The sequence below is a fragment of the Vombatus ursinus genome, unplaced genomic scaffold, assembly GCF_900497805.2.
Source record: "Vombatus ursinus unplaced genomic scaffold, bare-nosed wombat genome assembly UNPS02014932.1, whole genome shotgun sequence".
NCBI lineage: Eukaryota > Metazoa > Chordata > Mammalia > Diprotodontia > Vombatidae > Vombatus > Vombatus ursinus.
This window is the reverse complement of record NW_020954710.1, coordinates 1,309,491-1,411,933: the sequence shown is the minus strand read 5'-3', so window position 1 is coordinate 1,411,933 and position 102,443 is coordinate 1,309,491. Positions and strand designations below refer to the sequence as shown.

At 42.5% G+C, this 102,443-nt stretch overlaps 3 protein-coding genes across 3 annotated transcripts in view; 2 read left to right on the top strand and 1 right to left on the bottom strand.

Annotated features, from left to right (window-relative positions):
• The first annotated feature begins 11,764 nt into the window (after positions 1-11,764).
• LOC114029467 (coiled-coil domain-containing protein 27-like) lies at positions 11,765-55,963 on the top strand. Its single transcript, XM_027843913.1, has 13 exons — positions 11,765-11,944; positions 31,956-32,163; positions 34,553-34,675; positions 39,052-39,191; positions 40,756-40,929; positions 41,105-41,173; positions 43,715-43,954; positions 46,349-46,592; positions 48,193-48,323; positions 48,520-48,597; positions 49,231-49,443; positions 54,199-54,303; positions 55,841-55,963. Exons 1-13 carry the CDS (start codon positions 11,765-11,767, stop codon positions 55,961-55,963), a joined length of 2,028 nt encoding a protein of 675 aa, XP_027699714.1.
• A 10,767-nt stretch (positions 55,964-66,730) lies between these two features.
• On the top strand, positions 66,731-84,582 carry LOC114029487 (small integral membrane protein 1-like). The gene is made up of 3 exons (XM_027843943.1): positions 66,731-67,117; positions 80,868-80,993; positions 82,713-84,582. Exons 2-3 carry the CDS (start codon positions 80,890-80,892, stop codon positions 82,837-82,839), a joined length of 231 nt encoding a protein of 76 aa, XP_027699744.1. The 5' UTR covers positions 66,731-67,117; positions 80,868-80,889; the 3' UTR covers positions 82,840-84,582.
• A 13,024-nt stretch (positions 84,583-97,606) lies between these two features.
• LOC114029541 (leucine-rich repeat-containing protein 47-like) overlaps positions 97,607-102,443 on the bottom strand; it is a 12,497-nt gene continuing 7,660 nt past the window's right edge. Inside the window, exons 4-7 of the mRNA XM_027844029.1 lie at positions 100,803-100,918; positions 99,046-99,148; positions 98,603-98,692; positions 97,607-98,371 (exon numbers count right to left, since the gene is read on the bottom strand). Of these exons, the coding sequence (XP_027699830.1) occupies positions 98,126-98,371; positions 98,603-98,692; positions 99,046-99,148; positions 100,803-100,918 (555 nt within the window). The 3' untranslated portion in view covers positions 97,607-98,125. The remainder of the gene's footprint in view (positions 98,372-98,602; positions 98,693-99,045; positions 99,149-100,802; positions 100,919-102,443) is intronic.

Genomic DNA, 102,443 nt, shown 5'->3' with positions numbered 1-102,443 from the left:
CTGCATTCTGGTCCCCTCCCTTTCCCACTCTTTTGCGCTGGCTCTCCTTCACTCATTCCTGCTCCCCTCCAGTCAGATCAGTTCCCAGTAGCAACTGCAAAGCACACCTTCCTCTATTCAGCTAACACAGCTGTTCTTATCAGCTTCTTTCTTCTGTTACCTTGTTATCTTTTGCTCCCCCTGCTCAGACCAATAGCTCCTTGTGTGAAATGACATCTGTCTTTGAGTGTCTTGGCACACAAGTGCTTAATAAATATCGGTTGAGTGAGAAGACAGTTCAAATGTCTATCAGACAACACAAGTGAACCATAGACAGTTCTCTCCTAGTCATCAGAAAGCCATAGTTATCAGGGTTCCCAGCTCTCCACTTCAATATGTTTCTAATGGTCATATAGAAAACAGTGCCGATAGGTCATATAAAAAACATCATAGGTGCCTAATCAATGTTTATTGATATTGATTTATTGATGTGGAAATTAGCCAGATACCTCCACCATCTTAGCTTTCAGGAAGCATTTTCCCATCTGGGGAGCTGTTTTTACTCAGGTCCCTCAGGACTTTTATCTGAGAGGCTATTTTCTCTCACATCTCCCAGTCTCTTTGTGTTTCTACCCCTCTTCTACAAACAGAAGTTTCCAAATCCAAAAGGGGCAACATCTTAACCTTTATATGCATCATTTACTTGATGACCTTCTGTTAAGTCAATAGCTCCTTGGCTAATCTGAAACGGTCATGTAATATATAATGTGACTGGGTGACCTGTCTTATTGATGGGGTGATGAGACCTGGACTCCTAAAAGGAAAAGACCATGTCTTTGAAAGCAACACAGTCCCTGAATTTTCCCATGCATTTCAGCAGCCCAGATCACTGACCTCTGCCCAAGGCAACTGGCCCACCCCAGTTTACCTAGACCACCTAATTAGTCTACTTGATATTTCTTTCACTGTAGGAGCTTGTCCAACTCAAACTACTTACTACTCCTTAATCCCATCCAGATCCTTTCACTGTCCTTTTTGTACATAAACATCAGTCTCACTTCCCCCCACCCATGTTGAGTTGCTGGTTCACTAGAAACCCCACTCACTACTATACAATAAACCTCATCATTTGACTGGAAGAAGGTTTGAGTACTGTGAATTCATTCCAGGCAGACACTGCCCTGTCCTGACATTTACCCAAACCACATCATTATTAAAATTAAAAAATTATTATTCAAAATTAACAAGCCAATACATTTGCAAAAGAAATTTAAAACAAATTCTCCCCTGTACCAAGAATCTGAGAACACAGCCTCTGAGGTATAGAATTAAGAGACAGATTTGCTTATTCCCTCCAACAAAGGAGATCACAGCCCACCCATGCTTTCCTATCCTGTGCATCTAGGGTCCAGGTCCTCCCATAAGCACACTGTAAAGCAAACCTTCCAACCCCTATGTGTGGGGTCTGAACCTTACATTTTACCGGTGATGTATAAAAAGTTTGAGAGACATAGTTTTGGGGGTAATTAATCATTTTATTAATCATGCTAACAATAGTTAATAAAAAGGACCAATAATATTCTGGAATGCCAAAGACACCTCATGAAATGCACTCAATGCTTATATGCCCTTGGAAGAGTGGGTGTTCCTGAGGGTGGCAATGAGAAGAATGAATATTATAATGAGAGGTGGACCTATTCTAATGAAGGGCTGGGGATGTGACTTTGATCACTCAGTGCTGGACAAAGAGATTTATCTCTTATCCAAACTAACCCCTCCTAGGGCAATCAAGACAAAAGGGGTCCACCTCTGCTCAGACCTGGCTGAGTGGAACACAGTGGGCCAGAATTCACCTTAGATTAAAATCTTAGGTTCCGTAGTTGGGTGGGACAACTCCCGCTCACAATGAAAAGGGATTTGAGCAATCTCAACCATCAAAAATATCTTCAGATACTGGCTTGGCCTGGTAGAGAATGAGGATCTAGGAAGGGAAAAATTCTAGGTCTCCCCAATATTAACAATTAATTTTAAAAAAAGAGGGGGGGAGGGCAGCTAGGTGGCAGAGTAGAAAGAGCACCGGCCCTAGAGTCAGGAAGACCTGAGTTCAAATCTGGTCTCAGACCAGACACTTGACACTTACTAGCTGTGTGACTTAACCTTGCCAAAAACAAAACAAAACAAAACAAAACAATTCATTATCATTTCTCTCTTATAATTGTAGAGAATTCCCAGTGAGGACACTACTTTTGCCAGAGCAGATACAAAATCATTATGCAAATTCTAGTCTTATGGAGTTGCCTAGGTTTCCTCCTTTCTAGAATGAAGGATTCTTATCTTCTGAGAATCCTTCTAGAACTATGATCCTATGAAATGAGGTCTGTGCAGCACAGAGGTATTTGTGTCATTTTAATTAGTTAATCAACCAGAGTTTGTTTTTTTCTTTTTTTTTAAGATTCATTAATTTATTTATTTTTAGTTTTCAACATTCACTTCCACAAGATTTTGAGTTCCAAATTTTCTCCCCATCTTGTCCCTCCCCCAACCCCAAACCTCAAGACAGCATGCATTCTGAATACCCTTTTCCTTAATCTTCCCTCCCTTCTATCTCCCCCCCTTCTCTTATCTCCTTCCTCTTCTATTTTCCTGAAGGGCAGGATAGATTTCTATACCCCATTGCCTGTATATCTTATTTGAAAACAATTTTTTAACATTTGTTTTTAAAACTTTGGGTTCCAAATTTTCTCCCTTCCTCCCTCCCCACCCACCCTCATCGAGAAGGCAAGGAACTCGACACAGGTTATACTTGTATAGTCATGCAAAACACTTCCAAGGGCATCTAGGTGACACAGTGGATAGAGCACTGGCCCTGGAATCAGGAGGACCTGAGTTCACATCTGGTCTCAGACCAAATACTTGACACTTACTAGCTGTGTGACCCTGGGCAAGTCACTTAACCCCAATTGCCTCACAAAAAACAAAACACTTCCATAGTAGTCATACTGTGGAAAACTAACTATATTTCCCTTCATCCTATCCTGCCCCCCAATATTCTATTCTCTCTTTTGACCCTGTCCCTCCTCAGAAGTGTTTGCTTCTGACTACCCCCTCCCCCAATCTGCCCTCCCCTCTATCATCCCCCTGCTGTCTTATCCCCTTCCTCTGTATTTTCCTGTAGGGTAAGATATCTTTCCATACCCAACTGAATGTGTATGTTACTCTCTTCTTAAGCCAAATCCAATGAGAATAAGATTCACTCATTCCCTCTCACCTTCCCCCGTTTCCCCTCCACTGTAAAAGCCTTTTCTTGTCTATTTTATGTGAGATAATTTACCCCATTCTACCTCTCCCTTTCTCCTTCTCCCACTATAATCCTCTCTCACCCCTTAATTTTATTCTCCAGATATCACCCATTCATCTTCAACTCACCCTGTGCCCTCTATCTATCAATCTATCTATACATATATATACATATATATATATGTATATATATATACTTTTTTCCCTCCAACTACCCTAATACTGACAAAAGTCTCATGAGTTGCAAATATAATCTTTACATGTAGGAATGTAATCAGTTCAACCTTAGTAAGTCCCTAATGATTTCTCTTTCCTGTTTACCTCTTCATGCTTCTCTTGAGTCTTGTATTTGAAAGTCAAATTTTCTATTCAGCTCTGCTCTTTTCATCAAGAATGCTTGAAAGTCCTCTGTTTCACTGAATGTTTATTTTTTCCCCTGAAGGATTATACTCAATATTGCTGGGTAGGTGATTCTTGGCTGTAATCCTATCTCCTTTGCCCTCTTGAATATTATATTCTAAGCCCTCCAGTTCCTTAATGTAGAAGCTGATAAATCTTGTGTCATCTTGATTGTGTTTCCACAATACTTGAATTGTTTCTTTCGGGCTGCTTGCAATATTTTCTCCTTGACCTGGGAACTCTGGAATTTGGCTACAATATTCCTAGGAGTTTTCCTTTGGGGATCTCTTTCAGGAGGTGATTGGTGGATTCTTTCCATTTCTATTTTGCCCTCTGGTTCTAAAATATCAGGACAATTTTCCTTGATAATTTTTTGAAAGATGATTTCTCGGCTCTTTTTTTGATCATGGCTTTCAGAGAGTCCAATAATTTTTAAGTTCTCTCTCCTGGGATATATTTTCCAGGTCAGTTGCTTTTCCAATGAGATATTTCACATTGTTTTCTATTTTTCATTCTTTTGATTTTGTTTTACAATGTCTTGAGTTCTCATAAAGTCACTAGCTTCCAATTGCTCAATTCTAATTTTTAAGGAATTATTTTCTTCAGTGAGTTTTTGGACTTCCTTTTCCATTTGGCCAATTTTGCTTTTTAGGGCATTCTTCTCCTCATTGGCTTGTTGCACCTCTTTTGCCATTTAGGATAGGCTATTTTTTAAGGTGTTATTTTCTTCAGTATTTTTTTGGGTCTCCTTTAGCAAGCTGTTGACTAGTTTTTCATGATTTTCTTGCATCACTCTCATTTCTCTTCCCAGTTTTTCCTCTACTTCTCTTACTTGCTTCTCAAAATCTTTTTTGAGTTCTTTCAAGGCCTGGGACTGATTCTTATTCTTCTTGGAGGCTTTGGATGTAGGAGCTTTGACTTTGTTGTCTTCTTCTGGTTGTATGTTTTGATCTTCTTTGTCACCAAAGAAAGATTCCATGGCCTGACATTTTTTGCCCAGTTTGCTCATGATCCCAGCCAATTACTTGAGTTATAAACTCTTTGTTAAAGTAGGGGTCTGCTTCCAGTGTGGAGAAAGTACTGTCCCAAGCTTTGGGGGTTTTGTGTAGCTTTTTTCAGAGATACTTCTAGGGACCTGTAAGTTTTCAGTTCTTCCAAGGTAGTATGATCAAAGGTGAGGTGTTCACTCCCTTCCTGGCCTGTGCTCTGGTCTATGAGTGACCACAAGCACTCTTTTCTGCCTTGGAACTGTGAGGAGGATTCCCTCTCCACTGCCACTACAAGTTCCACCACACCAGCACTCCTCCTGGCCCCAGGACTGCCACCCAGAACTGTGACCCAGACCCAAGCATGAGTAAAGCAAGAGATTCCTGCCTCAGCACTGGAAAAGAGATCCCTACAATTCCCCTCTGATCAGCCACTCAATTCCCCCTCAGTCTGTGGGCCAGAAGCTCTGGAAGCAGCTGCCATCCTGGGACTGCAGCCAGGACTGGGGCTGGGACCTAGCTTCTCTCTCACTGTGGTCACAGACTTTTCCTACTGACCTTCTAAGTTGTCTTTGGTGTTTGTGGGTTGAAAAGTCTGGGAACTGCCACAACTGCCCATGATTCAGTCCTGTGATGCCTGCTCCAGGTTCACTGAGGCCTGGTCTTTGCCTGAGCGCCCACGCTGAACTGCGTTTCTCTCCCAGTACAGTGCGATAGACCTTTCTAATCAACCATCCAGGTTGTCTTGGGCTGGAAATTTTGTTTCATTCTCTCTTTTTGTGGGTTCTGCTGCTCTAGAATTTGTTTAGAGCCATTTTTATAGGGATTTGGAGGGATTTGGGGGAGAGCTCAAGCAAGTCACTGCTTTTTCTCCACCATCTTGGCTCCACCCTGGTCAACCAGAGTTTATTAAGCCTTTACTATGTACCAGGCACTATGCTCAACACTGGGGAGGATACAAAGAAAGACAAAAAAAAAAAAAAATCATGCCTGCCCTCAGGGAGCTTATATTCCTATTGAGGAGACAACATGTAAATAAATAGGTACTGTTTAACAGGGGACTGGCCAATGAGGGCCTGGTCCTTCAAGTGAACACAATAGGCTCTGCCTGGTGCCAACCCATATGGATGTTTGGGGAGTTGCCTTTGTATGTGCATGAGGACTTGAGATAGAGGGACTTTGCCTTCCACACTAGAGTATATCCATGTTCTGTGACTGTTTTCTGGCTGTGTAGTGTATGATGATAAAAAACCTTGTAATTGACTACCGAGCTAGAACTGAGTGTGCATATAAAAGGCACAAACTGGCCAAATTCAGCTTTTTTCCCCTTGCATAGTGGGAATAGAAAGGCAGACAAGCTGTGGAGAGAGTATTTTTAGACCCTTGTAGAGATTAAAATTGTCCAACCTGCAGTAAAAGAGACTGAGGCAGAACTCTGAGCCTATGGTACTTTATTAAAGGGTCTATGGTCCTCTCTATTGAAGCGGACCCCAGATCTTCCTCATGATCTGAGATGCCCCCTTCTTCTGGGACCTTGTATTTATAGAGTTTGATACCCAAATATGCAAAAGGGGCATGGTAAAATACAGAATCCCATTGGCTGACGTATCCCACAAGATAAATAAGCAAAAATTTTATGTCAGCAGGGCCACGAGTTGGGTGAAGCAAGGAATATCTTTACTGACTAGGTGGTCATGATGGATGGTCATGATCTCCTTAGGGTAGATGGGAGGAGATGGTACAAGCTATACATATGCTTCAAGAACATTTTGGGGGGGACTTTCCATACATTGACACCACCCATGCTTGGTTTGGTCATGGAATTTGAGCAAAACAAGATGGAGATACCTTTGTCAGCATTCTTATAGTTGCCCAAGTGAGCTCCATAGCTGGTAAATAACTAATGAACATTATATTAACATTTGAGGCCCATTATAGGGCCCTTCTATTAGAATCTATGTTCCTATGTAACTTATACAAAGTATGGATTAATACATTGCTTATTCATATACCTATTACTAGGTGATTGACTAGATATGTATTACTAGATGAATATATTAAAATAATTACTAACAATAATTATCCCTTATAAAATCATAATGAACTGATTAATACTGGTTAGAGTTTGAGCAGTGGTCCTCAATGAATCATTTCTCTCACCCTTATCTTCCCACATTGGCTTCCGTGTGATCTTGAACACATGGCACTGTTGGTTTTTTATATCTATAGTGTTTCCTGCTCCTAGGAGATAGACTGTCCTAGGCTATGGCCCTGTGAGCTCCAAAGGGTTGGAAGAACCGCCAGAGGCCCAGGAACTGGGATCCATACCAGAGTTAGGCACCAGCCAAGTCAAATTAACTAGTACAGCCCTGTTTGACCCACCTGGCAGTAGATTGACTTGAAAGATGCTATCCTATGTAAGAAAAGAAGTTATTCCATCCATCAGCTAGACTACATTCTGAAGTAACCTTGCTGGGGCAAATACTTTGTAGCATCTGCTTTGAATTTGAGCCTACTCCTTCCAGGAACCAAAGTGGTACTGAGGATAGTGCATCCTTGTACAGAAAGATGGGTTTAGAATTCTTTTCTTGCTATATCTTCTTAGTCACTATCCCTACATAAAAGCTAAATGATGTTAATTGCTTATTTATGATATCCAGGAGCTATCAACTGGTTAAATGGTACTGGAGAGATACTTATGGGCACTAGCAAATGATGTTGGGGATAGTCATTAATAGCAATTGATATTATGGAGAATACACAAGAATGGGGGCCCAACTAGTAGCATCTGAAGAACCCCACTGCCCATCAGAAGTATTCCTAAAAACTTGAGAAGGAGATGTAGCCAGACCAGTTCTGGGACTCAACCCAGTTGTGCGCATGTGGATTGGGAGACTAAATCCAGAATCTTGCCACCCATGCAAGTTAGGGAGGACCCTAACACCAACTGAAGCTTTGGTTCTGAGTCAGACTTATCCTAATATTTTCTCCAAAGTCATTGTCACTGTCTACATCATGTCCTCCCTGGTACAGAGCACATTCAACATCCTAGACTTGTACTATTGCTTTGCCAAATAACACTATACTAATGTGTATTTTTTCCCCACAAAAGTTTTCCTCTATTGCCTTGTCCTGACACTATCATCACAGTGTTTGTTTTTATCACTGTTTGTCAATGCTTGCACATTTAACTGCTATTTATCAGTTGTCAAAAGAAACAAAAGCCACGTATATTAACCTTAACAAGGTAACAACAAAGTTGTTCTGTGTATTCAATAAACATTTTATTCTGTTTAATGTTATCTCTGCCAATTTTGCTGTTGTCAGTGCATCTACAGAATTTTTTAAAATTGGTTTTGCCTTATTGACTTTTCATTCATTCCATACTTTTTGAATTCTTCATATTCATCCTTTCTTATAGCACAATAATATTCCATTATACTCATACATTCAACCATCCTTCAATTGCTGGGCACACAGGTTGTTTCCAGGGTTAACTGGAACAAACAGTGCTTCTAAGACTATTTTTGTCCAGCAAAGTCTTTTTTCCCCTTGTCAATAATTTCCCTCAGGCACAAACAAAGGTGTAGGATCTTTGGCTTAAAGGGCATAAGGATTTTTTTTTTCTAGGAGAGTTTTTTTATTTTTATTTTAAAATAATTAATTTATTTTTAGTTTTCAACATTCACTTCTGTAAGATTTTGAGTCTTAAATTTTCTCCCTCTTCCTTTCCTCCTCCCTCCCCAAGATGGCATGCAATCTGATATAGGCTCTACTTATACATTCATATTAAGCATATTTTCCCATTAGTCAAGATATAAAAAAGAATTAGAACTGATGGGAGGAACCACAAGAATGAAGAAATAAAACAAGGATTTTTTTTTTAATAAATCATATTTTATACTTCCATATTGCTTTCCAAAAAGAGTGAATCAACTTACAGCTCTGACAACACTATGTATTAGTGTACCTCTTTTGCCATAGTCATTTCAGCATTGAATTTCATCTCTTATTATCTTTTAAGTTGTTGTTGAGTTGTTTTAGTCATGTCTGATTTTTCATGATCCCATTTGGAGTTTTCTAATGGCAAAGACATTGGAGAAGTTTGCTATTTTCTTCTTCAGCTCATTTCGCAAATGAGGAACTGAGGCAAACAGGGTGAAGTGACTTGCCCAGGGTCACACAGTTAGTAAGTGTCTGAGGCCGGATTTGAACTCAGGAATATGAGTCTTCCTGAGTCCAGGTCTGGCACTCTATTCACTGCAACACCTAGCTGCCCCTTATCATCTTTGCTTGTCCTCAAAGAAATCATGACTGAAAAAGATGAGCTGGCCATGTAGAGAGAGTGCGGGATAATTGATGGTCAGTCAGTCTATGTGTTCCATTCATATTACTTATAATGTCCAGAGAACCTTAGCACACTGGGTGAACCATCTATGGTAAAGTTGTAGCAAGGTATTGTTGAGAGTCAATGGGATAGGCTAGGATAGATGGGCTATGGCCCACCTCATTGAGGGGAATACCTACACTGATATGTATCATCACAGATCCATTGGAATATTAGAGATATACCCAGCTTTGCCAATTTTATGGATATAAGATATCTTAGAGCTGATTTAATTTACATTGCTCTAATTAGTAGTGATTTTGAACACTTTCAACTGATTGCTGATAGTTTATGTTTCTTCCTAAAAGATCACAGGACTAGGAATCAGGAGAACCTGGATTCTATCTTGCCTTTAATAGCTATCTATTTATTCCCTCATCTATAAAATGGGCATCAAATTGGGGATCAAACAAGATGGTGTACATAAAATGGTTTGCAAACCTAAAAGTACAATAAAAATTTCAGCTATTACTATCATTAAAAACTGTCTTTTTATATCTCCATATTAGAGAATGGCATGTTTAATAATTGGAAATAAATTGTATGCCCAACAAGTGGAGAATAGCTAAACAAATAAATGTGATGACATGTAACTCAATCATGAAGAAAAATCAATATGAAGAATTCAAAGAAATATAGGGAAAAATTTGAAGTGATTCAGGAAGAACAATGTAGGACCAGAGGAATAGACACAACCCACTACATGTATACAGACAATTTGAAATGGTTACACAGCTCACATCAAAAACACCAAGAACAGGCAGCTATTCTGTGAATGTTTCTGGGCTACATTCGAACAGTGGATCCACAGAAAGTGGCTGACTACTGTCTCCCTCAGTGTTTTAGAGGTTTGTATGGGGTTGGTGGTATTCTGTTACTGTTGTACACAAGCACTGCCCCCTTTTTTGTGTTCCCCTTTGATTACTAGCTAGCCAGAGATAATTAGATTTGAGAAAGGATTATTTAAAAACATCACCCCAAATATTTAGGGCATGCAATCCCGTAAGTACATACAGACTCCAAGGAAAGTGGGTTCAAGCTTAGAAAATAAAGACCTTTTTGCCTTTTGGTGAAATCCCTTTTTGGCATGTGTCCTAAAGGTTGGTATCCTTGCAGAGTCCTGAAACTACATCTCTCACCCTCCCAAAGCTTTTGTCCTAGGTCAGCTCAAAGCTGGGTTCATAGTTTATCATTGTTATCTCTGATATTGTCAATGATAGGGAGGAGAAATGGGATACTCTTTTTCCCTCCCTCTATTCCTTGCTGATCTCTAGTTATAGGTGTAGGGGTCTGCTTTCTCAAAGTACTCCCAAAGCTTAAGTAAATGCTAGAATGTTCCTGCTGGGACCTTCTCTGGTATATGAAAGCCCAGAGGTGTGTCCGGTTCTTTCAACCACTCACTCCAATCTTACCTCTGATTTCATCCACTTCACTCTTTCCCAATTTGACTAATTAAGTTGTTTGAATCTAATTTATGCATTTGATTGACTCCATAACTTAATCAAAGAGGTTGTCTTACTTGATAAAGGTATTCAACATGAAATGTGTCCTTGGTTATGTTAATTTGGGTTGTGAGTTGTCTAAACACCTCTCCTAATCTTATCATATTTGCAGATGACAGGCCTACTAATACATTGAAAGACAGGATCAGGATCAAAAAAGGTCCCAAAGGGCCCTAATCATGGTATCAAACTCAAATAGAAACAGGCAGCTGAATTTCTACATAAGGATCCCTGTGGGTTGCTGCATAATATCTTAGAAAATCACATGTTAACATTATCTGTGTTTTATTGTATTTTTATTTATTTTGTTAAATATTTCCCAATTATATTTTAATCTGGTTAGGGCCAATCTCAGAGTGTTGTGGGTATAAACCCATAAACCTCATGTTTGACACCTCTGGGCCAGAACATTAAAGACAAATCTAATTAGGGTGATATAGCAAGGTTTATCAACCTCCTTACCCAGGCATGGGTTAGAGACACAAACCTGTCCTAGTGAAACTTAACAGGAATGAATGTAAAGTTTTCTATTTGGACTCAAAAAATCATTTATGCGAGTACAAAACAGGGGAAACAGGGATAGATAGCTGTTCATGTGAAAAATATATAGTGGCTGGCAAGTTTTTTTTTCCCCTACCACCAAAATTAATCTGCTTTCTCAAATACTTGAAGGGCAGCTATCACTCATTACAGAATTACAAAACCACAGAATGTGGAAGGGGGCCTTAGAAATAATCTCATCCAAATTGATTTTACAGAGGAAAATGAGGCTTAAGGTAACTTGCCCAAGGTCATGCAGCTAGTAAATAGCCATGGAGACGAAACAGGCTCTTTTAGGCCCTGTGCCTTTCAATGAATTGTAATTTTTATCCTACAATGCATAAACTCTTCATAATGGTGAGGTTGGCCATGCCCGGGGTTGCTATGGAAACAACTGTGATGACATCTGTCTAGGTCTTCACAAGGTCCAGCAAAAGAGGCTGTCTCCTTGCTTCTAGAGGCTGGCTTCGTAACTTAGGAAGATTTAAAAACAAGCAAACCACAGAACCCAGAACTATGCCAGGCCCCACATGAACATTTAAATCTTGAAACACTAAGTACTTTTTCTTTCCTGAGAAAGTCCTGTTGAGAAATAGAAGAGGCCAAATATTTTCTATCCCCTACGAAAGAGGGTCTCTCAGTGACAATCTTCAGGCTTTTCCTCTGGGTTTCTGATGATCCCTGGAAAGGTGAAAGACGGGCCAAGGAGACTGTGCAGGAACTCCAATGCTGTTACGAAAGGCTTCCACAACCTCTGGGACGTTGCCATCCGGAATGCAAAGACCTCATCCAGCATACCAAATCCATGCCTGCTCCCCAAACCCAGTCCTAGCTCCAGCTATTGCAAGAACAAGGTATTGGGATAAAACAGAATTTTCATAGGTGGAATCTCTAGCCACATATCCACTGCACAACTCATTTACTCATTCATTCATTCACTCAGCCACTCATTCATTCATTCATTCATTCAACAAGTGTTACAGTCTGAGAGATTTAGACCCCTCAAGAACTGTAATATAAGATGGGGTCGTCTGGAATGAATTCCAGACTCAAACATTCGTTGAGTCAAGGTGGCAAAGATTTATTGTTACGCTATACAACGGGCAGAGGTCCTTAAAGAATTCTGCCATGGTGGGCAGAGCTCCTTAGAGAACTTGCAACCTAACAGGAATGATGCTAAAGCTTCTGTAGGAAAAGTAGTGAATTATGTACCAAGTATGCTAATTAGGTGATAACATACAACTACATCATTCATTACTGGAAACAGGGTTGGGGGGAGATGGGATGGGAAAGGAGACAGTTCCTAAAGGGTATATTTTGGCCTATTGTGTCTGTAACAAGATAGTTTCAGGAGATGACATCTATAGCTTGACCTCTGGATTGTATACAGTAACTGTGGGCATAGTACATGATAGTTCTGCTGGTACAAGATAGTCCTGTTCATACAAGGGAAATGCTACAGAGGTCAGCTTGTTCTTATAACAGGGAGAGACAGTAAGCTAGTTTACCTCACTGGGCCCACTCATGAGTTATTGCCAGAGATAGGGTCTTTGGGCTGTAGGGAAACTGCCAGGGATAGTGTGTCTGAGGCCAGGGAGAAATTGGGGTCCAAACACAAGTACCCACGCACCCCATCACAAGCATGTGTCACATGCCTACTGTATGCCAGACTTATTACAAGTTGGGAATGCAAAGGGAAAAAAATGAAAAGAAACAACCCCTTCCCCCAAACCTCAAACTGTTCCTGCTCTCAAAAAGACTACATTGTGGGTGGCGGGGCAGAGAAAAACATGTGCCCAGATAAATAAATACAAAGTGTAAGCAAAGCAAGTACAAAATAATTTCCAAGGGGGAAAGCCTTTAACAACTTGCAGGATCGGGAAAGATGGGGGTGGGGGAGGGTGGGACACATTAGGCAGTAATTCTAGAAGCTGAAGATAAGGAGGAAGTGTGAAATAATCTTAAAAGGTAGCATCTCACCAGGGCCTTGTCCAAATATCACAAGGCCTTGAGGGAGCACTTGAATAAATATATGAATGTCAGAGGTTTTTCTTTTTTTCATCCCATCAGTGGTGGAAAATGTCCCATTACCCATCCCTCCTCCCCTTCTCCAGTTGTATTATTATGGAGACATGTATCTAAATTCAATGAAACCAGATCGTTGATTTAGAGTTAATTTAGTTCAATCTCTCTATTTTATAGCTGAGCCAACCTAGACCCAGAGATGTTATGTGATTTGTCCAAGACGACAAAGCTAATAAGTGGCAAAACCAGGGTTTCGATACCAATGTCCTGACTCCAAGTCTATCTATTGAACCAATAGAGACTCTCTACAGTATAAAGAAGTTTTTCCACTCATTTAAATGAGCTCTCTGCCCTTCTAACATCTTTCTGAACCAGCTCCGTTGCAAGTCCCTAGCACTCTCCATGATCCTATTTGGGGTTTGTTTGGCAGAGATACTGGAGTGGTTTGCCATTTCCTTCTCCAGCTCATTTTACAGATGAGGAAACTGAGGCAGACAGTGATGGGACTTACCCAGAGTCACACAGTTAGTGTCTAAGGCCAGATTTGACTAACGAAGATGAGTCTTCCTGATTCCAAGCCCAGTGCTCTATCTACTGTGCCACCTAGCTGCCCCAAAAGATCTCAAGATTGTGCCAAATGAAGATCTGTTGAAAGAAGTAGGAACACATAGCCTTGAGAAGATTTGGTATTGGGGGATGGTGGTGAGATGGCTGTGTTCAAGTATTTGAAGGGCTGACATGTGGAAGAAGGGATTAGTTTTATTCTGCTTGGCCCCAGATGGCAGAACTGGGAACAGCGGAGGGAAATTGCCATGAAGTTAACTTTGAATTGATGCCAGGAAAAACTTTATAATAATTTGAGAGAGTTGTCCACAAGTCAAATGGACTGCCTTGGGAAAGTAATGGGTTCCCCTTCCCTAGAGGTCTTAGAATAGAGTCTAGACACCCACTTTAGGGGTATGTTGTAGAGGGGATTTCCATTCCATCATGGATCCATCTAAAAAGTTCTCTCTGGCTCTGAGATTCAGTGATTCTAAAAAGTCACTCTAATTTTAAAGATGCACTATCATGATGGTATTACTGCAGAGACTCAAGAAAATTGTTGTATTGATGTCATTTTTGGTGTTTTGTTCCCCCTCAATTTTCCTCACACACACACACACACACACACACACACACACTCACTCACTCACTCACACACACACACTTGGACTCCTTCCTTGAAACATAGAAAAAGAACTAAGCCGAACTAACTGACACACTCACCTAGTTTGAAAGCATTCGCACCATTCTGCACCCATAGTTCTCGTCCTTTATAGAAAGAGAAAGGAATTTTGTGTTTCATTGTCCAGGACCAAGTTAGGTCTGTTCAGACCTTGGTTGCCTTTTACCATAGTTCTTGTTTACATGACTGTCTTGTATTTGTTGTCTTCCTGACTCTGTTTCCATCACTGTGCATCCATTCCTACAAGTCTTCCTCTATTTCCTTGAATTCCTCATATTTGTCATGAAAGAAATGATTCTTTTTCTATTATTCATAATCAACTATTAAACTAGGACTGAGGTTTTTTTTTTCCCTTTATTGCCTCATCCAGGAACCTGCCTTTTTAGGTCAGCCAGTCTCTTAAGGGCTGGTGATGAGATTGGCCAAAACCTTCAGGAATATTCTCCTCAATCTTGGAAGAGCTTATTTCTGATTAAAGTATAAAAAAAGCAAATCTAGGTGAATTCTGGCCCTAAAAAGCATTAGGCTTGTGCCCTTGAAACCCACTCTCCCCATTGTTCAATGTAAGTAGTCTGGGTGGCAATGGATTCTTTTGTTCAGATTGCTGGAGGCAGCTGAGTCTCATGATCAAGCCATGTTCTCAGCCTGAGAAGCTGAAGGCTTTCAGCCCACCTTCTCGTCTACCCCTCATTGATTGCTCACTGATCAGTGGTGATCTCTGCCTGTCAGGGGCATCCAGTTTTCCAAAGGTTTTTAAGCATTCAGTGATCTCCATGGTTTGTCTTTGGTTACCTAGAGAGACCACTGACCATCAATTTATTGATTATTTGCTAGCCTAATTAAAAAATTGATTATTAATTACCCAGAAACTCTGTCTCTCATTCATCACAGTCATTTTATTTTCTATAGGGGATAGAGACCTAGACTTGCTAGCTAGGCAGGAAGAGACTTAGGTCAAGTCCTACCAGTGTGTGCAATGGGCTTTAAATCAGGAAGACTCATCTTCCTGAGTTCAAATCTGGCCTCAGACACTTACTAGCTGGATGACCCTGGGCAAGTCCTTTTACTCTATTTGCCTCAGTTTCTTCATCTGTAAAATAAACTGGAGAAGGAAATGGCAAACCACTTCAGTATCTTTGCCAAGAAAACCCCAAATGGGGTCATGAAGAGTCAGACACAACTAAAATGACTGAACAACACTACAGGCAAGTCATTTGACCTCTCATTATTCTAGGGAATTCTCTAAGACTTTAAGTTTATCTGTATTAGTAGAGGGAGTTTCCTCACCCAGGAATGGGATATCAATGGGATCCCAGGTCCAGTCTCAGTCCCCGTTCCTAGCTTTGTGTTCACGTAGCACAGTTTATTCAGTCATTCCCCCACCAATGTCCCACCATCCCACTTTTGTTTCCAGCTCTTTGCAGTCACAAAATGGGCTACTTTGAAGTTTGCCATCTATGGAATTTTTCCCCCTGCTCTTGACTTCTTGGAGATATAGGCCTGGCAGTGGGGATTGTTTGGTCAGAAGGCCTGAACCATTTTGTAACTGTTCTCACACAATTCCAAATTGTTTACCAGGTTGCTTGAACAAATTCGCAACTTCAGGAGAGATTTTTATTTATTTATCTTTTTGATTTGATTTCCAAGCAACTGAATTTCTTGCTGCAGATGAATAGCAAGTGTTCTTCTACTGCTTTGTGCTTGGGAAGTGGACATTTGAATACAGGACAAGATATAATTCAACTCAGTCATTTAAAGACCAAATTCATAGGTTCAGTAATATCCCTCAAAGCACCTCCCCTCTCTACACAGCTATTTCCCTGCAAAGAACTAATCAACCAGCAAGCATTTATCAAGAGCTTACTATATGCCAGCCCACTGATCCCTCTTCTCCATCTGGTGCTTCTGGTTTTTCAGGGGGCATTCAGAGCTCTGCCGGTTATGGGAAAAAAACCTTTATCCAGATCATATGGTGGTATCATGAGATGAAGTCTCCCTGGGAACCAGAACGATCAACCTTTTTTTTTTTTAATGGAAATGATAAAGGGCTTATTTATCTAAGCCTGCTTGGAAAATCAGGTTAATAATGTTCAGAGGAATCTATATTCCAGTTATTGATGAAAAACCTCATCTGGCCAAAGGATAAGTACCATTGACAGTTGTCTTTGATCATTTGGAAGTCTGCCAAATGGAAGAGAGAGTGGGCTTGAATGAATTACTGAATGAAAAAAATTATTAAACACTTGATATGTGTCAAGCACTGTGCTAAGTACTGGGGATACAAAGAAAATAAGGGACACAGCGTCAAGGGGCTGACACTCTAATTGGGGGAGACAACACATTAAAGAAAGTTTAGCTGTAGGACAGGAAAAAACACCTAAGGGCCTCAAGAGTAAAGGGCATAGCAGACGGGTGGATGGCAAGGCCCAGAGATTCTTAGGATTATATCGGGTCATTTAACGGTACCAGGAGTCTGGAGGTTGCAGACGCAGGTCAGATGGTAAGGACTGGAGGCTCATAGGAGATAGAGACAAGGTAGGTGGTCAGGCCTGGTTCTCAAGAACCCAACCTCAAGCCTACTTAGTAGCTCAGTAAATGGATTCATTGTTTTGGACTGAGAAAATCTTAATCTTTGAGTTCTCAGATTGGGAAATTGTAGGGTCAGGATTGTTTTTCTTAATTAGTCTCTTCTATCTTACTGGAAGGGATAGAGTTGGTGCCTACCATCTCATCAAAGCCATGGGAGCAATCATACGGATGGGTTTAGGGGGCTTAGGCTGAAAGAGAGGGCAAGAAGGTAAAGTAGGAGAGGAAGGTCATCCCTATTGTGGTGGATTTTCCCATCTCCTGGTTTTGGTCATTTTTTTTTTAACTCCCAAAGACAGAATGAGGAACTATGGATGAAAGCTTCAAAGAAGGAAATTTAGTCTTGACATCAGGACAAACTTTTTGTTTTTTCATTTTCTTTTTGTAAATTAAAAAAAAATTTTTAAACATTTGTTTTTTTAAAATTTTGAGTTCTAAATTTTTTCCTTCCCTCTCTCTCTCCCTCCCCCCTCCTTGAAAAGGCAAACAAACTCATCTAGATTACACATGTGAAGTCATGTAAAACATATTTCCATATTAGCCATGTTGCAAAAGAAAACACAGACCAAAAAAAAAAATCCAAGAAAAATAAAGTTTAAAAAGTATACTTTACTCTGCATTTAGACTCCATCAGTTCCTTCTCTGGAGGTGGATGGCATTTTTCATCATAAGTTTTTAGGAATTATCTTGCATCGTTGTATTGCTCAGAATAGTTAAGTCATTCATAGTTAATCATTATGTAATATTGCAGTAACTGTATACAATGTTTGCCTGGTTCTGCTCACTTCACTTTGTATCAACTCATGTAAGTCAAGAAAAACTTTTTTTCCATTTTTTAAAAATAATATTTAGGGGCAGTTAGGTGGCACAGTAGATAGAGCTCCGGCCTTGGAGTCAGAAGGACCTGAGTTCAAATTCGGCCTCAGACACTTGACACTTACTATCTGTGTGACTCTGGGCAAGTCACTTAACCCCAATTGCCTCACCAAAAAAAAATAAATAAATAAATAATATTTTATTTTTTCCCAATTACATGTGAAAAAAAGAAACATTCATTTTTAAAAACTTGAGTTCCAAATTCTCTCCCTTCCTTTCCTCTTCCCTCCCTGAAACAATAAGTAAATTGATATAGGTTATACATGTGCAATCATGCAAAACATATAGGAAAAACTTCTCAGCAATGAGAGCAGTCCACAAATGAAATGACTGCCTCAGGAAGTCGAGAAGGTTTTCCCTCAAATAAAGGCTAGACAACTTGTTGGGGATGGATTTTTATTCAGGGTCTGAGCTGGACTCCATGGCGTCTGAGATTGCTTCCAACCCAGAGATTCTCTGATTCCAAGATTGGGTTGTGAGAAGCTTAACCTAAGGGTTTTGCCTTCAAAGGTTAAGATCAGCCACAATTTTTTGTTGTTTAATTGTTTCAGTCCTGTCCAGCTCTTCGGGACTCCATTTGGCCTTTTCTTGGTAAGATACTGGAGTGGTCTGCCACTTCCTCCTCTCGCTCATTTTACAGATGAGGAAACTGAGGCAAACCAGATTGAGTGACTTGCCCAGGGTCATACAGCTAGTAAGTGTCTGAGGCCAGATTTGAACTCAGGAAGATGAGTCTTTCTGACCCCAGGCCTCGGAGTTCTGTCCGCTGTGCCACCCCGCTGCCTTAATTTAGCCACAGTTTACCTTGGAAGATTAAGAAACCCAACCTTAAGTCTGCTTAGGAGCTCAGTAAATGGATTCATTGTTCTGGACTTAGAAAATGTTAATCTTCCAATTCCCGAATTGGGAAATTTTAGGGCCAGGATTGGTTTTCTTATTTAGCCCAGAATCACAGAATCTGAGAGTTGAGGGGTGATTTCAGAAGTCATCTATCTGGTCCTTCCCAAACCTGAGTAGGAACCCCCTTGCCAATTTCCTTGACAAGCGGCCATGCAGTCTCTGCCCGAAGACATCTAGAAACAGCATCAGATGATCAAATAGCTGGAAAGGGATCTCAGACATCAAGGGAACTTCCTCAAGCCGGAGGAAGCTTATTCAACTTTGGAGCAATTCTAATTAAGCTTTGCCTTATACTCAATCAAAATCAAAGTCAGTCTCTCTGCAATTTCCATCCACTGAGGATGAAAGATGGGATAAGCAACCCAGATGGCAGAAATAGCATGGTGCTGAATTTGGAATCAAGGAAGACCTGGGTTCAATTCTCGCAACACTTGCCTAGTTGTGCAAAGCTGGGCAAGTTACTTAACCTTGCTAAGGTCAGCTTCTTCATCTATAATAATAATACCCGCCTCACATGAGAAATGAGAAAATGTATGGGTGGTATCCAGTCTGGGTTCACTCCCCCCAACCTACATATGCTTTTATGCTTTGGGATCCCTGAGGTGCGCAGCTACTGACTACTACTGTCATGAGGGTTCCAACACTATAGATGCTGAGCCCCCGTTTGTGTGCTCCTTGTTATTAATCAGCTCATTGAACCTCATTAGCTTTTAGAAAAGGGATTCACTGAGATGTCATGTAAACAGTTGGTATAGAAGCAGATTCTCCCCTTATATACCTGTACAAGGTTCTTGACGTGGGCTTAAGCTCAAAGTACAGCATGTGCAGATAACACATGGACCTCATGGTCCCTAATCTGGGGAGTCCTTTTCTCCTTTCTTGAAGGCCTCCCCTTAGGTGGAGTTCTCTGATGGCAGGCCACCTAGGACTGGGCCAGTTTGCTCCACTGCTGGGATGGAAGGCTGCTCTGTTTGTCCAGGATACTCCACTGTTTCAGGGGCAGAGTGGAGGAGTCAGAAAAATCCCAAAGTAGTACAGCCAGGTGAGAAATGAAGAAATGTCTGAGCTGAGTTCCCTCCTTAAATGGAAGTTCTAGAGCTCATGGCTCCACATCATTGGATTTCCTGAAAACTATGATTTTAAAAAAAATCCTGAACACTGTATTTCAAAAAATCATAAATGAAAACTTCTCACATTTATTAGAATCAGATAACAAAGATAAAAAGAATTCACTGATCACTTTCTGAAAAGAACCCCAAAAGGAAAAGTCCTGGGAATATTATAGCCAAAATCCAAAGGTTTCATGTCAAAGGAAAAGTACTGCAAGCATTCAGAAAGGAGCAATTCAAGTGACAAGAATAATAGCCAAGGGGCAGCTAGGTGGTGCAGTGGATAGAACGCTGGCCCTGGAGTCAGGAGGACCTGAGTTCAAATTCAGCCTCACATACATAAAACTCACTAGCTGTGTGACCATGGGCAAGTCACTTAACCCCATTGCTTAGCAACAAAACAAAACAAACAAACATAAAGAATTATAGCCAGGATCATACACAACCTGGCAGCTTCTACAAAAGTGATAGGAGACTTGGGAATACAATGTTGCAAAAGACAGAGATATGGGCTTAGCCTGCAAAATTGAGTATAAGTCTATAGGGGGAAAAGGCCCTTTAGTAGAAGAGAGAACTTTCAAATATTTCTGATGAGAAGAGCAGAGCTGAGGAGGAACTTTGAAACACACACACACAAAGATAAATGTATTTGAGCAATTGGAAGAAGCTGAATGATGATGTAATGTATGCAAATATAGGGGCTGTCAGGTGGTGCAGAAGATGGATTGCAGGGCTTGGAGTCAGGAAGACTTCATCTTCCTGAGTTCAGATCTGGTCTCAGACCCTTATTAGTTGTGTGACCTTGGACATGTCACTTAACCCTGTGTGCCTCAGTATCCCCATTTGTAAAATGAGCTGGAGAAGGAAATGGCAAGCCACTCCAGGATCTTTGCCAAGAAAATCCCAAAAGGGGTCAGGAAGAGTTGGACACAATAAAAAGGAATAAACAACAATAATGTTAATAATGTATGCTAGTATTCTAAAAGAGGTAGAACACACAAGCGTCCCTTCAGAACCTTACTGTCTTTAAAGGGTATTAAGGGAGTTAAATGAGAAAAAAAAAATGGATGTGGAAGGGAGAAGGGTAGTGGGAAAGACTGGTTTACAAATGAGGGTTTGAATAGGGGGAGAAAATAGGGGTTGATGGGAGGAATACCTGTGTTTTTACAGGTGTATGTACATTAGTGTAGAAAGGAGGAAGGGGTTATAAGGTGCTGCTTCTCATAATGAGGATGTGGGGAAAATATACATGTCCAGTTAGAACTTAACAAGCGTAGAGAGGCCCACCAGCAATGACAGTTGTCATTGTGGGGCTCGAAGGGAGGCAGAATAAGTATCACTAGTCTCTTCTCCCCTACCCTTCTCCAAGGGAAACTTCGATTCTTGCCAGGAAGTGAAGCAGGAAACTGGAACTGGAGGTCACTCTGCTCTTCTCAGAGAGGGAGTCCTCAGCCAGGATTATATCTTCTGTTTTCTTAAGTATTGCAGGGCAGCTATGCAGGTCAGCGGGCAAAGCTCTGGACTGGACTTAGAGTCAGAAAGACTCATCTTCCTGAGTTCAAATCTGGCCTCAGACACTTACTAGCTATGTGACCCTGGGCAAGTCACTTAACCCAGTCTGTCTCAGTTTCCTCATCTGGAGAAGAAAATGGCAATCCATTCCAGTATTTCTGCCAGGAAAACCCTAAATAGGGTCACGAAGAATCGTGATTGAACAACAACAAAATTCCTTAAATATTACTGACCTAGGAGATGTGATCAGCTTCAGTCTAACTTCTGATCACTTTGTCATCATTATTGAGGGGAATGGTGACGCCAAGCTCTGCCTCCAAGACTTGACCCCTTCCCTAATACCAGTTCCATAATTAACACATAACAACAACAAAAAATTATCCAAATTGTAGCAAAACAGAAATTAGAGATTTACCAGACCATACAAAATGAAGAAAATCTCCCACAGGGAGTGAGATAACTCAGCTCAACCAAGAGACAGTACTTGGTCTTACGCAAGGGGAAATTCCCAGCAGTCTCTAGTACAACAAGCTAGCGACAAGGACATGATGGAGGCTGCTGGCTCCTCTCGTGTCTTCCCAGAATCTTTTCCTTAAAAATCTGAAGTGGTGTTGGCCTTGGCCTCAGATGTTTAGTATGTGACCCTGGGCAAGTCATTTCCCCCTGTTTGCCTCAGTTTCATCATTTGTAAAACCTCACAACCAAATGCAGAAAAGCAGAAATATTAAATGTTCCTTTTTCAGACCCTAATGAAATATAAATTACATTCAATAAAGAGCCTTGGTAGCACAGATTAAAAATTAATTGGAAACTAAATAATATACTCCTTAAGAAGAAGTGGGTCAAAGAACAAATCATAGAAACAATAATTTCATTAAAGATGATGACAACAATAAGACAACACACTAAAACTTGTGGAATGTGGCCAAAGCAATTCTTAGGGGAAAATGTATGTCTCTAAGTGCTTATATCAATAAAAAAGAGGGTGAGCAGTTCACTGAATTAAAAAAAGCTAGAAAAAGAACAAGTTTAAAATCCCCAATGAAACACAAAAGTAGGAATCCTAAAAATCAAAGGAGAGATTAATAAAATTGAAAGTTAAAAAAAATTGAACTAATAAACAAAACTTGGAGCTTGTTTTGTGAAAAAAAAATAGAATCAACCCTTGGTTAATTTGATTTTAAAAAATAAAGAAGAAAATCAAATTACCAGTATCAAAAATGAAAAGAATATACCACCAATGAAGATGAAAGTAAAGCAATTATTAGGAATTATTTTGTCTAATTATATGCTAATAAAACTGACAACCTAAGTGAAATGGATGAATGTTTACAAAAATATAAATTGCCCAGATTAATAGAAGAGGAAAGAAAATACTTAAATCTTTGAAAAAAAATTGAACAGGTTGTAAATAAACACCCTAAGAAAAAAATCCCCAGGACCAGATGGATTTATATTGAGGGGAATGGTGATCCCAAGCTCTGTCTCCAAGACTTGACCCCTTCCCTAATACCAGTTCCATAATTAACACATAACAACAAAAAAAATTATCCAAATTGTAGCAAAACAGAAATTAGAGATTTACCAGATCATACAAAATGAAGAAACTCTCCCACAGGGAGTGAGATAACTCAGCTCAACCAAGAGAGAGTCTTTGGTCTTACACAAGGGGAAATTCCCAGCAGTCTCTAGTACAGCAAGCTAGGGACCAAGCCTTGAAAAAAATAATGAATTTGAATTCTATATAAACTATTTGAAAAAACAGATAAAGAGTTCTGCCAAATTCCTTCTATGACACAAATATGGTTTTGATGCTTAAACCAGGGAGAGCAAAAACAGAGAAAGAAAACTACAGGCCAATTTCCATAATGAATATTGACACAAAATTTTTTAAATAAAATACTAGCAAGGTGATTATAATGACATATTGCAGAGATCATACATTATGATCAGGTGCGATTTATACCAGGAATGTGGGGCTGGTTCCATATTAGAAAAAAACTATAAGCATAATTGACCATATCAGTAATAAAAACAACAAAATCATATGATTATCTCAATAGATGTAGAAAAATCTTTTGACAAACTACAATTCCCATTCCTATTTAAAAAAAAAAACCAGTAGAAACCATAGGAATAAATGGAACTTCTCTTAAAACGACAAGCAGTATCTATATAAAACCAAGAGCAAGCATTATCTGTAATGGGGATGAACTTGAAGCCTTCTCAATAAAATCAAGGATAAAGACAAGGATGCCCATTATTACCACTATTGTTCAATATTGTATAGAAATGCTAGCTATAGCAATAAGGTGAGAAAAAGAAAGTGAAGGAATAAAAAGAGGCAATGAAGAAACAGAATTATCAATTACTTTTTGCAGATGACATGATGGTATATTTAGAGATCCCTAGAAAATCAACTAAATAAAAATTGAAAAATTAACAACTTTAGCAGTTGCAGGATATAAAATAAGCCTGCATAAATCATCAGCATTTCTATATATTACCACAAAACCCAGCAGGAACAGATAGAAAGAGAAATTTCATTTAATATAACTACAGACAATATAAAATATTTAAGAGTCTACCAGCCAAGACAAACCCAAGAATTATATGAACTCAATTACAAAGCACTTTGTGCACAAATAAAGACAAATCTAAACAACTGGAGAAATATTAATTGCTCATGAGTGGGTCATGCCAATATAATAAAAATTATTATTCTGTCTAAGTTAATTTGCTTACTTAGTGCCATACCAATCAAACTATCAAATAATTATTTTTTAGGTCTAAAAAAAGAAACAAAATTTATCTGGAAGAACAAAAGGTCAAGAATATCAGGGGAATCAATGAAAAAAATGTGAAAGAAGGTGGCATCACAGCATCAGATTTTAAACTATAATTCAAAGAAATAATCATCAAAGCAATCTGGTACTGGCAAAGAAATAAAGCACAGTGGATCAGGGGAAGAGATTAAGTACACAATACACAGTAGTAAATGACCAAAGTAATCTAGTGTTTGACAAACCCCCCAATACAAGCTTTTGGGGCAAGAACTTATTAATTAGCAAAAATTTCTGAGCAAATTAGAAAGCAGTTTAGCAGAAACTGAGCATAGATCAACATTTCACACTGTATACCAAGATACAGTCAAATGAGGTGCATGATTTTGATATAAATAGGTAATATCATAAGCAAATTAGGAGAGCATGGAAAATTTTACTTGTGAGATCTATGGATAAAAGAAGATTTGATAACAAAACAAGAGATAAAGAGGATTAAAGGATGTATATGATGGATGATTTTGGTTACATGAAATTTTTTTTTAAATTGCACAAATAAAATAATCGTAGCTAAAATTAAAAGGGAGGTAGGAAACTGGGAGAGAAAAAGGTCTCATTTCTCAAATATAGGAAATGGAGTCAAATTTATAAAAATAAGAGCCAATCCTCAAGGGATAAAAGGTCAAAGGACACAAACAGGCAGTTTTCAAAAGAAGAAATTAAAGCTATCTTTAATCATATGAAAAAATGCTCTAAGTCACTATTGATTAGAGAAACAGCTCTGAGGTATCACCTCACCCCTATCAAATTGGCTAACATGACAGAAAGAAATATGACAAATGTTGGCAAAGATGTGGAAAAAGCAAGGACACTAATGCACTGTTGGTGGAATTATGAACTGGTCCAATTATTTTGTTTGTTTGTTTGTTTGCTTTTGGTAAGGCAATCGGGGTTAAGTGACTTGCCCAGGGTCACACAGCTAGTAAGTGTTACGTGTCTGAGGATGGATTTGAACTCAGGTCCTCCTGACTCCAAGGCTGGTGCTCTATTCACTGCACCACCTAGCTGCCCTCTGGTCCAATTATTTTGGAGAACAATCTGGAACTATGCCCAAGCGGCTATAAAATTGTGCATAGCCTTTGACCCAGCAACACCTCTACCAGGTCTGTATCCCAAAGAGATTAAAGATCAAAAAAGGAAAAGTACCCATATATACGAAAATATTTATAGCAGCTCTTTTTTAAAGCTAGTTAAATATATTTTTCTTTTTTAAAAATTTATTTAGTATTTTATTTTCCCTAGTTACATATAAATACAATTTTTAACATTTTTGTTTATAACTTTGAGTTCCAAATTCTTTTCCTTTCTCCCTCCCCACTCCCTCATTGAGAAGGCAAGCAATTCATTATAGATTATGCATGTGTAGTCATGCGAAACATTTCCATAATAATCATGTTGTGAAAGAAAATATAGAAAAAAAAGCAACCTCAACAAAAACAAAGTTAAAAACGTGTGCTTCAATGACTGAACAAGTTGTGAAATATGAATGTAATGGAATAGTACTGTTTTATAAGAAATAATGAGTAGGCAGATTTCAGGAAAAAAAGCCTGGAAAGACATGAACTGATACTGAGTGAAGTGAGCAGAACTAGGAGAACATTGTACACAGTAACAGCAACATTGTGCAATGATTGACTTTGTTAGACTTAGCTCTTCTCAGTAATACAATGATCTAAGACCATTCCAAATGACTCATGATGGAAAGTGCTATCTGCATCCAGAGAAAGAACTATGAAGTCTGAATGCAGATTGAAGCATACTATTTCTTCTCTCTTTTTTTTTTGTTTTTTTTTTCTTTCTTGTGGTTCTCCCCTTTTGTTCTGGTTCTTCTTTCACAACATGACTAATGTGGAAATATGTTTAATCTGATTGCACATGTATAGCCTATATCAGATTGCTTGACATCCTGGGGATGAGGGAAGTGAGAGAGGGAGAAAAAAAATTGGAACTCAAAATCTTATAAAAGTGAATGTGGAAAACTATCTTTACACATAATTGGAAAAAATGAAATACTATTAAATGGGGGAAATTATGCTTCAATCTGTAGTCAGACACCATCAATTCTTTTCTGGGGATGGTTAGCATTTTTCATCATAAGTCCTTCAGAAATGTCTTGGATCATTGTATTGCTGAGAATAGCTAAGTCATTCACAGCTGACCATCTTACAAATATTGCTGTTATGTTGTACACAGTACATTTCACTTTATATTAGCTCCTGCAAATCTTTCCGGGTTTTTCTGAGAGCATCCTGCTCATCATTTCTTATAGCACCATAGTATTGCATCATAATCACATACTACAATTTATTAAACCATTCCTCAATTGGTAGACATTCTCTCAGTTTCTAATTCTTTGTCACCAGAAAAGAACTGCTATAAATTTTTTTGTACATTTTTGGGATACAGACCTAGTAGTGGCATGGCTAGGTCAAAGGGTATGCATGTTGGTTTTTTTTTTTTAAACTGGAAAAAGGAAAGTGCCATCTTTATTTTTCCTAATTAAAACTTTAAGCGTCATTTGAACACAAAAGGTATATACAGATAATAATGAAGCAGCCTCCTTCCCACAGGACAGGACAGGCATTGCTAGCCTGCCACAGGTGGAGAGGCCCCAAAGGCACTGGTCAGAGAAAGGTCACTGTTCCTGTCACTGGTCAGCTAGGTAGGCATGTTTTTATAGCCCTTTGGACATAGCTCTAAATTGCTCTACAGAACGGTTGAATCAGTTCACAACTCCACCAACAGTTCATTAAAATATCTCATTTTTCCCACATCCCCTCCAACATTTCTCACTTTCCTTTTCTGTCCTATTAGCCAATCTAATAGGTATGAGGTAGTACCTCAGAATTGTTTTAATTTGCATTTCTCCAGTCAATAGTGAGTTGGAGCATTTCTCATATACCTATGGATATCTTTGATTACTTCATCTGAACACTGTTCATATCTTTTGATCATTTATCAATTGAGAATGGTTTTTATTTTTGTAAATTTGACTCAGTTCTCTATATGTTTGAGAAATAAGGCCTTTATCAGAGAAACTTGTTTCAAAATTTTTTCACAGTTACAATTGCTAGCTGTATTTCCTTCCATCTCCCCTGCCCCTCCTTGTTTATTCTCTTTCTCCTTTCACTCTGTCCCTCTTCAAAAGTGTTTTGCTTCTGACTACCCCCTCCCCCAATCTGCCCTCCCTTCTATCACACACCCCCCTTATCCCCTTCCTCCCCTACTTTCCTGTAGGGTAAGATAGATTTCTATACTCAACTGAGTGTGTATGTTATTTCCTCTTTAGGCCAATTCTGATGACAGTAAGGTTCACTCACTCCACCTCATCCTCCCCCTCTTCCCCTCCACTATAAAATCTTTTTCTTGCCTCTTTTATGTGAGATCATTTATCCCATTCCACCTCTCCTTTTTCCTTTCTTCCAGTACATTCCTCTCTCACCCCTTAATTTTATTTTTTTAGATATGATCCCTTCATATTTAACTCACACCTGTGTCTCTGTCTATATATACTCCTTCTAACTGCCCTAATAATGACAAAGTTTTTATGAGTTACAATTATCATCTTTCCATGTAGGAATGTAAACAGTTTGACCTTATTAAGTCCCTTGTGATCTCCCTTTCCTGTTTATCTTTTTATGCTTCTCTTTGAGTCTTGTATTTTAAAGTCAAATCTATTCAGCTCTGATCTTTTCATCAAGAATGAATAGCAGTTCTTTTTGTGGTATCAAAGAATTGGAAATTTAGGAGATGCCCATCAATTGAGGGATGGCTGAAAAAGTTGTGGCATATGATTGTGATGGAATACTATTGTGCTACAAGAAATGATGAGAGCAACTAGGTGGTGCAACAGATGGAGTGATTGATCTGAAGTCAGAAAGACTCATCTTAGGGACAGCTAGGTGGCATAGTGGATAGAGCACTGGCCCTGAAGTCAGGAGAACCTGAGTTCAAATTCAGCCTCAGACACATAACACTTACTAGCTGTGCGACCCTGGGCAAGTCACTTAACCCCATTGCCTAGCTAAAAAAAACCCAAAAAACAAAAAAATGCCACAACTTTCTTAGGGGCAGCTAGGTGGCTCAGTGAATAGAGCACCGGCCCTGAAATCAGGAGCATCTGAGTTCAAATCCGGCCTCAGACCAAACATTTGACACTTACTAGCTGTGTGAACCTGGGCAAGTCACTTAACCCCAATTGCCTAAAAACAAACAGACAAACAAATACTCATCTTCCTGAATAAATTCGGCCTCAGACATTTACTAGCTGTATGATCCTGGGCAAGTCACTTAACCCTGTTTGCCTCAGTTTCCTCATCTGTAAAATGAGCTAGAGAAGGAAATAGTAAACCGCTCCATTATCTTTGCCAAAAAAAAAACCAAAAAACAAACAAAAAAAACCTCAAATAGTGTCATGAAGAATTGGACACAACTGAAAACAATTGAACAACAATGACATAAGAAATGATGAGCAGCATGGTTTCAGAAAAACCTGGGAAGACCTATATGAATTGATTCAGAATAAAGTAAGAAGAACCAGGAGGTCATTGTACATAGTAACAGCAATGTTGTAAAGATGTCAACTGTGAAAGACTTAGCTACTCAGATCAATACAGTGATGCATGACAATTCCAAAGGACTCATGATGAAAAATGTTATCTACATCCAGAGAGAAAACTGATGAACTCTTGAATGCCAATCGAAGTACACTTTTTAATCTTTGTTTTTCTTGTTTTTTTTTTTTTTGGCAACATGGCTAATGCATGATTTCATATGTATAATTTATATCATATTGTTTGCCTTCTCAATGGGTATGGGAAGTGTGGAAAGGAGGGAGATAATTTGAAATTCAAAAATTTTTAAAACAATGTTAAAAACACAAAATAATTTTTAAGAATTAATTTATTTATTTTTAGTTTTCAACATTCACTGCCATAAGCTTTTGAGTTTTAAATTTTCTCCCCCTCCCGCCCCTCCATCCTCCCCAAGATGGCATGCAATCTGATATAGGCTCTACATATAAATTCATATTAAACATATTTTCACATTAGTCATGTTGTAGAGAAGAATTAGAACCAATAGGAGGAACCACAAGAAAGAAGACACAAAACAAAACAGAAGAAAAAAAAAAGAACAAATAGTAAACTTCGATCTGCATTCAGACTCCATAGTTCTTCCTCTGGATGTGGATAGCATTTTCCATCATGAGACTTTTGGAAATATCTTAGCTCCTTGCATTGCTGAGAAGAGCTAAGTCTATCAAAGTTAGTCATCACACAACATGGTTGTTACTGTGTACAGTGTTTTCCTGGTTCTGCTCACTTCACTCAGCATCCATACAAGTCTTTCTAGGTTTTTTTTGAAGTCAGCCTGCTCATCATTTCTTATAGCACAATAGTATTCCATTGCATTCATATGCTACAACTTGTTCAGCCATTCCCCAGTTGATGGATATCCCCTCAATTTCCAATTCTTTGCCACCACAGAAAGAGCTGCTATAAATATTTTTGTACATGTGGGTCTTTTTCCCATTTTTATGACCTCTTTGGGATACAGCCCTAGAAGTGCCATTGCTGGGTCAAAGGGAAAAATAAATAATTTTTTTAAGGCAATTGGGGTTAAGTGACTTGCCCAGGGTCACACTGCCAGTAAGCGTCAAGTGTTTGGTCTGAGGCCGGATTTAAACTCAGGTCCTCCTGACTTCAGGGCCGGTCCTCTTTCTACTGCACCACCTAGCTGCCCCTAAAATAAATAATATTTTTTAAAAAAACAGTGATGCCCCCAAAATGAGGCCATTATAACTTTTTTTTTTAAATGCAAAGAAGAGAATGCTCAGAAGAAAGTACAAATGGGACAGATTTGAAAGTAATGTGTAGAATTTATTATATATATTATATAGTTTAAAGAAGTTTGAATTGGAGATTTATATTTCATATAAAATATTCTTTTTGTGTTTTTACTGTATGAAAATATTATTTTTTAGGTTTTTAAATTTGTGATTTTAAAATCAAATTCTTTAAAAAAAGAAAATGCCAAAGCTGTGACAGATTGAAAAAAATGTTTTTTTAAAGAATCGATAATGTGATATGGTCACCAAGAAAGCAAATGGCATTTTAGCCTGCCATTTAATTAAGATATGGATAGAATCCAGAATTAGGGAAATAACCCCCATTGTACTTTGCCCTGGTCTTACAAACATATGGGGTATTGCATTAAATTCTGAGCACTATATTTTTTTTATTTTTTATTAATTTATTTTAATTTATCAATAATCACATCCATATGCTTTTGAGTTTAAAATTTTTCTCCTCTTTCCTCCCCACCACCCTCCCCAAGATGGCGCACAATCTGATATAGGCTATACATTTACATTTGTATTAAACATATTTTCACATTAGTGATGTTGTTAAGTAGAAATTAAAACCAATAGGAGGAACCATCAGAAAGAGGAAACAAAACTCAACAGAAGAGAAAAAAAATAACAATTCGGCTTCCATAGTTCTTTCTTTGGGTGTGGATAGCATTTTCCATCACAAGGCCTCTGGAGATGTCTTAGATCCTTGTATTGCCAGGAAGGGTTGAGTTTATCAATATTAGTCATCACGCAACATGGCTGTTACTGTGTACAACATTCTCTTGGTTCTGCTCACTTAACTCAGCATCAGACCATACAAGTGTTTCCAGGTTTTTCTGAAGTCAGCTTGTTCATCATTTCTTTTTTTTTCTTTTTTTTTTTAGGCAATTGGGATTAAGTGACTTGCCCAGGGTCACACAGCTAGTAAGTGTTAAGTGATTGGTCTGAGGCTGGATTTGAACTCAGGTCCTCCTGACTTCAGGGCCGGTGCTCTATCCACTGCGCCACCTAGCTGCCCCCTTGTTCATCATTTCTTATAGCACAATAGTATTCCATCACATTCATATACCACAACTTGCTCAGCCATTCCCCAATTGATGGGCATCCTCTCAATTTCCAATTCTTTGCCACCACAAAAAGAGCTGCTATGAATATTTTTGTACATGTAGGTCCTTTTCCCATTTGTGTGATCTCTTTGGGATATAGCCCTAGAATCTGAGCACTATATTTAGAAAAGATATCTACAAGCTGTGCATTCAGAGAAGGGCAAACAAGATAGTGACAGGCTTAAGATCATTCATCTCAATTTCCCAAATATGTACTAAGCGTCTCCTATGTTCAAGGCAGTATGCTAGGTGTCAGGGATACAAAGATAGGAAACAGTCCTTTGTCCTTAAGGAATTTACATCCTACTTTACAACAACAATAAAGAGGTAAGTCTATAGAAAGTGTATAAACAAAACAGAATAATTTCATAAAGAATGGGAGAGATTGTTAATAACAGATGAGATCAGGGAAAGTTCTCTTAAAGGGACCTCATGCCATAGGAATATTAGCTGAAAGAAGTGAGCATATTTAGCATGGAGAAGGGAAAACTGGAGCGAAGACATAACAGTTGTCTTCAAGTATTTGAAAGGCTGTATTGGGAAAGATGGAAACTAGAAGCAGTGAGTAGATGATGGGGAGAAGCATATTTAAGCTTCATGAAAGAAAAACCTTCACAAACAACTCCAGCAAAATAGGATGGGCTGCCTTGGGAAGTAGTAGGTTAACCATCATGGGACATCTTAAAGTGAAGGCTGGAAAACCACTTATTGAGGAGGATGTAGAGAAAACAGGTTGGACAAGATGACCTCTGAGGTCTCTGCCAGCTCGCAGATTCTGTGATTTTATGCTCTGCTTCTAGTGACTGTCCTGACTTGCTTCATCTTTCAGGAGGAAGGCAGCAAGGGGAGTACAAATACCCTTGCTGGTGGAAGCCAAAGCTGGAGCAGTTCTGACAGGAGCAATGTGGCAGGCGGCAGTGCTGTCATCACCTGTGGAACTGGCTATCTTCCACTAATGCAGGATCTGCAGAAGGCCTTTCTCATGCGTGCTGAGTGCCCCAGGTTTAGCAATGTGTCAACTTCAACATCCCAGTGTGGTAAGTGCTGTGATTAAAGGGGGCTGCGGACGTGTATTTCTATCTGTGCCAAACTCACCACATTCCTTCTAGCATAGACCTTGTTCTCTCTTGAGAGTAGATTTGAGGTCAGAGTTAAGTATACTGAATAATTATAGGATCCCTTGAGGAGATGCTATCTGTATTCAACAGAAACAGAGTTGGATAAGTAGGATGGGAGGAAAGAAGGAAGGAGGGAGGAAGGGTAGGAAGGAAGGAAGGAAGGAAGGAAGGAAGGAAGGAAGGAAGGAAGGAAGGAAGAAGGAAGGGAGGGAGAGAGGAAGGAAGGAAAAAAGGTAGGGAGAAAGAAAGGAAGGAAGGAAGAAAGGAGAGAGGGAGAGAAGGAGGAAAAGAAAAGAGAGAAAGAAAGAAGGGAAGGGAGGAAGGAAGGAAGAAGGGAAGGGAGGAAGGAAAGGAGGAAGAAAGAAAGAAGGGAAGGGAGGAAGGAAGGGAGGAAGGAAGAAAGGGAGGGAGGGAGGGAGGAAGGAAGGAAGGACCAGTGCACCAGTACTTCTTCATGGAAGAAACCATTTTGGGCACTAGGGATATAAAGAGAAAAAAATTTTAAATAAATAAAAACAAGAGTTCCAACCCTCAGGTAGCTTACTTTCTACTTTCTATCTGTAGATACATAAATACAAAGTATATACAGAATAACACAAAGTCATTTCAAAGAGAGAGCTCTGGAAACTGGGAGAAATCAGGAAAAGCGTCATGTAGGAGGTAGCACAATAGGTGCTCTTTGAAGGAAGCTAGGTATCATTATCTCAACTCCCATACCCACTGATCAGGAGTATCTGAGTTCCCAGAGGTAGGCTGGTGATATCTCTCCTTCAAGGTTCTAGGGGTATCTTTGAGAGATTAGAGTTTATTCTCTCTAATGCTATTGGCTTGGACCTCTGCTGTGTATATTCCCTCTTCCCAAGATTATTAGTTGTGAATCATTTAGTTGGCAAGGCTTAAATAGTTTTTTAGAAAGGGGCATTTACCAAGGTGGCACAATATAAACAGTCAGTACAAAGCACCCCAAAAAAGTTTGTGACACACTTTCTCACAAGTACACACAGATACAGAGGAAAGTGGGCTCAAGCTCGGCAAGCCCACTTAGCAAATGATTTCAGCTCACAGTTTCTGTTTGCTGGAAGACTTTCTGATTTGTGAGGAGAGCAAATAGTTCCCCTTAAATATGGTAAAGCTATGTCCAACTCTCTTAGGCTTCTGATTCAGAAACTGCTGTCAATTGATTTGGGGACAGCACTAGACACTGACAGAAAAATGGCAGCTAACAGTAGGGCCAGGATCCTTCGAATCCTCTACAATGTAAAGGTCTTCCAGTTAAAGGCTGGTAGGAAGAGGAAAGGAGACCTGGCTAAGGCCATAGTTGAGACTTCTTCCTTCACCTCCAGGTGGTTCCTTCTCAGATTCAGCTGAACCTCCATACTCACTACAATTTGGGGGGGGGTTCCCCTTTCTCAACTCAATAGTTTATAGATGATCTCTGGAGGTATGACCAAGTTTGCCTGCTTTTTAGAACAGATTTCCAGTTTGGATTCATTTTACTTTACCTGATAGCTTTCAAAAAAATTTTGAAGTTAGTCTAAGATCTTTTGATTGACTGATTCAAATATGTTCTCAACAGAATCTCATAGGATCTTAGGGTCATAGTTTTAGAGCTTGAAAGGACCCCAGAAGTCATCTTGTCCAACCCCCTTTGAGACCCATAGTGGTCAAGTCAGTTGACCAAAGTCATTGTAGGAGACAAGGGAAAAAACCAGTACTTGGACTCACATCACCTAATTCCAAATCCAGCCCTCTTTCCACTTACTCAAGCAAGTTATATATCTGGATTGATATTCAGGTACTAATAGGATCAGATGACAGAAATTCTGAGTTCCTTTCCAACTGTGAGACCATATTTCTCCTCCTTTTATTATTTTATTTATTACTCCAGGCCTTTACATTGGCTAACCTCAGTGTCTGAAATGTTCCCTTTCTTCCCCTTTTGCTTTGTAAAATCCTTTACTTCCTTCAAGGCTAAGCTCAAGCACTACCTTCTACGTGTAGCCTTTCCTGATCTTCCTAACTGTCTGTCCCTCCAAACACCTTGTCCTGATTTTGCATTTATTTTGTAAATACTTATCTGTGTGTGTGTGTTGTCTCCCTATCAAATATAAATGCCATTTGGGCAAGGACCATCCCATGTTAGTCCTTGCATCTCCTGCACCTAACACAGTGCCTAGCACATCATAGGTGCTTAGTAAATGCTTGATTATTTAATTGATTGACTAGAAATCCAGCAAAAGGCCATATACAGTAGGTATTTAGAGTGTATTGAATCGAAATTAATTAGAAAACTTCTAAACCTTCCCAGGACCAGGTTTGATTACTGTGTCTGAACTGCCCAGTGGAACATACTTCAAGAACATCAACGACGAGAACTGGAAAATGACAGATGAAACATCATTCTTGAACATTTTAAAGACAACTGAAACCGGTAAGAAGTTGAATCAGCTCCAAGCGTGATGATAGGGTCTGTCCCTGGTATTTTCCTATATCTCTCTTCAGTTCCTGTTTGCGTGTAAATATGTATCCTGGGCTCCCTTTCACAATTCAATGAGCCTTGGCTAAGTTGTTAGCTGATTATGCTTAAGTCTCCCCATCTGCAAAGGTATTTGAATTTTAACTGGATTTTTTTCTGTGATCATTGCTTTTCTCCTTCCTCACAGACATGCCTCCATTGACTTATAGTTTTGCATGTTTGGGTCATTGATAAAACCATAGTTGAAGATGTTGTCAGCTGGTAAAAGAAGGTCAGGATTATCTGTGCATCTTAGGGATTGTATAGCCTTGCTTGTCCAAGAATGATCTGTGAATGTGACATATATTGTATCTAGCTACTCATTTTGGGATGATGTAGGGTGACATTGTAACCAAAAAAAATTGCTGAGAATTGGGCTTATAGAGATTCCTGTTTTATGCATCTCTCACTATAGAGCGAACTTGCTCTAGGGATTAAAAGATGAAAAGCGTGCTAGTTGTGTTAAGGAGCACAGTTCTCTGTACCTACTTGTAGTTTCTGCTCTGTCTGCAACATGGCAAGATTGCCTGTACCCAACAAGCTTATCATTTAAGCCAGGAGGTCTCCAAACACTGTAGCTGTGTCTTCCCTTTTGCAGCTGGCTACTCAGTCACTTACAAGAAGAGTAAAATTGTTTGTGTTAGACTACATATTGTGCATCCCTCTTGTCTTTGCTTGGGAGAACACAAAGCCCTGCTCTATTGCCCAATGTCCCCAAGTCTTATGGAAAAATCCCCGTTTGACAAAGACTTCATCTTTTCAGATGGATTTATATGAGCTTTTCTTTTTGATGGAAAATGAGGACAACATAATCCCATTATGTTCCCCATTTTTCTCTGGCTTCTAAGTCAAACTCAGTTGTTAACTGTGTATATCAGATCCCCTCAGATACCTGATGACATCTACTGCTTCTGTTTCCTTTGGGTGGAATACTGGTTGGAACAGAGTGCACTCACGACACCGAGTTACTTACCAGCTCAGAAATTACCTTTACGTGATATTGATCAAATCATCATAGAAATGTAGAGATTCAGGGGCAGCTAGGTGGCACAGTGGATAAAGCACCGGCCCTGGTGTCAGGAGAACCTGAGTTCCAATGCGGCCTCAGACACATGATACTCACTAGCTGTGTGACCCTGGGCGAGTCACTTAACCCCGATAGCCTTGGGTGGAAAAAAAAGAAATGTAGAGATTCCCAATAAGGGGATCAGAACTATTGAGTTTGGGATTAGTCCTATATGATGGACTAGGTATAACAGTTGAGATGGTTACTCATATAATCGAATACATTTCTGTAATATCATACATATACATATATAATATTATAAACATATGCACACATATTGTATATAATATATACATATACATAAACATCCATATATACATATACTTACATATATACATACATGCATATATAATATGTGATTGTATGAAACTACATTTTTCTTTGTTTAATGCCATTCACCGTTGTTTCTGAAAAGTTTTTTTAATTGTTCATAAAATGTTGACATACATGCTGTTATGTACTGTTCTTCATATATTAATTACATATGTAAGATGTATTATTGATGTATTGGCACATGCATGATTTCACAAATATGGCTTCAGACACTTACCAGCTGTGTGACACTGGGTAAGTCACCTAACTTCTATTTGGTTCAGTTTCCTCTTCTGGAAAATGGGGATAATAATAGCACCTGCCTCCCAGGGTTGTTGTGAGAATCAAATGACATGATAATTGTAAACCACTTAGCACAGCACCTATACATGGTAAAGCACTATATAAACATCAGATATTTTTTGTTACTATTGGGTCTCTTTAGAGAATAGTTTGCAATACGTGTCACTGCCTGGGCCAGACCACTTCTCTGCCTAGCTGGCCCTTCCAGCTCTCCTGCTGGGCAAAGTCATTTCTTTGCTGCTCTCGGGCCACCGAAACAGTGAGAAACTCATTTATTACACAGGCACCCTGGCAGGGTGCTGAAAAAAGTGATATACTCTTTAAATGATCAGCAGTTGCCTTAAGCAAGAGAAATGTCAATCTCTGCTCTGTTCCGGGGTTTGCAGCACTTTCTCTTTTTTTCAATCTATATGTAGTGACTCAGTATCTAGAATGCTGAGCCTGAATTAAGGAGGGCCTGAGTTCAAAGCCAGCCTCAGACACTTGACACTTACTAGCTGTGTGACCCTAGGCAAGTCACTTAACCTTGATTTGCTTCAGTTTCCTCAACCATAAATGGGGGATAATAATAGTACATACCTCCTAAGGTTGTTGAGGATCAAATGAGATAATAATTATAAAGCACTTTGCCCAGTGCCTGGCACATAATAGGTGCTGTATAAATGTGAGTTATCATTATCATCATCATCATCATCATCATTAGTGATGGGGTCTTTCCCCATCCAGATCTTCAAATAGAAAGGAATTCTGTTTTGTTCAATCTACCCTCGGCAAAGCCAATTGTCTTCTTTTTTAAAAAAAAATTAATTTATTTTTAGTTCTTAACATTCACTTCCATAAGCTTTTGAGTTTTAAATTTTCCCCCCTTCCCTCCTCACCTCCCTCCCCAAGATGGCGTGCAATCTGATATAGGCTCTACATATATATATATTTTTATTAAACATGTTTTCACATTAGTCAAGAAGAATTAGAACAAATGGGAGGAACCATGAGAAAGAGGAAATAAAACAAACAAAAAAAAGAGAGAAGGCAAATAGTCTGCTTTGATCTGCATTCAGACTCCATAGTTCTTTCTCTGGATGTGGATGGCATTTTCCATCATGAGTCTTTTGCAGTTGTCTTGGGTCCTTGTATTGCTGAGAAGTCAGTCTATCAAAGTCAGTCATCACACAATGTGGCTGCTATTGTGTACAATGTTCCCCTGGTTCTGCTCCCTCCACTTTGTATCAGTTCATGTGAGTCTTTCTAGGGTTTTCTGAAGTCCTCCTGCTCATCATTTCTTATAGCACAATAGTATTCCATCACATTCATATACCGCGACTTGTTCAGCCATTCCCCAATTGATGGGCATCCCCTCAATTTCCAATTCTTTGCCACCACAGAAAGAACAACTAGAAATATTTTTGTACATATGGAGTCAATTGTCTTCTCACAGCAACGGAAGTGCAAAATTTTTCTTCCCCCCTCTATTTCTCCTCCTTCATACCTGAGGGGATAGTAGAGAGCAATACACTTTTGATGGGTTTCCAATTTCTCAGACTGTAGATGGCTCTGTTGTTGTTGTTCAGTCATTTTCCAGTTGTGTCTGATTCTTCCTGACCCCATTTGGGGTTTTCTTGGCAAAGATACTGGAGCGGTTTGTCATTTCCTTCTCCAGTTCATTTTACAGTTGCGGAACTGAGGCAAACAGGGTAAAGTAACTTGCCCAGGGTCACACAGCTAACTGAGGCTGGATTTGAATTTGGGAAGATGAGTCTTCCTGACTCCAGATCGGGCATTCTACCCACTGTACCATCTAGCTGCCCTGAAACATGGTGCTAGAGAACGGTAAACTCAGCCTATTCTCCATACATAAAGCAGCAGGATTCGCCACTCTTATCTTGAACCAATCAGCTCTTGGCAAAACAATGCCTCTTTTCCAATCTATATGGGTCCCAACAGAATAGCTGCCAAGTCACCCTGCCAACTGAGTTCCTATCAGTTTCTGTCTTGTCTTCTAAAGGAAATTCTCCTTTACTATTAATGCCTTTTGTTAACGACCCCTCCTTGTATTCAGCTTCCTTGTATTTCTTTCCTTTCCCTTTTTTTTTGTATTTCTTCTGTCTATATTTTCTAAGGCAGGATTTCTTAACATGGGATCTGTGAACTTTTTTTTTCCCCCCAAAATTTTTTTTACTCTTTTTCAATACTGGTTTCTTTTGTGATCTTCTGTGATTTTGAGATCCCTTGTGATTTTATGTGATGCATTTAAAATTACTATTCTTTGAAGGTATCCATAAGCTTCACCAGACTGCCAAAGGGGACACACAAAAGAGATTACAAACTCCATCCTAATGCCTAAAACACAGCCCTATCATCAGTAGTGACCCTCAGTAACATGATAAGTGTCCATCCATATCCGTCCTTATATAATTTTCCCACTGCCCTCGAAGAAATTTGTTTGTTTTCTTTTTTAATTTTTAGTTTCTCAGTTCTAACCTTTAAAACTCTGAAAACAGTCCCATGCAAATAAACTGATGGAACACAATTCCCTACACCAATCTAAGGTAGATTAGAAATCCTTAATGTGCTAGAAGAAATGGGAGCAATGACGCTCTTCTTTTCTTTTTAGGCAGAAAGCTCACATTTAGCAAGAGTGCCTGTGAATTCCAAAGCGTAAGCGAAAGCTACGAGGATCTCAGTTCCCAGAAAGTAATGAAGAGCCCCCAAAGCTGGAAGCTTCCTTGGTATGCTACTGTGATTCAGGAGAAGGTAAGCTGGTCCAAGGCTCTGATTTCCATGGAGCATTCTTCACGGAGGAGGCCTGTACCCCAGGGCCCTTGGGAGGAAGGGCCTGTGTAAACTGTAAAGCGCTATAAATATAGGTGCCATTATCATTACAAACTGTAAAGTGCTATAGATACAGGCCATTTTTACTGTTAAGCAAAAAGCATTTATTTAGCTGCTACAATGGGTCAAAAATTGTGCTAGGCTCTGGGGAGACAAAGACAGAAATGAAACTATTCTTGCTCTCAAGGAAGGCATTCCATTCCATTGGAAGAAACAACATTGAAGACATCTATGTACTCATTATCTTTCCCCCTAAACCCATCCATCTTTTGAACTTGTCTATTACTGTTGAGAACGCCACCATTATCCCTGCAGCAACCTAGGTCTGCAACCTCAACCCCTTACACTCCCCTTCCCCCACATATCTAATCAATTACCAAATGTTATCATTTTTTTCTCTGCCTTTTTGCTTGGACATATCCCTTTCTCTCCACTCACACAGTGACCACTGTAGTCCAGGCACTCATCACCTTTCGCCTGGACTGTTTCATGGCCTTCTAATTGGTCTCCTAGGCTCAAGCCTCTTCTAGCTCTATCCCACCCTCCATAGAGCTGCCAAAGTGATTCTCCTAAAGCATAGATCTGATGGCGTGAGCCCCTCCCCATTTCCCATGTTACCTTTAGAATCCAATATAAACTTGGGTATCTAAAACTCTTCACAACCTGGCCCTTTACTATTTTTCCGATCTTCTTAGTAATTACTCCCCCCCTCCACTTCATTTCTCTATTCTCAGTTTCCTCAGCTATAAAATGGGGAGAAAGTACTTACTTAGCACAGTGGCTGGTGCATAGGAGGGACTTAATGAATATTTTTTTCCCTTTCTTTTATGGAGATGAAATCTTAAAAACTATTTGGGGGATGCTTTTGGAAGTCAAAGATCAGCTCTATGGTGGGTCTCCAATATCTCTAAGGCCAAGTTTAAAAAAAAATCACAAGACTTGGTAAATGATTGGTTATGTGTACAGGATGAGAGGGTCAAGGAGTATTCTGAGTTTGGAAATCTGGGTGACTGGAAGGAGAATGGTGCCCTCGACAGAAATTGGGAAGCTTTAAGAGGGGGAATCGGTTTCAGGAGAAGATCATGAGTTTTGTTTTGGACTTGTTGGGTTTGAGCTGTCTACTGGGCATCCAATTTGAAATGCCATGGTGGCAGTTGGCAAAGTGGGACTCCAGCTCAGAAGACAGTGGGTCTTGCTCCTTGGGCCTCAGAGGGAAATTTGAGAAGCAAGGAGTAGAAGTGTAATGATATCAGGAATGAATTCCACACGTTGGGAGCCACCCCCAAGTGGAAGGGACTGCTAGAAAGGTGGGAGATGTCCCCTCCTTGAAGGTCTCCAAGAAGAGTCTGGATGACCCTATGGGGGCAGGTTTGTTGTAGAGACGGTGCCTTCTCTGGTAGGGCAGTGCTCCGTGGCCACTGAGGTTCCTTTTGGAGATTCTGTGACGAGTTCCCATTTACCAAGGATGGTGTGGTTCTCTTGCCAGGATAGGCACTTGGTCATGATGAAGGATGAGGTCAGGCGGCTTACGGCCTTAGAGGAGGCTTGCCTGAAGAAAGATAATGAGCTCGCCCAACTCAAAGAAGAAGTGAAAGACCTACAGAAACGGCTGCAATTCCTGAGTGAAGTCCGGGGAGTAGAAGTGAGCCTCAGGGGAAAGGTGAGTGGGCCCCAGGAGGAGACGGCCCACACTGGAAGGGGAGATGAGAGAAAATCACAGGGCTGCACGGTCTTTGCAAATGACCCCTTTGGTGTACTGCTGACTCCACAGGCCAGCTGGCAGAGCTGTGTTGGTCTTCTGGAAGCTGACCCTCTCCCACCTTTGCTTTTCTTAGGTCTCAGGCAAGAGCAGAGAAGTCAGTGGTGTGGTGGGCAAAATGCAGGACCTGGAGCAGGACCAGAAGGTACATCCTCCCTTTGATCATATTTGTCCCATCTTGGGGCTTTTCTGGGACTCTAAGCACATCATTTAACCCCTGAGGACCCCCAGGCAACTATTGGGGTTGCTGATCTAACTTAATTGAAGGGGTTTTTTTTTTTTGTTTTGTTTTTTTTGTTTGTTTTGTTTTACTTTTTGGCGGGGCAATCGGGGTTAAGTGACTTGCCCAGGGGCACACAGCTAGTTAAGTGTCTGAAGGGGTTTTCTTGCTGAGACCTCCCTACATAGCTCCTGTTTCTTCCCCACCTCTTATCAATCAGTAAACATTTATTAAGCACCTACTACACGCTGGGCACTGTGCTGAGTGCTGGGAATACAAAAAGAGGCAAAAGATAGCCCCTGTCCTCACAGAGCAATCATACCCCAACGCAGAATTGCTGTGAGGAAAGCGCTTTGTAAGCCTTGAAACACTACAGATATATGACCTGTTGTAAGCGCTAATGAGGGACAGCATGGCATGGTGTGGGTAGAATGTGGTAACGAGAGTCAGAATGTCTAGGTTCAAATCCTAGCCTGTCTTCTATGACCATGGGGAAATTCCTCAAACCTCTCTGAACTTCAAGCATTTGCCCTGGTATCTGTCTTCTAAATTCTGAATGGGGTGTAATATGCCTTTTGTGATTTCCCACAGTTGTTCAATTGGAGAAATCACAAATCCTTCCAGTGGTTGCATTTTATTACATGGGCATTAATAGTGATGATCATATTAACATTAATTTAACATAACAGTCATAATTAACATTATTGTCATAATGTATAATCATCATAATATAGTGTTATAATCTACTATTTTCTTTAGGATTTTTGCATCCATAGTCAATAATGAAATTGGTCTATCATTTTCTTTCTTCGTTTTCACTCTTCCTGGTTTAGGTATCAGTATCATATTTGTTTCAAAAAAGAGTTTGGTAGGACTCTTTCTTTGCCTATTATTTCAGAAAATTTACTTAATATTGCAATTAGTTGGTCTTTAAATGTTTGATAGAATTCACTTGTAAATCCTTCCAGTCCTGGTGCTTTTTTTCTTAAGAAGTTCATTTATGGCTTGTTCGATTTCTTTTTTCTAAAACAGGTCTATTTAGATATTCTATTTTTTCTTCTGCTAATCTAGGCAGCTTACATTTTTGTAATTATTCTTCTATTTCACTTAAATTGTTCAATTTATTGGCATATAACTGGGCAAAATAACTCCTTGTAATTGCTTTGACTTCATCTTCGTTAGTGATATAATCACCCTTTACACTTTTAGGGCTAGTGATTTGGTTTTCTTCTCTCTCTTTTTTAATCATATTAACCCATGGGCATATTAACAAGCAAGGGCAAAATCAATAGAAAAGGTAGGTAGAAGGCTGGACTCAGGGTAGGTAGCTTGCAGGGGTAAAGCCCTTCTCTTTGAGTGCAAGATTCTGCCTTTGTGAAGTGAAGGGATTGAATCAGGTGATCTCTGAAGTCCCTTCAGTTGTATAAAGCCATCATCCTCTGAGACAGTTTTCATTACCCAATCTACTGGCAAAGCGTCCCGCAGACTTTCGTCCATCTCCTTGGAGAAATAGAATCAGAATCACAGAAGGTCAGAGCCGGGAGAGACCTTAGATACCAAAGGAAGGCATTGTTCTGAAAACCTCTGAGGTCCCTTTTAGCCATGCTCTGATGATCTAGTCCAATCCCTTCGTGCTAGAGTTGGGGAAACTGAGGCCAGAAAAGGCTAGAACTTACTTAGGCCCTCCTAGACCAGCCCTTTTTACCTGATACCTTGCTGCCTCTGAAGCAGATGAGTTGACAGATAGACTTTTTCTTACAGACTGCTGTTTCTTCAACCTGACCACCTTTCTGCCCATGGACTTAGCTTTACACTCAGGGCAGAGCCCAGGCAATTGGAGAATAACTCAAAACCATGTTTTCCACCCATCTATGGGGCAGGCCAGGAAGCAACACCCAGAACATGTTTAATTTCCTTGCTCACCACTGGGACTGTTAGATAGGTGTGAAATGTCAAGGCATTCTGGGTAATAACATGCAAAAATAAGCAAATCCAATGTGGGTCCCCCTTAGTTCTCCAAATGAGTATGCTCATTACCAAAGGGCTGCTTGCTGTGACAGAGAGGAGGAGAGGACATCAGGGGCCACACCCCATGCTGGGCCTGCCTCATTTATTTAGAAGCCAGTCATCCTGGGCTGTGAGCTGGGACTAAAAGCTGAAAAGTTTGTGGTGTGGATGAAGGCTGACCTCTGTGTGTGTCCCCCTACTCCAGAAGTTCTAAACCTGGGGTCCAGGAACTTTTAAAATATATATTTTTTGATAATTGGATTTCAATATAATCATAATCCCACATATTTTATTTTATGCATTAAAAAAAATTCCCTAAGGAGGTGTCCCTAGTCTTCACTATATTGCCAAGGGGATCCAGGACACAGAAAAAGACAAAGAACTCCTGCCCTAAAGAAAAGTCATCCTCCAGATCCTTACCCACTTTTCACTTTGGACCCAACTGAATTCATCCCCTAGCCAGAAGATACCCTGATGGTTCCAGAGACCAAGCCAAGTATGGAAACCAGCGCTCTTTCCACCACAACTTACGAGGACACTGAAATCCAAGAAGACAGCATCATGTCGGAGGCAAGGGACGAAGGTTCCAAAGCAAGCATGGGCATTTACGTGCCCCTCCCACCCTGTGAGATAAGGCGGATCAGTGTCTCAGGGAGTACTGCCAAAGATGAAGAGGAGTTACTGAGATCTGCACAAGAGGTAAGATGTGGCCAGAGGGCGGAGAAGGGCTTCTGATGGGGTTGGCTGCCTCACCACATGAGTCTAGCCAATGGGGCATTTCTCAGCCCCTTCTCACCCAGCAATACTCCTCTCCAAAGTGTCATCCTTTGATAAGCCAGAGCAAGGCCAAGGGCTGGGTGAATGGAGTTTTTTGCTAGGATGCCAAATTCCAAGACAGGTACTATTGTATTGTTGCCATTTTACAGATGAGGAAACTGAGGGCAAAAGAGGTTCAGTGACTTACCCAGGGTCACACAGCTAGTGACTGTCTAAGGCTGGACTTGAACTCAGGTCTTTCTGACTCCAGGCCCAGTACTCTATCTACTGAACAGCCCCTTATAACATCTCTTTGGTTTCCATTGCCAGAGATGGCTTTTTTAACCCTGGCCAATGGTCATACAGATCTGTGCTCTTGGAAGTATGGATGGGCTCAGGGTAAACCCATCCTGCTAAAGAGAGAGGGGAGAAAAACAAGAAATAACAAGGCATGTCTTTCAGGGGCTAGGTCTGTAGCATCATCTTCTGAAAAGAATATGCATATTACTATGCCCATTATGTGCTGATTCAGTGTTTTGCTGAGTTGTCCTATGCTTGGCAAAGTTTAAGGTGAAATGCACAGAGTGCAGCATTCACAGTCAAAAAGGCCTGGATTCAAATCTTGCTTCTGATAATTACTAGCTATGTGACCCTCAGTATTGCCCTTGACTTCTCTGAGATAGTTTCTTCTTCTATAAAATGGGGACAAGCACAGAATTTCAGAGTTGACTGGCATCTCAGCAGCTGTCTAATCCAACCCCTACCCTACCACTAGAATGTCCACAACCAATGGTCAGCTAACCTTTGCTCGAAGTCAATGCCCACTCCACTTTTGGATAGTTCTGATTGTTCGGAAGTTGCTTTTTTTTTTAAAAAAAACCCATTACCAATTGTTGTCAAGAGGTTCCAGTGAGACAATGCCTGGAAAATACTTTGCAATAACATATAAATGTCAGTTATTACTGTCATAATGTCACGAGTCTTTTGGTGGGGTTGGGAGGGGCGTTTCCTTGACTCTATTTGTAACATTTTTAGTCTTGCAGCAATAGAAAGAATTAAGCCTCATAAGGAGCTCTCTAAAGCATTTCATGCTTGGGTCAGGTCCATCCACAAGAGATCTTATTAAAGCCACTCCATTCTGAATGTTTAGAGTGCTTCTGAGTGTGAAACCTGGACAAAAACCAACTTACCCCTTCCTAAGGCCTCACAACAGGTTACAGATTTCTGCCTCACTGATCAGACTCCTTATTCATTTCATCCCTCCATCCATCGATCCATCCATCCACAAACATTTATGCAGCATTTCCTTCATGCCTAGCACTGTGCTTGGTAATGTTTGAGATACAGAGTTTGTATAAAACACGTTACCTTCTCCTTCATGGATCTCATTGACACCGATGGATATATGAGATAAAATGATAATTGTGGAGGCACATCACATATAGTAGGTGCTTTAAAAATGTATGCTAGATTAGAGTGCAAAACAAAATGTCGTGTGACGTCAAAGGAGCACCTTTTGTTCTTAATGTCTCTTAATGAGATCTGAAGTAGTACATTTGGTTCTGGGCACCTTTTTTTTGTTTTTTAGGCAATTGGGGTTAATTGACTTGCCCAGGGTCACACAGCTAGTAAGTGTCAAGTGTTTGGTCTGAGGTTGGATTTGAACTTAGGTCCTCCTGATTTCAGGGCCAGTGCTTTATCTACTGCACCACCTAACTGCCCCCGTATTTTTCAAAGACATGGACAAGATGGAAAGCACCTAGAGACAGGCAACTAACTCAGTGAAAAGTCTCAAGTTTATACCACAGGAGGCTTGGCTGAAGAAACTGGGGATGTTTAGCTGAGAGACGTGAAGACTGAGTGTGAGACCTGGAGACTTGATAGCTGTGTTCAAATTTTTGAATGACCGTCTTGTAAAAAAAGGATTAGCTGTGTTCAACTTGGCCCCAGAGAGGAGAACTAGGAACAAGGTGTGGGAGTTGAAAAAAAAGGCTAATTTAATTTTGGGGTCTGGAAAAACTTCTTCACAATGAAAGACTCTCAAATAGGAATGGGTTGATTTGGAAGGTAACAGACTCCCTTTTCATTTGAGGTCTAGAAAGAATTTGGGGATGACTGCCTGGCAGAGATGCCATCAGAAGGGAATTCTTGTACAGATAGACATTCAATTGACTGAGATCCATTCCCACTCCTGAAATTCTGAGTGGTGCTCTATGGCAAAATCATTCCCCACTCTTTGGCTTCCAAGAGGATGAAAAACATGGAGAAATAATGACAGCTAATGAGAGATTGAAAATAGCGACCCTCCTCCCTGGCCTCACCCCCTTCTCTTCTCAGGTTCCTCAATTTATTGGAAAAATCCGAAAGCTGCCTCACCTCCCTGAGGAGTGTGACAGTGAAATGGAAGCCCAAATCATTGAGGAAGATGAGAAGGTGTCAGAAGAGGATATAGAAGTAATCGAGTATTTAGACAGGGAAGTAAAGGAAGAACTCTTGACCAGGATTAATGAGTATGAGCAGGTGAACATAGAGCTCCAAGCTGAGCTGGAAATCACAAGGAATGAGTATTCGATCATCGCAGGTATGATGCCATGTTGGGTTGCCAAGCCTAAATGGGCAGAAGACTCACTTTGAGTGCTCTGGGAAGTGGGGTACAGAGGATGGAGGGTGGGTGGCCCCTTTGACTGTCACTTTCTGGACACCTTGCTCACAGGGGCTGAGACAATCGAAACAGGTAGCAAGCAGGTTTGTTCAGAGGGAAGGGAGGAAGGGCACGCATGCTAGGCCAGTAGAGGCACTTCTAGAATTTGATCAGGACTTCCTAAAGGAAGGTAGAGGTGGACAGATGGTATGAAGAGATAGAGAGGAAAACGATGCCCCAGGATGGAAGTCTATGGTGTCTTATTGGGTAAGGGTGGGCCAGCTGGCATTGGTATCTCAGAGAGCACACAATGAACCTTTCTGCTCCTTGCCTTTCCTCTTCCTCCTTCTGTTCTTCATCTTCTCTCCCTCCCTCTTTGTCTTCTGTTTTTCCTTCTCTTTTTTCTCTTCTTCTTTCTCTTTGATTTCCCTTCTTTTTTTCTCTCTTTATTCCACTCTTCTCCTCCTCTCCATTTTCTCCTTCTTGCTAGTCTTCTTTCCTTCTTCTCTTTTTCTTCATTTCCTCTTTCTTCTCTCCTTCTTCCTGCTCTTCATTCTACTACTACTTTCTTCTCTCTCTCCTCTCCCTTCTAACCCTCATTTTCTCTTCTCATTTTCTTTCTTGTCCCACTTTTCTTCTTCCTATTTTTCTTTCTCTTCTTTCTCCCTTCCCTTTTTCTTTTTCCTTTCCTCTCTTATTCTTCTCTTTCTCTTTATTCTTTCCCTTTTCCCCTTTCTCCCTCTTTATACTCTTTTTTCTTTCCTTCTTACTATTCTTCCTTTCACTTTCTTTTTTCCCTCTCTATTTCTTCCTCCTCTCCATTTTCTCCCTCCTGCTACTCTTCCTTTTCTCTTTCCATGCTCTCCTAATGCTTTTTTTCTTCTTTTCTCTTTCTTTTTACTGTCCTCCTTCCCTCTTCACCGTTTCCCTGTTCTTCTTTCTTTTGTCTCCCTCTTGCTCCTTTGTTTTCTTTCCTTTTCCTCCTAACCTTTTTCTTTTCTCAATTTCTTTCTTCTTCCCCTTCATCTTTTTTCTTTCCCTCTCCATTCTCTTTTTCTCTCTCTCCTCTTTCTTCATTTCTCCTCTTCCTCCTTCCTCTTCTCTTTTCATCCTCTTCCTCTTTTTCTTATCTTCTCTCTTTTCATCTTCTCCCTTCCATTTCCTTCCTTTTCCTCATTCCCTCCCTCTTGTTAGTTACTCTTTCTTCTCTCTCTCTTTCCTTTCCCTCTCAACTGTCTTCTGCCTCTTTTTTTGTCCTTTTCTTTCTTCTTGTCCTCTTTTTTCTTCCTCTTCTTTCTGTCCCCTTCTCTCTCTTCATTTTCTCCCTCTCCCTTCTCCTTTTCTTCCTTCTCCCACTCTCTCTTCCTCCTCTTCCTCTTCCTGTTTTCCTCTTCATCTTTCCTTCCTCTCTTCTCCCTTTTTCCTTTTCATCCTCAACCTCTCCTTTATTTTCTTTGCCTTGTTCTCTTCTTATTCCTCTTTATTTTTTTTTCTTCTGGCTACTCTTTCTTCTCCTTCTCTTTTACTTTTACTCTTTCAGGAACTATTTTGTCATTACAAAGACAAGTGGATTTCCAGGAATCCCAACTGCAAAAAACTACACTGGAAAAAGAAACCCTGCAAAAGGAACTCCAAGAAAGGAAAGCTCAGCTTCAAGCCATGTCGGACAAGGTTGTAGCCCCCTTCGGACCAGCATGACCCTCAGTCTTAGGGCCCAGGAAGCTGCTTCCTACTCATTCTATTACCCAATAAGCACATGTCTACTGAGTTCCCATTGGGTTCAGCACCGTACCAGACCTGCTCCTGGGTCTTAGGACCCCAGGGAAGCAGCTGCCACACTGAACATCCTCCTTCCTTTGTCTTTTAGTTTGCCAGCCTCCGAGAAGAAAGAAAACATGAAGAAATGATGGGCATCATTGAGAAAGACAATCTTAACCTCAGACAGGTCTGAGTATTGTTAGATTGAAAATATCATTGTCATTCTTGCCATAGGCTAAATCCTGTTACAACCAACACAATTGAAGGCTAAAAATCTCTCTATGACAAAAGAATTCCCAAGCACCAATCGCTGGTGCACTTGTTTTAAGTAATTATGGCTAACATTTCTATAGCACTTTATAGTTTATAAAGTGCTTTATATACATTCTCTCATTCAGCCCTCACAAAAGTCCTGGGATGTAGCCAGGTTTCGTTATCCTCATTTTAGAGATGAGGAAATTGAGGCACAGAGAGATTTGCCCAAGATCATACGGCTTATAAGTATCAGAGGTGAAATTTGAATCCAAGTTTCCTAGATCCCAAAACCAGCACTCTATCCACCAGGTGATTCGTTATCACAAAAACCTAGCACAATTTAAAAGAAAAAAAAAGGAGAATATAGACAGTCTCGGAATTCACTGTAGCAGGATTTGACTGGTAGCCAAAACATACGAATGCTAGTAGGGACTGGCCAGCAATGTGGGAGACATTGAATTTGATCTGTTTTAAGCTACTTAGACTTGACCTCACCCCCCCCCAAGCTTGTCTTTAGACTAGGGGTTTGGTCTGTCCTCCATTTATCTCTTAGTTCTTCCCCTAGCATGTAGCTGAGCTGGAGTTTGAACTAAGGAAGAAGGAAGAGGTCATCTCGGAGTATGACAGCAAGATCAATCACCTGGAGGCCCAGGTGAATGTAGATCAAAACCACATGCGACGGCAGGAGCAGATCCAGGAGGACCTCCAGAACCGCTATGAGGAAATGAAGCTCTCTGAGCAGGAGTACCGAGTGCTCCTGGAGATTTGCCAAGCCAGGGTAAAAGCTATTTGCTCCTGCCCAGGACCTCCCTTACACATAGGGAGATGGGGCGGGGCGGGGTCTGGGATCCCTGGAGCTCCTTGAGCACTAGCTTGCAAGCAAAGTCAGATGACTATGAGAATCAGTGAGCCAGTCAATCAAGAAGCATTTATTAAGCACCTACTATGTGCCAGGCCGTGAGCTACATGCTGGGAGATGCAAAGAAAGACAAAAGACGGTCCCCACTCTCAAGGAGCTCATAGCCGAATGGGAGAGACAACAGATAAACATCTATATATACAGACCAAATATATACAGGAGAAACTGGAGATAATCAACATTGACACGAAGAGGGGTTGGGAAAGACTTCTTGGAGAAGGTGGGATTTTAGCTGTGTCTTGAGGAAGCCAGGGAGGCTGTGGGATGGAGATGAGCTGGGAGAGAATTCCAGGCAGGGACACAACCCCTGAAAATGCCCAGTCAGAAGATAGAGTGCCTTAGGAGAAGGAGTGGTGTGACTGGAAGGAGTAAGGTGTAAAAGTACTCTCATAGTCTGTTTCCTCTCTTCCTATTGGCAAGCTTCTGAACAAAGCTAGAGGAGGTCATGTAATGGGTCGCCCAGTTCCATTACAAATTTATGTCATTTGATTTCAGCTGGTCCTCATTGCAGCGAAGCAATGCTCTTACATTTCCCTAATTGATTCTCTATGCCCTTCCCACAGTAGATGTTCTGTTTCTCTATTTGAAGCTCCCACATGGTCCTTTCTCCCTCTTCTCAGTACTGCTGAAGACGCTACCTCATATTTTCTGGAGAAAATAGAAGTCATTCCATGTATTCCTCCTTTTCTCCTTCTTTACATCTCAAAACTCTTTGACACCATTCTCTTATTTCTCCCTCTACCCTAGTCTCTAATGATCCTTCTCCTCTAAGACCGTCTCCTTGTCCCATGTACCCTTCATCCCACACCCTCCCATCTTCTCCAGAAGATCAGCCCCATAATCCTCCACTTCTCTAATGTTCAACTCTCTCCTATCAGTTCCTTCCCTATTTGCTGCAAGCATGCTGACATCCTCTCGAGCCTTAAAAAACCCTCACCAAGGGCAGCTAGGTGGTGCAGTGGATAAAGCACTGGCCCTGAAGTCAGGAGGACCTGAGTTCAAATCCGGCCTCAGACCAAACACTTGACGCTTACTAGCTATGTGACCCTGGGCAAGTCACTTAACCCCAATTGCCTAAAAATTAAAAAAAACACCCCCACCTGACTCTCTCATTTCTTCAAACTGTCATCCTATAGCTCATTTCCCTTTCACAGCTAAACTCCTAGAAAGAGTTACCTACTCTCCTGGCCTCTGATTCCTCTCTTCTCACTCATTTCCCAAACCTTTACAAAATCTTTTGGACCTCATCACTCACCTGAAGCATCTCTCTGCAAAGTTCCCGGTGGTCTATCTCTTAATTGCCAAATCTAACAGCCCTTTCTCAATTCTCATCATTTGGTACAGTTGGCTACCCTCTTCTCCAAGAGAGTTTTCGGGACACTCCTCTTTCCTGGTTCTCCTCCTATATGTCTGATGGTTCCCTCTCAGCCTCTTTTGCTTATTTGTCATCCATCTCATGCCCACTAACTGTGAGGGTGCCACAAATCTCTTTCCTGAAGCCATTTCTCTTCTCTTTCTCTTGTCAACCTCATAAACTCTTATGAGTTTGTCATCTCGATGAAGATGATTCTCATATATCCAGCCCTACTCTTTCTCTCCTGAGCTCTGGTCCCAGATCATCATCTGTCTATGGGGCATTTCAAAGTAATTGTTCTGTAAGTATTTCAAACTTGACATGTCAAAAGCAGAACTCATTATCTTTCTTCTCCAAACCTACCCCTCTTCAAAATATCTCTATTTCTGTCTGGAGTCCTAATACTATCCTTTTAGTCACTCACATTTGCAATCTCAGAATTGTCCTCAACTCTGTATTCTTATTCTCCTAATATGCGCAATCAGGATGACTGAAATCAGCTTCCAACTGGTCTGCCTGCTTTAAGTCATTCTCCAACACATCTAAAGTGTTTTTCCTGAAACATGGGTCTGAACACGTCACTCCCTTAATCAATAAACTCTCATGGCTCCCTACGACCTCCAGAGTCAAGTGCAAACTCCTTTGTTTGGCATTTAAAACCCTTTGGAGCCTGACCCTTGCCTTTCTATCACACAGTTCTCCTTTCATGGTACATAACAGTCCACCCAAACCCCCATCCTCCTGGTTGCTCCTCATAGACTTCACTTTTTACCCCTGTGTCTTTGCCCTCTCTCTCCCCTCTGCCCAGAATTCACTCTATTTTCATCTTTACCACTTAAAATCGCTAGTTTCCTTCAAAGCTTAGGTCAGGCATCACTTCCTAAATGAAGACTTTCCTGATCCCCACCCCACCCCCAGCTACTGATGCCCCTCCAATTATCTTGAATTTATGTATGTATCAATATACACATATTGTCTCTTACGCAAATTACATTATAGTCATTTTGTGTGTGTGCGTATATGTGTGTGTGTGTGTGTGTGTGTTGTTTTTCCCTGAAGGAATGTAAGCTCCCTGAGGTCAGGGACCAGTTTATTTTTGTCTTTTTATCCCCAAGGTTCTTGTGTGTAGTAGGTGCATAAAAATGCTTGTGAATTGAATTGGATGGGCAATGGCTGTAGGAAGAAGGGCATGGAATGGGGGAGGGGATCCCTGACTTGGACATGATGGGAGACCCTCTTACAGATGTATCATCTGAAGAAGTTAGCAGCATGACCAATTCAATGTGACCCCCATGCCCAAATTGCTTCCTCTGGCTGGTTCCAGCAGCATCCTTAATCATTATACCTTTTATGGATTAGAAAGATGCATGCAATTCATACCTATAGTCAACCAAAATGAATTCTCAAGATCCATGGATACTTGGACTTGTTGTCTCTGGCAGGCTGTCCAAAATACTAAGTCATATATGTATGATATGCAGGCCTTCCAGAGAAAGACAATCAGGATGGAAAGGGAACTTAAAATCATTCCTAATGAGGCTTGGTCCAAGGATGGAGGGAAGGTTGGTCAGGGGAGGAGAAGACCTAGGGGAGATGTCACAGCTTTCTTCAAGTATTTCAAATGGAAAAAGGATTAGATTTGTTCTATTTGACCCCACAGAGAAGAAGCAGGAACAATGGGTCCCAAGTCCTAACGACAAATTGAGGCTCGATATCAGGAAAAACTTCGCAATACTTACAGCCATCTCAAAGTGGAAAGGGCTGTCTTGAGAGTTGGCTAGCTCACTGTCCCAAGAGGTCTCTGAATAAAAGAAGGAAACAAGTATTTTTAAGTGCCTACTATTGTCAGGCTCTCTGTTAAGCAATTTATTTTACTTCATTTAATTATCACTTTATTTAATATTATCTTATTTGATCCTCACAACAATGCCTGGGAAGTAGGTGCTATTATTGTCTTCATTTTACAGTTGGGGATACTGAGGCAGGCTGGGATTAAGCGACTTGCCCAGCTAGTTAAGTCTCTGAGGTCACATTTGAACTTCATTGTGCCTCTAGACTAGATGACCCTTTTCCAGGTTTTAATGTAGAGGGTGAACAGGTTGGGCTGTATGGCCTCTGAGGTCTCTTCCAACCCTGAGATTCTATGGTCTTGTGAATCTGCATGTATGCAGATACACATAAAATAAAATAATCTATTTTATTGTAAATGTAGTCATTCAAACAATGTTCCAATGGTCCTGTGATCTCATTCCCGCGGAGATGCCCTCCACCAGAGCAGATCGCAGCTCGTTCATGCTTGCCCATCCATCTCTCCATAGTCATCCTTGACTTCCCATAAGTTTGCACAAGATGTCCACCCAAGACACTGGGGACCTTCCACAAATACAAGCAAACAAATCAACAGCTCGTGGAAACAAACCATAAAATCAGAGTCATTGGCATTTGCATTTTTAAAAAGAAGGAAAAGAAAATAGAAGAGATAAAGTTCAGCAACATAATGGCAATAATCACTTTTGTGCCTCTCCTCTTTCCCCATCTGTTATTTATCAAGTTTTCTTGACATTTTTAATGTTTTTTTTTAATTATTATTTTTGCAACATCATAGGTGCAGGTAATCCCTCCAATTTGGCCCTTTTTCCTTTGTATCTTTCCATATTTATTCCTCTTCATAATTAAAAAGGCATTTTTAAAAATCCATTTTGTTTCCAAACCTGTGATTTTGTCAATGTAGAGAATTCCTGATGGAGAAAGTCCCGTCACCAACGCAGGTCAGGATTCCAGCTACATTTAAAGTCTTTGAGTCATACCTGGGAAACAGAGGTCGAGTAACGTGGCTAGGATCACACAGCCATTATGTATCAGGAAGCAGGATTTTGAACACCTATCTCCCTAATTCCAAGGCCAGCCCTTGTCTCCTATGAAACTATTCCTCTTACTCTTGGGTTGGCTTATTTTCATCAATACTTTAGCCAGAAATTGATTCTTTTCAAATTGACTTTGATTTCAAAAGGCGATCAGGAGTTGAAACCATCAGTCAGCGTTGCTCATTAGGGAGGACAAAGGGATCCTTGAACTTGTGATTTTCATTCAAGGAGACCTCTTTCTGAAGTTGCTGCCCTGGGGGGAACACTTTCCCGAAAGGCTCTTTTAGGCACAGGATTGCTTTGTGGTGTAAAATGTAGTACATACATCTTTCTCCATTCACAAACATTCTACTGTAACCTTTAACCCTCTGATTCTGGTGCCCTTTTTGTCCACAGCTGGAAAGGCTAAGAAGTAAAATCATGCAGGCTGCATTCAGTATGGCAGAAATCAACCCTCCGTCTTCAGAAATTACAGACACTGACATCATAGAAGCCTTGCAGGTATGTCCCTGATTTTTCCACTTGCTTTCTTGCTTATAGGTATAACTTCTCCTCCTATTGTAACTAAGAAGTTTTTGCTCTTGGGCCAAATGGTGAAAAGTATAACTTCAGTTGAGGGAGTGAGATGGAGTGGATGGGAAATAGACTCTAGCTTACCACTGGCTTGTAATAGGGAAGGGAGGGGAGGAAGGGGGAGAAAACAACCTAGGAGAGAAGCTCATTCAGTGGTAGCTTCCTATTTTAACTCATTCTTGTTAACTAAGCTTGTTGTCAACACCACTTAAATTCAGTGCTCTGGGGAAAGCTCTGACTGCCACACCTTAGTTACAACCCAGGTTTCCTCTCACAGAACAGGCTAGACCAGTTTGAAGACAATTGAGCCTAAGGGTATTTTCAGCTCCAAAGCCATCTCTTTGAGGGACATGACCTGTTCTAGAGAGATGCCAAATTTAGCAGAGCAGACTACACTAGATGGTAAATACCTCTAGGGCATCAAATAAAAATGAGAAATCTTGTTCATCAAGTTCACTCTCTACCATCATCCCAATATGTATATATATAGAATATATATGGATTTAGATTATATAACCTGGAGGAAAAGAGCTGTGGGTAGTGATGGCTAGATGGAAGGTAAATGATCTTCTTGACTGGGAATTAATCCCTTGTTTGCAATCCTCAGGGACAGCACAAGGGAAAGCAGACTTGTATTGCTGTGCAATAGATTTGGTTTTGACTTTAGGACTTCTCAAAGTTGAAGGATCATGGGAAGGACCTGGAAACAGAGGTGTAACTAGGATGGAATGACCATGACTTTGTACCAGGGCACCAAATTTTAGAGGATACTGACAGTGCTTATAATCCTTCAGTAACATAGAAACAATTGAGTTAGCAAGAATGCCAACTAGTTAGCAAGAATGAAGAGTTAAAATGGGAAGTTACCCAATGGAAGGCTTTCTCCCTCAACTCTGCCTCTTTCCTACTATGATTGTACCCCAACTGGGGCCTTGCCATTCTGGGCCTTGCCTTGCTTCCCCAAAACAAAAAGGTTTCCCCAGCCACGTGGTATCATAGAAAGGATTCCTGCTCAGACACAGATTGGTCCAGGAAATCTAGATGGTATCATCATATGATACCAGATATCATATCATGATGGTATGTTATCAGATAGCTCTTCCAACTAGATGATCTTGGACATCTCTTCCAACTCTGAGATTCTGGGTGAAATCCTGGACTGGTTCACCAAGGGAGATAGCCACATTCGTTCTCTGGACATTTCAGAGGATGAGGAACTAGGTTCCATCTGGTTGGTATCATTTAAGGGAGTCCTGTGCAAAGGAGGAGTATAAAAGACAGCGATTGTGAGCTCCTTGAGGTCAGGAACTATCTTTTTTTTTTTTTTTTTTTTGCCTCTTTTTGCCAGCACTTAGCACCATGCCTGGTACATAGTAGGCTCTTAATCGGTGTTTCTTGATTGATTGATTATTGATTGAGAAGTTTGTTAAAGTCATTTTCCTCTTTGGATGTGTTTCATTTATAGAGAATCATTAGTGAGCGACTGGACTTTTATCAGCAGCTGAAACAGAAAGGGGTGAAAGTGCCCCCACTCCACCAGAATGAGGTGGTGTCTCCTGTCCCCAAGAGCAGGAAGAGCGGCAAGTAACGTCTATTCTAGGAAAATTTCTCAGGATTTGTTCAGCCAAGCTAAAACAGAAGCTATTTTCTAGAAGTTGTATCCTGTCCTGGTGTCTGTGTTTTCTGACTCCAATTTCAGACCCCTGGCTGGGATGGACCCAGAAGAATGCCTAGGACGTTCAAAAGCTCTTCCTCATTCCTACAGCAGCATTAACATCTCCCCCCCCCACTTCTTCCAGGGTCCCTCCCAGCAGATGTCTTGTCATGTTTCCCTCTCTCCCTCCCCATCTTTGCTTCTCTCTTCCTACCACCCCCCTAGGCTGCTCTTTCCACTCTTCCCCATCCTTCTCTAACCCAGACCTCTGCTCTTTTCCTTTCTCGTTCCACATTGGTTACCCAATTCAGCTTGAGCCCCTCCCCCCATCCTTTTATTTCTCCTCTGGCTCTGACCCTAGAGTCACTTATAACATATAGCTATCATTCCTCACAGAAACCCTAGAAGGTAGGTAGGACAAGGGCTATTCTTTAGCCACTGCTCCTTCTCTCATATTACATTGCTGCCCAAGGTGAAGTAATTTAGGGTTTTTGTAAGGAATAATAACAACTAGCACATTAAATCTTAAAAATAGTTTACAGTTGCCTTCTCCCAACAACCCTGTGAGGTTGGTGTTATTGCTATCCTCAGGAAATTAAGACTGAGAGAGGGTAAGTCATTTGCCCAGGACACACAACTAAAACGTTATCTGAGGCAAGATTTGAACTCAGGTCTTCCTGACTCCAGGTTCTGTACTCTATTCACTGTGACACCTAGGGAAGAACTTTATGAATTTTAAAGAGTTGTAGAAACATTAGCTAAATGACTACTAATTCAAGGAATACCACAGTCTGCCAGGATTGTCATTGGGGAGTCACTCAAGAGAAGTTCGATGTGGGTGTGAGTCAACTGTGACACTTTGTTAACCAAGAATTGTAAAAGAGTGGCGGTGTCAAGGATGGCACAAGAGAGATGTGGAACCACAAAAAAAGGTTAAATATGTGGTAAGAATGACAGGCAGGCTGTGTTGTGTGCTCATTGAAATACGTACAATGTCAAGAAATCTAAAGATTAGCCTCCAAAAAAGTGAGTGGAATGCATGTGGATGATATATAAAGGAAGACATGAACATGAGCCATACAGAATGATACAGATTGTGATTTATATCATTGGATGGTACATTGACATTGAGTACATCATAGAGTCACCAAAATAAGGATGGAAGAATAATGTCTTCAGTTATTATTTTCTTTTTCGTAAGGCAATCTGGGTTAAGTGACTTGCCCAGGGTCACACAGCTAGTAAATGTCAAGTGTCTGAGGTCAGATTTGAACTCAGGTCCTCCTGACTCCAAGGCTGGAGTTCTAACCACTGTGCCACCTAGCTGTCCCTTCAGTTATTATTTTCAAATGGTTTATTTTTCTGAGGGACTTGTAAAGATTCCTGCTTGCTTTCAATTTAAAATTTGTTATTGTCTTTTGCTTTTATATTGCTTTCATTTCTAAATGTGTCCTTCCTCTTGGCCCTTTCCAGAGAACCATCCCTTATGGCAAAGGTAGCACTCTCTTGGCATTTCTGGGGGCCAAGAACATAGCAATCGACCTGCTGACTCTAGAAGGTCTGGAGTGCTCCACCTCATCCACTAAGGGACCCCTGGTTCTGGAGTCAGTCGTGGGGAAGCTTGTCCTCTAAATTAAAGAGTAGAACTTTTTCTCAAATTCTCTAACTTGTTATGCCCCAAACCTGGAATCTTGGGGGAAAATCACTTAAAGCTTAAGTTAGGCTTATGTTTGTGGTCCTCCACAAAGGGAACTGAAAGTTTCTCAATGTGCAATATAAATCAGATACAGGACAGCTACTTATTTTCTCCCACCACAAAAAACAAAAACAAAAACGCTTAGATCACAAAAGATATATACATGCACTTCGACAAAGACTTAAAATGTGGACCGTAAATCCATCACTCTTATTAATGCTCTTCGAGGAAGCTGAAACTTAAAACATCAAAACACAAGACATTCAATGGGACTATTGAACAGGTATTTCCTCCTTCACCTTGGCTCTGTTCTCTGTGAACAAAGCCCTCAAAGTCCATGTCTTCTGGCAAGCCAGACTAGGGTTAGGCCTCATCCTCCTGCCAGTGGTCATTTCCCCCTCCTAGAAGCCTTGTAGTAGCTGCTGGATACACCTCCTTCAGTGTAGCTAATGTCAACTAAGGGATCCAGGATCCCTTGACCTCTTGAACTCATGAGGTTACCACTTAGGCTGGAAATGTGTGTCTCATGATCACTATTTGGTCACCTATGTTTAAGGAAAGAAACACAAAGCAGAAGAATGAGTCAGGATTCTGACCCAGGTTCACTTAGATTAGCATGTGTTCTTAGTGCTATGTGAGGGCAGCTGCCATAGATGCCAGAGGAAGGAGGAGGTGACAGGAAGTCTCAGAAAGAAAGTCTGATTCTACATGCTCTGGAGAGGAGAAAGAAGGGAGCAAGAATGGAATTTTCTTTCCCTTTAAAGTTTATGGTTATCCCTTGCTCAGTATCTGACAGAGACAGCTTTTGCCTCCTTCCTGCATAACCAGAAGTGGGTGAGGGAACCCAACTCAGCTGAACATATGCTCCAAGGAGGTGTGCTCTAGCCAGAGTAGTAGATAGGGGTGATTCGATTGTGAGACATGGGAGACACCAGCACAGGACTGCCCAGCGTGGCGTACCTGCATCAAAGAAGGCTGTGCTCTATAATCAAAGCAGAATTGCCATAGCTCAAAGGAAATGTGAGCTGTGCAAATTTAGAGCCATCTCCACTCCAAATGTTCATATGCCCTACTTGTGCCTGACCTGTGGTGGAGCTTGTATTGGTCTGACCAGCCAGAGTAGGACATGCCATGCCTTGACCCTGACATGATGATGTCATTTTAATCCTCTTGAAAACAAAGGACAACAACCAAGATAAGGGTGTGTATGGTTCACCCTATTACACTAGGAATTTTTAAAAGCAGTTCAGCAAAACTAACTGACACATCAACCAGGACTGATGGTGAATGAAATGCTCCAATAGTCCCCTACCTCTGCAGGTAGAGAGTTGAGTTTTTTCTTCTCATCTTTGGGGATTAGCTTGTTCATTCTAAATGTACAATGTTGGTTCATAGAGTTTGTTGTTGTCCTTTCCATTTACATTGTTTCAGTCACTGTTTATATTGTCTTTCTGGTTCTGTAATCCCCTCAGTACCAGTTCCTCTGTCTTTCTAGGCTTTCTGAGTCCTTCATGTTCATAATTTATTACAGCACATTAATATTACATTATGTTCACAGTTTTTTAAACTATTACCCACTTATTGGGTATCTACTTTTTTTTTGCTACTATAAAGAGTGCTTCTATAAATATTTTAGTGGATATGGGAACTTTGTTACTCTTTTTGACTTCTTTGGGATATATACCTACCAGTGGGATCTCTTGGTCAGAGGCGAATGGTCATTTTAATCACTTTCTTAGCAGAGTTCCAAATTTCTTTTCAGAATGGTTGAACCAGTTCACAACTCTACTTCCTATTAGCGTGTCAGCCTTCCCAAATCCTCCATCTTTTGCCACCTTTGCCAATATGTTGGGGGGTGAGGATAATGGGGAGAGGAAACATCAGAGTCTATTTGATGTGTATTTCTCTTATTATTAGTGACTTGGAGAAATCTCGAATATAGCTGCTAATAGTCTGTCATTCTTTTTTGGGGGAACTATTTATACATAATCCATCGCTTCCTTCAAAATTTTGCCTAAACAACACCAATGTGAAAATTTTCCTGATTTCTCCTAGCTGCTAGTGCCTTCCCTTCCTCACCAAAATTATCTTATCTTTATATATTTTGTGTTCTCCTATTTATGTAAATGTTGTTCCCCTGATAGAATGTAAGCTTCTTGAGGGCAGGGACATTTTCATTTTTGTCATTGTATACGTAGTGCCTAACACATAGCAGGTGCTTAATAAATGCTTGCTGACTGATTGATTAAAGATCTCCTTTGATCACTTTTCTCATTACCTAATATTTTAAAGGTTCTTGAATTGTTCTATAGGGAAAGATACTATGAAAAGAATAGTTGAATCTTGGAATTTTATAACTAAATGAGGCCATCTTGAAATTCTCTAATTCAATTCCATCACTCTGAAGATGCAAAGAAGGTATGAGATTCACATACCATCTTTATTTATCCAGTCAAATTAGCCTGATTCATGTTTTCCATGTATGACATTTCATCTCCTGCCTTCTTTCATTCCTTTCTTTGCACATTTGTAGAATGTGCTCCTTTCATTTCTGTTCCTCATCCCTAACTTCCCTCTCAAGGCTCACTTCAAGTACCATCTTCTACAAGAGTCCTTTTCTGATTCCTCCTATTTTTAATGCTCCCCACATTATCTACAAAATTATTTGTTTAATTTCTATATATTTTATTTTCTTATCTATATGCAGGTTCTGTGCATCCTCCCTCTCTCTTTACGCCCCCCCCCAGGGGGCAAGGACTATTTCATTTTTGTCTTCATATCTATAGTGCTTAGCACATAGTAGGTGCTTAATAAATACTTATTGAAATGAATTACATTTATTCTATCCATCCCACTGTGCTTTTTTTGTCTGAAGGCAGGTGGTCTGTTAGGAATCATTCACACTTCATTTCTGCTTATGTGGGCACCTTGGCTAGAGACTCACATCTCCATTGACTCCCCCTTCTGATTACCTCTCTGCCTTATACCATGGCTACAAACTGTTCCTGCAGATCCAGCCACCTGTCTCACAGATGTTCCCTTTAGGTCATGAGAAAGATCAGAAAAGAGAATGTCCATGGCTCAATAGAACATATTCCTACCAAGCAGAAAGCAACTGAAATGCCATTTGTTCAATCATTCATTCATTCATTCATTCACTTATTCATTCAATAAATTTCTCAAGAACCTACTATGATAATAACTCACACTTCTTTAGTAAGTACTCTAAGGTTTACTTCTAATATATCTGCCATTTAGTTTCTTTGTCTTCCTTTGAGACAGTTCCAATCCTTCTGTACCTCTTCCTCCTACAGGAAGCTTTTCCAGGTCCCTCTTCTGCTAGTACCTTCCCTCTCTGCCTTCCATTTATCCTCTGTATCTTGTATGTGCCTAGCTATTTACTTGTTTTCCATATTCGATTGTAAGCTTCTTGAGGGTAGGGACTGTTTTTGCCTTCTATCCCCAACACTGAGCATAGCAGCTGGTACATAGAAAGTGATTAACAAATATCTGTTGACTATGAGATAAGTAGTGAAAATGTCGTTTTCCCTATTTTTGAGGAAATAGGCTCAGAGAGGTTGGATAACTTGCCCACAGTCACACAACTAGCATATACAAGGCACCATACATATCTGCTCTATCTGCATTAGAAACCTAATGGTTTTATCCATAACTCAAGTCTCTATGGCAACAGCTTTGCTATTCCCAGGGAGGAGTGCTTAGGTCCCTTCATCTCCTACAGAAATGTCACCACTGTTCTGGATCTGATTTTTACTGATTTTCACCAGTAAGGAAAAACTCTTTGCTGGAATGGATGGGATCCTTGACTAATCCATCTTAGCTTCTGTGATAAGAAAGCAGAGGTAAGCTAGATAGCCTGATCTGCAGCCTTGATTGGGTGAAAGCATGTATCAGAGGGTTCAGAGGAAGCAGAAGTAAGATACCATGTCCTAAACTTCTACAAGGGAAGTCAGTCCAGGAGAGAAAGAAATCTTTCGAAAAGGAGTCCCAAAGACATCAAGGTATACAATTCTGATGAGGAGGAAAGAGGAGCTGTCCAAAAAGATCAGTGTGGATGCATAGGGAACTCACCAATGTAGATTTTTAAAAGACATGCATGATCAGTCGGTGGGTCAGTCAATAAACATTTATTAAGCACCTACTATCTGCTAAGCTCTATGCCAAGCCCTGAGGATATTAAAAAAAAAAAAGGTAAAAGTCAGTCCCTGCCCTCAAAGAGCTCACAATCTAATCAGGAAGACAATATGCAAGTAACCATATCCAAACAAGCTAGACACAGGATAAAATGGAAATTTGGTGTAGAAGATAGAAGCAAGAGCAGGTAATGGAGGATGAATACAAATGAGTTGGCATAGTCCTGTAACAATAGTGTTCAGGAATGCTAAAGCTCAGAATGAATTGGGGGCTGGTGGGGAGAGCAAAAGATAACAAGGAAAAAGTGGGGTTTTATTGTTTTTAGCTCTTTGGGGTGATAGTGGGAATATCAAAGAAAGTCTTGAGCTAGACTAACTCTTTCCTTTTTTGACAGGATTACTAAACTGGTAGATCACCAGAATACTGCAACTATAATTTATGTAAATTTTACCTAAGTACATGGTAAAGCATCCTGGGGTGGTATTGTGGAAAAGATTGTCATATATAAAAAATTTGAGAGACTTGGTTTCTGGGTAATTAATCATTTTATTAGCCATGCCAACAGATAATTTAATAAAAGAGGTCAGTGGCACTCTCGAATGCCAAAAACTGAATGCCAAAGACATCTCATGGAACCCACTCAACACTTATATGTCCTTGGAACAGTATTCCTGAGGGTGGCAATTGACTCTGATTGGTTAATAAGTAATGAGAGAATGAGTATTATAATGAGAGGTAGACCTATTCTAATGAGGGGCTGGGGGACCTCACTGATTAAGTCACTCATGGACAAAGAGAGACCATTTCAAGCCAGATCACCACCAGCCTCAGGCAAGCTAGCCAGTTTGTGTGGAACACAATGGTCTGGAATTCACCTTATATTAAATTCTTTGTAAGGTTCTCTAGTTGGGTGGGGTAACAATTCCAAGATTTCATCTCGTCATCCACCCTGCCCTTTAGAGAACTAAACTTTGACCCAATCTCCAAATGAGAAAGGGAAAAAAATCCTGGATCTCCCCAATATTAACAATTGGTTATTTAATAATCACTTCTCTCGAGATGGAGACATGTTGGGTAGATTCATAGTTGGTTGATTGTCCAGACCTAAAGAGTATCAATTAATGTTTTAATGTCAGCTTTGAAAAAGATCTAAAGTGGTATTCTCCAGGGGTGTTTGAAGGAGGTCTCCAATAGAGTTCCCTAGGGATCTACATTTGGTCCTGTGTGGTTTTTTCACCTTTAATTAGTGACTTGGAAAAAACTAAATATGGTAATGCTTATCAGGTTTGCAAAATACATAAAACTCAAAGGGATAGCTAGCACATTGAGTAATGAAATTTTCAAAAATCTCAACAAACTAGCCCATTGAATTGAATCACATAAGAGGGAATATAAGATGTATTAACTTACAGTCATACCCTTGGATTCAGAAAATCAATTTCATAAACATAATATGGGGAAAATGTGGCTAAGCAGCAGTTTAAAAAAGATCTGGGATCTAAGTGGGCTACCAGCTCAATGTGTGTCAGTATTATAATATGGCAGCCAAGATAGATAATGTGGCCACAGGGTGCATGAGAAGGTAGCAGAGCAACCAGTCACACTATAGTCTGTCCTGTTCAGACTATATTTCTAGAGTATTTCATTTGGTTCCAGTCATCCTTTTTTCTTTTTTAGGTAGGACATTGGTAAGATTGAGGAAACCTGTAGAAAACAATTAAGCGGACATGATCACTCTCTAAACATTTGAAGGGTTGTCACTTGGAAGAGGGATTAGTTGTATTCTGCTCGGTCACAGAAGACCACTGGTTGGTAAAAAACAAACAAACAAAAAACCCAAAACAATAATTGGCAATTCCCCCCTCCCCCCGAAAAAAGCCAGTTTAGGTTAGTGCAAAGAAAAGCATCCTAATAATTAGAATTGTCCAAAAGTGGATTGGGATGGCCAAGGAGAGAGAGAGACACAGACAGAGACAGAGAGAGTGAGAAAGATGGAGAGAGACAGGGAGAGAGAAAAAGAGAGAGAAGAGAGTTGGAGAGAGAGAATGAGAAAGATGGAGAGAAAGATGGAGAATTAGAGATAGGGAGAGAGTGAGAGAAAATGCAAAAGAAAGAAGATGGAGAAACAGGGAGAGAAAATGAGAGAGATGGAGAAAGAATGAGAGAGAAAGGAAAAGAACATTTGTTGTAGATTCACTGCATTTTGGTCACTATGCTAAGTGCTGGGGTTACCCATACAAGCGAACAAAACCATCACTGCCCCCCAGGGATCTTAAATTCTATTGGGGAAGACAGTACACAAAGAGGAACTCGAAAAGGGGGATGGAGCGCATGCCTTTTTGGGAACTGAATGACCACCTGTTGAGTATCTTGTGGGTGAGATTTTCTGTCAAAGGCGTATTTGACTTTGGTGATGGCCAAGTTCCTTCTGACTCCAAGATTCTGTCATACGTTATCTTCTCTGCCAGGCCACCATCGATCTTACAAAATTAATAAATAAAAGAGTTTGTGCTTCTGCTTAGTTAAATGTTGCTATATTAAGCCCATGAAATGCTGCCAGAGGACATGGAGAACCCTTCCAGCTCTGAGATTCTGTGATTCTGAGGAACAGGCATTAAGGGCAGAGTGTTTCCTCCCTGGCTTCAGCTCAGTGCTCTTAGGAAATTATCCACTCTCACTACCACACTTTCACACATTTTCTCTTTTCTTAGTTTCCCCCCCATCAGTCTTTCCTTCATTAAGATGACTGCATTGTCAGCATAGGCAACACACACACACACACACACACACACACAATATACACAGGTACACATAATGTACGCATGCATAAAGACGAATGCATACACACACCAAACACAGAAGACACATATGTAGGAGGGTAGTTGGTCTTTGATCAACTGATATTGTCACAGAAAGCAAAGATAAGAGATTAAATGAAGTATTAAATGTTGCTTGTGTCCACTTAAAAAATATTTGTGTAATTAAATTTGAAGGGAAGCTTGGGATTGGAAGCCCGAAAATTGGTCAGTCCTGAAGGTGACTGATGCAGTTTGAGAACTCCAGAGAGTCCAAACTCAGAAAGGCTTTGTGGCATGTGACCCCTCCACTCATATCAGAGGGCTATGTTGTAGGTGGGTGGGATAGGGAAAGGCTTTCTTTCTCCACCTCCCTCATAGGTCATACTGGGTAGATGCTAGATTGATTCATAATTAGTTGACTATCTACTCCCAGAGAGTATCTACTAATGATTTAATATCAATTTTGAAAGAGGTCTAAAGTGGAGTTCCCACATTGAAATGGAACTCAATCAATAGGAGACACTATCCAGAAGAATTCTCTATTCATTCATGGTCATAAAGGCAAATGCTCAAACAGCAAGTATTTTTTTTTTTTAATTTTTAAGGAAACCTGGTGGGGGTGGAGGTGGGGGAAGGAGAAAAAAAGAACAAAGTAAAAAGTGCACAGAAGAGAACAAAAGAAAACTTACAAGGAAGCAAAGAAAAGATGGACAGCTCTCAACACAATGTGTAGCATTTATCACATAGGCTTTCTTGAAGTGGAAATTTATTGCTATATATTTTAAATCTTTTGTGTTCTGCTGTGCACGTGATGTTTTCTTTTTCCTTTATTTTGTCATCAAGTTTCAATATTTAAGTTTAAAATATGTTTCTTTTTCTTTTCTTATTGTGTATTTGAGTTTTAGAAAAATAAAAAATAAGATAAAAAAAAAGAATCCTGACCCCCTAGGATCAGAGCAGTGTCAACTATAGATTGAAGGGACCACTAGTGACAGTAGTCATGACTTGATCTGGAGAGAGGAGTAGATTCTTGAAACCCCGTTGCACCCTGGGGTGTACAACGAAAGGACACTCTCTACCTCTGCAGCCCCGTTCTCAGTGAGTTCTTTCAGGAGCCCTAGGATCGTAGAACTAAGACTGGAAAAGACACAAGACATACAACAGCACACGCAGATGCATACAACTACAGATATATAGAGGAAAGACCCATAAACCCAACACATCCCGAGACAAACACTCATTGGCATGCACATAGGTATAATACACACAGACACAACAAACAAAGACACAAACACAGACACTGATAGGTTATAGGATATTAAAGGCTAGGAATTTTTCATTTTTGTCTTTGTAACCCCAGAGCCTAAAAGTGCTTAATAACTGGCTGTGGATTGATTGACCCACCCACCTAAATACAATGCCCACAAAGACACACATATACATGAGCGCACGTGCGCGCTCCACACAAATCACTGCTCCTTTCCCAGCTTTGGATTCAGACAGTGAGAAGTTGGCAATACTGATTTGAGTCCAGGCAAGGAGTTGGAAGCATCCCCCCCCCCCCCCGGAATAAATAAGTAATGACTTTATTGACTCCTCAATAATTTAAGACGTGTGCAACCATCAAATTTCATTTTCCAAGACAGGGGGCATTCATGATCTCCAACAGATCATTGGCAAGAGACAGACACCTCCCCCGTTTGCCCCCTCACAACCTCTTCCCTGCTGGATTCTCCCAACCCCCTCAGGCAGCTGCCCAGCCCTGTCGGCCAGCACCCCGGCTTGGTTAGTTCCATGAGCCCAGCCCTTTTAAGCATTCCAGCAGTCCTGGACGCAGAGGCTGGGCTTACCCAAAGCTTCCCGGGGAGAGAGCCCTCCCCCTCCCAGCTAAGCACCCCAGGTCGTGCAGCTGTGTTCCTTCTCTGCTTTTCTGCCTCTACGCACTGAAGAGTTTGGCTCCAGGCAGAGCTGGGAGGAGCTGAAGGAAGCAGCCAAGTTTTGCCCCAAGCAGCTTCCCCGTTTGCTCAGAAGTGCAGAGTCAGCGCTGGCCGCTGCTGTTCTCATTTCTTCTGCACAGAGCCAGAGGGACAGCCCCCACCTCCTCCCCCTTCCTCCTCCCACTCCTCCCTCTCCTCCTCCTCCGCCTCCTTTAATCTCAGGCTTCCACCCCACGCAGAAAAACCCAGCAAGCTGGACTACTGGCCTTGTAAGACTCCCCACGGCAACTTCTGCGAAAGGCCAGAGAGAAACAGAAGGACCCTTCATCCAAGACACAGCTTGGCCCAGAGCCGGGGGGGCTGGGGGACAGGTGGGAAGCTGCGGGTCAGAGCGAGGCACAGCACCTCTGCGCCCAAGACCGAGAAGAACACAAGGTTCCTTGGGAGGCTTCATCTACCAAAGCAGCAGAGCCACAGACCTTGACGTGCCATCCTAACTAAGGTAAGGGACTGTGCCTGAGCTGGACGGGAGCTGTGGCCCGGGAGAGAGGGGAAAGCCTTGTAAAAGAGCATTCCTGGGAAAAGGCAGCCCTCCAACCAGGAGGAACTTACCTTGGCCTCTGGCCCAGTTCTTCTGTCATCTCCGGGGCCCCAGTTGTGGCCAGCCCCAGAGGATACAGTAAAAATCTCTTTGGGACCTGGATTAGCCTCAGAGATCTAGTTCTGAGCTGTGGTCCCGCTCTTTTTAGTGGGAGATGAGGTAAGGGAAGAGGAAGAGGACAAACATTTATTAATCACAGACTACATAAGTGCTGAGCACTTTACAAATATTATCCCGTTTGATCCTGACAACACCCCTGGAAAGTAGGTCCTATTATTATCCCCATTTTACAGCTGAATAAACTGAGACTGACAGAGGTTGAGTGACTTGCCCCAGCATCACACAGTTAGGAAATAACTTAGGGTAGATTTGAGCTTGAGCTCAGGTCTTCCTTCCTCCAGGCCCAGCACTTTATCCACCTCACCATCTGACTAAGTGGGAAATGCCTTCGCTATTCAGAGTTCAGACTCTAGAAATAAGTAGCTAGCTGGCCTTTTGGTTGAAATTGCTACGATAAAAACAACAGCTAGCATTTACACAGCACTTTAAGGTTCGGGAATCGCTTTACCCGCGCTATCGCATGTGTAATCTGTGAGATAGGTGCTATTATCCCCATTTTACAGATGAGAAAACTTCAGTGAAGTTAAGTCTACTCCGGGTCACCCAGCTAGTAAGCACCTGAGGCAGGATTCAAGCTCAGGTCCTTCTGACTTTAAGTCCAACATTCTAGCCAATGCACCACCCAGTTGCCCCCCAACTACAGGTTTTTCAGAGCTAGAGGAGACCTCAGAGACCATTTAGTCTGATGGGTACTAGAACTAGACTTCTCTGGCAGAAATATACTAGTTACCTACCAGGGCATCAAAAGGGTCAAATCCTGGGCAGGCAGTGGGACTTCCTAGCCCTAGGCAGACCAGATCTTCCTTCTAGCCTGTTTGCTGGGCCCAGGACCAAGGGCTCCCTAGAACCTTCAGGGTTTGAGAATGTTATTGTTGTTTTTAGTAGTGTCCAACTCTTTGTGACCCCATTTGGGGTTTTCTTGGCAAAGATACTGGATTCTAGTGGTCTGCCATTTGCTTCTCCACCTCATTTTACAGATGAGGAAACTGAGGCAAACGGGGTGGAAGTGACTTGCCCAGGGTTATACAGCTAGTGTCTGATGATTTGAACTCTAGTCTTCCTGACTCCAGGCCTGGCACTCTGTCCATTGGGCCACCTCGATGCCCCAAGTGTAGGCCTCAGCCCACTTCCGCTCCTTCCTCTGGGCTGCCTTAGGGGAGGCCAGTGGCCATGGCCCCTGGATTGTTGGACTTTATCTGTCTTCCCACTCAGTTCCAAAGCTGGAACTAAAACAGAAAGATGTGCGCTGAGTTCCTTGGGAATTCTATTCACAGCTCCATGTTGCATCTTCCCATTTCTGGCCCTCACCGAGCGCTGATCTAGCCGTCCTTTTCTGTTTTTAAACTCTGAGATCTGCTGTGCATTAATGAGTTGCCTGGACTTTAGACCCAGACTTGTCGCAGTACAGGGGAGGATGATGGGGGATTTCCCAGACCATCTTCCTAGCCTTTTCTGCCCTTCCAAGACATACTAACAGCATATAGATTTTAGCACAAAATTCTCTGTGAAGATCTTTGCAATCTTACTGGAAAATTGAGGTGACGTCACCTTGGGCAGTCTTATCTCATCTCTAGACCCCCATTTCCTCATCTATAAAATGGGCATAAAATATTTTGTGCAGCGTGCTTGTCACAGGGTTGTGGTGGGAAATGTGTTTTGTCAATCTTATATAAATGGAAAACAGCAAATGCATCCTGGATTTGTTGTCTGGACCAAGTTTGTCCGCCATTTATTACCAGTGTGACCTTGGACAAGTCTTATAAATTCTCTAAGCCTCTTGCATTAGTAATAATAATAACAATAATAGCTAGTGGGGGTTGGGGGGCTGTCGATCAAGGGAAGGGAGTCCCAGCAAGCTCTACAACAAAACCCCTCTCATTAGTACAGATTATGAAGCCCCCTCCCCTTGGCAAAGCAGATGAGCCTCCCTGCCCCCTTTAGCTGTATCATTTTTAAAATAAGAGTTGGACTATGGGGATCTGTGTCCTCTGGGATCAAGAGTGAATAACCACTTCTTAGGACCAGGCCTCTCCCCTCAGCACTGTGTGTCCTATCACCTGATGAGTAAGGAATGGTGTTATCTACTGAGAAAACTTGCCTCTGCCCAGGTTACCAATCTCTTTCCACTTAATATGGCCCAGAGTTTGTTTCCCATTAGTCCAGGCTTATGGGTCCTTCTGCTGATTTGGTCTAAGGAAATAGTCTACCCACCCCCAGACTGCCACGTCCTCATTCTTGGGCCAGGTAAAGAAGGCAATCCTATCTGATTGGTACAGCCTGTGTCTTCACCACCCACCACCCACCAGTTTAGGTTGACAAAGTCAGTCACCCCTGTACCTCCCTCCCACCCCCACTATACAGATAACTAGGGGAGGGAAATATTGGTTTTGGGTAGCTGGGGTGGGAAAAGATTGGAGAGAAATCCTAAGCAGAACCTAGGATTGGAATCTGAACCCCTGGGGGGGGGAGGGGAAAGGAAGGCAGTGATAGGAAGAAGAAAGGAGAGGAAGATTGGGAGGAGAGGAAAGATAGATAAGATAGACACAAATAAGCTGGAGCCAGACTGTGGAAGGCCTAGAGTGTTTGTGTTTTGCACTAGAGACAATAGGGACCTAGTCTAGTTAAAAGATTTCTGAGCTTGGTTTAGATGTGTGCCTTGAGAAGATCTTCCAGCAGGAGGGTGGAAGATGGATCAGAGAGGGTAGAGATTGTTATGACTGGGTAGACCCATTACTACACTACTACAAGATTATTTCGTGGATAGAGCACTGGCCCTGGATTCAGGAGGACCTGAATTCAAATCCATCCTCAGACACATAACACTTACTAGGTGTGTGACCCCGGGCAAGTCACTTAACCCTACTGCCTAGCCAAAAAACAAAACAAAACAAAAACCTACGAGATTATTTCAATAGGTCAATAAAGAACTAATAAGCACTTGGACAAAAAAGAATAGAGAGAAGGAACATAATGTGAGAGATGCTATGAAAGTAGAATTAGTAATACTTGGCACCTAACTGATTAATTGCATGTGGAGGAATAAGGGAAAGGGAAGACTAGAGGTGGTGAAACCAAGGTGTTTGGAAGGATGGCCATCACCTCAATAAAAAAAGGAAAGTTTGAAGGGGGGAAATCACTTAATATTATTCTGAACATGTTAAATTTGAGATAGCCATGGATTAGTGTTACACAGGCAGAAATGCCTGGCAGGCAATTAGGGATCCAGGACTGGGGTTAGGGATGGCTATTCAGATTTGGGAATCTTCTATGTAGAGATGGTCATTGAGTATGATGGGAGCTGATGAGGTCAGCACAAGAGAGACTATAGAAAGAAAACAGGAGCCAGGCCAGAGACTGTGGAGCATGCCAGCTCTTAGGAGGAGGCATGGGATGGAGGACAGGTCAGGCAACAGCCAGAGAAGTAGGAGGACCAGGAAGAAAATCCTGAAAGCTAAAGAGGGACCAAGAAATCAGGGAAGACGGGACAGTCAACAATAACACAGGGTCATAAATTCAGAGCTGGAAAGGATCTCAGGTCATCTGGTTCAACCTCCTGATTTTACAGATGGCACAGTGGAGGGCCGGAGAGGTAAACGACAACTTGTCCAGGGTAATGCTGGTAGTGGCAGAGGCAGGTTTCAGACTCAAAAGACTTTGAAGGCAGTACTGTCTCTTTCCATTGTAACATGCTTCTCCTCGGTTACTGAGAGGCCAGAGTGGAAGAAAATTGGATTAGCAGTTAAAAGATCATTGAGAGAGAAGCAGTGTGAAGTAGATAGAAAACTGGTCTCAGAGTTATGAGTTCAAACCCTGCTTCTGACAAGTACTGGCTTAAGTGACCCTGGGCAAGTCACTAAACTTCTTAATGCCTAGGCAACTCTGTAAGACTAAGCTGATGTGCCCACATGGTACAAGGAGTTTCTATGTTCAATTAAAATGAACAAGCAATGATTAAGTGCTTGCGCTGTGCCGGATACTTTATTTTATCTTCACAACAACTCTGGGAGGAAGGTGCTATTATGATCCCCGTTTTACAGATGGGAAAACTGAGGCAGATAGGTTAAGTGATTTGCCCAGGGTCACACAGCTAATAAGTGAGGCTGAATTTGAACTCCAAGTCCAGGGCTCTATTCACTAAACCACCAAGCTGCCTCTATGTAGGATTCCTTATACCAATTAAATCATAGGTTGGGTATGGAAAATACACAGAAGAAAAGAGAGAAAGATCAGTGTTAACCTGTGAGAAAGCAGTTTCAGCAGAAAGATGGAATAAAAACCCAGATTTCCTTTCGAGGCAAAGAAAAGCTTGGCTAACCGTTAGTTGTCTGACAGGAGAATAAACTGAAGCAGAGGTTTCCAAACTTTCTTGGTTCACAGCAATCCCCCTGAGAGTCTTAGTAATTTTTTCACTGCCCTGAGGCCAAAGAAATACCCACCCATTCTGTTTTGTAAGTAGTTAGGTCCAAACAACTAAATTAATATTTATGTCCTAACTACTTAGCTACCATTTGAAAAAAATGCACTTATTAGTTGAAGGAATGATTTCATTCTTTATCACAATTACTGATAGGATGTGTGGGCACTGTGTAGCTCTTTAAACCTTGGAATCAGAGGAGGCGCTGCCACGCTCATTGGTGCTTATCTCTTATCACGGAAGCTGAGAAAATCTAGCTTTGGGAAGATAGGACATTAGAAACAAGAAAGCTTGAAAATTTGCTGGCGGAGCCGAAAGCCCAAGAAAATGAAGATGTAATTAAAACATTTGACGATGTCACGCAAAGGAATGTATCTTGGTGTCCGACAGATGTCAGTTATCACCATGTTTCTCTTGAAAGTTTGATGAGGCACTGTAAGACTGAGTAATTGGTAGGTTCCCCGTCCCTCGAGATCATTAAGCCCAGGATGGATGAGCACTTTCAGGTTCCAGGACTCCTTAATGCTAGTGCCTTTCCTGCGAGATCACCTCCAAGTCAGTCTGTATGTCTTGTTTGAGCATACCTATTTGCATGATGTCTTCCTCATTAGAATATAAGCTCCCTGAAAGCAGGACCATTTTTCATCTTTTTGCATCCCCAGGGCTTAGCAATGTGCCTGTCACATTGTAAGCACTTAATAAAATCTTGGAACAGCTAGGTGGTATGCTGGATGGAGGGCGGGGCCTGGAGTCAGAAAGACTCATCTTCCTGAGTTCAATTCCAGCTCAGACACTTACTAGCTATGTGACCCTGGGCAAGTCACTTAACCCTGTTTGCCTGAGTTTCTTTATCTGTAAAAATGAGCTGGAAAAGGAAATGGCAAAAACCCTCCAGCATCTTTGCCAAGAAAACCTCAAATGGGGTTGTGAAGAGTCAACACAAATGAAAAATGACCAAACAATACAAAATGTTGACTTTCATTGTTCATGTGCAGGATAAACCAGCTAGCCTCAGGTCACTTGTAGCTTTGAGATTCTGTGAATGTAATGGAAAAGAGCAAATGAGATTAAAGAAACCAATTCCCCTCCTCAATATCTGGACAGTAACAGAACTTCCAATTCTTCCTGGTTGGCCAGACCCTGTTATCCAGCACCTGATGGAAAATAGGAGGTTGCTTTGGCATGGAAGGAAGAGACAAAAACAGCACAGGGGAAAGAATTGAAGATGTAGTAGGCAAATAATGGAGAATATTCCTCTAGGTCCTAGAGTCTGGAGAGAAAGACTAAAACCTGCAGGTGGTCACAGTGAGGCTTTGAACAATGCCCTGGGAATCGGAATTATCCATCCCACTCGGGAGATGCTTCCAAATTACCTGAGTGGTGCCTTTGGTTATTATGTGTTACTGATGGAGGCTATGGCTTGGGCTCATCTCTGCAGAGCTTGGCCCAACCGGCTGGCTCCCGGTGGTACTTAGTACAAGGGAGACCTTGAGGGTGTGTGAATGTACAAAACATCTCTCTGCTGGACAGATAGCTGATGTATGGATCCTGCTGGTGGTTGTCAAAGGTGTCTTTCCCTAACTTTTAAATTGCATGAGAATAGAACGACATGTTTTGGGATCCTGTGAAAAGAAGGGTATTTGTATGGTATTCAATGGAGGTTATTGTGTAACACATCTTTTTTGGGGGGTGGGGAGGGAAGGGCAATCGGGGTTAAGTGACTTGCCCAGGGTCACACTATTAATATCTGAGGTCAAATTTGATCTCAGGTTCTCCTGACTCCAGGGCCAGTGCTCTATCCACTGCACCACACAGGTGCCCTGTATAGCTTATATTTTGTTTAACCTCAACTCAGGTATTAAATACCTGCTACTGTACATCATTCCCCAGGAAGCTAGGTGACTCACTGAAGCCTGGGCCTGAAGTCAGGAAGATCTGAGTTCAAATCCCAGCTCCACTACTCAACTCTGTGATTCTGGGCAAGTCATTTCCATTCTGCCTCAGATTCCTCATCTGTAAAATGGTGATAATAATAAAAACTACCTCTCAGGGTAAGTCGTGCAGAACGAGATAATATTTGTTTAGAGCTTAGCAAAACTTGCTATATAAATGCTGGGGATTAGTATTATTCCCAACCCCAGCTGCTAGTGCCTTTCCCTGAATTATCTTTTTTATGAGTTTTATATGTCCATATATTATCTTCCCCAGATTGAAGATAAGTTCTTTAAAGGGCTAGGACTGGCTAATTTTTTTGTTTTTGTAGCCTAACTTTATTCACTTACTTAATCCTTGTTGGATGGAATTGAATTCCAGACTCTGTCCCTGTTCCCTAAGGAGTTGGAATAGATCCCCTTTCTCCTCTTCTTCCCCCCCGCCCCACGTTGGACTGTAAGCTCCTTGAGGGCAGGAATGGTTTCTTTCTTTCTTCCTTTTTTGTCCTTTTTTTTAAATTTGTTTTTAGATTTTAAGCTCCTTGGTTTCTTTTTCTTTTTGCCTTTGTACTCCTGTGCTTAATTACGAAGTTCTTTTAATTAAGGATTAATCAATTGGTAATTAGGATCCACCTTTGTTGACGTGATTAGATCTCTCCTTTCCCACCCAATTCTTCTCATTCTCTACCAAGTCAGCTCTGTCCTGGCCCACCCATGTGTTTATTAGGCTCTTGCTATGGGCTGGGCTCTGCACTCTGTATCACTGGGGATATCTGGACCAGAAGGAAGCAGCCCCTGCCTACAAGAAGCTGCTATTCTACTGGGAGGATGCCATGAGTGCACAGATAAGAACACACAAAGAACATAGCAAGAACATGAAGTCATTTGGAAAGAAGGGAGGGATATCTGGGAATAGCAGCAGGGGTAGGAAGTGGAGAGCATTAGGAAGGCTTAATAGAGTTGGGGGGGGTGGAGTCCAGCCTCCCGGAGAGCCTAGGAGTCCTGGAAGCTCAGCTGAATTCCACTTGGCAGTGACATCATCCTTGTTTCTGAAGTCACCAACACCAAGCAGTTCTCTCACCCATTCTGTCTTCTCCTTGGGGGGCCCCTTGGTTGCCCTAGATGTTGGCTTGTATGCAGAGTTGGCCCCCCCAGGCAGGGAGACCTTGGGCCTAGGTCCCTGAAGAGGCCCAGAGCTGAGCTGTTCACATAACGAGGATTCTCCCTGAACTATGTAACATCTGGACTAGAAGGAGAGCCTAGGCCTAGGGCAATAGCCCCATTTTACAGGTGAGGAAGCTTAGGCCCAGAGAGGACAAATAAAGGTCCGCCCAGTTATTTAGTGTGCGGGTTCTCTGACTCCTGTCCACTCTTCCTTAAGCCTCCCAGAGACAGAATAATGACTCTTGAGTTCATCTAGGGTCCAGGCTATGTTTACTTTCTAGAGATTAATTAGTGCATAGAGGGTCTCTCCCATTAGAATGTAAAATGGGAGGCAGTGTGGTACAGTGAAAAGGCACCGAATTCCTAAGAAGACATCATGTCAAATCCTGCATCTTCCTCTTTCTAACTATGTGACTTTCTCTCTCTGGACCTCAGGTTCCTCCTCTGTAAAATGAGCAGATTGAATTAGATGGCCTCTAAAGTCCAACCTATGATCCTATGGCTATTTCGTTTTTGTCTTAAATATGTCTCCTGTACACAGTAATTGATTGATTAAATGAGGCCTTCCTCAGCACTTTGTTGTTGTTAGGTCATTTCAGTGGTGTCTGACTCTGTGACCCCATTTGGGGTTTTCTTGGTAAAGGTACTGGATTGCATTGTTTCTTTCTGCAGTTCATTTTACAGATGAGGAAACTGAGGCAAGAAGGGTGAAGTGACTTGCCCAGGGTCACACTGATGTGGTTTAGGGGTCCAGGGGTGCTGGGACCCCAATATCACTACACGCGAGTCCTGCCTGAAAGAATTTGACCCAAACCTTCTTTCAGCCAAAGACAAGGTTTATTAGAACATCCACCATATTGGGCAGACTCTTAAGGAGTCTGAATATTAGTAAGCTATTGGCTAGATTATAAAAATCTGACCAGTGGCTAGATTTTAAGAATCTAAGCCACTTAATGGAGACAAGATGGACCTTATATGCAGAAAGACTGTGGGAGGGATGTAGGAGTGGCCAAGTAGTCCATGAGGTAATAGAATTACCAAGGGTGGGAAGTGGCCTGGGGCCATAGGGAAGCAAGACGATGGAGGGCCAGGCTAGGTCAAGGATGACAGAATTGGGGGATTGGGTATAGTGGAAACCATGGAATCATGGCCTCAGGGGAGTGCCGGAGATCTCCTTGATCAAGTGGGAGAATTCAAGGACAATCCAAAGGTTTTTTAGGGCCCGTCGACAAATGGGGCCCAAATTGGGACAAAGGTCTCACTTTGGGCCCATACCCCATCAACACAGCTAGTAAGTGTGGGCTGGATTTGAACTCAGGTTTCCTGACTCTAGTCCCAGCACTCTATACATACACTGCACCATCTAGCTACCCAGCACTAGTCTAGTATTATTTATTTTTTAGCACATTGCAAAGGCTTTCAACTCATTCAATCTACTCCTCTCCTCTTTATTCCTTTCATCCCTGCCTCCATCCCCCAAACTCCAGCTTTTATAGAGTTTCACTGACTTAAGGAAGGAAGAAAGCCAATGGGGGGAAAAATCCCATCTCTAAAGTAACACCCAAAAAGATTAGGCCAATTACTGGAGAAAAATAGTCCAAGGCATTCCTAACTTCTTGAGGATGGGGGTGGGGTGGGAGCAGGGATTCTTATCTGTACTGAAAAGCATTATCTCGTCACTCTGCCTTTTTAGTAATAGCAGAGATAGGGAAATGACCTTTGATCTCCTTCTTAGGGATCTGCCAGGTGAGGAAACAGCCCTCTGTCTATTCAGATAGACACCATATCTTTGCTCTGTACTCTTACAGACTTGCCTAGGGCAGTGGTCCTCAAAGTGTGATAGCTGGGAGTCTTCTGGACCACATCTGTTGATAATGAAATAATATTTGTAAAGTGCTTAGCACAGCACCTGGAATGATTGTTGTTGCTTAGTTGTGACCCCCAAATGGTGTTTCCTTGGCAAAGATACTGGAGTGGTTTGCCATTTCCTTTTCCAGTGGATTAAGGCAAGTTAAGTGCCTTGCATTGTGCTAAGAGCTTGCTAAAAAGGGTCCCATTTGATCCTTACTACAATCCTGTGAGATAGATGCTATTATTCCCATTTTAGAGTTAAGGAAGCTGTTAAGTGACTTGCCCAGGGTCACATGACTAGTAAGTATCTGAGGCTGGATTTGAGCTCAGGTCTTCCTGACTCTAGTGCTCTGTCCACTGCACCACCTAGTGGCCTCTAGAGCCAGTAGGATTTCCATTGCAGTGGGTGGAGGGATGGATTTGCTCAGAGTCACAGAGCCTGACTCGTCAGACATGGGAGCGACTCTACCCAAGTATTCCTGCCTTCAAGGCTAACTCTTCAGCAACAACCCTAAGCTGCCTGGGATGTTTTGGGATGGAGGGTATATGAAGAAGACAGTAAGCCACCTGAAGACAGGGACTATATCTTAGTATCCCCCAGGGCCTGCACAGCCATCGTTTTGTAACTTGATTCAATTCAGCAAATATCAGTTGAGCACGTACCAGGAAAAGTGAGCTGTTAGTATTTGCTGATTGACTGACAAGATTCATTCTCTTGTATTTTCTGAGCTGTCCTCTGGGGCATCATGGTAAATGGATGATAGAGGGTGGAAAGAAAGAAGGGACTCTGCCTTTAAATGAGGGATGAGGAGGGGTATATTGTGGCTGACCTCTTCCCAGAACCCTAGGCCAATGGGATAGGCCAGTACCAGCCTCCACCCGGCATCCTGTACCTTTAGTTATATAATTCTGATGGTACTGGACCCTGACTTCCCTCTCTCCCAGGGGAGGCAAGCATGGCAGACTTACCAAGCAAGAATGTGCTTATCAGGGGTTGGCAGCAGCCTTGCGCACCCCTCCCTCCTGGGGCCCTGGCGGCTTCCCTTGTGCAGGCTGACAATATTCCACTTGTCAGAGATTAGCACCAGCTTCTCCCAGGCCAGATAAGCCAGCGGTGGACATGGGAGTGCTCAAAGGGTGGGGAAAGGGAGAAGAGTTCATTCCAAACGGCTTTGAGGCCTTCCCCAGAGTCTATGGTCTCTCCAAAGTTCTAGCCAACTTTGCTTTACTCATACTGCACTTAATCCTCAATTTCATCCATGAGGGCATTCCCAGGCAGATCACCACCCATTCAAGCCTGCTCATCTTATGTGACTCCTAGCCCTGGCTTACCAGGAGTTCAGTACAAGGGGCCCACCTATGCTGGGGGCCTTCTTTGATTTCTTCATGGAGCACATCCATTGTGTATCCCTCACTCATCATCTTTTTCACTCATACATTTCTTTGTCTTTTAACCAATGCTTCCTTGTTTTAAAAATGAGGATATGATGGATGGATGAAGTCCACCCTCACTTTGTGGAAGAGAAAAGAAGAGAGAGGGAGAGAAAGGAAGGAGAAAGAAAGAGGGAAAGGAAGGAAGAAAGAAAAAGTTAAGGGAGGGAGGAAAGGGAAGAAAGGAAGGAAGAAAAAAGGGAAGGAGGGAAGAGAAAGAAAGGAAGGAAGGAAGAAACCCTTAGAATCAACCTTAGAAACCATTCCCTTGGTTGAATGTAAGATCCTTGAGGGCAGGGACCCTCATTTTTGCCTTTGAATCTTCATTGCCTTTGTCTTATGGAGGTAGGACTTTGACAAAGGCTTGGTGATTGAGTTGATAAAGCATCTGTTAAGCCCTTATTATTGGAACCTCACAGTGTTAGGAAGGAAACAAGGATTTGTTAAGTGTCAAATTACTTTGTGTCAAAATTACTTTACAAATATGAATACATTCGATCTCCATAACAGTCCTGGGAGGTAAGTGCCATTATTTTCCCCTGTTTTATAGTTTTATAATTGTTTTATAGTTTTATAGCTAGATGGAGCAGTGGATAGAGCTCCCAGGGTCAGAGAGACTCACCTTTCTTGATCTGACCTCAAATATTAGCTGTGTGACCCTGGGCAAGTCATTTAATCCTGTTTGCCTCATCTGTATAAATGAACTAGAGAAGGAAATGGCAAACCATTCTGGTATCTGTGCCCAGAAAATCCAAAATGGGGTCACAAAGCGTCAAGACATGATTGAAAAACACAACAGTTGAAGAAGCTGAGACACAGAAGTTTAGGGGTCACTGAGGCTGGATTTAACCTGGGTCTTCCTGACTCTAGGCTCGGCACTCTTTCCATTGAGCCACTAGCTTCCACACTGATGGGTTCTGGAAATACAAACACAGAAAAGCAAGGCAGTCTTAGCCTTGAAAGAGCTTACGGCCTAATGGGAAAGGACAATATGAAAGGCTTAGAAATAGATAGAACGTGACGCAGAGACCTGCTTCTGGGCTCCAGTCGCTTGAAAGCTCATCTTAGGGTGCTCAAGGTCACACGGCTAATAAGTAGCGAAGGCAGGCCTCCAGCCCAGGTCTGGTTCTGGAGTCCTGGGGCTCCCGCGTGGTCATCCCGCTCTCCACCTCCCCCAGGGAGTGGCACCAACATTATCTCTGTCCTTTCCTGTTCTCCATTAAAGAGAAGATCTGATAAGTGAATCAACAGCAAACAATCCCTGGGTCTGGTCCCTAAAAGGCCCAGCGTGTTTTTATGGCAAAAAGAAAGCAGCTTTGCAGGCCCTAGCTCACTCCCTAAATGAACAAGTAATTTTGGCCCTCTGGACTCATCTGTAAAGTAGGGATGTAATAACAATGATAATAGCTAGCATTGACATAGCTTCTACTATGTGCCAGGCATTGTGCTAAATGCTTTACAATTTTTGTCTCATTTGGTCCTCAACTACCTTGGGAGGCAGGTGCTATTACTATCCCCATTTTATAGAAAAGGAAACTGAGGGAGACAGGTTAAATCACAGCTATTAAGTGTCTGAGGCTAGATTTCTGACTCCCACTATACACATTGTCACCTGGCTGCTTCACAATAAAGATGAAATAGGATAATTGACAGAGGATCATAGAATTTCAGAGGTGAAAGGGTTATCTAAGAGGAGAAAACAGGCTTAAATCAGTGAATCAATAGCATTTATTAAGAACCTACTAAGTGCTGGGCATTTTGTTGGGTGGTAAGAATGAAACAAAGCCTGTCCTCAAGGAGTTTACATTCTATCAGGAAGAGCATGAATACATACAAGTGTGTAGAAAATAAAGATAGGGGCAGCTAGGTGGTGCAGTGGATAGAGAACCGGCCCTGAAGTCAGGAGGACCTGAGTTCAAATCTGGCCTCAGACCAAACTCTTGATACTCAATAGCTGTGTGACCCTGGGCAAGTCACTTAACCCCAATTGCCTTAAAAAAAATAAGTAATTGGTACGTGGAGGGGGTAGGTAAGAGCAGCTGAGGGGCTCAGGAAAGGTTTCGTATGGGAGGTGATATTTGAACAAAACTAATAAATGCACGAGGGGCAGCTAGGTAGTGCAGTGGATAGAGCACTGGACCTGGAGTCAGGAAGATCTGTGTTCAAATCTGGCCTTAGACATGAGTTGTGTGACCCTAGGCATGTCACTTAAGTTCTGTCTGCCTCAGTTTCCTCAACTGTAAAATGGGGGTCATCATAGCACCTACCTCCCAGGTTTGAGGTAAGGATCAAATAAGATAATATTTGTAAAGTGCTCAGCACACAGTGCTTGGTACATAGTTGGAATTTTTTTTAGCTTAAAGTGCTTACTTAGCGCATAGTGCCTGGTACATAGTAGGAGCTATATAAATGTTAGCTATTATGGCTGTTTTTCTTATTATTAGTGTCTGAACATACTCCAGATCAGAGGGAAGAAGCTGGGGGACAATGAAGGTACTCGGTAAGCTGAAGCAAGAGTCCAGATAGCTTGACTTCTATTTCAACATTCTTTTGTCCAGCTTGGTGCTGGCTTCTTGGCCAGTGAGAGGCAGGGTAGCCTAGCGGGGAGAACAGGCACTGGAAAGCTCTAAAGAGCAGTTCTTCTGCTCGGGTCAGGCCAGTGCCGTCTTTGTTTTTCTATCTGTGAGACGGATTCCCCCACCCCTAGGTTGGGTAACCCAGTGACTGCTCCCTCTTCTAGGTCTCTCACTCCCACCTTGGAAATGATGGAAGCCCAGGAGAGCAGCGTCCAGTATAACAGATGGAGCAACAACCAGGACGAGGTCAGCATGAATATGTCGACCTCGGGAGGCGTGGACTGTGAGCGGTAAGGAGCCCCAAGACTCCGCCGGGGTGGGCCGGGGGGAGTGGGAGGCCTCGGCCACGTTCTTTAAAGCTCCCAACCTGGCGCTAGTCTCCAAGATGGCTCCCAGCTGGACCATAGATGGCTCCACACTGGCTAGCACCCCTGTGTGCCAAGAATTGTGTGCCAGCTTCTTTCAAGACCCAGCTCAAGTCCCACCTTTTGCAGGAAGCCTTTCTTGGTTCCCCAGCTGCTTGTACCGGTCTTCTGAGATTATGATATAGTTCTTTATATGTTATCCCTTCCATTCTAACATAAATTCCTTGAGGATGGGCACTTTTGTGTTTTGGCCTTTCCTTGTATCCTCGTGCTTAGCACAGTGCCTGGCACATAGTAGGTGCTTAATAAATGCTTATTGACCGACACAGTCTCTCCCCTGTTCAGGAACCGATAGCTCCCAACGGACCTGTCTCAGCTTGACATTCGATGCCCTTCATAATCCCACTCTCCCCTGCCCCCCAGCCAGCTTTGGCTCATGCCTCTGTCTTCTTTTCAGCCAGCCTAGTACCCCTTCTACCATCTCCCTTCTTCATTCATGGTCTTTGCCTTCCTAAAATGTCCTTCCGTTCCCTACCCTTGCCTCTCATCTAAACTCTAACCATCCTTCAAGGCTCAAACCAAGTTCCGTCTTCGTGCCTCCTTCTCCCTTCTCTGATTTCTCTAGGACTCATTCTCTAGCACACATCACAGGCCTTACTCATAGGCAGCCTTGCATGGAGCTTTGAGGCTTAGTGAGTGTCCCGTCCTGTCTCCCCACCACACCTAGGCAGGAAGCAAGCAAGCTCCCGGAGGGCAGGGAGTCCTATCTTGTAGTAGGTCTTCTTCATTTCCCCAATGCCTAGCAGAGTAAGCACTCATTAGAAACTCTGATTAGAATTAGAATTAGAAACAAGCATTGATTACGGACCTACTATGTGCTCAGTTGCTAGACATACAAAGGCAAAAATGAAACATCCCTACCCTGGTGTGGGGAACTTGGAGACAATAGGACCTAAGCCTGATCTCAGCTCTGCCGCTGAATACCTTCGAGACTTTGAGCAAGTCACTTAAATTTTCTGTTCCTCAGTTTCCTCATCTGTAAAATGGACTAGAAGTTTACATTTTTCCGAGTTGAATCCACACTAGAAGTGGGCAGTTACTGGGTCAATGTTTGTCTCTCCAGGGCCTCTGGCTCTGCCATTTATGAGCTGTGTAACACTGGGGAAGCTGCTTCTCCTTTCTAAGCCTCAGTTTCTTCATCTGTAAAGTAGGGATGATAATTTGGAAGCCTGGGTTCACGTTCTAGCTCTGCTACCCGGCTGATCTTTGGGCAAGACCCAACCTCTCTGGGCCTTCCTCTGCAAATGAGGGGCTTGAAACTTCAAAGATTCCCTTCCAGCTCTGGACCTAGGATCCCATGATCTTTTTTTACCTGCCTCATAGGGTTGCACTTAGGAAATCAGGGATTATAGATCGTAGAAACTGAGGCTCAGAGAGGGGCTGCCGTTTGCCAGCCCCTTATCATTATCTCTGGGTATGTCTTCTGCCCCCATAGCCTTATCCCCCGAATATGCAGAGAATATCTTTGTTCCACTCTAGTAGGGTCCAGTCCAAATAGCTATTATGAGCCACTATGGGGATCGATTTCCATCTGTACCTCTCTGACTCAGTTGCCCTCTTTGGGGGCTTGTCTCCTCATACCAGGATCTGCACCAAACTATGCACTGGGAAGCTGGGCATCGCCATGAAGGTGGCAGGTGGAATCGTTCTGTTCTGGGTCATCTTCATCATTGGCTACGTCACCGGCTACTACATCCACAAGTGCAAATAGCACTTGTCTGAGCTTGCTGGATACATTTTTGAGGAGCCCTCCAACTACCCAGAGACCTCTTACTTCCTGGCTCAGACCACCATGTCAGGCTGGCCCCTGGGGGCACATGCACCTATAGATATAGACACACATACACATAGGGACAGATACGGACACATACTGAATCTCTTTTCAGAGAAAGAGAGAGACACATACCTAGAGTGACAGACACACACAGGCACATGCTGAAACAGACACTGGATAGAAGGCAGCCATACATGAGACAGATAGACACAGAACATAAACACAAATCTCTCTTCTCCCCTGTCCCAGGATAGAACTCCAGAACACGCCATCTACATCCTATCCTTCCCCTGCCACATTCCAACATCAGGGAGAGGTACCACACAGTTACTGAAGCCCAGGACTGCATCTCCCACTCATCTCCTCGTTTGTCACCCCTGTGTTCTTCCTCACTGACCAGATGACCTTTTCTTTGGACCTGTGGCTGCCCTTGACAGCTAGAGGTCCAAGAAAGATGAGGGAGACCAGGGCACAGTTTTACCTCTCAGAAACCTTTCTGCAGTGCTGGTTTATGTTCAGAACTACAGTCAGATCTAGTGTTCCTATGCAGTATCTACCCACCCTGCCCCATCCTTCGTAAGAGCAAAACTTAGACAGGAGGGAAACCACACAGTCAGGGAATGCTATACAGGGAACTCATCACCAAAGTGAGACTCAGAATGAGAATCAAGGCCACTTCTAGGGTTCAGTTTCTGCCCATCCCTGTTCTAACCACAGGTGGTGGGGGTAAAATCTACTTCGCATTTGCTGTGACCTTTTCCCCCATCCCTGCCCTGCCCCTAACCCCCAACTCCACTGCTTGAGAAACTAGACATAGTGTGAACCTGGTTTCAACATAAATTTGTTGAAGAAGAGAAAGGCAGTGGCTGACTTATCTCCAGCAAAAAAAAAAAAAATTAAAGGGAGGCAGCATCATGTATGAGAAAGAGGTACTTGGTTCAAATCCTGACTCTCCTATTTATGTGTGAGCATGGGAATGTCGAGAAAGTCACTTATCTCTGGGCCTCAGTTTCCTCAACTGTAAGATGAGACTATATGGCTTTGAAGGTCCCTTCCATCTCTAAATACATGCTTCTATGGCAATGATTCAACATGGAATCCCAGCAAAGCCAAAAATTTCCCATGTCTCTGGGGGTCAGCAGGGAAATTCATAGCCTTACCTCCTAACCCCTGTTGTTGAAGATCCTAGGTTCATAGACCCCCAGCTGTGTCACTGGTCCCCTTAAGTGTGTATATGTGTGTTGAGGGGTAGGTCTCAGTCTTTCCGCTCTGGAGCCTTGTAAGAGGTATCCCCTATAAAGATTCCTTTGCCCCCTCTCCTGGATTTGCCCTCAATTGCTGCAGTAAGTACCAGGGAATTCTGTCCCCTGGCCTTCCCTGAAGGAAGAAAACCCCAGTGAATCTGAATTGGGGGCCTGCTATTTCTGATGGCCCCTAGTCACAGGTGCCAGCTACAAAGACTCTGGGAGCCCAAGAGAAAGCCCCCATCCTGATCCATGATCTTACCCAAGAGGCAGAGGCTGAGCCATGGAGGACTGGGGTGTTCTGGGGGTTGAGTCCCAGCCTCCATACCCCACGCCCTTCTTGTGCCTTTCCAGAGAGGCAGAATAATGGAAAAGAAGAAAAAAAAACGCCCTAGACTAGAAAGATTCAAATAAACAGCCACTTGTGTGACCTCAAGCCTGGTTCCCTCTCTGAGTCTTAGCTTTTTCCTCCTATAAAGGACAAGATGCTTCCCAGGAAAGAACTATCCAGCCTGGCACAGGTGGCTATGGTGGGGTTAATGTGGGGGCAAAGTTGAGTCACCTGGAATACGGGCTGCCAATACTGGGGCGTCACCTAGGCTAGGCTCAGGAAAGGGAGGAAGTACTCCCAAGGATGGGGCTGTTGGATCCCCTTCATTTCCCAGTCCAGAGTAGGGGAGCCCCTACTCAGACACTATGGCTGTGTCAATGTTCAGAGGTCCCTATTAGTTTGGATGTTCTACAAGTCTATAGTGCCAGCTTTGTTCTCTTCCCACCCTCTTTACCCCCAGTGGTCCTTCCTTAGACCTGGGCTTACCAGAAGTAGTTAATATAAAAGGCTTTAATGGAAATCTTGACAACCTGGGGCTATAACCCAGGCTCTGTCACCTACTTAACCTTGGACACATCTCATTTAACTTTTTTGAAGGCTTAATTCCTTTATCTGTAATATGGAGAGGGGGAGGGGGTCCCTACCTTACAGGGCTTTTGTGAGGATCAAGTATGAAAATAGAGGTGAAAGGGGCAGCTAGGTGGCGCAGTGGATAGAGCTCTGGCCCTGGAGTCAGGAGGACCTGAGTTCAAATGTGACCTCAGATACATAACACTAGCTCTGTGACCCTGGGCAAGTCACTTAACCCCATTGCCTAGACAAAAAAAAAAAGAGAGAGAGAGAGAGAGAAAGAAAATGGAGGTGAAAGAACTTTGGAAAGGACAAAGGGCTCTGGCTCTCTAAATGGGGTAATGTTCACCTTCATTTTCGAAGAGGACTATTGACATCAGGGGTGATGTCTTAGGTTCAGGAGTGAATTGGATTTAAGTGTTTGAAGGGATGTCATGTGGAAGAGAGATCAGACTTTCTGCTTGGCCTCAGAAGGTGGGATCAGGAGTGATGAACAGAAGCCAGTTTGGGTTGGAGGTCAGGAAATACTTCCTAACAACTAGAGCTGTACAAAGGTGAGCTTCCTTGGGAGATAGTAAGTCTTCCTTGGAGACCTTCAAGCATTGACTGGACAACCACTCCCTGGCGGCGTCATAGAGAGGACAGTGCCAAGATTCTGTGACTCATGTTTGAACCTAATCAGGCATAATAACCATTGGCACAAAGTTCCCCGTAGGAAGAAGGATCTGTTTAGGGGACAGCTAATTCTGCCCCCTTTCAGAATGTCTCCTAACTATTCTATAACTATGTGCCTTGTCATTTACATATATTCCCATTAGAATATAAGCTCCTCCATTATCCCTAAGGATAATGACTTTTTGCTTCATTTGGTTTTGTCATTCTGTGTCCCAAGTGTTTAAAGCTATGCTTAAGCACCTAATAAATGATGGTTAATTAATCGTCACCCTACTAGAAGACTTAGGGGCAGCTAGCTGGCACAGTGGATAGACCACCAGCCTAAAAGTCAGGAGGCCCTGAGTTCAAATCCAGCCTCCAACACCTACCAGCTGTGTGACCCTGGGCAAGTCACTTAACCCTGTTTGCCTCAAGTTTTCTCAGATATAAAATGAGCTGGAGAAGGAAATGGCAAACCACTCCAGTATCTTTGCCAAGAAAACCCCACGTGGGGTCATGGAGAGTCAGACACAACTGAAAAAACAAAGACAAAAACCAGAAGACCTAGCCAGAGGAGGGGATAGACCCTAGCTCACTCCTTTTCTGGAATTTCTAGAAGGCAGCACACTACCATGGAAAGAGCTCTGGATTTTACTTTCAGGAGATCTGGACTTGAATATCATCTCTGCTACTGACTGACATTGGACCAAATACATTAGTTCAAGAAGCATTTAGTAAACACCTATTGCTGGGCTGAGACAAAAGTGAAGAGGAATGAGATTTTTAAAAATATTTTATTTTTCGCAGTTACATGTAAAGACAATTTTTTTTCTTTTTTTTTTTTTTAGGCACTTGGGGTTAAGTGATTTGCCCAGGGTCACACAGCTAGTGCATATCAAGTGTTTGGTCTGAGATCAGATTTGAACTCAGGTCCTCCTGACTTCAGGGCCAGCGCTCTATCCACTGTGCCACTTAGCTGTCCCATGACAATTTTTGACATTCATTATTTTTTTTCAATTTTGAGTTCCAATTTTTTCCTCTTTCTCTGAGACAGTAAGCAATTTGTAGGATGATTGTATAGGCCTTTCTATGGTCCTGAGGGGCCTTGCCTTTAGTTCAAGCACTCCGGAGTGGGAGATAACCTTTGACAAGCTGTTTCCCAGCTCAGGCCAACTCTCCCCACACCTCCTTCCCTTCCTCCAGTCCTTCCCTCAGGATGTCCAGGTTAGACTGTTGGAAACTCCAGGGCTTGGAAAGGGGCAGAAGGGGAGATACCCCTAACATGTACCTGCTTCCCTGTGACAGGAAAGGAATTGATCTTTCAGTTGGAGTCCAGGGACCTCCTGTGTCCCCATGCTAGGTTAAATCAAACTGGCCTTTGCTCAGGCCCAGTGGATGGAGTCAGGCACCTAGAGATGGGACGGTGGCATCTTAGAGATTCTGCTGAGGGACCTCGGTGGGGTCTTGGGGACCTTACACCCCACCCCAAAATGAGCAACCAGTTTGACTGGTCCCAGAGGAAGTTTCAGTGATGGTTCTTTCTCTGCTCTTTGTCAGGGGCAGGGATAAGATCAATCCACACCGTGCATGATACAAATACAAACACTAGCCCAGTTGCCTTCAAGAAGCTTGCATTCTCCTGGGGGAGGAGGTGAAGGAAGACGATAGTGTGGAAAGAGCCTGGGTGGGAATTCTAGGTCCACCTCTTAGCACCTGTGTGACCTTGAACAGGTCACTCCCCTTCTCTGCTCGGTTTCCTCATTTGTAAACTTTGAAGGGGATGGATTAAATGATCTCTTCTAGCTTTAAACCCGTGAACTCCTCCCCTCTGGCTCTGTTCCCCAGGAATGTGCCTCCTGTCCACCCCCTATCCCCAACTGGGCTCAGAAGCAAAACAAGCGACTTCCAGCGGCCAGAGGGTGTGTCTGGGCCTGGAGCCCAGTACACAGAGGGCTTTGTGGTCAGAGCAACTGGCCCTGGAGGGAGAGAAGAGCTCTGGCTCTGGCCTCAGTGTCCTCTCCTAGGCCTCCCACTCTGTTCAGGATGCTGGCTGCTGGCCCCTGGCTCCTCCTCTCCTGGGCCCAGATCCCATGCTCCCAGGGCTCTCCCTTCCCCAACAGACCGGGAGCTGAAATCTTAAGCTTCGGAGGGCTGGAGGGTTCAGAGCAGTCTGGCTGGGGGGAGGTCCCAGCTGGCCCTTGGAGGGAATCTGTTCCATGACGCAGGACCTGCTCCATCCCATAACTGGAGTCACTATCCCAGCAGGAAGCCAGCTGTTAAACTCCAAAGCAAACCCGGAGCCCCAGGGGAAGGAAGATTCGACAGGCTAAGCTGAGAATAAGGAAAGTGAAGCCCCAGGGGAGCCAGCCTGCAGGCGTCAGCCTCGATCTCATCATAGGAAAGAACATTAGAGGGATTCAGGTTCAACCTGCAACTGACCCAAGAATTTCAACAAGTCATCCAATCTCTTGAAGACCTTCAGGGATGGGGAGCTCACCGTCTTTTGAAGCAGCCCATTCCGACTTTGGACACTTCCAATTGTTAGGATGGACAGATAGGCAGCGCAGTGGTTAGAACCCCTCTGGGCTTGGGTTCCTGAAGTCAAATCCAGCCTCAGACACTTTCTAGCTGTGTGACCCTGGGGAAGTCATTTAACCCTGTTGCCTCAGTTTCCTCATCTGTAAAACCAGCTGGAGAAGGAAATGGCAAACCGCTACAGTATCTTTGCCAAGAAAACCCTGGATGGGGTCAGAGTCAGCACTACTGAACAATTGTTAGGATGTTTTTCCTAATGCCCAGTTCACACCTGCCTCTTGCCACTGTCCACCATTCCACTCACTAATCCCAGTTCTGCTTTTTAAGCTAAGCAGACCACATGACAGCCTTTCAAGATTTTTGAATATAATACTCTCCTGTACCCAAGTCCTCTTCCTCAGGTTAAATAGCCCCAGTTTCAACTGGTCTTCAGAGGATATAACCTCCAGTCCCTTCCTCATCTTGCTTGTCTGGCTCTGAGTGGGCTCTCAATTAATAATGTCCTTCCAAAAATGTGAGTTCAGAGTCAAGTACAATGTAATAATGGTTCTCATTTACAAAGCACTTTAAGGTTTGCAAAGCACCTTCCATACATTATCTCGTTTCCCCCTCACATTGATACTGTGAGGTAGGTGTTATACCCATTTTACAGACGAAGAAACTGAAGCAAACAAGTTAAGTCATTTGTTACACAGGAGTGTCTGTGGCTGGGTTTGAATTCACGATGTCCTGATTCCATGACCAATGAACTGTACTGCCTCAAAAGGCTTTCTGGCCAGGTAACGGGATCGGTCAGAGAGTGAAATGGTTTCAATGCCTTGGTCAGTAAGAACTATATAGGAAGAAATCACCCTCACATTTATCCCCTATCTCTGAAGAAGTCCAGACCCAAGCAACCACCCCACCATCACCCACTGTGATATGGTGACATTGTCAGTGCCGGGGAGTATCCTCTCCACCACCCCCACAATTCTTTCTTCGATCTCATTGAATTAGTTCATGCTAAAGTTGAATGTGATAAAATCTGGGCAGTGTGGTGCAAAGGAAAGGGGCCAGATCAGAAGATCTGGGTTTGAATTTATAATTTTGCTCTGCTGTCACCTTGGCTAAGTAGCTATCCCAGTCTGGAACTTGGGAGGTTTAGATCGGATGATCCTGAGTTCTCTTTTAAAGGACATAGAGTTCTTTAAATTCAGCTTTTTTGTTGTTTTAAATTTTTATGGCTTTTTAAAAATCAACATCCTCATTTTTTTACAACATCATAATTTCCAAGTACATCCATCTCCTCTCCCCAACCCAGAGGAAGCCCAAGCTATCTCTTGTAATAAAGAAAGGGGAAGAGGAGAAACCCAAAGTCCCCCATTTCTTCAAAGAAAGGTCAGCCTCTTACAGCCACATGTAGCCACTGATTCTGTCAAGTTTCACAGCACCTGAAGGGCAATGACAAGCAGAAATCCAGGAGAGAAGAGAGAAAGAATAATTTTTATTGTACTCTGGTTGATGTCAGTGGAGAAGCAGCATTGCACAGCATGACGAACATTGGCTCTGGAGTGGGAGGTGCTGGGCTCAAATTCTGCTTCTGTGACCTTCAGTGACTTTCTTTACCTGTCTTGGCCTCAGTTTCCTTATCTGTAAAACAAGATGGCCCCTAGAGCCCCTTCTGGCTCTAGAGTTATGATCTTATGAACACTGGACAAGGAAATCCCATAATAGGAAGGCAGCATGAATGGCCAAGTTTGGTGAAAAACGAGCCAGTTTAGAAATGACTTTAAGGTGCAAGGTCCTCACCCTACGGTTTTCTTGGCTAGAGTTTCTCCCCCTCCCCCTATGGGACTTCGGTCTCCCTTGAGTGCAGTGGAGTAGAAGCTGGGTGCCTGGTTGTGATTCACCAGAAGGTCAGCAAAGTTTGCCTCTGAAGGAAGGAAGAACAACCCTCCCTACAGTCAGCCAAGATGAAGGAGGCAGAGTTCAGAGTGCACGTATTATTACCCTTCCGTCTTTCTCTTTCCTTAATTTTCTTCTTTCAAAGTGCATACAAGGAAACTCTTCTGTTCCCCCAAATCAATAGCCAGGATTAGGGAGCTAGGTGGTGAGTACATAGTGCACCAGGCTTGGAGTCAGAAGACCCGAGTTCAAATCCACCTTCAGACACTTAGGAGCAAGTGACCTTGGGCAAGTCACTTAACCTGGTCTGTAAAATTGGGATAATAATAGCCGCTATCTCCCAGGGTTGTCATGAGGATCAAATGAGATAATTGTAAAGTGTTTGGCACCTTGAAAGTGCCATGTAAATGTAAGCTATCATTATCTCCTTATTCCCTCCTCTTTGCCCTGTGGAAGAAATGTACAAGATCTGGGTGCTGTGAGTTTGGGGAAAATCTCCTCAGATGTCAAAGAAATGAAGCCTGCAGGGTTGTGTACAGACCAAAATCATTCTGCGTTCTATTCTGATTCCATTTCAAAGGGAAGCCTGTACTATCTTAATTAAACCTCTGGTCCCGCTTAGATGGGCAGCCTGAGGTGCTACAGTGGATAGTGTGGGGCCTGGAGTCAGGAAGACTCATCTCCCTGAGTTCAAATCTGGCCTCAGACACTTACTAACCGTGTGACCCTAGGCCAGTCACTTCACCCTGTTGGCCAGTTTCCTCATCTGTAAAATGAGCTAGAGAAGAAATGGCAAACCACTCCAGTATCTTTTCCAAGAAAACCCCAAATGGGGTCATGACTAAAACACTTGAACAACAAAACCCACCTAGATAGTATATCTGGTCCCACCTACACAGCTGATGAGACCTCCTGCCCCATATGAGATTTACTACCAGGAAACATGGCCCCCATCCTCACCCCAAACAGACCAAATCTTGAGCAATATTATCAAAGTTAAAACATTCTTCTAAGCACCTGACATGCTTTCCCTATTACTCAACCTCACAAATAAAGAACGTGGCAACAGCTTCACGTGATGGGTTCCTTTTGTCATTTGCCCCAAGGCCATGTAAAATCCTGTATATGTGTGTATCTTCCTCTGCTCTGTGGAGTTGCTGGCTAACTTAACTGGCAGCTGTCCATCAGCTGATAATACTTTTTTAATCTTCTAACTTTGCCTCTTGGTTTATTGAGCTCCAGTCAAAAGAATGTTGGCAAGAATTACTCTCCAGGAGGATCTTAGGATTTCTGGGCTGAGATTCCCCAATATCCCCCAGTGCAAAACAAAACGGATTCCCTACCCACTCCTGATCTCCCAAGATTAGTCCACAAGCTTCTGGCACTTCCTGGTACTCTCCATTTTGCTGAGCTGAGGTTTGAGATCTCAGGAGCCAAGGGGCTTCTCAAACCCAGCTCCCGGGTGGATAGAATTCTCTGTGCCTCTGGAGCCTATCTTTGGGACTGACGGCTCTGTGTTATAAGTGTTACAGATACAGACTTTCAGAGCTAGGAGACCCTGGCACTTTCCTTGGGGTTACCTAGCAATCTCTGTGGTCAGTAACCCTGGTGGTGCCAGGAGGCAGCTGGTTCAGAAATAGCCACATCACTATATGGGAGGTGAGAGCTCTCAGATGGCGGCTAACAGTTGAGTCCACTGCCCAAGCTTGGGAGTCCCTGGCTGAGATCCCACCCTTCAGGAGTCTGGAGAAGAGATGGACCAGCATGAGGGCTTCAAAGGTCTGAAGGGGAGGGGCCAGTCTCATCCTGGGTCTTTAGATATCAATAACTTCTCCATGAGGAGAATGTAAAGTGCTTGGCAGGATCCAAGTTTCTCCACCACCCGGACAGAAATGCCAACCTGCTGTCTGTAGGTCCTCCATCTTTCTTCAGAAGAGTGTTGACTGTTAAGTCTCAGGTAACAAGCACTCAGGTTAGGGACCATTGAATTCCAAGGTACAAGGCACCCCACAGACTGGCATGGAGGAAAGGCTTTCAGATTACACAGTGATTAAGACTAGGTCACTGAGGGGTGTTTTCCAACCACAGGGAGATAGAGGAGTCCACAGACTCAGGGTACACGTAGAAGGACTTTGGACATCCTAGCAGGTCAAAGAATGGTTGGTTTGCTAGCAGATTCCCTTAGCATGGAAACAAAAGATGGGATACAAAGCTGGACTAGGTTATAAAGAGCTGGCCTTGGAGGCGAGAGGAGCTGGTCCGGGTACAGCCTTTGCCTTTTTACTGGCTATGGGATCGTGTGAAAGCTTCCTGGTGCTGCCAGGGAAATTCCCACCCAAGCAAACGCCAAACTAGGAATTAAGGAAAGCCTTGAATTTCTCTGGTTCCTCAGGACATTCCTGCCCCTAATCCCAGTGTCTCACAAAAAGCCCCTGCTCCTTCCCAGTAGTAAAGGGAAAGCAGGTATTTGTGCAAGAGTCCCTCGGACCTGCTTCCTGACCTGAAAACCCCCTGCAAGAGGAAAGGGTCAACAAGTGCTTCATACCCTGGGATGAGGGAGGAGCCTGGTTAGATGTGAAATAGAAGGATGCCACCAAGGAGCTGTGTGACCTTGGTTTCTCTCTGGGCCTCAGTTTCCCCTTCTGTCAAATGAGGGAGTTGCACTCCTTCCCTTCCGGCTCTGACATTCTCGGATTCCAGGACTGGGGAGAGGGAGGGCCCTGGTGTCCTGGTACACCACTCGGATGGACTTGTCCTGTTCCGGAGGTCCTGGGACCCCCGAGGGAGCGAAGAGGCTGCGGTTCACCTGACTGATCCACTCCCAGATGCGCTTCTCGCTGTAGTAGCCGGCCTCGGAAGACCCCTCTCCAGGGCTGTTGTTTCCCAAAGGCCCCGCCAAGCCAGGCTGAGGCGCGGGGGGCGGCCGCAGCAGCAGCAGTGATAGCTTGGCTCGCTGAGCTGTGGCTCCTCGGGGCTGCCTGGGCTGAGCGCTACGGGGCGGCGGGGCGCGGCGGGGAGACGCTCGGGGATCTGGACGCTGCAGCAGCCGGGCAGCGCCCAGCTCCCAGACGCGCACCGCCGTTGGGGCAGCCGCCGAAGCCGGGGAGCCGGCCAGGGGAGACAGAAAGGGGCTCTGGCTCGGCGGTGGCAGGCGGAGACGAGCCAGGGGTGCCATCGGGGCGGCCAGAGAGAGCGGACCAGGCTGGCGGCTGCGCTCTGGGGCTCGAGCGCCCCGGCTGGGCATCTCCACCGCGGGGCCGCCAGGCCGCTGCCGATCGCCTCCGGCGCGCCGTTGGGGCTGCAGGCCACCGCCCAGGGCCATGGTTCTGGCTCCCGGCGCCCGGGCCCCTGCTTTGGCCGCCTCCGGGGACGACCGATTCAGCGGTGAGGGCTAGTGCAACGAAACTCTGGTGCGCTGTCCCCTAGGCTGTCCCACTCCATGGAGTGGGTGGGTGCGCCCCAGCCCCACCTGCCTGGAAGGGCTCGGGTAACAGGAAGAGCTGAGGATTTCAAAGCCAGGAGCCAGGGAGAGGGAGGGGGGTGGGAACGGGGCTGGAGAGAGGGAAGGAGGAGTGGGTGGACAGGTTGGAAGGGCCTTCCTTCGCTGGCAGGGCCGCCCCTCCGGACGCTTAGGTACACCCCTTGAGCCCAAGCTTGTTTCTGCCCTTCCTTCGCTGGCCTAGCAGTTCGGCTGGTGGGCGAGCAGGAAGACGTGTGCTCGCCTCTTGATGCGGTGGGGCCCAGTGAGCCTCTGGGAAGCTCAGCTCTCCGCATATTGGCAGCATCTGCACCCCGGGAACTAGACCTGCCTCAAGGCACAAGAAGCCAGGGATCGGGGCACCCCCCACCAAGTGCATTAGCAGCAGACGTCACTGGGACCTGCAAAAGTTTGGTGCGTTTGGCAAAGTGGCAAAGGAGACCCCTGTGAAACTAGTTAGAAGGGGCCTTAGAGGTCATCTAGCCCAGGGGTGGGGAACCTGCAGCCTCGAGGCCACACGTGGCCTTCTAAGTCCTTGGGTTTGGCCTTTTGACTGAGTCCAATTTACAGAACAAATTACCAAGGGAATTATTTCTTAAGGCTAGATTTTAGCCCAACCTTATTTCATAGACTGAAGTCGTTTGTTTTTTTAGGGGAAAGTTTTTCTTTTTTTGGGGGGCTAAGCAAGTATTTCTTTCCCCCTATTAAAAAAAAGACCCTTGTAACAGATACGCTTCAAGCAAAACAAATTCCCACGTTGGTCACGTCCAAAAACGCATGCACCGTTCTGCACCTTAGCCCACATCCATCCCCGTAGGTAAGGCATGTGAGCAGCACTCCGACTTTACACTGGCAAACTGAAGCTCAGTAAAGCTTGTTGTCCTGAAATGTTACCTGGTTACCGCCAAGTGAAGGAAGGGTACTTTGTATGCAAGAACTCTTCTTGCTACAGCCCAAGGTTGTAGCTTCTAAGTAGACAAACCCAAGTATCCTGACTCCCAATCAATAAATCTAAGAGCCTACTAGGTGCCAGGCACTGTGCTAAGAACCAAGGGCTTAGATTTGAGAAGCTTCAAGGCTCCTTCCACATGGAATACTGTCTCCTAACCCTTTGAATTTTTTTTAAAGGTTAAATCTCAGTTATTTAATGGTCATTGCCAGGGTGATGGTTTAATTGAGAAACTTTGCATTCACATAAGCCACACCCATGAAGCAGTTGGCACAATGGTCGGTGCTGGATTTGGGGTCAGGAGTTGGGTTCAAACCCAGCTTGATACTTGGCTGTGTGACCCTGAGAAACTCATTTTTATCCTTGCTACCCATTTCCTCAGCTGTGAAATGAGAGGGTTGGATTAAACGGTCTCCAAGTTCCCTTAAATCTCAGTCTCCGATCCTGTGACCTAAGCCTTAGGTGTTAAGGATCCATTCTGGCTCTTACAGTAGGCGATCTACCAGGGGGAACACTAGATCCTTGGCAACACTGACCTTTTGCTTCTAGGGAGAAATGCAAACTTCTCAAGCAGGCCTTGAAGCCTTTCTCAGCCTGGTCAGCTCTCCTTCACAAATGCCACCTTGTAGCCAAACTAAGACTGCTGTCCTCACGCTTGACATTCCACCCCGACTCTGGACTCCCCAAACATCCCTTTTTCTGAAGTTTGGCTCAAGGATCCTCCGTGAGCTGGGGGCTTCCACTGTCCTCATTCTTCCTTGTTACTCCCTCTTCTGCATTCTAAGCCCTGGGCAGAATGTAAGTGCTTATTCATCTTAATATCCCAGGCAAACAGCATGCCTGGCACACAGCAGGTACTTAATGAATGTCCCGGGTTTCTGTCCCAGAACCAAAAGAACATGCTAATAAAGAAAAGATTTGGTTTGTTACAGAGTTTATTGAATCCTTTTGATACAGAGCAGCCAAGCAGGGCCCTTCTTTCCCCTCCCTCGGCCACCCATACAGGCTCTCAGAACAGGACCGACTTTATAGCAGTGACACAGCAGCTGATAGGATGGTGATCCCCACACACGAAATGCTGAGAAAGGCATCTGGTGGCCCCACGTGGTCTTCCCCCTCCCGTCCACTTGTTGGGTCTTGCACCCAAAAATACTTTCTAAAGAGAGAACCGTGCTCATTAGCAGCCTTTGCTTCTCACAGAAAGCCGAACAGTGACATCAAGGGGTAAGCCATCCTTTACATCAGCAGAGTTGGAAGCAAAAATAAGATACAGAGGGAGAAATTGTAATCCGGATTAGATGGAACAATTCAGCAATTATGAATCTTATTTTCTCAACCTTCTACCTAGGACCCAAGTCTGGGACCAGGAGTCAGAATATGATCATGAACCCCTCCGATTTACAGTATGAATAGCTAATATATGACCAGGAAGGCTCCAGAGCAGGAGACTTACAGATGACATCAACAGTTAAGTTAATATTCCACCCAGGGCAAACAAGGGTCCCTTGTTAGAAATGTCATTTGGTGCTGCTGGTCACTAGGCTTGTCAACAAACCTTGGCATTTTGGACACTGGGCTCATTAATGGTCTATGGCACAAATAATCGTAATTTCCCACAATTTCAATGGAGAAGAACCCCAAGGACCTCGTTGATGGCTATTTATTTTTTATTGAAGGTAGCCAGTTTGCTAATTGACACTAATTTTAAGGCAGCAAGCTTGACTTCCTTTCACATATCCTGTTCTGGAGCAAGAAGAGCCTGCAGTTACTCCGGAACTCGTAGATTTCGGGGTACTCGGATACATATTACCTGCTAAGCCCCCCTCCGATGGTGGCACAAAGGTGACCCTGGGCCTAAAACCTTTGTCAGCCGAGCACGAACGGAGGTCTGATACCAAGCTGGAAAAGCCTCAAATGCTGGGCCACCGGCAGATCGTGTCTGTTAAATGAGAATCAGCCTCACTGCGTTTGGAGGGCAATGGCCACTAAGAGATTCCATTGTCTTTTGGCCACAGTAACTCCTGAGGACCATCTATGGGAGTCGCAACCTGCATCAGCGGTGGGGGGAGGATGGCATGCCCACCCCATGAAGTACATAAACACACCTAGGACTAAGGTGGGAAACTGCTCAAATTAAGGAGAAGAGCTGTTCAGCTTTTGGCATGTAGGCTTCCTTCTAAGATTTCTGGCTTCGTGGTACTTTTCAGAAGAGAATGTTTTCTCTTTATCACTACCTAAGGGAAATAACTGCTTAACCACTGTCTTTAAAGAAAGAAGAATGAAGCCCTACTAGGGGTGTGAAAAGAGACAAAGGGATGGAGGGCGCCAGAGTCAGTTTTGATTATATTTCAACATTAAAACCTTCCTAGATTCGTTCCTGTAAGTAGGCCCGAAAGGGCTTCTCCAGGCACACCTGCCGCCTGAGTACTGCTCAAACAACCTTTAACCTGACAATGTGCACGTGCCAATGGTCGCCCTTTTTAAAAATGGAGACACAGGCCCCGCCTCAAACACCCACACAAGACACAGGTTAGGACCACACCCTCCCATGTGCTTAGGTGAGTGACCGAGGGTTCTGATCATTCCCACCCCACAGGTCCCAGACTGCATGTTTCTGTAGTGACAGAAAGAACACCTTCATATGTTAGTACTTTGAGGCTAACTACACTGCTTGGCTACAGTTTTCATAATTTAACAGAGCCAAAGGCATTCTTAACAGCATTATTAGTTAAAGGAATTAGATCAAATGAACTCCATTTTCCTTATTCCTTCCTTACAAAAATTATGATTTATTCCAAGGTATTGTCATAGTGGAAATTAAAGTTTAACTCAGTACTTTTGAGCTGTACTATTGTCATAAAGTCAGTCAGCCTTTTCAACAAAGATGATTTCTAGTAAAAGAATAATTTTATACTTCTTAAAACCTTCCCAATTTTAAACCTAATGTTCCAGTCTAGGGGTGGGGAACCTGCAGCCTCAAAGCCACATGTGGCCTTCTAGCTCTTCAAGTTCGGCTTTGACTGAATCCAAACTTCATAGAATAAACACCCTTAATAAAAGGATTTGTTCTGTAAAACTTGGACTCAGGCAAAAGGCCGCACCCAAGGATGAGGGTGCAGGTTCCCCACCCCAGTTCCAGTCCAACTCATGTCCCCCCGCCCTTTAAAAGCAGAAACTCTTAGGCTGTGAAGTCATGATGCCAGAACACAGATCTTGCTCAGTTCATTCCAAAATCCATTTAAATTTCATGAAAAGGATGGATGAAACCAGCTCTTTGGTGCTGTAAAACCAAAACAACCATAACACTGAGTTTTACATGTATATGATTAGACGAGGTGGCCTCTGAGATTCCGTGGTTTTTCACTGTTGGCATCAAGAAGAGATAGCTTCACTGTCACAAGAGGAGGAACTGAACAGACGTAGCTTTGGAAACTGAACTATTACCTATCTTCTTTTAAAAAATTTGGGGGTGGAAAATGTAGTGAATAATTTAATTATACCATATACAAACTCCTGTCAAATAGGCCAAAATGACAAGTATTTTACAAACAGCTTGCTGAGAACTGTGGCCATCTCCATCAACGGATGATGGTTATATGGGAAGCAGTTATGTCCAGATCTGTTTTAGAAGGATACAAAACTTTTAAGCTCCCCTCCATGTCCACCACTCGAACCTGCTCCACAATTAATGGAGGGCTGCCATCTTTTTCAGCATTCTGATTTGACTGGAGATTGAATGGGCCAGAAACACCATCAGCTTCTGTATCGGAGAGGGACTGCTCCTCTTTATTTTCTAAAGTGAATTTGTTGAGCTCTGCCATTTTCTGCAAAAGAAGTATTATTTTAATTGAAAGAATGACGCGACCTCTAGAGTCCCTTCCAGCTTCATAATCCCAAGGACGTGAAGCAATTAACATTTCTCTATAAACCAACGTAGGAAGTAAACATGTCATATACAAAGACTAAGAAAGCCAGAGGACAAAATCCCCATCACTTCTGAAGATATTTCTACTTCTCAAAGACAGTTAATGTACTTGATTTACTAGGCTTCTTACCAAAATGAGGGTGTCCATGATATCTTTACAGATCTGCAGACTTGTAGCACTTGTCACTTCCAGAAATAAATCGGAGGTTGTTGTTTTAATCTAAAGAAGTTGCAAAAGATTTCAGAAAAAGTGAATGCTGTCAAAATGGGCGTCAACACCTGCAATTTCTACTGTAAAAGATACAAAATGCAATTCTAGAAGCCAAAAAAGTTCCACTTCTCCTAACAGAAAACACTTGTGTGGAATGACATATTGCAGATTTTTCTGTTTCACTGACAGCTTCTTAACACAGGACAAAGTTTTTCTCTGCCTCAGTTTACTACTAAACACAGTTATGGAATTTTAAGAATGCTTTCATCATCAAGTATTAATAACTCTTAAGTAGATGTGTTTACCTATCCCCAACATAACAGCATAAGACATTGATAATACTTTTATGATGTCACACATACCTTTGTCTTCTCACTGTTGGTTATTGGTGGGAAAGAAATAACCACATTATCTGCATCTACTAGACAAGGGTAGTTTTCTTTTCCATCTAATAAGTGAAGGTATCTGCCAAAGAAGGAAAAAAAAACCAGGGGCATGACTAGAAAACACAGCTAATTATTCAACCACCTGGACCCCAATCACTGACGTGTAGCAATCCAGAAAGGGCCTGGGCTGAAGTTTATAAGACACAACTCTAACTCAATGATCCTATAATCTACTGAAAAAAGATCCGTTAAACAAATTAAGAGCACAATGACAAGGAGGAAGCTTCAGATACATGGTAGAGGATAAATAGTTTAGATAAATGTATGTGGATCCAAGAGAGGCAGTGTGGCTTAGTGAATAGGGAGCAGGCCTCAAAGTCAGGAAGTCTGGCCTCTGACATATAATACCTGTAGGATACTGGGCAGGGAAAAATTCTAAGCTACAAAGAAGCTGCTGACCTCCACTGGTGAAGGGAATGTCCTCACCTGGGAGTTCTCTATACTAAGAAATACAAGGTCTAGTCTCTATCCCTATTTATACATAAACAAAGTGCTAATTATAAATCATGCATCTCATTCATTAAAGCAGGTACAAGAACCTTAACCTGGCTAAGACATCCTGACCAAAACAAGGGGTCTGGGTAAAAAGAATCAGGCTTCCCAGCATTGTGGTACCTAGCTGGGCCTTCCAGGATCCGTAAGTTTTAAAGTTCAGAGTTTTAATTTTTTTCCATCCACATAATTTTAGAATTTTTCTGATCCTTGTCAGTAACAACATTTCCTAATTATTTGGGAGGTGTTAGATGAAAGAAAATACTTAATCTCCTACCAGTATTTAAACCTCCAAAATGATTATTGCTCATTTAAAAAAAAACAAACCCAGACCAGGAAGCATCTCCTGGGTGTCTGAAAAAAAGCTCTTAATTTTCAAAAAGTTCCTAATATGTGAGAAGAGTATGGCAAAAGCCCATCTGGGAATAAGGCCATTTATTTCACTTGCAAATTCCGAATTATCCATGTCTTTAGTGTTTATGGAGATAATTTTTAAATGGGTGTGTGAGAATCAACATCTAGTATAATACTACCTTCAGATATTTACTTTCTAACTTGCAAGTCAGTTGTTTTCAGTTCATAAACTAAAAGAGAGGAAGCCCAGCACAGAAGAGTTTGGTCTTGAAGCCAGGAGGCCTGAGTTCTAGGCCTGCCTCTAACTTTATAACTGATATCATATTACATGCCTTCTCCTCGGGTGTGGGAGGGAGGGAGAAATTTGGAACTCAAAATAAACATATAATGAATTGCCCTGTTAAAAAAAAATAATGAAACATGCTGCTCACCTCCTTACAGAGGTGAGGGATGCAAAGGACTCAGGGCAAAGGGAGACAAACATAAATACGCGGTAGTTCCCTTTTGGACATGGCCAACGTGAACGTTCGTTATGCTTTGCTATACACGCTTGTAACAGGAATTTTGTTTGTCTTTTGTTTTTGATTGGGGTGAGGGGGAAGAAGAGAAGGAAGATTTTTACTGATTAAGAAAATAACACCGAACTTAATAAAGAAAAGCCAGCACTGGCCCTTGATTCTCTGGGCACGTGCAACGTGTAAACAAAGAGCACCCTCTAAGGCTCAGCTTCACTGCCTGTGCTGGGGGTCACTCACTTCTCTCCTCTATCCTTGTCCCTTCTTCCCTCTATCGTTCCGAGCAAGTGAGGGGAGGGGGCAGGGGCTGACCTGTGCAAACCTGAGACATTCTGCCTTTTCTTCTGCTTTCTCTGCTCCTCAGCTTCCAGTTGTAATTGTCGGACGAGGTCCTTTGCTTTGATCTCCTTCCGTCCTAAGGGGACAATCTACCAAATGGGAAAGAAACAAAATGACTGAGTTGATACTGCCAACTTTGGGAACTCAGCTGATCTAACCTAAAATGCTACAGAAACATCTCCCCCCCCCCATTCTCTCTCACACCTTACTCAGTTTTCTAAGGGGATGGGAGGCATCTCTCTGAGCTGACCGTCACTAAAAGCCTTAGACTTCTGGAGAGGCAGTGTGGTGGAGCAATGAGGGCACTGGAAGCCCTGAGTTCAGATCGCAGCTCCCTTACCAACCCCGCGTGACCCAGAACAAGCCATTTAACCTCCGTGGGTTGGATTCAATGGCCTGAGGTCCCCTTCCGGTTTTACTCTACAATACCATAATCCTACAACACTGATTCTTTACCATTTCTCATGTAACAGATATTCCTATACCTGAGGCTTCACTCCTGCTATGTTCCCCAACACTCTAGGATACACACAACTTTCTAATACCAGATAATTTCCTGTTAACTTGTAGCTCAAAAAATTTATTCATTCTTAGAACAAGTTTCCAAAGAAAATCAACTAGTACAAAAGCCATTATTTTAAAAAGCTTCTAAATGGGATAATTTAATCAAAGCCTCGTTAGTATAAAAACAAAGCATACAACTTGCTAAGTCAGAACCATAGGAAACCCATGAGTGCCTTAGGACAAAAACCCGAGCTCTAGCTGTTAGAAAATCATCAACTGGGGCAGTAAAGGAATGGAAAGAAAAAAGCGAAGCCTGTAACCAGACCTCGGACACCACCTGCCCTCTGGCTGGCAAGCACGCCGAACCTCCGGTTTTCCAGGCCCACTTTCTGGAGATTCTCAATTTCCAAACACTGTGAGTAATATACCTTTCAGACTAACCTTAACCTGGAGGTGAGCATGTTAATAAATTCCCGAAGGTTATCAGATCTGAGGAAGTAGGGTCAAAGGAAAGAAGGAACAGCACCACCTGAGCTGGTCAAGTTAGGTGAAGTATGCCCAGGAGAAACGACTTCCCTGCCAAAACCTCAGGTATCCTCAAGTAACCCTGATGCTATGCTAGGGAAGAATTTAGAAGAAGAAGGGGCAGGTTATGAGGAAACCTCTTAACAGAGGTGTGGAGTATACCAAATGAGAGGGCTGTGAATTTAGGATAGAGACCAAACACCTACAAGTCCTTCCTTGTTTCAAAATGAGCAAAAATGTACAAGATTACAAGAGGGGAAACCTTACTATGACTACTTTGTTTGGAGTGGAATCTGGGAGTTTAAGCAATTGATTTCAAAGTCATCTCTAAATATAGCCTGGCAGGATTTGGGAGCAGGGAAAAAGAAGAGAAGGGAGTGAGGTTTGGTTGTTTTTTAATTTTTTTTTAGTGAGTTTTAAGCATGAATGAGCCCGAGGTGTGGGGGTGTGTGTGTGTGTGTGTGTGAGAGAATCATAATTTAGTTCAATTCAACAACTATATACCATGTACCAGGTGCTTTTCTAAGTGTTGGGGATACACACACACACACACACACACACACACACACACACACACACACACAC

Coding starts and splice junctions, on each gene's coding strand:
- LOC114029467 (XM_027843913.1), top strand. CDS start 11,765: ATGATCCCTGGAAAGGTGAAAGACGGGCCAAGGAGACTGTGCAGGAAC. Junction 40,930..41,104: donor AAGTGAGCCTCAGGGGAAAG/GTGAGTGGGCCC, acceptor TGCTTTTCTTAG/GTCTCAGGCAAGAGCAGAGA. Junction 54,304..55,840: donor ACATCATAGAAGCCTTGCAG/GTATGTCCCTGA, acceptor TTTCATTTATAG/AGAATCATTAGTGAGCGACT.
- LOC114029487 (XM_027843943.1), top strand. CDS start 80,890: ATGATGGAAGCCCAGGAGAGCAGCGTCCAGTATAACAGATGGAGCAAC. Junction 80,994..82,712: donor GGAGGCGTGGACTGTGAGCG/GTAAGGAGCCCC, acceptor TCCTCATACCAG/GATCTGCACCAAACTATGCA.